The 144,179-nt window shown below is 40.4% G+C and overlaps 9 protein-coding genes across 17 annotated transcripts in view; 4 read left to right on the forward strand and 5 right to left on the reverse strand.

Moving 5' to 3' along the window:
• Positions 1-3,531: 3,531 nt before the first annotated feature.
• LOC125307612 (butyrophilin-like protein 1) lies at positions 3,532-5,254 on the reverse strand. The gene is made up of 3 exons (XM_048263666.1): positions 5,236-5,254; positions 4,189-4,533; positions 3,532-3,896 (listed from the first exon to the last, which is right to left on the reverse strand). Exons 1-3 carry the CDS (start codon positions 5,252-5,254, stop codon positions 3,532-3,534), a joined length of 729 nt encoding a protein of 242 aa, XP_048119623.1.
• A 13,485-nt stretch (positions 5,255-18,739) lies between these two features.
• Positions 18,740-20,380, reverse strand: LOC125307613 (butyrophilin-like protein 2). Its single transcript, XM_048263667.1, has 3 exons — positions 20,332-20,380; positions 19,737-20,084; positions 18,740-19,119 (listed from the first exon to the last, which is right to left on the reverse strand). The coding sequence occupies exons 1-3, from the start codon at positions 20,378-20,380 to the stop codon at positions 18,740-18,742; spliced, it is 777 nt and encodes a 258-aa protein (XP_048119624.1).
• A 5,088-nt stretch (positions 20,381-25,468) lies between these two features.
• LOC125307427 lies at positions 25,469-40,430 on the reverse strand. The gene is made up of 9 exons (XM_048263396.1): positions 40,368-40,430; positions 34,434-34,517; positions 32,727-32,819; positions 31,857-31,940; positions 31,611-31,703; positions 31,357-31,455; positions 30,844-30,855; positions 25,979-26,018; positions 25,469-25,895 (listed from the first exon to the last, which is right to left on the reverse strand). The coding sequence occupies exons 1-9, from the start codon at positions 40,414-40,416 to the stop codon at positions 25,847-25,849; spliced, it is 603 nt and encodes a 200-aa protein (XP_048119353.1). The 5' UTR covers positions 40,417-40,430; the 3' UTR covers positions 25,469-25,846.
• Positions 40,431-40,566: 136 nt separating this feature from the next.
• Positions 40,567-85,875, reverse strand: LOC125307614 (butyrophilin-like protein 1). Its single transcript, XM_048263668.1, has 10 exons — positions 85,824-85,875; positions 79,377-79,718; positions 65,037-65,384; positions 64,793-64,894; positions 58,485-58,580; positions 58,227-58,319; positions 57,789-57,860; positions 46,615-46,719; positions 40,747-40,776; positions 40,567-40,571 (listed from the first exon to the last, which is right to left on the reverse strand). Exons 1-10 carry the CDS (start codon positions 85,873-85,875, stop codon positions 40,567-40,569), a joined length of 1,245 nt encoding a protein of 414 aa, XP_048119625.1.
• Positions 85,876-86,734: 859 nt separating this feature from the next.
• LOC125307117 (toll interacting protein) lies at positions 86,735-93,719 on the forward strand. The gene is made up of 6 exons (XM_048262912.1): positions 86,735-86,830; positions 88,399-88,548; positions 88,768-88,950; positions 89,107-89,259; positions 89,664-89,754; positions 90,000-93,719. Exons 1-6 carry the CDS (start codon positions 86,798-86,800, stop codon positions 90,218-90,220), a joined length of 831 nt encoding a protein of 276 aa, XP_048118869.1. The 5' UTR covers positions 86,735-86,797; the 3' UTR covers positions 90,221-93,719.
• Positions 93,720-94,124: 405 nt separating this feature from the next.
• On the reverse strand, positions 94,125-105,833 carry rassf7b (Ras association domain family member 7b). Of its 8 annotated transcripts, none has more exons than XM_048262909.1 (6): positions 105,811-105,833; positions 97,487-97,782; positions 96,246-97,219; positions 94,961-95,135; positions 94,561-94,650; positions 94,125-94,398 (listed from the first exon to the last, which is right to left on the reverse strand). In XM_048262909.1, the coding sequence occupies exons 2-6, from the start codon at positions 97,587-97,589 to the stop codon at positions 94,367-94,369; spliced, it is 1,374 nt and encodes a 457-aa protein (XP_048118866.1). In that variant the 5' UTR covers positions 97,590-97,782; positions 105,811-105,833; the 3' UTR covers positions 94,125-94,366. The 8 variants fall into 8 exon arrangements, with proteins under 8 accessions (XP_048118866.1, XP_048118862.1, XP_048118863.1 ...); XM_048262905.1 differs by lacking the exon at positions 105,811-105,833 and adding an exon at positions 104,358-104,596; XM_048262906.1 differs by lacking the exon at positions 105,811-105,833 and adding an exon at positions 101,814-102,028.
• A 5,338-nt stretch (positions 105,834-111,171) lies between these two features.
• Positions 111,172-121,278, forward strand: LOC125307275 (GTPase HRas). The gene is made up of 6 exons (XM_048263158.1): positions 111,172-111,189; positions 114,379-114,503; positions 114,747-114,925; positions 115,230-115,377; positions 117,693-117,816; positions 118,441-121,278. Exons 2-5 carry the CDS (start codon positions 114,393-114,395, stop codon positions 117,810-117,812), a joined length of 558 nt encoding a protein of 185 aa, XP_048119115.1. The 5' UTR covers positions 111,172-111,189; positions 114,379-114,392; the 3' UTR covers positions 117,813-117,816; positions 118,441-121,278.
• Positions 121,279-131,153: 9,875 nt separating this feature from the next.
• On the forward strand, positions 131,154-139,161 carry LOC125307667 (tumor susceptibility gene 101 protein-like). The gene is made up of 10 exons (XM_048263728.1): positions 131,154-131,402; positions 131,777-131,864; positions 132,684-132,749; positions 133,247-133,410; positions 134,755-134,881; positions 135,382-135,439; positions 135,623-135,714; positions 135,884-136,086; positions 137,648-137,887; positions 137,989-139,161. Exons 1-10 carry the CDS (start codon positions 131,355-131,357, stop codon positions 138,076-138,078), a joined length of 1,176 nt encoding a protein of 391 aa, XP_048119685.1. The 5' UTR covers positions 131,154-131,354; the 3' UTR covers positions 138,079-139,161.
• An 862-nt stretch (positions 139,162-140,023) lies between these two features.
• Positions 140,024-144,179, forward strand: part of LOC125307305 (zinc finger protein 501-like) — a 6,625-nt gene continuing 2,469 nt past the window's right edge. The window contains exons 1-5 of one of the 2 annotated variants that reach the window (XM_048263210.1): positions 140,024-140,635; positions 140,744-140,806; positions 141,618-141,783; positions 142,656-142,802; positions 143,752-143,949. In XM_048263210.1, the coding sequence (XP_048119167.1) occupies positions 141,627-141,783; positions 142,656-142,802; positions 143,752-143,949 (502 nt within the window). In that variant the 5' untranslated portion in view covers positions 140,024-140,635; positions 140,744-140,806; positions 141,618-141,626. Of the gene's footprint in view, positions 140,636-140,743; positions 140,807-140,888; positions 141,784-142,655; positions 142,803-143,751; positions 143,950-144,179 lie in introns of those variants that run through there. The other variant, XM_048263211.1, reaches the window with a different exon arrangement.

The raw sequence follows: 144,179 nt of genomic DNA on the forward strand, positions 1-144,179 counted from the left end.
ACACACATCTGGGAAGACAGAAGGGATTATTATTGCATTTACACAGATGCAATTTTGCATAACACATCAATAGAAAAAACACTGATGAAGGTCGAAAGACTGAAATGAAGTTTATAAATAAAGTTTGTAAACATTTGCAAGAGAAACAGTGTGGAGGAGTCTCTGAATCCCACGCATAACAGAGCACTGAAATGCTGTCAATTAAATCTCTATTAAGGATGGACGTAGATAGATTTCACAGGCAATCCTCTCATCCCTAGCCCAATGCGTGAGAAAAGCGTGCCCAAAGTACACAGGTGTCCCCAAAGTGATGTTTCCACTAAAATGTTACTCAGGATGACTATACATGTTTTCAATGCCACAGACAAATATATGCCATTGCAAAGCAAAGTGTTTGTGTGCAATTTTGTTTTACAAGGAAAGAAAATAGAGATCTTGAGTACCTAAAGCAACCAAACGATAACAAAAGGAAGAAACATGAAGTCTAGTTCAAGTTCAATTTTTTTGTCATAAAAATACTTTCATACATTAGGGAATTCTACACTTACATCCACAACGCAACCTCTTCCTCATGATGCGTATCAGTACCAGAGATATAGGTTGAAGTAGTACACAGAACACGAAAAACACCATGTGGACAACTGCAAATGGAGAGCAATATATTGAAACAGGAATATTAAAAGAAACGATAAGGAACACATCGACTAAATCTGCCAACACATGGACTAATTCTGCCATTATCTCAGTAAACCATCACTAGTATTGCTTTAGATGTTGTACTGTTTGTTCATCTGTCTGTACTGACCTGATTTCCATGATCAAGTTGTAACATTGGGCAAAGGAATAACCTATAACATTTTGAAGTGGATCATACATGGCAAACACTTTTTTTTACTTTTCCTAATATTCCAGAACATTGCTTTTGGCCTCAAAGGAGGTACTCTCTCAATGTTCTTTTAGTTGATGTGATATATGTTCTGTCTTCAGTACATTTTATCTTGCAGAGCAGCAAAACCATAGTTACAAAAAGTAGCCTATTCATTCTGCAACTAACAAACTCTAGAATGTGACCAACCGTACCTATTCCTATTGATCTTGATTTCATGGAAATGAAAAATAACTGAAGCATGATGCAGATCTCCATAAATATAAATGACCATTTTTCCTTGGGTCTTGTGTCTGAGAACACAGATGTTACACAAATAAAAAGTTACCTCAACCATTTTGCGGAGAACTACAGTAAAATGGGACTGCTGTACTTGTGACATTGTTAAAGATCAATATAGGCCAATTATGCCATTGCCAACACCTACTTGATTTTGAACCATCAATGCAGCACAGAGATGGGTAGATGGCCTGTGTGGTGGCTGTGAAGTTAAAGGTTCATATCAATAGAATCATCCCACAGTTTTCCACCATAACAGATATATATACTCAATCGAAAGCAGGACATACAATTTACTGTACTTGCCTGAAGTTTACAAAAGTAATTCATTCAGGGGAATCAGTATCCTCACATTCTATCCATGATTTCATACGGTGCCATTTTGTTTTCGAAAAAGAGACCATTGGAAATTTGATGTCTTACCAACAATTATTCCACAAGCACATGAGACTGGCATCAGTACAAAATAAGTGATCAGCTCCTTCTTCGCAGTGGAGCCCTTCGGCAATAAGTTGATATTTATCCTGTTCCTTAATGCAACTGAATGAGAAGAGATGTTGTGCCAGAACTCAGGGTCTTAACATAAACCTCACTAATACCCTAAAATGATTAAGGCATAAGCTGATGTTCAGTGTTAAACCTAAACCAATTAAAACTCCTTTATACATACCTGAATAAAAGGCTGTTGTGATTGCTGAATATTGTATCAAGATGCCCAATATTTTGATTGTGTTCATTAAACATTCTGTAGACATTAGACACAATTGTCAATTACTATACATATACTGTAGTCATGACAACAAATAAGAAAATATATGAATATATATGGGTCAGGCAAAAAGGACATGGATAAAATGGATAAAATATTTGTTTACTTGGGAACTTGTCCAGATATGGAGTGGTCAATAACAAGAAGAAGATGCGTGCGAGATTAACTGTTGAGCAAGTAACAGCTTCATCAAGAAAACCTGGGGTGCAGGGGAAATAAACAGGAATCACAGAAAAACTTTATTTATCACAGGCTCACTTACAGGGCTTGCTTTTCAAATAAATGGTCTTATGTGTGTGCTGGATGTTAACAACATATTTAGGCAACAGCACACTGTGCTAAATATTTTTCAATTTGTTTGCCATTTTTCACACTCGCTGTATAAGTAGAGCCTTTTCATAGACACAACTAATATGATATTGTTACTTCTAAAACTGATAGTTCCGGTCCTTGATTGTGATTGGCTGAATCATGTTCGATGCCGTTGTAAAATCCAGCACAAACATACACCTTCACCGCATTCCGTTCTGTATTACTGCGCTACCACAACTTGATACAAAAGTTAAAGCTGCGTCTCGATGTTGCTTGGCAACCATTCAGATAGAGGAAATATATTTCTTGGCGGAAGAATGATTATCTAGGAATAACTCGTTATATTTCTAGTTGCTGTACCTTTACTTTATGAAACTTTGCCAGGTATTTATAGTAACAGTTTTAGAAAAGCAATAAGCCACTTGAGTCCGTAGGTTACGCTGATTCTGCAACAGCTAAGGGGGGTCGTGCCTACCAACGCCCCTTAGCTGTTGTAAAATCAGCGTAACCTACGGCCTCTCGGGGCTTATTGCTTAAATAACCTACCTTCAGTGAATGCCCACAGAATGAATGCAACAAAAAGGACAATGTTTGGACTGACAATTAGTAAAAAATGCACTAGCATGGCACCTCCATTTGTCCCTAAGAAAAGACAAAAAGATTTTTAACATACTATACTATACAGATTATATACTATACACACATACACATATGTTTAAATATTTACAAAATCTATATTAGTTTTTGACTGAAATAAGACAGGAGTCAAAGGTAAAAGTAAAGATGCTCCCAAAGTGTAGCACTGTAGCTGCCTGGCTGCTCTAGCTGTTGAATGCAGCAGCTCGAGCTATAGCACCATTTCTTTCCTGTTTTATTTTCGTACCGACAGTACTTGGTGACCTCCACAAACAGAGATTTTTGTGAAAATCTTATTGCGGAATTCTCCTTTAAAGGTGTCAAAGTAACACTCATAATGGTGGTACAAACCTTACCTGTCTTTATAAAATGAATCAAAGAGACCATGCTAAGTCCAAAGGCAAAAATGCATAGCACCACAATCAGCTGGTGTAAAGTGGAGAGACCTGTATCAAATATGGTATATGTGTAAACAGATGTTTTATTAACCCCAATGCTTTGTTGTTGTTTTTGTCACATTTGGTTGAAAAAGTCAGTTTTACTTGTGAGGAAGATTTGTCAAGGGGTTTAGCTGGATATTTGTTAGGGGCAAAGGCTTACACAAAATTTCTCGACAAGGTCCCTGATTAAAATGAGAATCCCTCCCAAATTAGTAATACTCACCAAGACTTGGAACTACAACAGTGGTGTTTCCCAAAATATTTCCACTGTGGGCTACACAGGTGAACTCTCCTTTGTCTTCTGTCCTGACATCCTTCAGTCTCAGTGAGAAGTTGCCTTTGGGGATTTCTGATAAGAAGAACTCAGCTCTGCCTTTATATCTCTCATGTGAGGAGTCTGAGAGGACCTCGCCATGTTGATAAAGAAGCACTAACATCTCGTTGTCTGTCCTCTTCCAGGAGACCTCCTCCAGTTTCTCAGGTGGGATGTGGGAGTCCACAAAGCAGTGCAGGACAACCTCTTCACCCGCATAGACAAAACCAGCATGGTGGACTCCGTGTACCACTAAAAAATCTTACATGACAAACAGAAACAAAAGGTACAGTGACACAGTGAAGACGGATATTTTTCCATAAAAGCACTGTTACCATAATTACCTCTGCCAGGACGTTGAATTTTATGTTACATATCTTCTGTACATGTGGAAATGACATTTACAGTCATGGCAAAACATCATCAACAATAACACAAAAACAACATTGACTCATGTAACACATGAGCAGTGTATAATGTAGCCTATAGGAGTTTTGGATTGGAAAAGAAAACAAGCAAACTAACAAAAAAAACAAACAAGACAAATACTCACCCACATTTTTAATTTCACATGAAATTTCACTGGAGTCCAGATCTGTATAAACAACACATCTATAAAGACCCATGTCACTGGATGTAATGTTTTCGAGAAGAAGAGAGTAGTCTCCTTGTGCTATCTTGTCAGGAGAGAAGTGGCCTCTTCCCCTGTAGGCATAGTCCTGTGATTCTGGTCTCTCTTCTCCCTCCTGGAACAGGTGCACCAGCACATCTGAGTCTGTTCTTCTCCACTCCACCTCCAGCTCCTCCAGAGGTAAGGGGGTTTCCACAGAACAGGGCAGCAGAACAGAACCTCCCAGCTGGGCACCCAGAGGACCAGAGGGACCATCCAGTCTAATCCCTAAAAGACATTGTGGACATAGTAATCATATATTATGATTGATTGATATGATCGATATGTCAGGAGTTACCACTCCATATTAGAACATTTATGCATTCACTGTCTCCGATAACACATGATTCACTAAAGACTAAAATGAACAAAAGTAAGTAACTTCACAGTTATTAATTCATGAAACATTAGGCTACCCATTACATGCAGTATATTATTCAGAAAGTAAATGTTTTGTTTACTGTGACTCACCATGAACTGCTGCAGCTAGAACTAACTCTCTAACAAAAAAAGAAATATCACAAAGTAAATTAACAGTCATATAAATTCTCCAAACATGCAGATATCATGTGACATTACCAGATCCTATAGCACATGGAGTATACAAAAACAGTATGATCCAAAACAAAATTGTACTACTCACAGTGCACAGTATGGGAATAATCTGATAAAGGTTGTCATTCAGTTTTGCAATGATGTCTGTTCTGTAGCCGAAAGTCTTACAAGAAGGAATATCACAAGCAAATATGGTAAATGATCAGACCTCATATTTGTGTGGTAACCCCCTTTAACTGTTTCAAGTGATCCGCTCCTTCTAAGGCAATTCCAGTAGCTTACAACTCATTTGATTTCCACAAAGTGGTCAAGTCATGCCCACACATGACTAGCAATGGCTCCTGCGTTCGAACAGATTTTGCAAACTGGACAAACCGGTTAAGAACTTCCCCATGTTGCTGATGTTTACACCATTGTCTCTGGCTAAAGACCAGTTTCATTTCACTTGAGATTAACTTTCTTCTGAGTCATATCAATCTAAAGTGACCAGCTCAGGCTCTCTTCACTGTAAATTGGTTTTGAGGGTAACACTAATTTGATTCAATAAATATCAATCTAAAATATTATACTGAACAATGGTTAAAATACAATGTAATGTAAGGTCTTACATTAAGTTCAGACAAAATTTCTGCCAACTTGGATGTTCTTCAGCTAATTTGTACATAAAATAGCTTGGGACACCTTGTATTCCCAGGCAGTCTCTCATCAAAGTACAAACCACACCCACATTTGTTTAGAATGGCTTCTGAGATCAAAGAATATTAAAAATGAATAATATTCAGAGAGGTAAACTTTAGTATATTACAATTTATTTATAGTATTTTTTTTATAGACAAAAGTCACAAAGCACTGTACAGGCAAAATAAAATAAGGCAGGACAGAGATAGAACATACTTAAGACAATACACGCAGACTACAATACCGTACAATACATAATAAATACAGTAGAGGGACAGTTACATACAGTAGGTATTCTGCTGGTGGGCATAATGTATGGTGTCATTACCCATGTCTTTAATGGACATCAATTGTCTCCTAACAGCCACTCATTCAAGGGATCATCTCTCTGAAAGACTACAGTGTGACATGACTCACAAGGCTACTGGTAACACAGCATGTATTTGTTCACAGATAGTATAGTTTGAATTATAAAGTGAAACCTTTCGATCTCAAAAAGTCCATTCAACATTTTTTTTCAATAATGCAATGACATATTTACTATTCTAATTGCGTTTCACAGCCAATATATAATATTTATTTGATCAGATATTAATGTCACTTGACTGTACAGTGTTAGACAAATTGAATCTGATATTAATTCAGCAAACTTAAGTTCTTCTGTTTGTCCAGTTTGTTCAGTCCAGTTCTCCTTTTTGTGGTGCAACTGAATAGCAAAATGTTCCGTCTTTTCAAAGAATTATCAGGTACTCTTCTGTAAATTTGCTGGTGGTCTGGATCACATTGTAAATACTTCCAGATTTGCAGGTGAACATTTGGTTAATTCGCCTCTTCATTGTGATCTTCAGATCACCTATAAACATACAGATTTGCTGTCAGTAAGAGGAACGATTTGTTAAAAGTGTAAGTAATACACAAAACAAAGATGTGTCCATTAGATGGTTCATCACTTGTCTATCCCAAAACAAAATAAAGTTTATTAGCAAGCTCAACCAGACACTATTTCTAAGATAGCTCAAAAGTATCCAACATTAGCCTACAACATATCTGAGTCAATCTGAAAGTGCAAAACCACATTAGACACTGTCTTCTAAAGCAACATTGGTGAGGTTGCATATTTGCAACCTTACTCTCACCCCTCCATTTCCAAGAACGTAGACCTTAATGTGGGACATCAGATACCAAGCTATTAAAAAAACATGTCATCTACATCATGTCATCTACTGTGAAGTGACGAGGTTAATTTAGATAGATGACTAGAAATTACATGTAGTTATTGCATTTATTTAAGAATAATACGAATTTGTGTACAATGCACACACTCAAGTATAGACCAATGAAACCATGAACAAATATATCTCAGGCCTATGTAGGATTACCTCAGAAGGGTCTGAAGTGTACAAAGTAGTTAACACGATAGCTTCCATCCCATGAGTGTCGGATGTGTCCTAAAATGAGAAACCAGAAATCCCTGTTATAAGACCTATTATATTAGTGCATATATACATGTTTCAATCTTTATACTGAAACCAACCTGTATGAGGTCTATTATATATTAGTGCATGACTGTGTGAACTGTCTTTCAGTCTTTAATATACTGAAACCAACCTGTATGAGCTCTCCATGTATGAGCTCTTCTGAGTTGCTCTCTGTTCTGATTGGGGGAAGGGCAATGAAAAACAAACCAATCGATCAATCAACAATAATAAAGTTATGGTTGACTTCACATGCATAGCTAATGAGAGGATTTACCGGGTTATGTGAGTCCCTGTGATACATGGTGGGAGTAAGGGAGACAAACACAGGTCCATTAGCAATCACAAATACAGTACAAATGTTCTTTATCAATCTGTAATCATTTAGCACTTACAGTAATCACGTATCTGCAGCATAAACCACCCAAACACAAAGAAGCATTCTGATGGAAAGGTGATGAGTCGAAGATCAGGTACTTTTTGACTGACACTTCTGCTTGCCACTGAAAGTAGAAACAATGAACATATTATTGTAAGACTTAATGGCAGGATAATGAAATAGTAAAATATTGCAATACTAAGACAGTGATGATTCAGTTATTTTTTACCTGAGGTCAGGAACAATTTTGTTGCCAAACCAATTGAATTTACAATACTTAGACTGGTAGCTCCAAACATATATACAATGGTTTGTGGTTTATCTGCAATTAAAAAACATTATGAGTCAAACAGATTGTAAGTCAATAGACACCCACCCACTTGCTATGACCAAGCACATTAGCCACGACAAATTGTTTAAATTGGGACTTGTTTTGATATCTGGCATTAATGGAATCAACATAATATTCATGGTGCCATCTGGTGAACACAATGTTGCATTTTTTCCATCTATTTACTGAAAGTTCACATATAGTGTAAACATGTACATAAAACACATTTCAACTAAAACGGTCCCATGTAATTAAGAGATGGATCAATGCTACTGTAAGTTGTTTACTTTAAGGTCAATAATGTAAACAGGAAGTTAAAGTAGCCTTGTTCAGGGTTTGCATACAGTAGCTGTGCTCTGACTTGTAGACTAATCATGGACTTACCAGCTGTGCTATCTGGATGCTTTGACAAGGAGATATTCGTTAACATCTTTAATAGAGAAAAAGCACAAAGGAGCCTTGCACCCTCTCCAGGTGAAATAGCTGGAATCAGATCAAAACAAGATAAGCAATTCAGCATTAATTATGACATTTGACATATATCAATTAACTTGTAATAAAAGCATTGCTAGTTCAAATCAAATCACACTGTTATGAAAACAGCATGAGGTAGAGACAAAAGGGAACGCACAACCAGCAGGCACAACACAAGTGGCCACAATGCAGTGAAGTGGATAGTTGTGGTCACACTTGATCACTAAAGACACACCAACATTTTATATCACAGATACACATTCATGACAATTTGATGAGACTAAGGCGGAATTACCCATCATGGGATGGTACATTTTAGGCCTTATTATGACTTTTATGTATATTTGAGGTTTGTTCAACAGGGATAATGCACATGAAAGAGAATTGCACCAGAGCTATTTTACATCTGTTGTCCCAGGACTGGTGATGAATGACCTGAAATATATGGTAGCATCCTCATAAACTCTCTGCACAATTATGTTAAACACTTTAGATGACAAACAAGCCTTATTATGCTATTAATGTTGTATTACCAAATTGTTGCTTTATTTTTTATATTTCAAACAAAACTATCCATACCTTCAGATGCATCCTGAACATGACTAATAAAATAAATGGTTTTGATAAAGTAAGCAGGAATCAAAACAGCCATGGTTGCTGCCCAGCATAAGCCTGTAAATAAAACAAGCATAATTACAGCCCTCTCCCTGTACAATGAAAAAGGATACCCACATTCCTAACCACCACCATACTGAAGACTGAGACAAACAAGCTGTTGAATGTTTTTAATATTTCATGATACGTCATACTAAAATAATAAAATAACAGTTTTACTTAATCCTTGGGACAGTTATGCATTTCTTCAAACCACTGAATATTTTATATGATCAATCAATCAATACAATGTTTGTTTAAGTCCATTATTTATCGTATTAAAGGATAACTCCTATTTCTTTTCAGTCTCGGCTTTTCAGTCTTTTAGATATTTTTTGTGGTCTATATTTTCACTTGGAACAAAAAGGGGTGACACTGGTCCAATTAAAACCAAGATGCAACAATTAACAACAAACAATGAATCCAATGCAGTACTTTCAATAGACCCCCATGTTAATACAGTATTGAATGAGTCAACATTTTTTTGTTGTTGTAATTAATATACGGCTCTTCACAACGCTCCATTGACTTGAATTATGTAAGGGATAATGTATAGAACGCCGGTCATTGTTGGGAAAATAAGTCCCGACAGGGCGAACCGGACCCTGACGCACAGCGGAGGGGTCTTGTTCCGCCCTGAAGGGACTTATTTTCCCAATAATGACTGCCGTTCTATACATTATCCCGCCTATTACACGGCTACTTGCCAAAACGAAACAATAAACTCCCCACCATATGACTATTTAGCCTACATAGGCTATAGCCTATTTGTTACCGTTCATCGTGGCTTTTGCTGAGAAACAAATAGTTTGCAACAACACACGCTGAACTTGAATCAAACATTCTTTAGAACACAGCTGATCAACCGTCTGCTTTTCACTTTTGAATGAAGTTCCAGTAGTTGCGGAGTGATATGAAAGACCTGAATTAGAATCACAAATTCCGTTGCCATCGAACAAAACAAATATCCTATTCCTATTACTTGAAAACAAATATCCTATTGCGTCCTATTGCGTGCAGAGGGAATTTGAAAGACAAGTGATTATCCCGCCCCTCGGACTGAGCACTGCGAACGGTGAGTGCCCAGACCCTACATTTTAATGTGGGTCTGGCTCGCCAGGCTATCGCCCACCTCATTTGGTATCAGACCCGTTGTGAGGGGAAGATGACAAAGATGGACTTTAACCTTCTGTTGTTTTGATTTGATACTTGTGTTTCTGTAAGATCTTACACTTTTGAATAGACTCTGCTAAAGCTTAACCTAGTTTGTGATGTGCCTTGTAATTGATACTTCTATTGCAGTGTAAATTCATTCTTCTGTTGGAAACTAGCCTAGTTCTTACAGTTCTTATTATTTGATACTTCTGTTCCAATTACTGATATTCAGATGGCAAATCTTGTGATGTATGACGATATAAATGTTCTTAATGTCCTTGGTTCTTAATTAACTCATTGTATTGACCAAGTCTGTGCAGAGAAGGTGTAATGATACAATGAGATTATGATACCGTGTGAGGTATAAATGTGTGTGAGAAAAAACTGATTGTCTCTTTGGTGCAGAGACTTTGTCTTTGTATCCTGATTGCCTGATGCTTATGAGACCTCTCTGCGCCGAGATTAATCAACTACTGGTACTAATGAGAAAGACAAAACCTTATTTCAGACTCTCAGTATGTATATATCTTTAAGATAAATGTCTTCCACATACATGGCGACGAGGATGGGATTCCTTGGCTGACAACGTCCGGACTTCGAGGCAAAGGTGACTGATCATCCTGGGACAGATTCCCCAGCCCCATAGTCTCCGCCTTGAGACCAGAGTGGGGGCCTAGCCTGAGGACCGGACCGTCTCCACAGGAATCCCAAGTATAGAAGAAAGAGGGCAAGGATCTACAAGGTCACCTCAACCTGTTTAAATGGTGAGAAAGAGTCTGATATAATGTTTTAAATAACACAACTTGTCTTTTGAGCAGCTTTGTTTTAAATTAAGGTAATAATTTTGGGTTGTGCCACTGTGGCTATAATTTCGATGGGTCAATAGGTACTGGATTGCTGCTTCGGTTGTAAGCACCTCAATGTTTAGCTTGACTGTAAAGTTGGAGCACCAGATCTGAGGTAGGCCTATAACTGAAATAGTTTAGCTTTGCCGTATGGCTGAAGCGCCAGATCTGAGGTAAATGGGCTTTGCTGCAGTGTAAAAGCACCTAATTTGAGGAAACTGGACTTAGGTCCACTGGGAGATAAGAAGAGAGGGACATATAGTTTTCCCGCGTATCTCCGTTGGCAATCTGGGGTTGTGGCGACGGCTTCAACTTAACCACAAGTAGGTGACGACCACGTGTATAGGGAAAACGGATAGCTCAAGTTATAGCGATGGGTGGGGAATTAAGTGACAATCGAAGATCTAACTCTGATCCAGTGCAATGGCACAGTCCGCTCATAATACAAATGAAAGAAAGGTATGATCAAAGGGCCGTAGTGCCGCTTGATACATAGGTACAGGAATTTGGTTTCTCCTCAAAGAGAAGTCTGAGTATGAGACAGATAGATCAACTGGAAGACAAACTTAATGAGAGAAAGAGGTTGAAAGAGGAGAAAATCTCAGTTAACAGTGAAAATGGTGCAGGAAATTGCACTGCATTATAAAGGTCTTTTTGTATGGAAATTTGAAGCTACAAAGAGGGAGGGAAAAATCAAGAGACCAAAAGAAAATAAACAGGAGAGTAGAGATACAGATAAATCTGCTCAGAGAAATTCTACTTTGTGTCCAACAGTTCCTCAGTGTGTGTGTGGATCCTGACCTCAAAAGACAAAACCTTATTTCAGACTCTCATTATTTATAGATCTTTAAGCTAAATTTCTTCCACACCGTACATTTCAATTTTTAGACGTGGACTTTTCAGTGTTCTAACTCAATTTTGTCCATTCATGTTTGTAATAAAAATGTACACCCCAAAACAAGGTAGAATCAACTCACCTAGAACAACAAGTTATTAATGGTATCTTTTATTGATTAGACAAGCCCTTCCTTCAAACATAGGCTAAATGGGATATCCTGACCATGTTATATCACTACAAATGAAGTGCCATACATACAACATGAATAATAGATTATAGTACGCCATCATAATTCCTTTCATTATACTTACGTCCCTGATGTTGCAGCCTCTTCCTTACCAGTCTACGGACCAGTACAACACTCATTGTTACAAGCAGAGGAATCCAAATGAATGTGTTCCTAAATACTGGAGATGAGAAAGAACAATCTGGTTGGCTCTTGATCTGTACTAATTAGCTGTCTTTTGTTGTGTCCTGAATCCTGATTGTCTATAAGATGGTCTAAAAGAAACAATTCAGTGCCAATTACACACATTACTTTAAATTGAGCACTTCTGATGTTTGAAGTAGTTTGTCACATCAGTAATGTTGAAGATGAAACTGCCAAAACAGTAGCCTGGGAATACCCATATGAACCTGTGGCAAATTTGGGATTTGCTCTGCTGGTCTGTCTGGCCAAAAGGCCATTAAAGCCAATTTCCAATGTCCCTAAAACACGGGTGCGCAAATACAATCGCTAATCCGGCATGGACGTATGTTTCTTTGAAATTGAGTAAACAACTGCATTTAAAATCTTAGTTTACGAGATTGCTACACTTCTGAAACGATTTGGTGAGTTGGTAACACTTTATTTTAATGTGTCGCTGTTAAAGTGTACCTACCTAATTAGGTACAGTGGTACAACCTGTGTAACAACATGTACTATCAGGTACTATCATTGTACTTGCATTATGTATTTGTGGGTACCTACATATAGTTGTTACATTGTAATACTGAGTGCTTTTACAAAACTTTTGCCAATTTGCCTAAATTTTCATCAACAGGGCAAAGAGCTGACCTGGAGACCTGCTGGATGGGGTAAAATCTGGTCATGATAGATTTGATATACAAAACATTCTTAGCTCCAGTCAAGGCCTCATTGTCTTCAGTGTACATGTAACAGCTGTACTGCTACAACCTTGTTACTCTTTGATACAGTGGAATAAACCTATTAAGTGTACCAGTTAATTACTTACATGTACATATGACATGTATGTTGTGTCTTTGATGTCTTAGAACAGGTCTACTAATTCACTACATAGTACATATATCAACTGTGTTGGCACACACTTATTGCTCTTTGATACAGTGGCATAAACCCATTAAAATGAAGTGTACCAGTTAACTGCTGCACAGCTGTTACATGTACACTGAAGACAATGAGGCCTTGACTGGAGCTAAGAATGGTTTGTATCAAACCAGGAAAATTTAGGCAAATTGGCAAAGTTTTGTAAAAGCACTCAGTATTACAATGTAACAACTATATGTAGGTACCCACAAATACATAATGCAAGTACAATGATAGTACCTGATAGTACATGTTGTTACACAGGTTGTACCACTGTACCTAATTAGGTAGGTACACTGTAACAGTGACACATTAAAATAAAGTGTTACCGAGTTTAATACAACAATGTAAGTTTAATTTCACTGCTAGTTATGCCTCTGCTGGAAGTCAATGAACCTAATCCAGACCCACTCTTAATTACAATTGAGAAGGTCTGCATGCTAACCAGGCTACCAAAACTGGACACTTTTTAGGATTTCTTGATAAATAACACACCTACCATGGGAGTATGCTCGAGTTTTAAGAGAGAGAAACAACATCTGAGAATAGCTGCTTATCTCCAGAAGTATAAATGTCCAGACTGGTTTTGATGGTTCCAATCGAGGCACTGGACAACATCGGAAAACATTGAAATGTTAGTCTAAAGTTTGCTAAATAAAGATCTTGTTACTCAAATCAGCCCCTTCAAATGGCAAGGAAAATGTAATGATTATTTATTGTTATGAGGTTTTCCTCAAAATTTTAACACTGTTGTATTCAATAAATGTTGAAGATTATTTTGCACATAACACAAAGAACATACCTGGTTCAGTCCTGGGAAGCATGCATGGTAACTGATATGTGGCTTCTATGTCTACGGAGATATTATGATTATGGTTTTTACACCTGTACACTTTTAAAATGAATGTGTTGAAAACAACACAACTTTGGTTGTTTTTAACACAGCTCTGTGTCCAGATAGGGACAACACAGTTTGTGTTGTTTCCTTTTTTTATTTGTTACACAATATGTGTTGAAAATAACACAACTTGCCTTGAATAAAACACAACTTGCGTTGTTTTTTAACAAATCTCTGTGTCCAGGTAGGGACAATACATTCTTTTTAAGAGTGTAGTAGTAACCATTTAAAAACATTACTACACTCTTATATTCAAGAGATCGTATGCTTGCAAATTCATTCAGTCATAGATGAGACGTCACACGACCAGGGGTGAAAGTAAGCCGGTACTGGCCGGTACGGAGTACCACTAAAATATTTGGAAAGGGTACGCCGTACCGGAAAGAAAACTATACTGTCTCTGAAAAATATTGCACTTTCAGCATGACAACACAACTGCTAACGTCAAATTACCAGAAGCAACACGTTTCCCCCAAAATATATTTCATATACATCGTTCTGAACTGTATCTAAATTGTGTCTAAACCTCCCGTGCAGCTGGACAGACAACGAGCAGGCTATAGCGCGCGTACAGTAGCCTAATTGCGCCAACGTGCACTGGTATCAAAAGTGTTTTAGCAGACGGACGTTTCTTGGAAAGTCTCCGAAATAAATAAAAAAACATACAGGCTAAAGAAAAATATGTTGATGTTTCAATAGCCTATTCTGGTTTTATGTGTGCAGTGTTTCGCTGGAGAGACAAGAGACAGACAGCGTGTGTACGGTTTAACCAGATCTTGCGCAGCAATAATGAAAGTGTTTTAGCGGACAGAAGTATTGTAGCGACCGGCTGTCAATCAGGGAGTGCCCGCGCTATGCACAACCCCGGGCATGCTCATGGTTGGCAGCCTGGCGAGAGGGGGGCGGGACCCCCGGAGAATATAGGCTACTGTTCGAGAAAGTTCTGCCTCTTTCGGTTCTGGGCCTGACACGGCCCGCTGCATTGTGTGCCTTGTGACAATAAACCAGTTCATGATAGTGAAACGCTACAGTATGTTGCAGTCTCCCAAATAAAAAGGCATGACTCAAAGAAACGTGTTTCATGATATACAGTAGCCTATATAAAAAAACGATTGGAAGTGGGAGCGAGCAGAGTAACTAGGCTAAATAAATAAATAAATGTTGAAATTAAGTGTTTGCAATTTATTCATAATCAAAAACAGATACAGGTGGGTTAAAGATATCTAGTGATACTAGAGTGATAAGAAGTCCTAGTGAATGCTTGATAAGTAGACTATAATACAGTAAATAAACAAACAAATAAATAATAAATAATTAGGCTAAGTGAAATTTTTTAGTAGCGGCTTTGCCAAGAATTATTATAACTCTATATCATAGTACCACCAAGAAATAAAAACTACTTTCACCCCTGCACACGAGTCATTTGTTGTTGTTGTTGTTTGTTTTTTTAAAAACTTTTTTATATCTAATATGAAGCATACCTGCACAAAGTCCACAGAAACTGAAGAAAATGGTTGATCCAAAGTAGCAAAATAGTCTTATTTTTTCAATATGGTTTGCTCCAAAAATCCCCAGAGATATCCATTTTAGCCTCTGATTGTAGGCATCTATGTAAAAAGTAGGCATCAAATCAATCAATAATCAAAGCAGGGGTGGCTGTGGCCTACTGGTTAGCGCTTTTGACTTGTAACCGGAGGGTTGACGGTTCGAACCCCCAAACCGGCAACCCCCCAAAGCAAGGCACTCACTGCTCCCCGAGCGCCGCTGTAGCAGTCAGCTCACTGTGTCGGGATTAGTGTGTGCTTCACCTCACTGTGTTTTAACTGTGTGCGGAGTGTGTTTCACTAATTCATGGATTGGGATAAATGCAGAGACCAAATTTCCATCACGGGATCAAAATACTTATATACTTATACTTAAGCATAGAAATATCTAGTCTCCAACCTAACAAAAAACTGCTGTATTGTACAGAAACCAAAAAATGTAAAATAATGTAAGAGGGTAATGTAAAGCTTGGAACAATGCACACATGCTCAACCAGCTTATTTCTCTATACAGCATTTAAAGCCACACAAACATAAGAATAACTTTCTGCAGTAGAATGAATGTATCACTGAAATATATCAGTTGGCAAGCAGAGAATGCTCCCTTTACAGTTACAGAGCATTTGTATTTTAGCAGTTGTAAATACCATTAATGGATTCCACCCTTCCCCCTCAACACGGCACATGTAGATTTGTACAAACCGGTAAAGATAATCTCTGAAGAGCCATGTCGACTGACAAAGTAATATTAAATGATATCATGCAAATGGTAGGTAGGCTATTACACAATAGCTGTAAATCAATTTGTGATCAATCAATCAGGGGAGAGCAAGTTGCAAGGCTGCTCCCTATTACAAGTTATATTACGTTAAAAACCTGCATATGATGCCTTTAAAACTTGCATTGCATACGATGCCTTTAAGCCACAATAACATCCTTAATGTGCAAGTAAGAACAGCAATATTTCCAGTTGGTTCTCATATTAACTGAAAAACTTACCTGAGTATACAACCACAGCAATAAGAGTGTATTCAACAGTGACACTCACAGCTCTGATCAGTTTTTGGAAAGAACCTGTGAAGGGAACAGGGAACATATTGTGTACAAAACTACATGCTCACAGTATGTTTGATCAGCCTTTAAAACCACAATAGTTAAAGGAACAATGCCATAGTTTTCCATTCTTTTAGAACATTGCCTGACATGTTTTTGTTAAGTCTGCAAGGTTGTTTTTATTGAAAAAGTACCCTGGCTCATTTTTCTGTGGTGTTCAAGCATGCTCTAAACACCCTATATGAAAAAAAAAACTGATTTTGGAACTGAGCTTTTATTTTTATATTAGATTGAACATACACGATAGGCTTCACTCTGTTTGGTCAAGATGGTGGTGCGGTGGTAGTGTAATGGTTAAGGAGCTGGGCTAGCGTGCAGTAGCCTGAAAGTTGTCGGTTCAATTCCCAGCTTCCCCCGTTGTGTCCTTGAGCAAGGCACTAAACCCCAAGTTGCTCCGGGGACAATGTGATCCCTTGTAATATAGCTGACCTATGTAAGTCACTTTGGTCAAGAAGTGTCTGCTAAATGTAATGTAATGTAAAGATCTTTAGGCATCTTTCAGGTGAATTGTTAGATGTCTAACAGAAGGGAGCATAAAAAAGAGATCAGAAGAAGCAATACGGTTTTCCAATACCCCCATGCTGTATGCCCATTTCTATGGCCATTACAGGCAGGGAAGGAAACAGTCAAATTGGGGGGTTACATCATGAAGTTCAGATAAGTGAGTAAATTATATGGAATGGGACTATAAAATACAATTCATACCTTGACCAAAATATGGAGTAATCACAAGCAACAAGAGGATCCGTGTTAGATTGACCACTGAGCAGGCAGCTGCCTCACTAAACAACCCTATGGAAATCAGAAATACAGACATCATCATCATCATCATCAGTATCATCAGTATCATCAGTGTTATTACTATGACATTCTATAACATGGCAAAATAACATTTGATCATCTTGTAGAGGGGCAGTTGTAATAGTAAACAGCATGGTTAGAAATATCACAGACAGTCTTGCCTTTAGTTTTGGCATTTCGTCAAGGATATTTTTTTTGTTGTTTTTATTTGGTGTTTTGGCAACTTTTGCTAACTTTTTGCCAGTGTATGACAGGAACAGTAAAATTTCTTTTGTGTGAGACGGACAGAAAAATGGCCACCGGGCAAATATAAGCAATACAGGATGATTGGGCAAAGCACAAGATTGAAAACTCCTAATGGATGTCGGAAGGCATTTGCAAGTTTCACAGTATTGTGACTGAGACCAAACATGGTGTTGTATTCTGAGTGTGAGCGCATCGTCTACTTTATTGAGCTAACTATTTGCTTTGAAGATTGAGGAAGATGGAGGAAGCCTTTGAGAGGAAGAGGTTAAACTGCTAGCAGAAGCAAAGGAACATGGCTGGCAAGCATACACCAGCGGATATGTTAGTGTGATGGCTTGGTTGATGATTGGCCACAGTGGAATATCCTCTACCTATAACACAAGGAATTTAACACCTCTCCTATATATTTGGAAAAAAAACGTACCCCCAACTGATCCCCACAAGATGAATCCACTGAATAACAGCACGTTTGGACTTAAAACCAGCAAGAAATGCACTGCCAAGAAGACATTATCATCTCTGCCTACAGATGAGAATAACATTAACATATTATCAGCTGCAATGAAGTCAACCTTTGCAACACAAATTCTATCATCATTATAGATTTAGTGGTTTTCAGATCCATTTATTTTCTTACCCAATCAAATTATTAAAATAATTCCATCATTCAAAGTAAAGTTCATTCATCATTACTAAGTAACATGAGGCAGCATTAGGGTTCGCATTTATGAATACTATAATGCAGGTTTACTGGCTAAATTCTCTATAGCTCTGAAATCTGTCACAAAATGTCAAATAGTACGCTTAGCTATGATAATTCTGCTAGTAATTCCTGCATTTGATAAAGACAACAAAAAATGACAGTATGAAGGAATCAAATAATGCAAACAAACCTCTGGTCATGAAATGGACAACAGCTACACTGCTAAGCACAAAGGATACAGCACAACACATCAAGACAAGGTAATGCAGAAAGGAGAGACCTGTGAATCAAAGATGTTTTTTGTGAAAAGTAACAAAATTCATTTGCTCATGGTTAGCTAATATTAATAATAGAAAATACTAAGAATTGGGTTTAATAGTCTTGTTACTGGCTAAATATGAATAATATTCAGTTCCCTTTAACACACTTTTTCTGTGTCCTGTGTCTTACCCAGTCCCTGTAGTACAACAGTGGTGTTGGCTGATAGATGACCACTGTAGGCTTGACACATGTACTCCCCTTTGTCTTCAGTCCTGACATCCTTCAGTCTCAGTGAGAAGTTGCCTTTGAGGATTTCTGTGGGGAACAACTCAGCTCTGCCTCGATACTGTACATCTGAAGAGACTGAGAGGACCTCACCGTGCTGGTAAAGAAGCACTAACATCTCATTGTCTGTCCTCTTCCAGGTGACCTCCTTCAGTTTCTCAGGTGGGATGTGGGAGTCCACAGAGCAGTGCAGGACAACCTCCTCACCCACAGCAGCAGCAGCAGCACCTGTTCCAGTCACTACCAAGTATTCTGGCATAAGACAGGGAAAATCATTCATAACGCATTACACCATCAACAACTGGGGAGGGGCACATTAAATTATCTACATTAAATTATTAGCAGCAAGTCACAGGGATATGTGCTTACAACCTACAATTTAAATGTGTGTTTGAATTGAGTAAATTACAAAATCCTTTTATGATACTTTATTGGCATATCATAGTATGTTAAAATATAATGTATACATACATTTTTAGCTCAAATCAATGCTACATGTGCACATGTGACTAAGCATGTGCATGGCCAATCATATGCAGAAAAGAACCAAATATTTCAACATTTATTTTTCAGTTATGTGAAATGGTTATACATCTGTGGCCAAGTATCTGAGCTGAAAAATACCAAACATTCCACACTACTTTTTCAGTTCTGGCCAAACACAAAAAGGAATTTATTCACAGCAGAATTATCACATCACTTCTGCTTTGCAACACACATCACCTGACCTTCTGATACTGATACTCAGGCCCTTACAAATGGGCCTGTAATTGACTTGAACCACTGACTTCCTGTTGGTAGTGCCCAGGTCTTTAGGAGAAACCAAATTGGTTCAGGATGACAAAAACACATAGATCACGAGTACTCACCAACACCTTCAAGGTCAATTGTGATTTGGTGTGCCTCATCTTCAGTGTAAACTTTGCAACTATAAATTCCAACATCCTCTCGTGACACATTGCTCAGAAGTAAGGAGTAGTTTCCTTGTGAAATGTCCACTGTGAAGAAGTGGGCTCTCCCCCTGTAGGCATAGTCCTGTGATTCTGGCCTCTCTTCTCCCTCCTGGAACAGGTGCACCAGCACATCTGAGTCTGTTCTTCTCCATTCCACCTCCAGCTCCTCCAGAGGTAAGGGGGTTTCCACAGAACAGGGCAGCAGAACAGAACCTCCCAGCTGGGCACCCAGAGGACCAGAGGAAGGAATCTGAATTTGGAAGCCTTAGGATCATAAAACATTACTTACAACTTACTGTTATCCAGTAGCCAGCAGATGTCAGACAGTTGATAAACACAGTTTGTATTGACTAATTTAAAAATATGATGTAATTTCCATGATGTACATGTACATATACACAGGCAGACAGACATACACACTGTATACTGAATATACATACATTACATACATTTATGCATGCACACATACAGTACATACATACATACATACATACATACAATGATTGTTCACCTTGTATCACTTTAACCAAAACCACTAGCAAGCCCACAGAGACGTCCATTCTCCTGGCCCACAGAGTAATTCAGGTGTTTAAGGAGACAGTGCTTTCTCATAATCATTGGCACAATATGTGTAATATGTGCAACAAACCTAAAACAGGAGAATAAAATACCTTCCTATTTATCACATAAAAATTTGTTACAGTATGCAATGTGTTGTACAGTAGTATACCTTTTCATATAATAAGCTCCACTGTAATTTGTAACAGTATTCAGTTATTATATACATCCTTCAGTCAGTGTGACTGACTTACAATTGTAGACATAAACTAGCAAGGTTTTCAGTAGGGCTAACAGCATTATGTTGTGGTCTTACAATTAACTTGACTTTCTATTTGACCTAGATGAAAAAACAAAAGTTGAAATTTCAGTTGTGGGCTGCGAAAGCAGTTTTATATTAAATGTATGCCATTTATCTGGTCAAAAAAAAAAGTTGAAAAAGTTGCAATAGCCTATTTGTAGCACTTCTCTCATGAATTGCTGCCTTTGTAAGCTTTGATTCGTGAAATAGAATCACAAATCAAAACAAAGACAAACTATTTCAATATAACAGAAACAGAAAATACTTAGTTGACACGAGACAAACTCTATTCCTAATTTTACTCACCATAACTGGGTTGACTAGCGTCTAAATATTTCTACCCTCGCAGCTCCAATCACCCAACTTCCTCATGAGTGGACAGGTACAGGAAAATCAAGTTTTCCCTAATACTTGTACTTAATGTGTACACTGCACATTGATGTAAGGTTCTGTATCATCTCATCTTTAACTGATATGTACTGTAACACATCAGCATATTTACACTTTTTCATAAAAAACACTAATGGTGTGAACATATTTCAGCATCTACTATAACTACTACCACTTCATCTACTACTACCATATTTTGTTAAAAATGGCAATTGATGGACTGAATAAAACTAAATATAGCTACAGTAGACGTGAAAATATTTATTCTTTCATAAATTCAACTAAAAGAGGCATACATATACATATGGACTACCTGCTTATGTCGTGAGACTATGCAGAGGATTCAAAATCCTCTTCGTATAGTTGCTATGATACATCTAAATCCCTCACTCTGGCCTACAGGACACTTACTGGATCTGCACCTTGTTATATGATCTGGCTTTACTCCCTCTCTTGCCCCCTCTGGTGAGCATCTGCTGATGTCGCAGTTAACTAACTACTTAGAGATACAAGTCATTGCAGAGTCACAATTTGTATGTGTTTATGGTTGTTGTTATTGTGATAATTTGCTGTTGTTATTATTCTGTGAAAATTTAGTATTTATATGTAGGCTATATGACTACATTGTTATTGGTGCATTTTGCTTTGGACAAAAGCGTCTGCTAAGAACCATGACCATAATAGATGAACAGCCATTCTGGTACAGATTCTGGTCTTTCTTCTCCATTCTGGAACAGGTGCACCAGTGCATCTAGTTTGGTCTCTTTAGCATCTTTTTCTGTAACACATGAAGTCTCTTCATTAAATACACTGCTATTCATAAGTTTGAGGTCACTTAGAGGTCCATTCCACTCCATATTCCATAGATAGAATATCTGCTGACTGCTTCTTCCCTACATGGTTCTTGCATAGTTTGTAGCTGTACTTTGGGCTGCTGGTCAGAATGCAGCATAATTTCCAATTAGCAAGTGACTATAGAAATAAAAAAAGTCAGATACCACTTGTTTTTCCATTTTCCTTATCACTTCCAAAATAGAATAATGAATGAACGTAAAAGTACACAGACAGTTTGACATTGCAAACTGGAGTGATAGCCTTCTTTCTTCAAGATTCCTTTTATTTTACGCACATTTTCCATTTTACTACCACCAAAACACCGCCAGACCATCACATTCCCTCCCCTATGTTTGACAGATGGAGTCAAACACTTCTCCAGCATTTGGTCCATGTCTCACATGCATTCTTTGTGATCTGTACGATAAGATTTTGCCCCATAATCGTTTTTTTCAGTAGTCGTCTGTTGTCTCTGTGTTCTTTTGCCAGTTTTAATCGTTTATTTTTATTGACCAGTCAGAGACAACTCTTTACGACTCTAAGGCCAGCATCCTGAAGTCACTCTGCTGATGTTGACACTGGTGTTTTGTGGGTACACAAAACTACAAGATGAGAACCTGTGAACTAAAGATTCTAATGTACTGTATATATTCCTGCTTTCTTGTGCACTGGAGCCTCACATTCCTTTTACTATTCTGGTTAAAACCAGTTTGTGCTCTTCTGTGAAGAGAGTAGCATACAGCATTGCACGAGGATTTCAGTTTCTTGGCCATTTCATACATGGAACAGGCATCATCTCTCAGAACAAGAATAGACATTTGTTCACATTTCAGAAGAAAGTTCTTGCTCTAGCCATTTTCTGCCTTTAATCAAACCCACAATAGCTGATGCTCCAAATACTCAACTCATCTGAACAAGGCCAATTGCATTGCTTTTTAATCAGGGCAGTAGGAGCTGTGCTAACATAATTGCAAAAGGGTTTCCTAATGATCAGTTAGCCTTTTACATTTATAATCTCGGATTAGCAAACAGAATGCGCCATTGGAACTGGATGGTTGTTGATAATAGGTCACTGTATCCATGTTCGTTAAAAATCAGCCATTTTCTTTTTCCGTTTTTCCTTTTTTCCATTCACACCTTGAGAAGTAAGCTCTGATTAACCGCACTTTTGGGAACAGAAACATGGAAACTGGAAAAAAAACATATATCTTTATGTTTTAAATATCTTTTTATTACAAAGAACAAACAAAACATTTACAGAAGAAAATACACTAACATAATGTACCTTCAGAAACTGAAGTGTACTCTTTTGAAACATATTTGCCCTTAAAAACATATAAAGCTCAAATGATTTTACAACTTTTCACAACATACAGAAGAAAGCATACTATTAAAATGCAAAATTTCCTTATAAACTGAGTCAAACTTCTTCTACCTTGAATGACCTAGAAGTAGCTACACAATTTGAAGCTACGGCGGTTTTAATATGTCACAATGCTCTCTGTTTCCCAAACTAAGTTATGCAAACCAGCTGATGCCAGGTCGGCTCCCTTGTAATACCACAATGTACCATGTGTGGCACTGTATTAAATACAATGAAGTCAATGGAAGAGTACCGTCGCAAATGTAATCAACATTCAACAAACAACATCAAGACAACTTGAATCCTACAGAATTCTGCACACAGCCATCGTTCAAGTTCAAGTAGTTTATTGTCATGTACTCATAAAAGGAATTATAAGTAATGAAATTATTTTTAACCAGCTCAACTTTAAAGAATAAATTAAAAGTAGTAATTAAAAAAGTATATTGTGTGTGTGTATGGGGGGATATGGTGTGTTTGTGTGTGTTTGTTGGGGGTAATGGGGTGTGTGGAAGGGGGATGATGAAATGGTGTGTTAGTCTGGCTATCACCAGACCAAGCTCAATCTTTTCTTTTTCAGATCTGCAGAGTCCACTATGTATTTTCTACTGCACAAGAGGCGTGATCAATGGGCACAGTTCAAATGACACTGTACACAATTGGATTGAATTGCACCAATCAGACCAACGATCTGGGTGACGTTTGCAGAGCGATGTGAAAACTCCAGACAGGAAACTTGTCAACAAATGTGTTGGTGGTTTGTATCACAAAAGCACTAATTTCCGCCCCTTTTGTTCGAAAATTCTAAAACAAAGATGTTTTTTAATACTTCAAAATAACATTTGATAAATTAACCTACATTTTTAGTAGCCATAGGTATGTAGATTTGCAATAGCACGCCACGTCAATAAGCCAGTTTGTGATTGGTCCCCGCAAAATTGTAACGGAAGCAGGAGAGAAAGATGCACAGGTTTCCAGCCTGAGCTGCAGGGCGAAACCGGCAGATCAGGCTGGGTTTATGGTGTGTGTGTATATGTGTTTTTTTTTTTTGTGTGTGTGTGTGTGTGTGTGTGTGTGTGTGTGTGTGTGGGGACAAGGGGTTAATGGAGAGTGTGTGGGGGTGATGAAATGGTGTGTGTTTATGGGGGTTAGGTGTGGGTGTGGGGGGGGGGGCCTGTGTTTGTGTGTGTGTTTTGGGGCGGGGTGTACCTGTGTGTGTGGGAGGGTTCGGACAAATATTTAGAAATTGGTTCGGGTTCGGACACATGGGGGCGATATGCATTGGAAGCTTTCAATTTAAAATGGCAATTACTCAATTATGTTGGGTAACCAACCGGTCTGCTTTACATGATGCAAACGTTTGTTTTTTGAAAATAAAGTAAAATGTGAAAAAGACCTAACAGCTTTCTTCCTGTGTGCAAGATTTGTTTATGTAGCCGTGACAACGCATGTGCATTTCAGGCGGCATGTCTTGGGTGACGTAAAAAAAAAAGGTTGTTAGCCTGCGTGCACGCTTATCTGATTCTGTAGACAATTCCATTTGTTGTTTGTTCCGTTTAATGGGCTAAAACAAAGTCCTTTTAGGCAAGTCCCTCCACTCGGCGGCCATTTAGCAGCGCTTTTTGGGCACTCGTTGGGCATCCTATTCAGCAGAAATGCGTGTGCGCAAGGCTTCACGACACCAATCTTGCTCTGGCGGCGAGTTCACAACACATGATTGGTAAGATGTCTTCACAACACACCATATGATTGGCTCAATGTATTCACATGTCGACGTTTTGCTGAGGAAGGGGTGGGATATGTGTAGACAACGGCCATATTGACGTTACAAACTAACCCCATGCATTTCTATGGAGGATTTTTTGAGTGCTGTGTCTCCTCATTAGAAAGTCTCTGGCTAAAAAGACAGGCTATCCACAAATGTGAATGTTTAATCACTAGCATGGGAATAACTGAGGCATCATCTGCGTCGGGGTCGGGTTTCGGACATAAAAATGAAAATGCCTGTCGGGTTCGGGTCTGGTTCGGACGCAACTCTGTCGGATGCGGGCCGGGTTCGGAGATGATGAAATGGTGTATGTCTGTGTGTGGGGGGTGAAATGGGGGATGGAGGGTGTTGGTGTGTGTCTGTGTGTGTGTGTGTGTGTGTGGGGGGGTAATGGGGATTTTCATAGGGAATGTTTATAATGATTCCATTCAGGATGTTAAGATGCTAAGTCATAACAATATCTAATAAAATAAAATATAACAATGCAAATTCTATCTATTCTGAAAATATCCGAAAAAGCTATTTGCATGTTTTAAGCCAGTGAGAAACACAATCCCTAAAGAATGGCCAAGATGCTGGATGACACATAACTTGCATGGTAACTTTTGGACATAACATACATGTAAGCTATTTATGCACAGTGTACACACAGCCACACACTTAAGTGAGTCAATCCTTTTACAATATACTATACTCCACACTAATAAAATGTCTTCACTCACAATCCTGAAGTTCATTGTGCAGAAACTGAAGTTTAACTCTCATAATGGGTGTATTGAGATCATCCTGTATAAGTTATTCATTTGCTCCATTCAGAGGGCGCTGATTGAGAGTCTCCATCTCGTGATCCTGAGCTGATCTCTGCAGATTACAAGATAACATTATACACAACAATGACACCTCATTCCTATATTGACAAATTCCTATTTTCAAATTTGTCATACCTGTGATGATGGTGGCCTTTGGTTTGGATTTCTTTGGAATCTAAAAAGAAAAGACAGTGACTTTTTTAGATTGATCTAAATGTAAAAGTAATTTTCTTTAAAAAATAGTCTGTGTTCTATCTTCATTAAATGTGATTGAGGAATAAAATGGAAATTTAGGTTGAGGAAAATGAGAACTAATCAAACATCTCTGGATGTGCAAAATAAGTAATATCATTAATTTGTGGAATTAGGAAGTAGTTCTCTAAACCAATTCATGGTGGGGAATAATGAATGATCTGGGGTGCATTTTCCTGAGCCTTCTTATATTAATTCAATAGTTAGTTATACCTAAACACCATTAGCTGAGGAATACCTTTCCTTATTGTTGGTCTAGACAAATTGCAGGCAGTTTGCAGATTAAATAAACATACCAGACCCTATAAATGTTGTGCCTGTGTCTGGACGTACGCATTAACTGAGAAGTAAGACCAAGAAATGTGTTGCATTGCACTGTGTAATGCAAATCAGCTGAACCTTTTTGAAAAAAATACTTGTAAGTATTTCTTGTTGATGTTCTTTCACATAATACTCATTTCATGTCATACTCAAAACGTATGTGAATGCCAATTATCGATTTCAAGAACATATATTCAGCTTCTTAAAAGGTGGTATGTGTAGTTTTTTTTATTAACATTCACAAACAATAGTGACAGAATGTGTCAAAACCCCCTATGTTTGGTGTTGCCCAGATATACAGTTTGCATGCAAACCAGGTAGCGCCAGACCAGCTTTCTTTTAATACCTCTGTGTACCATGTGTGGATCTGTATTAAATAAAGTGTAAGCAGTGGCGAGGCCAGACATTTTAAAATGGGTGGACTTTTGTGAAGTAGGGTGGGCCACTATTTTCTACATTACTAAGTTTCTACATTACTACAGTACCCTCCAGAATTATTGGCATCTCTGCTAAAGATGACTAAAAACCAGTATAAAAAATAATCTGTTGGTGATTTATTGTAATCTCAGAATGAAAAAAATAGGAAAAATCCAACCTTGAAGGGATGCAAATTTATTTTGAGAAAAAGACAAATCTCATAAAGAAATAAATATTCTTAACGGAAAAATGTTGCTCACAATTATTTTTACTGCATGCTTTGCGTTGCTATTGCTATGTATGTGACAAATAAACCTCCTTGTATCCTTGTATCGGCACCCCTGAAAAATCTTCAGAAAATCTAACAGAAGCATTTTCATATCTAATTTCAATTTATTTAAGTTAATCAGAGTGTCTTTCAGAAGTAGTTCATGACTTTCTTTTTCACTATGGTATGAAAATAAAGTCACAGATGCTAAATCCTCTAGTCATTTTTCAACATCGGAAAGACAAGAGAATACACTAAATTTAAATAAAAAGAAAGTGTTGACATTTGTAAGTCAGAGAATGTCTATGAAAACTAGGTACTTTGTTGAAAATGCCTATATTTACAGTTAAAACAATGATTAAAAGGTTCTAATCATCTGGAAATGTGACAAACATGCTTGGACAAAGACCCATGGTTATCTTGCCCCCACGTATGGAGGATGGTATAAGATAAGGAAAATATTCCATAAGAACCACTGTTGGAGAGTTACAAAGGTATCATCTTGGGATCAACAAGTCCCCCAAAAAAAAATCTTCAGAATCGACCACTGCTAATAGATTATTTAGAGGGCATGCCAGGTAAAAGCCTGTCCAGTCATTTAATTACCAATGTAAACGGCAGGAGTTACTGAATGGTACAGTGACTTTGTCTGGGAGTGTGGTCTATAGTCAGATCAAATGAAAATTTGGATAGAAACACTTTAGGTGTGTTTGGCATACATAGAAGAATGGCTATACTGAAAAGAACCCAATGCCTAATGAGAATTATGGTGGAGGGGCTGTGCTATTGTGGGCCTGTTTTTATTCCCAAAGGCCTTGGGAAAGTAATTAAGGTGCATGGTATGATGAACACCAAGAAAAACCTGAACATTTTCAAAGGAAATCTGTCAATCCCAAGACACTAAAAATTGGTCAAGATTGGATCATTCATCAGGTCAATGAACCAAAACAAGCGTCCAGATCTAAACAAATATAGTTTGTTGAACATAAAATCAAGCTTCGGCCATTGCCATCTCAGTCCCCTGATCTAAACTCCATAGAAAAACAGTGGGGTGAGTGAAAGAGGAGAATGCACAAGTGTGGAACTAGGAATCTGGACGATCTTTGCTTTGTATTCTCCAACTTTATGGGGTGTCATAAGAGAATATTACAAGCTGTTTTATTGGCAAAGGGAGGCTTAAGAAGGTATTAGATAGTTAGATAGATAGATAGATAGATTGATACTTTATTGATCCCCAGGGGAAATTCAAGGTCTCAGTAGCATACAGACATCACACACACATTCACTAACAGCAGAAAAAGTAATTAAAAGTAATAATATAAAAAACACAACTAAGCAATAAGGGCAGTAGAAGATAAAGAATATACTAAATATACTAAAATACAAATTATACTAAATAACACTTAATCTAAATCAATTCTAAAAACAGTATCCACATAGTGGGTGATTAATCAATCAAGAGGCGCTTGCAATGACTGAGGCAGGGACTGAGCCTGTGATTCTCTGTGCATAGTAAGGTAAAGTAAGGTGCTCTGTGTGAGTGAGTGTCATGGTGATGGTGCAAATGAGTAAGTCCAACAGTGCAACAGTGTAAGAATAAAGTCTATATATATCTATATATCTACATATATAATTATATTAAGAAAAGGTATAAGTGTGGCCACAGTTCGGCTGTGACATGGAGGGAAGGGTTATGCATATGTGCTAATATAGCATGCAAACAGTGAGGCAGAAAGACAGTGGTAAAAAGTGGCTAGTGGACAGACAGTATCCAAACATGGAGGGGGTGAAGAGGCAGACAGACTATGGGGAGAAGTCTATCTCTCCTCTTCCCTTAAGTGAAGCATTGAACAGTTCAATGGCCCTGGGGACAAATTACTTCCTCAGACTCTGTCTGTTGTGCAAGGCAGTGAGTGAAGTCTCCAGCTGATCAGGCTCTTCTGCTTTACAATAGTGCTGTGGAGTGGATGACACTCATTGAGTCATTGTGCAAGATGTTGATCAGTTTGTTCAGGGTCCTTTGGTCAGATATTGTTATGTACTTATTGTTATAAGTTATGCACTCCAGTTCAGCTCCCACTACAGAGCCAGATTTCCTTACCAGCCTGTCAAGTCGCCCCAAATCCTTCTTCTTTGTGCTTCCTCCCCAGCATACCACTGCATAGAAGAGGACGCTGGCAACAACAGACTGGTAGAACATCCTGAGGAGCTTGCTGCACGCATTGAAAGACCGCAGCCTCCTCAGGAAGTACAGCCTGCTCTGCCCTTTCTTGTAGAGTGCGTCAGTTTGGCTGACCAGTCCAGTTTATTGTCCAGGTGGAGACCCAGATACTTGTAGGTGCTTACCACCTCCACATTGACCCATCAATGGAGACTGGTAGCAGAGTGGGCTTAGACCTGTGGAAATCCACCACCATGTCCTTGGTCTTTGAAGTATACAATATATATTGTATTACAAGCAAATATTTCTTTGAGATTTTCCTTTTACTCAAAATAAATCTGCTTCCCTTCAAGGTTGGATTTCTTAACAGTTTTCTACAACAGTTAACTAACTGTTAATTGACAAAAAAAGAAGCCGAACAAAATCGACACCCCCCTCTCCCTGTAAAACTGGCTGTATCTTGGAAAGTATTGATCTTAAATAAAAGTAATTTTATAGTCTCCTGGGTAACAAAATTACACCTGGTAATTTTTTCAGAATTTTTTGATACCTAAGTGCGTGTGCCCTGGTGGAATTGACGTGGAATGACCCAACCAAAAACACAGCTTGACAAAAACAGCACTTACCATTCCAATGATTGAAAATGTTAACAACATTTATCCATGCACACCAGCAGTCTTTGCATTGCTGGGGATTTGTTGCTAAGGTCTCACTACTAGGTAGATCACTAGATTTTTTGACAGTGCTCTCTTTTAAAATAACTCTGTAATAATACACATTTCAATTTAGACCAGGTTTTTCTGGTCAGTGGTGTTATCATTTTTCGTTTCGCCTAGCTCCACTCACATTCATCTGGGATCGGTTCCGTTGAGAGTGATTTCGGCACCAGATTGTATGGTAGAGCCAATCAGGACGCAGGGCGGGAGTTTCATAGATGTGACGTAGCGTAGAAGCGACTGTGAGACTGTTCTCAGTGTCACGGGTTGGCTTCAGTGTGAGTGGCTGAAGTACCACGTCAATAGATGACGGACAAGTGGCTTATCCAAGCATATGCAAGCATTTTTTGATTAGGCTCAGCTTTCTGAAGCACCACTCCAATGGATTGATCCCAGATGGATGAGTGGAGCTAGGCAGAACGAAATTCATCTGGCGAGAGTCAGGTTAGTTATCATTTTCAGTGGCATCAAAATAGCAATTTGTGATCATGTGCTTGACCACAACTTGTTTTTTTTTTTTTTTTTAACCGACACATGTGACTGTGGGTGCGCTAGATCATTTGCGATGGGTGCCTAGCATAACGATGATTGCGCTGGCCACAAACTAGCAAAGACAGTTGCGACGCGTCTGGTGCTGCAATGTGCCATATGGGGCCCTAAGAGACAATGTAATCGGGAAACACCCATATCTTATGAACACACAACTTTCTCTAATCCATTTCAGTATTGGAATAATAATAGACTTTGTATTTAGTCTAACTAAACATCTCAACATTCCGTTTTGGCTATTGTATTTGATAGTGTTTTGTCCTTGTTACAACTGGAAAACAACATACAGCCAATACATGAGGTCATCTGAGCTTACCTGTGTCTGTTACTGTGAATTTGGTTGAGATGGAAAGATTCAGTTCCAACGGATCCAAAAAAAAAAGTAAAATCAGTAAAAGATGTAGTTATGTTCATTATGACCTGAATTCAGAATTATGTTTCATGCATCATGCAAGACTTTTTTATAAATGTAAATTTAGTTAACCTCAGCTTAACTCAGTCTCACTGTAGTCTACAACACTATTTTTCAAATATAAATTTCACTGACTGTACCTTTAAAACAGCAATCTTATAACCACGACCTGGACCCAATATGTTGTTGCATGAAAAATATAATTACCGCATGCAACTCTTTCACCCCCATTTCTACCCATTGGCAGTTTTGTATGCATGCTTGATTGTACATATGCTCCAGGTATAATAATATGGCTACTGACTCCTGACATACTGTATGTTTGCATTTGACTCCCTTTGCTTCTTACCCCTTCCCTCCTGCCCCCAATTGCGATCCTTCTAATGAAACATTTTAATCCTCAAAATGAATACTTACAGGCACTGTAAAGCTGTAAAGGCATCCAACAACATATATATACAGATTCAGCCAGTAGAACAATCACTCGCAGGTCTGCAACATTGCGCTCTCCAGTTTCTACAGATTGACATAATCAAAAAATGTATTACATTACAATGTACTGATGTCATGACAATCTGGATAAGACAGTAATAGTTATTTAGCAAGTTCTGGTACACTGAATCAACATATCTTTAACAAAAAAAATCATAAATAAAATATAGCATGCTTACCTGCTTTTGAAATCAATTCAGTCAACAGTGTGATGGAATTTACTATACTTAGACCTGAGGCACCAAGCATGTACACAATGGCATGGGGAATTTCTGTGATATGAAATGACAACAGTTAACAAAAATCCTATCTTTAAATGTACTTAATAACATTGTGTTATACAAATGTCAGCAATTTCATGGGATTTATAATGTGTACAATTCTAACTTTCAAAATGTTATTGCTTCATGGAATTCATAATCTACCTGGCAACTTTTTTGGATGGTCCAAGAATGTCAGCGGACACAAAATCTGCAGCAGGACATTGACAGCCATTAACCCAGCCCGCTCTGTAATCACAATAACCTAAGACATGACTTGGCCACTTTTGAGCAACACATAAAGTGAAGCCATTGCAGAGGCATAAAGAGTAGCAAGGCACAGGAAGTCCAGCTGACGTAATGGATGGAAGCTGGTTGCACAGAGTTTTGAGCAAACTTTAGTAAAGTCTTTAGTTTGAATGCTACCTGGCATTTATCCCAGTTGTTGGTTGCTAACGTTCCTGTTCTAATCTTCCAGATAGCCTAACTACGTAACTTCTCCTGGACTGAGGACGGGGCTCAAACCAACATTTTTTTCCCTTTGCCACATCTTATACAATCTGCCTTTGTTGGTTTCTTCCTGTTAGAGAACATTGGGTCTTGTGACTTGTAAGGTGTAACTGTGTTTTGGTGTTGACTGTGCATTCCTGTGTGTGGAGTTGCAGGCCAATGGCCGGGGTGCGCTTGAGTTTGTGTGGGGGTTTATTTTTCGTTTCATTGATGCAGGGTTTCAACGCCTCCCTGAGCTTTTATTTTGAAGCCTAACAAAACTCTAGGTTCTCGGCTATTTCCTGGTTTTGGTGTTTACCTTGGTGGTTGGTTAAGAGTTGATCGGTTATGTCACCGTATGCCCCTAGGCCTTAACTATGGCAGACCGCATACGTAACAGGTGCATTCAATAAATAAATATAAATAAATGTCCAGGATGAGAGGAATTGTGACAGCAGAGGGTCCCTGTCTAGCAGTAGCTTCTGGCTCGTACCAGATAGTAACAGGATACAATGTGACATATAAAGTAATTACATCAGTGCTTACCTTTATGTCTTTCCAGGAGCTTACCCAAATAATATATATGTAAAACACTGCTAAGGACCATCACAATGGTCATGAAGGTCACCCAAAGAATATCTGAAAATGACAATTATTACATTAGTATGGTGTACTTGTCTTCAATATTGTCTTCCAAAGTAGTCAATGAAAGACTATTCATTGTGGCTATGTCATGAGTTATAATCATGCTGTTAAACATTGAAACAATGCCATGCTTTGCCTCAGTTATGACTGAGCAATTATAGTTTTATGACAAGGTTTGGGCATTCCAGTGGAAATGACAGACTTTGTCTGGTCAGGTCTATTAACATCATGGACAGAGATATTCCTTTGCATCTACAATACATTAAACTGCGATATTTCGACAGTGTATTGGTAGTAGTGTGGTGCTCATAGAAATTTCTATCATGCACATTTGGGTTCAAGTTTGCTTTACTGTCATCATGTCTTTTACACAAATTACTATTGCATCTTAAACAGCAATTTTCATATAATGTGTGTAATTATCCAAATGCCTATTATTTTGCATCTACATTAGGTTTTCCAATGGATTTCATTTTTTTAATATGATGTGAATGTGAAGATATAGTAACATTTACTGGCTTATTTCCATGCACTTGAAGCCAAGTTACATGTGTGCACAAAGCAGGCTGGTATACCTATAGCCCTTCGTCATGAGGTGTTTGATTCAAGGGCCATATAACGCCACTACTCCTCTGTTCAAAATGAATCAGCAAAGTCCTACCTCTAACAAGCAAAATGGAAGGGCAGGGCAAAATGATAGTGAAGGGGAGAAATGGGATTGGGTCTACTGTATGTGTACAGGTGCATGGGTGTTCCCCAAAATCAATTAAGAAAAATAACAAAAATATTGGGAAAACACTAACTAAATAGCAGCAGCAGTCATATTTAAATAAATGGTAACAATGCAGAAAGTCTCAATTTTAAATGCTGCGTTGCCACAGGGCTTGCATTTGCTACTTCTCACAATAAATATCAAGAAATTCTGGATTTTGTTCAGGGGTGCCGGTATGGAGTCCGGCAGTGGCCTTGATAAGAAAATGATTTTGTATTGACAGTGTTCATGCTTTCACTTCACTAAATGATGGTCTTGATCTAATTAAATATAATATTTTATTAAAACATGCTCTTTATAAAAAAATTAAAAGCCACAAGGGATATAAATTAAGTCTTCGTGCCCAAGCTTTTGCATACAACTCTGTTATTATAATACCAGTTAGGAACAGCTGCTTGAATCTTCCATCCCATCACTAAACCACTCTTTACATCTTAAAAACCATTAGTATCCATGGCTTCCACCCCAAATTATGGGAAGTTGTGAAACATCAGTCCCTCTGTTAAAAACAAAAATAACTGATTACAAAGCTCTTAGTTCCACCAGTTTCACGAGGTGTGGAAAAAGCTGTGTCTAACCATACTTTGCTTCACCAATTGGGCTCAAGTGTTCTTGCAACAACTACACCACTCCCTTAAGTAATACCACTATCATAAAGCACTTGCTACAAAGAAACATTGTCTGTTTCTGCTTTAGCATCTGCTTCACTGGAGGGGGAGTTTAGTAATAGGTTATTTATGGGAAAATATTAAATGGGGAAATATGTAAGAGACACAGTAAAAACAGGAGGGTCGACAGGTATGTGAATTTTATCTTGTGTAATCTTGTGTACTTACATCCAAATGGGATCCTAAGACAGAGATGTAGTAGGATCATATTGATCCCCAGAGTGGCCAACAAAAGAAGCAGTACAAGCACATCTGCAAATCAAAGATATTTTTGTAATTACAAAGCAATCATCTTCAACACATTGTGGCTGGTTACTGCCCTGCTGGTCAACACTATTTGTTTTCATTTTTTTTCCATTTTCGTCACTTTTTTTTCCATTTACAAATCACTACCACTTGGCAGATCATAACTTGTATTTACTGTACACATAGTTTACTAAAAAGAAAGGTTTTGGACAACTCACTCCTTGACTGGCAAGATGACGGTGAGCAGAAAAACCAAGAGAGTTGTTCAAAACCTTTTTTTTTGTAAACTCTGAGTACAAAAACAATGTTCTCAATGCTCGAGTTCATGTGTAGAGACACTGGTGATACTTCGATCAAAGTTTCATGTGGTGTCGAGCCTTCTAAGTGTTTTAAAAATAGCAATTTTGACGCGATCATGTATCAAAATAGTAGTGCCCCTACGACTCCCATTCAAAAGGCCATTTGACCCGAAAACGACAATATGGACAAGCTTAAAAGTGGCGCTTCTGACGTAATTATGCTTTTAAACGAAAGTTTGACTTGGGTACATTCATAAAAAGACCCTAGGTTGCATTTTGGCAAGAGTTACACTTTAACAACCTTGGCCCGGTCTGGTCAAGCATGAATGCTAGGCCTCCAGATAGGTACAAATACTGAGTTTGCTAAATCTTTTAATAGTTTTTATAATAGTGTTGACGATTACCGGTATAATGGTAAACCGCGATAAAAATGTTGACGATAACAATTATCGTTTTCTTCAGAATTATCACGGTTGATTACCACGGTATTGAAACCGTGTGTTTAATCATTCCCAGCTTCATCCGAGCCTGCTTTTGACATACAGTAGGCCTAGTACAATGAAACAAAACTGGTACCCTACTGATTCTGTTGTCTAATTGATGGTTTTAACTGCGATTCGGATTAGGCTACACCTGATTTTAAAAGGTGGAACATGTTCACATAAAGCGTGCACTGTATCATTTAGCCACTCTGCATCTTTTTTATGTTCGGCGTCCACATGAAATCCATTCCACTCCGTTATCAGGAGAGAGCGCCCGTAGCCTAAAGTTTGATTTTGAGCACTTACTTTGGTCTCACTCATTGGATCCAAATAACAGAAATAGCAAACTCCAAGTCATGGTAGGGTAAGTTAAGCCATAAGCACATTGCCAATTTAATATGAAAAAGTGAACGGAACACATTTTGAAACTATTTCAGCTTTTGTAGGCCTATCAGCTTTCTGAACATATTGAACACACTTTTAAAAACACTGTGATAATACCGATAACTATGATAATTTTGCTCACTATAACTGTGAGGTTAAATTTTCATACCGTTACATCCCTAGTTGACTCTTGATTTTAGTTATGGAATTCTGGAACTGACTCACAAACTTAAGTCTGCTGAGAGACCTGCCCCAATAGGTGGCATTGGACCATTAAACCACACAATGATCCAAAACATACAGCCAAACAAGGCAAGAAATGGTTAACCGAGAATAATATCAACATTTTAGAGTGGCAGAGCCAGAGTCCAGAACCCAATCCATCAAAAAAGTGAGCACAAGGCCAGATGAAATATTCGTTCCTGACTCAAAACCCATATTGCTGTTAAAAAGGTGCAGTCTAGACCAGGGGTGGGCAAACTGCGGCCCGCCAAGCACTTTCATCCGGCCCGCTGAGCATTTCATTTGGTTATCAGGCTGCTTGCTATTTTTTTCCTGCGATATAGGCGACGTTGGTTAGCTTTACTGCAAACTGCTTTTCACTCTCCTTAGAGAACGTTTACAATGTCAAAACATCATGTTAAATAGAGATAACATCATGTTAAACTAAGTTAACTCTTAGTTATCTCCTTTTGCAGCAGATCTAACGTGAACATGCGATCCATTTTAATTGGGAGCAGCGTCTGCACTCAATGAGGGGGAGAGAGCCGCGGGTTCCAGCTGGCTTGTCATTGTTGATAATTGATATCTCCTTCTTATAAGCAACTTTTAAAAGGAAATCATGAACGCAGCAGTAGTTCCCACTACTGACCATTTAAAAAGTGTGAGAGGGCCATACAGTAGCAGGCAGAAGATCATTGAAAAATAAACGTGAATTAAAGCGACTGTCTTAAAGCGAATTTATACAATTGTTAAACAGCATAAAATTAGCAGTATTTTTAAGCAATTAATATTTTAAAAGAAATATTTTGTCATACTAAATTATAGGCTATAAAAAACATATGTTTTTATGTGTGTGTCGATGGGGTTGTTGTGCGGACCCATACGACAATTTTCAAAACCCAGTGTGGCCCTTGAGCCAAAAAGTTTGCCCACCCCTGGTCTAGACTCATTGTGGAGACATGAAGAGGCTTGGTAAGTATTATATGAACCATTTTGAGAGCTGTGAATGCAAATAAAGATGTTTCTATCAGGGTTGCAATTCTGCTTCCTGTTTGCTACCTCAATTGAAATGCAAGTGAAATTCAAGAATTGAATTGGAATTTAAGAGCCAGTTTCAATTCAATTCTGGAATTTTGCACAAGCCTGGTTTCTATTGATTATTTAAAAAGGGTATGAATATTTTTGGACATACCGTTAGTAATTCCTTGTAAATGGTTTACTAAGCATTTTCAATATGTTTTAAGTGACTTATAAACTACTAACGTAATTTATCGTAAAACTTCAAATAATAGCCGAGTCCCAAATGGACGCCTGTCTCTTTTAAACGCCTGCCGTGGCTACAGGTTTGGGTTAAAGGCCGGTCTCCAATAGACGCCTGGTCTGTTTTTTAGTTCCGGGTTGTATTAAAACCCGTCAGATCATCTGTTTAAAGCCCGTTGCAGAAAGGAGTTCCCAGTCAGCACACATACCTCTCCAAGACGCATGGAAAATAACTGAACAGATTAATTACATCGCGTTCCATTTAGAACGTCTTATTTTGATCTTACAAATAGCGGCGGCATCTCACTGTCAATGCGTGTCGTAGTTTTAAATCTACTGGAGATCTTCTTGTCTTAATTATGATCGCGTTCCATTTAGAACGTCTTATTGGGTGTGAATTAGATGCTGCACGTCGTTGCAAGCCGTCACAAAGCATTCACCATGTCTAGTCACATTTGCAAGGTTTTAGAATGTTGCATCAAGTTGCTGTAATAGAATGTTGCAGCTCATCTAAATGCCGAATCTTTGCGTGATTTGGGCTTGAGTATGGTGCAATGCGCGCTAGCGTTATGATTAGATGGCATTAAAAGACTTCTGCGGGGGAAAGCTAGAGTTCCAAATTCTATAACTTTTTTTTTTCAATATGAGATATGCCTATATGTCCGACTTTGTCATCGTTCAATTCATCCCTTGTGTTTAAAATTTGCGGATAGGCCTATGGTAAGCTTGTTTTTATGCTGGCAACAAAACAAAAAGGTTCGTGAACGTTATTCTTTATTCTAAATGTACTGCCATGGCGATAAAGAGAAAGAAGTAGGCTATGGTTTGAAATGTAAACTGACTGTTGTCGAATTTGCCAAAATAAAATACGGGAGAAAGCATATGGTTCATGTTCTCTCATGCTGTTTCATTAATTGCTGAAAGGAGGGAGAATACAACATTACATGCGTTCCATTTTTGCATAAATAATTACTGAACCGGTTTTGGTCAGGGCTGATAATGCAACTGCATTTTGACAAAGATTATATATAGGCTAGGTTGCTAGTGACAAAATATATGCTTTCAGTGAAATGCGATCTCTTTGTAAATTACTTTTTTGATTAAAAGTGTTTAATCTGTTCTGGCTATCCCCTGCTATTTGGATCTTACTGTATCTCACTCAATGAACAACACCTCAAAACTAAATGCATGATGATCCGTGGTTGTCATTAGATAGCCTAGTCATATAGGTAGACATTCAGTGTGTTTGAAATAATTAATTTAGTAATTTTTTCCATCTTTGCAGAGGAAAAGTTTTGTGTAAAGGGAATTAAAGGCCTGTCTCATATAGACGCCTGTCTCTAATAGCTAGCATTGCAGTTTGGCGATTTGGGAAAATAAAAGCCCGGGCTATTATTTGGAGTTTTACGGTACTAATGTTATTTAAGAATAGTAAAGTGTTACCTAACCATTTGTTAATACCTTGTAAATGATTTGTTAACACACTTTATCATAAAGTCTTACCGTCTTTAAAAGGTTCTCTTATTGACGCATTGAACTGCAATTTGGATTAACACCTGCTTTTACAAGGCGGACGTATTTAGGCGCAGAATAGACGTGCTCTTTACTCTTCCCTTCCCATCTTTTTACGCTAAACTCCCACTTTCCCCTGGATCCTCCCATGAATGCATATGCATGACACGAAAAACGCAATTTGCCATGTTCAGTTCCCGCGACAGGCAGTTTGCGCTTTCACATCATTGCGGCCTGTTTGTACATAGCTCGCAATGATTTTATTAACGCTGCGTTCTTGAAACAAATAATGCCTGAAGTGGGCGCAAAAGCGTTAGTACATCTGGCCCTAAGTATTGTTACTGTTTCATGTCTGACTGCTTTTGCTACTGTGGCATTACAAGGAAATTCACAATCGACTACGCCACCCCAGGTAGAGGGAACTCAGGGAACATCCCTTACAACCAGTAGGTCACACAGTTTCATTGACTGAAAGGCAGAGACATGGTTTTCCATTAATAAAATATATTTCCCTTTACTAAATAAGACACCAAACAATAGCAACGTGTATACACTGAAACACACAGGTCAGGCCAGGTAGCCAATGGGAAGTGTTGCCAGGGGTGTATAGAAAACAGACCAGCACACACACACACACACACCAAAACGAGACAGTAAAGACAGAAGGGCAGAAACAAACCAGCCTCGTTTGCCGGCCGCCACCCGATGCTCAAGCCACACTTTGGTCAGCATGGAGTGCAGGCGACTAGGGAGCAGTTATCATGAGGCAGGCTGCTGCCAGCAGTCCTTTACAGACAACACGGATCCAGTGCACAGGCGAGTGAATCCAACCACACTGGAGTACTGCTACAGCCATGGTAATGATTGCCCCAAAGACAAGTCCAGCCTCCAACTCTAGTGACTGAGCATGTGGAACTGGGGTAGCAGCCGTCCAGGGATCACACACAGAAAGACAGACCCATCCCCACATGGCATTTCATCTACCCCTTAGGGCAAGGAGAACAAGTTAATCTCCACCAACCTTATGCCAAAGCAGATCATCCTGTTTAATATACAAAATGAATGATCTGTAGCGAGTGTGGGACAGAGGGGTGGGTAGCAGTAGGGTTTGAGTTACAGGAGCAGAGCTCATCCCAATGAAAGCAGCAAAATCTTAAACCTGTAGTCTCCAATAGATATCACCATGAACATGAATTAAACTCACAAATAATATATTGTTGATTGAAAAAGTAGAGTATGTATTCTAGCTACATATGAACTCTGTGTGTCATTCAAGCAGCAGGATAAGTTACTTCACACTGCACAAGATCTGGCTATTGCTACTTTGAGCATCAGAAAGACCATGCACAAATCAGTTACAGGGCTTGATATTCATCAACAGCCATCACTGGGGAATCCCCTCTACTCCAGTTACTGACTAACACCCCACCTCAACGTTATGCCACTTGTAGTTTTAAAAAGTGTTTTTCGGTGCCAGTGCTAAAATGTATCTTTGTCCGGCACCTGGCCTGAAATCAAATTGGATGTGCAATCAACTACTCTGCTGAGCTTGAACTGTAAGCTGCACATTAATAATGGCATTTTAATATTATAAGCTGAGGCATAACAATGACTTCACAACTTTACAATGGAACATTTACCTGTCATTATCATATGATAGAGTATAACTGTTATACTAACAAACTGGTACCACTTACTAAAGCCCGCTGTTTTTGATCCCCAATGTAGCAAAAATATCTGACCCATACTGGATACATATAGGAGTAGTCCTTTTAAGTTTACACCTACAAATGAAAAAAGTGACAACATGAATTCTTAGATAATGGTAAATTAACAACCTAGTGCTTCATCATAAATATTTTTATTTGTACAGATCGCTGAACAAAAGGAGCTTGCTTAATCTGCATTCCATAGCACACTGTTACATTTAGATAGTTAGAAACACAAATGGACAATTGTAATATACAGTACTGGGCTCTACTATTGTTATTTATTAGAAAGGTCAGGAAGACATCACATCTTAACAAAGGTAAATTGATATACCCAGCAAATTGCCAATAGTAATTATATACTTGCCTTTCCTGGTCTGGGAAGGTGATCTGAAGTCTAATGAGAAATGAGAAAGCACTGAAACTTGCACACTGTAAACTGTACCCAACTTGTACACAAAGCAGCACACATACTGACCACATAATGAATAATGTTAAAGGAACACGCCACCCAATGTCAGTAGTAATATATGTTCTTACCTTAACTTTCACGAGTTGAGTGTCTCCCGTGTCGGTACGTGCACTCAAATGCTCTGGTGCGCGGCGCAAATGTGTTAGCATGTTGCTATGCTAGCGGGCTCAGACGTAGCCATAGAGGGAGGAAGATAGCAGTAATCAAAAACATCCACGTTTTCCCTACTTAAATACAGTTGCACGAGTAGTTAATAAAAATGTGTACTGTCACACAACATGAAACGTATGCGTTTTTCCAAGCGAATAAACAGGAGAACTACAATGTGTGACGCAATAGCACTTGGGAGTACTTCTACCTAGCGTAGTAATATTAATTAACACCTAATTGTAGATCCTATCCACCACAGAGTTCAGCCGACCCCTCAGCCTCCCCCTCCCCCTCCGAGGCACACACACAGTCATTTCCGTAAATAGAGACAACCTGCCCTGCTAGTTTGAGCTGACTTAGCAAGGTAGTGGTAAAGTAGATTGTGAACAATCATAGTTATAACATGCATTGTGAAGGGTTGTGATAACAAGCAGAAGTATTATAGTGATTTCATGTTTCATAGAATTCCGCTTTGCTGCAAACGGTACAATTACAATTAGGTGTTAATTAATATTACTACGCTAGGTCGAAGTACTCCCAAGTGCTATTAACAGCACAGGAGAGGTATGACTCAACTCGTGAAAGTTAAGGTAAGAACATATATTACTACTGACATTGGGTGGCGTGTTCCTTTAATAGTTTGTACCATAATTTAGCAAATAAGCTTAATCTGCATTCCATAGCACACTGTAACATTTAGATAGTTAGAAACACAATTGGACAGTTGTAACACATAGTACTATCGTTTTTTATTAGAAAGGTCAGAAAGACATCACATCTTAACAAAGGTTAATTTATATTAACAGTAAATTGCCAGTAGTAAGAGAATGAGAAATAAGAAAGCAAGGTATACACAGTAACTTGCACACTGTGCTAGCCTGGCCTTAATTGCCTTCCTACGTACTTCCGCTCGATTTTCATTTCCCTCCACGACTCCGTCTGGGATTCCGGCCATTGGCCTCGTTCGCAGCGGTAGATTAGACTCCGTGCCAATCAGCGAGCAGGAGGCGGGAGTTGTGAGAGACGGCGTTGAGATTCTGTGTTTGAATTGTAGTCCCTCGAGGAGTTGGCAATGGCATAAGTTAATGAAGCAATTCAGTCCGTGCTGGCTACGCTTCCAAATATTCAGGGAACTGAACTCGAACAAAAGGAGTGTTTAACACATTTTATTTCGGGCAAAGATGTCGTGGCCCTACTCCCTATGGGATTTGGGAAACGTTTGATTTGTATCGCGCAGTAGCCTCGATATTAAATTACGGTATGAATGAAGCGGCGTGTTTTCAATGATGATCACATCTAGCTTTGACAATTGTGATGATATTGTATCGCCGAGGCTATTTGCCCCCGTGTTGGGCTTTCCCCTGTGTTCCCGGCGTGTGTGTGTGCGAGTGTTTGTGTCTCCCTCTCCCTCCTGTGTCATGGAATGTGTCAATGAGTTCTGATGTGTTTTGATTGGGGGGAGGTGTCCGGGAGGGAATATTTAGGGGTATATATAGGTTAGCGATTGCTAAGGGGAGGGAATAGAATAGGGGGTTTTAAGACGTCTAAGTTTAGTCAGAGTAGAAGTGGATTACGTGCGAGTGAGTTGTGTTGCGTTGTTGGCCGATGAGTGTGAATGACGAGTGATTGAGACCGTGATTTATCAGCGATCAGTTTGTTGTTTTGTAGTGGACACCTCCTGTTGCCCGTGCACTAGCCTGTACATCTATAGGAAATAAACTACCAGAGTTTTGGAACGATATATCAGCCTCCCCGTCTCCTAACTTCTCATCGGCGTTACAATATGTTATCTTCAACCTTACTGTTGAATAGTTATTTGCTATTCTTCCACTAACTCTTACATTTGTATCGCAAAGCTGGCATAGTCATTTACATCCATCTTGTTCGCTTTGGTGGGGAATGATTGTTGTGGGCAATTTCTGAGCGTTGTAGTGTAGCTTACTTCACGATCGAGCTGGCGCATAACATACGTCACGGCCAAACGTTAGCGATTGGGTGAAATCAGATCCAATCGTTTCAAACTTCTAGAGTCCACGCATCCAGCTTGCAAACGTTCGTCAATAGCCGAGATCCCAGACCCTTGTAGAAGCGAAGCGTACCAAGGGGATGGCAAATGGCCAGGCTAACACTGTGCTGATGAATGCTGTTTATAGGCTGTACCATAATTTAGCAAATAAGCAGAGACCTTGTAATAAACTAACAGAGCAGAAATTAATTTCGGGCCTGGCGCATAATCTTGACAACACGTGTGCATCCTATGAAGCCGTCTATAGATAATGGCTTACATTTAGATTTTTAGTCCAAGTCCTAACTGCATGCGATTCGAGCGAGTATTAGCGAAGAAATCAATTTAATTACAGTTTTCAATGGGAATGTCCTCACTGTAGGCGACACGAAGCAGTGCTGTGCAGCATGATGCAACACAACGTTTTGAAGTTTTCCAGATGCCCCGTCTCTATTTTCTTTCTGTTGCTCACGTTGCTTTGCTATTTTGAACGAGAAATATGATAAAATAGAAGGGCATATTTGACAGATTCAATGTGGACAGAGCATTCAATGCTCACAACATTCACTGCTAGGATGCAGGTAGGATTCCCGGAAACACATTGTGTGAGCAGCCACAGCAAATATTTAAAGCAACACCAAAAATTATTTTGTACCTTAAAATAATGTTTCCAAAATCGTTTCAGTGTTTCATCAACTCGTAACAGGGTGAACGGCACTTCTGCCATCGCTTTGCCTATCGGCTACCGCACAATGGAAGTTTCCCAGATCGGGTAGCGAATCTGCAGTTCGATGGAATGAGACATAAGAAGCTACAAATTTGACTTGCTTCTGATGTCGCAATATATCATACTTTCATAAAATCATGCAACATACTCTACCTTGTCTGTGGACTGTAACGATCCTGTGTTCCCTGTCCCTACTTTGTTTACCTCCTGTGCCATGTGCTCCTGTGTACTTCCTGTCCCTGTGTTTTAGTTCCTGTCAGCCATGTGCTCCTTTGTTTGTCTTGCCATGTCTCAGTTCCCTGTGTCTCTGCCCCTCACCTGTTCCTCATTATTAGTCTGCTAGTTTAATTATGATTTCCAGCCCTGTGTTCACCTGTCTCTTGTTTCTTGTCCACTTGTGCCTTGTTAGCCTTGTTTAACCCCTGTGTATTTAAACCCTCTGTCTTCCCTCAGTCCCCTGTCGGGTCATTGATGTGTTGTGGTTGTAGTGTGCATTTGCATTAAAGATTCCTGGTTTCAAGTTCAAGTGTGCGTCGTTCTCAACTTGCCCTGCGCCTCGGTCCAGCTCTCCATACTGCAACCCTGACAATGACTGACCGCAACATGGACCCAGCAGGCAAGTACATTGCTCATTTTTCTGGTGATTTTGGGAAGTCTGCCTTTTGGGGAACCCGGCTCGCCATCAGACGGTTCCCCAGTGCCTTGGAGGACGACTGGGCCTCTGACGAGGACGACTGGGCCTCTGGGGAGGAATGGCCGGGTCCCTCTCCCATTCCAGCTTCAATCCCATCTCCTCGATGCCCCGATTCTGGCTCCAGCCCCGGTTCTGGCTCCAGCTCCGATTCCGGCTCCAGCACCAGCCCCGATTCCGGCTTCGGCTCCAGCTACCTCTCCAGCCCCAAGTCAGACTCCTGCGCCGGCTGAAGCACCAGTACCGACTCTGGCTCCAGTCCTGGCTCCAGTTCCAGATCTGCCTCCGGCACCTGATCCTGCTCCCGATCCTGCTCCGACTTAGGCTTTCGTTCCTGATCCAGCTCCGACACAGTCTCTGGCTCTGACTGGCCGTCCACCCGGCCGCCCGCCTGAACTGCCTTCCCTGACCGGCCATCCACCCGGCCGCCCGTCTGACCCTCATGCCTTTGGCCCCCTCCACCCACCCTGCTTGGACTTCTCCTTTTTTTCTGTTGGGCCGTCAGGAATCTGGCCCTTAAAGGAGGGGGTACTGTAACGATCCTGTGTTCCCTGTCCCTACTTTGTTTACCTCCTGTGCCATGTGCTCCTGTGTACTTCCTGTCCCTGTGTTTTAGTTCCTGTCAGCCATGTGCTCCTTTGTTTGTCTTGCCATGTCAGTTCCCTGTGTCTCTGCCCCTCACCTGTTCCTCATTATTAGTCTGCTAGTTTAATTGATTCCCAGCCCTGTGTTCACCTGTCTCTTGTTTCTAGTCCACTTGTGCCTTGTTAGCCTTGTTTAACCCCTGTGTATTTAAACCCTCTGTCTTCCCTCAGTCCCCTGTCGGTCATTGATGTTTCGTGGTTGTAGTGTGCATTTGCATTAAAGATTCCTGGTTTCAAGTTCAAGTGTGCCTCGTTCTCAACTTGCCCTGCGCCTCGGTCCAGCTCTCCATACTGCAACCCTGACATGGACATTGTTATTTCTAAAGCCGGTGCTGGATAAACAAATAGCGTGTGCGACAGAGGAAAGTGTTTTGGTGTTGCTTTAATAGTAAAAATCATCTTTTAAGATGGCAATATTGGTTCTGGTAAACAAAATTTGGAGACGATAGAGCCAAGGAGAACGTTCCCATTTTGATGCATGCGACATGAGCAACTCATTTTGTCTTTGTTTTGCATTTCATAATGTCAACTAGCCTACTAGGAAATATAATTCTTCCTATCTCAGCTTGAAGTCCAATTTAGTTCAACTTCAATCTTAAAATACAGTACATGCTATTATTTTGCTCCTAAAAAAAAATCTAGAGGAAATAGGATAGAATTCAGTAAGATTCTGTGACCAAGACAAAACTGCAGCAATATTTCCCTCTGGATAGAGTTTTTTAAAAAAAAAAAAATTTTTTTTTTTTTACTAAATTTGACTTTTGTACTAATTTGTTTGCTATATGCTTCTGTTTTGGGGTTGTAGTAAACACAAGCAGAAGATGGGAGCATGTTTACCACTGTGCTGCTTCACCTCTTATCAAAGTTCTGTAAATGTTTTGGAACTGAGGACCATTTGCTTGAGTTTTGAGAATTAAATGTCCATTCCTGTCCAGTATAGGATTTCAGTTGCTCAACAGTATAAGGTATTCTTAGTCATGTTTTTCATTCCATTATCCACCTAATTTGACAAATCCGGACTGCAGACGGGCCATTTTAGCACCTGCACTCTTCCTCTATGGATAAATACTATTTAAATATTATGTGAATTTATTTTTGCATTGTTTCCCTGAAATATTCAAGGTCTTCCCTGGAATAGACATTGCCTGGATGGCAGTATATGTTGCTCAAAACCTGTATACATCATTCCGAATTGATTGTGCTTTGCCAAATGTGCAAGATGCCCATGCTGTAGGCACTAATGCACCTCCACACCATCATAGATGTTGGTTCAGTTGGCAACTTTTTTTGAAACATGTTGCTGGTATCAAATTCAGAATCAACATATATTTTCCATGAAATAGTCCAATTTGTCATTTTCAACATTTGATATGTTGTCTGTGTTCTTTTTGCAACTAAATATGAGTTTAAGAAATGTGCAGGTTATTACATTCTGTTTTATTCACATTTTAAACAACATCCCAACTTGTTCTGTTTTGGGGTTGTAAATTTGGAATGTGGAAGGGTTAAATGGGCTAACAACAACATTTCATTCATGTTATCTTACCTGGTATAACTGCAAAAACACAAAACAAAATCAAACCAAAAGTAAAACCCATGACTCGTTTAGCTTCTGTGCTTTCAAACATGATTTGCTGGTTCCTGAAGTAAACTGAATGAGAGGAAAAAATAAATGCAGTTTTAGAGTCAAGTGAGATGAACAGTCTCATGGGAAATTTATCTTAGTGCTAAAGTCATGTGTAGGCTACTACATTGCCACACACAAACCACACTGCTGGATTTACAGTGGCTTACAAAATTCAATCCCAAAATCACTTTTTTATATTTTGCAAATACTTAAAGTACTGTTTCTAATCTATTGTTCTTCTAAACGTAATTATGGATTAATAACATTCACTTGGTAAAAGTAGGACTTTTAATGTGATTCTGATGCCCACTATTGGGGTGCTTTATTTTGATATGCGGGGGGAGTGGGGTGAAATGGAAACAGAAAGGAGATTGGAGCTAAATAGTTTTTTGACCTCTCTCTCTCCATGCTACAGCCTTAAAATGTACATATTTTATGGATAACTTTCTTTATTTTTGTAATGTTGCTTTAAGAGTGTTAAGTAAACAGTTAAACATAAGAAGTGGACTCGTGGAATCTTTTCAAGTGTTTTTTGAGACGAGGGAGTTTGCTGAGCGTCAAGCTAAAGCTTCAATTGGAACCTAGGAAACTACATTACTAAAGGGTAGGCTATGAATCTAGTAGGAATTGGGCTATCAAGTAGTAGCCAAAAAAGTTGAGTTCAATTCCCGGCTGCCAGAAGGTATAAACCATGGTTTTCTTCAGAAGGTACATGTATAAACCATGGTTTTCCTCAGAAGGTATAAACCATAGTTTTCTTCAGAAGGCATAAACCATGGTTTGTCCTGAACCCAACTTTGTAATATCATCGACCGTTAAAAAAACAGCAGTTACATGGCTACTATGTTAAAACCATAGTAGTACCACAGTCACCATGAAGTATGATAGGGGAACCATGGTGGTACCAAAACTACTATGAAGAACTACCGTATGCATAAACCATAGTAGTACGATGGTTAAGAGCATGGTGATCATCATCACCATGCGGTACCATGGGAAAAACATAGTTACTGCATTAAAACCCTCGGAAACCATAGTGAGTTTTCGTAAGGGAAAACCTCTATCAATCAGTATCCCTATGAGTCATGCCAAGTTTAAAGCTTGTAGTGTGTAGTGCTTGTAGTTGTATTTAATTGACATATCACTATAGTTATAAATTCCACCCAAATTCAACTGCTGTCTCACTTCTTTAGAGTTAGGGTTAGTAACTACTGGTAGTTAGTAGTAATAACTTTGCCGTATGGCAAAGGTATGTTTTTCCCATCCAAGCTGTCGTACTTTAACATTTTACTACACCAATACCATTTAAGCTATTAACATTTAAGCATTTTAACATTTACATTTTTACTGTATAGCTACAGCATTAGACTAACTAAACTACAGTGCAAAGGAGACTATAGTTAGGAATTACCACTGCTTATTATACGGCTCTTCACAATGCAAGTAGAACGCTCCATTGTTTTTAAAGGGATTTCCCAAAGTTCTACTGGTCATTATGTAGGGGATAATGTATAGAACGCCGGTCATTATCGGGAAATAGGTCCCGACAGGGCGACTCTTTAGCCCACATAACCTAGGCTATAGCCTATTTGTTACCGTTTCATCATGGCTTTTGGTGAGAAACAAATAGTTCGCAACAGCACACGCTGAACTTGATTCAAACATTCTTTAGAACACAGCTGATCAACCCTCTGCTTTCACTTTTGAATGAAGTTCCAGTCCTTGTGCAGTGATATGATAGACGTGATTTACAAGCACAAAACCCATTTTCCTTGACAGCGGTCTGTTATACTTAGCAACGGTCTGTTATTGAGAATTAGCAGACCACCAAACGTTGGGAAGGCCCATTCAAGTGAAAGGAGCATTCTGCAGCACTCTGAAGAGCTGTGTAATAATTTCATCTAAGGACCTCTGAAATAGTAACCGCTGTCAATAGCAACGGATTTTCATTCAAAAGTGAAGGCAAACGGTTGATCAGCTGTGTTCTAAAGAATGTTTGATTCCAGTTCATTTTGTGTTGCGAACTATTTGGTTCTCAGCAAAGCCACAACGAAACGGTAACAAATAAATGTAAAGAGACATATCGTGGAGTTTATTTTTTCATTTGGCAAGTAGCCGTATAATAAGCGGAATAATGTATAGAACACCGGCCCTTCCGCTGGCGACAGACTGAATGACTGGCCGCTCCGCTGCCGCGTTGGGGTCCGGTTCGCCCTGCCGGGACTTATTTTCCCAATAATGACCAGCGTTCTATACATTATTCCTTACATACAGTACCCTCCAGAATTATTGGCACCTCTGCTAAAGTTGACTAAAAACCGATATATAACATATCTCACAATGAAAAAAAAATAGGAAAAATCCAACCTTGAAGGGAAGCAAATTTTGAGAAAAAGGAAAATGTCATAAAGAAATAAATATTTTTAACAAAAACACGTCACTCACAATTATTGGCACCCCTGCTTGTAATACCTTCTTAAGCATCCCTTTGCCAATAAAACAGCTTGTAATATTCTTCCATGACACCCCATAAAGTTAGATAATACAAAGCAAGGGGTTTAAGACCGTTCGGCTTTACAAAATCTCCCCAAATCGTCCAGATTCCTGGGTCCACACTTGTGCATTCTCCTTTTTGACTCACCCCACTTTTTTCCTATGGAGTTTAGGTCAGGGGACAGAGATGGCAATGTCCGAAGCATGATTTTGTGTTCAGCAAACAATATTTGTTTTGATCTGGACGTTTGTTTTGGTTCATTGACCTGATGAATGATCCAATCATGACCAACTTTTAGTGTCTTGACAGAGATTGACAGATTTCCTTTAATGTTCAGGTGTTCTTGGTGTTCATGAAACCATGCACCTTAATTAGGTTTCCAAGGCCTTTGGGAATAAAAACAGCCCCACAATAGTACAGCCCCTCCACCATAATTCTCATTAGGTATGGGGTTCTTTTCAGTATAGCCAATCTTCTTGTACGCCAAAAACACCTAAATGTTTCTAGCCAAAGAGCACAATTTTCATTTCATCTGACAATAGACCACACTTCCACACAAAGTCACTGTACCATTCAGTAACTCCTGCCTTTTACATTGGTAATTAAATGACTGGACAGGCTTTTACCTGGCATGCCCTCTAAATAATCTGTCAGCAGTGAGGTCACTTTTGAAGATTTTTGGGGGGACTTGGTGACCCCAAGATGTTACCTTTGTCTGTAACTCTCCAACAGTGGTTCTTATGGAATTTTTTGCCTATCTTACCATCCTCCATACTGTACGTGGGGGCAAGATAACCATGGGTCCTTGTCCAAGCATGTTTGTCACATTTCCAGATAATTAGAACCTTTTGATAATTGTTTTAACTGTAAATATAGGCATTTTCAACAAAGTACGTAGTTGTCATAGACATTCTTTAACTTACAAATTACACACTTTGTTTTAATTTAAATTTAGTGTATTCTCTTATCTGTCCAATGTTGAAAAATGACTGGAGGATTTAGCCTCTGTGTGACTTTATTTTCATACCATAGTGAAAAAGAAAGTCATGAACTACTTCTGAAAGTTCACAGACACTCTGATTAACTTAAATGAATTGAAATTAGATAGGAAAATGCTTCTGTTAGGTTTTATATATAAGATTTTTCAGGGGTGCCAATAATTGTGAGCAATGTGCTTTAGTTAAAAATATTTATTTCTGTATGAGATTTTCCTTTTTTCTCAAAATAATTTGCTTCCCTTCAATGTTGGATTTTTCCTCATTTTTGTCATTGTGAGATTACAATAAATCACCAACAGATTGTTTTTTATAGCGGTTTTTAGTCAACTTTAGCAGAGGTGGCAATAATTTTGGAGGGTACTGTATGTCAATACTAATACTAGAGGATAAGAGTAGGATGTAGGAGGAGAGGTGGTAGAAGAGGAGGTGGAGAGGGAAATGGAGAAGGAGGAGGGAGGAGGGGAAGAGTGTGGTAAGTGTTAGGTGTATTAGGTATGTGACGTCATAAGCGCTAGGAGAGGAGGTATTCTTGGAAGAATTGTGTCTTCAAGAGTTTTTTGAAGATAGAGAGGGACTGATGGAATCATCGGGGGACCAGAGATGAAAAAAGTCTGGCAAGCCAATTGAGCTCAATGAACAGCAGGTGACATGTGCCCTTTTTGGTTGATTGAAAACCAGACAGGCTACAGCGTTCTGGACCATCTGTAGCGGTTTTACTACACAAGCTGGAAGGACTGTGAGGAGGGCGGTGTAGTAGTCAAAGCATGATATAGCCATAGTCTGTACTCAGTGGCGCAAAAAGTGGGTATGCGCTATATGCGGTGCATAGGGGCGCCAAAGCGACGGTAAAAAAAAAAATAATATATATATCTGGTATTTTTTTGTTGTGTGTTTCTAAGTCATTTCAAAATTTTCTCAATGTTATATAACATTTTAGAGGACTAACAGGCTAGAGTAGGTGCCCTATCTCATAAGATTCCATAATTTTTGACATAGAAGAGGCAGTGGGGGTGCCATGAGTGCCGAGTGAGCAGTTAGGCCTACGAGTAGGCTAGTGAGTTGGCGTCTATGGAAAAAAATTGATACAGTAAAAAAAGCTGTTGGCGGCTAAAATAGAAAAAGAAAGAGGGAAAAGGAGATGGCATGTCAAGGGATGCAACAGTTAAATAAGTGGATGGTGAAAGGCAAGGTAGGATTAAGTTTGCCGCCAGCTGTACAGGCAGAATCTTTTTTCATTTCCCTCTGGGCCCTGACAAAGTTACTGACATTTGTTTAAAGTCTATATTCACAATATCAGCTATTTACACATCATTGTAGTTTTGTTTTGTCTGATGACATAAGAAAGACAAAAATGTACTGATTGGGCCCTGACCAGGTTTGGCCCATTGATGTTCACAATGGCAGCTATGTAGCCTACCATATTTCAGTTATTTGCATAGATTTAGGTATGTGAGTTGCATAGGCATTTGGATGGATGTAAGAACTACAGTGATGCTTCTGTAATGTTTTGTGGTTTTGTACTGTTGGATGACAAGAAGAACAAATGCACTGATTGGGCCCTGACCAGGTTTGGTCAATTAAAGTTCTCAATGACAGCTATGTAGTCTGCCCTATTTGTCATTTGAGCTGTTAGAAGTATAATGGATATGTGTTGTTTGCCAATAAACGACATGGCAGACATTTTCCTTGTCTTAATGCAACAAAGAACTATTCCTCTGTTGCACGCATGCCACAGTACCCTCCAGAATTATTGATACCTTTGGTAATGTTGACTAATAACAGGCATAACAAATAATCTTTTGATGATTCATTGTACTCTCACAATGAAATCAACAAGGAAAAATCCACCCTTGAAGGAAAGAAAATGTATTCTGAGAAAAAAGAAAATCTCATAAAGAAATAAATATTTTTAACGAAAACACGTTGCTCACAATTATTGGCACCCCTAGAAAATCTTACATACAAAACCTAACAGAAGCATTTCCCTATCTAATTTCAATTCATTTAAGTTAATCAGAGTGTCTGTGAACTTTCAGAAGTAGTTCATGACTTTCTTTTTCACTATGGTATGAAAATAAAGTCACACAGAGGCTAAATCCTCCAGTCATTTTTCAACATTGGACAGACAAGAGAATACACTAAATTTAAATTAAAACAAAGTGTGTTGACATTGGTAAGTCAGAGAATATCTATGACAACTACGTACTTTGTTGAAAATGCCTATATTCACAGTTAAAACAATTATTAAAAGGTTCTAATTATCTGGAAATGTGACAAACATGCTTGGACAAGGACCCATGGTTATCTCGCCCCCACGTACAGTATGGAGGATGGTAAGATAGGCAAAAAATTCCATGAGGACCACTATTGGAGAGTTACAGACAAAGGTTTCATCTTGGGGTCACCAAGTCCCCCAAACAATCTTCAAAAGTGACCTCACTGCTAATAGCTTATTTAGAGGGCATGCTAGGTAAACGCCTGTCCAGTCATTTAACTACCAATGTAAATGGCAGGAGTTACTGAATGGTACAGTGACTTTGTCTGGATGTGTGGTCTTTGCCTTTACTTTGCCTGAAATGTCCAAGTTTGAAAGTATGGATAGTAAAATGCGGTGGTTGAATGTGTCAAAAACAAGATGCAAGTCCCAGGATGATAGAGCAAGATGATAACTGAGGACTGAGTTGCTGCTCTGGCAGATTTTAAGGCTCGGTGGAGTGGCCACTCTTGAACCCAGACTGGTTAGGCTCAAGGAGGTCATTCTGTGAGAGAAATTCTGTGATTTGTTTTGAAGCTGCCCTTTCTAAAGCCTTAGAGAGAAAAGGTAGGAGTGAGACTGGGTGATAGTTCTCCACCTGGGTGGGAGCAAGAGAAGGCTTTTTAAGCAGCAGAGTTACCTGAGCCAGTAAAAGCAGTTGGAGAATGTACCAGAAGCCAGTGAGGTGTTAATTACATGTGTGACTGCTGGTGTGATGGTGGGAGCTATGTCCAGTGGGCATGTAGTAGGGCGGTGACATGTTACGAGTTTAGACACCTCAGGCTACACACACACTTTTGCTACGGTTTGCCCTCCCGCCCACATTCGACCATCGTATCCGCATTTCCGGAGCGTAACAGTTTGGATCCGCTGGAGACCCCAAACTCATTTTGCGCCACAGCCGTATCGGACGAATGTGGACAGTGTGTCAGTAGTGTGTGTTGCGGTACCATCTGAAAAGATAAGATGTACAAGCCCTTCCTTGTACAATGTTCACTTTCCTGATTCGTTGTGCTCATTTCACGTGACGATGGCCATGCTGCTTTTCGTAAACATGTATTCATTTGACAGCCTACAGTGGCAACGAATTATAGCCTATGCAACTTAAACTTAAAGATGCTGTATACAGTTATTATATACTGTAACTGTGTATGTGACAAATAAATCCCTCTTGATCATTACAATCACTGTGTAATGTTCTATAATGTCCATCACATGAGGTAGGCTATTTTATTCGTTTGTCGTTCATCGACAAAGCTGGCATTATAATGAATTAATTCCTAATGGTTTTGGGTCTTTGAAGAGGGGTCTAAAGGCATATCGGTTCAACATGCACTTAGTTTATTAAACCTTTCTTATGCGTTATGGTTTGTATATTATAGTATTTATTTATTTTTATCAGGCTATTGATTGAATTGACATTGTTGTTTATTATTGCTATTTTCCTTAATGTAGTCTTAAATTGTTTACTGTTACCGTCAGCGGAGTAATGTTGACGCACATCGTATCTACTCCCAAACTAATATGGTGTTTGTGGACGCAGATCAGACTTGATACGAAAATCCGTATCGAAACTGATACAGCCTAGTGTAGATATTGCCTCAGTGAGAGGTGTGAATGAAGGAAATGGTGCACCCTTTCTTACCTGGAGAGGTAGGTTGTGATTGCTTAGTTCAGAGAACTGACTACTAATGGCTGCTGTCTTGTCAGTGAACAAAGAAGTGAATATGTAAAGCTGTGAGCCTGGTAGGTTGCAGAGGTTGTGTCGAAAGAGACCATTGTTGGAGTGTTGCAGAGGAGTACAGTGTTTCCCACAGAATTAAATTATATTTGTGGTGGTAGGTTTGCAGAATTAACTTGAATGCAACAGTTTTTAACAAATTAGCGCGGCGTGGGTATGATGCTAACCAGATTTAAGCACAATTTAGTACAACCTGGAAAATCATTGTGTGGTGGTCAATGTTGCTATTGTGGTGGGTCGCCACAAATAAGTCAATGTATGGGAAACACTGGAGTAACTGTTACGATGTCTGTGTCGCAGTTTTGAGCAAGAATAAGCTCTCTGCCTGCTTTGTGAGTTAGGAGTGTGGGCCCGTTGAAGTTCAAAGGGATGTATGAGAGACAAGAAGTCCACAGAGTTTGGATAATCTAAGTGGATGTTCTTGTCACCGAGAACAAGCATGTCATTCTCAGGGATGGAGGAGAGCAGGGTGTCCAGCTCATCAAGAAAAACGGCCAATTGTCCTGGTGGACGGTAAATGACAATCACATCGATTTTGACCGCAGCTGTCACAATGATAACATGGTATTCAAATGAGTCGTATTTGTTTGATGGTAACAGTGTAGCATATTTCCATTAGAAGGCCTGACCCAACCAAGGCCACCAGCTTCAGCAGAAAAAGTGGCCAGCACAGTCTCATGACCTCAAAATCATTGATTAACTTTAGGGATATCTCAAATGTGCAGTACATGCAAGACTTTATAGGACCTAGAGGCTTTTGCCTAGAAGAAAGGGGTATCTCCACTATCTGAGAAAATAAAGGTTCTTTTCCACAGCTATCACCAAAGACTGCAAGCCGTCATTGATGTTAAACAGAGCAAAGGTATCCAATGCAGTTTTTTTGGCTTCTGGGCTCCCCATATACCGTATTTTCTGGACTATAAGTCGCATCAATAAAAAAAAAAAAACATCATGAAGAGGGAAAAAAACATATACTGTATAAGTCGCACCAGACTATAAGTTTTTAGAAATTAATTTCACAAAATCCAAGACCAAGAACAGACAGAGACTATGTAACTGGACACATAGAGGCCAAAAAGATTGAGAATTCTACCGGGAATGTGGAATATGGACGAAAGAGTGAAGGGCTCGACGGTAATTGTAAAGCAATTTACAAAAGATTCACTGAACAAAAATGCTGATATGGTACATGAAAATGTAGCTAGAAATGTGGAGAATGCAATGCAATCAAGCATTTTGGGGTGATGTGGAGGCACAAGCCGGCAGCAGAGCAATTCTCGGGTGCTACTTCCAAGAATGAGAGAGAGAAAAAGAACTTTCAATGACGCATACTAAGGAAGCTACCCTTATTATAGAGACTGTTCACATGTCTTTCTTAACCAGTATTGACATTAAATCTGAAAAGGCAAGTTATTCAACTCACACAGAATGTGACCAGAGGTCCTGGTTTAATCGAGACAGTCGCGATTTTGAGTTGCGTGTCCCGAATCCCGACAAAAGCCTGTCGGGACGCTAAAATGTTCCGGCTTACATCAATCACTATTAAAGTGTGGTCTTATTATAGCCCGATCATTAACTAAACCCATGTAGGAAGACTATAGCCCAAAGCATCCGGCGTATGATTTCAATAATGTGTGTGCGCGCGTGTGTCAGTCAATCGTAACAGTCTGCATATTGCAGCCAACCTTACAGTGTATCTCTGTAAATATTGTTGCAGTGCCTCATCATTTGCCTCGTTTTAACGGTTAGGACAATACAGAAGAGAAAGTCATCATTCTCAAAATAACCTATGCTGTGAGTTTTGTTTTCAAATGTTTTCATGCATGTCTGGATAACGGGTGAGGAATGTTTAGGAGACGGACTATCGTAAATCCTCAAATTATGGGGTCTTTTATTCAATTAGGCTGCACAGCAACTTTATTTGTGGCAGACTTCGAGGCAGGCCTTTATTTCTTATGTGGTGCGTTTTATTGTGAGACATGCATTTCGTTTGGAGCGGCATACCGGTAAGTTTATTAAAAGCAGAAGATGCTCGGTTTGGTTTGGGATTTAATTTACATTTGGACTGTTTGATTATATTGCTAAATCTTGAGACTGATGGCCACTGAAATCTGGGGGGCATTTGGTTCACTATTAAGTTTCATGTAGTTGAAAGAGTGTCGGAATTTCCACCCGTTTATTGCGAGACAAGGCATCCGCTTTCATTCAGGTCATTGAACGTGCGCTGTGCTGTAATGGAAACTGTAATGGAAGGGGGCGGCAAGCGACTGCAGCTTGAGAGTGACGTGTTGGAGACCCATGGTGTAGGACAACGACTTTTCATTGGCAACAGTATTAAACCAACCAACAATATAAAATATTAAAAAGAGCTCTTTTATGAGTTAAATTTAACCAATGTAGTGTGTTTCAGGCATAGTGCAAGCACTAATCTCTGACTGAAAGTGCACAGAACTTGTGCATTTACATAACAATATTTAATACATTTTCCCAGGGGTGACACCCCCAAACCCACCGAAAAAAATGTCTGATTTGTCGCAAGCCAAGCTCCCAATCTCATTCCACAAGCCTAGAGCGCTCTCTCGCGGTTGTAGACTGTAATGTTTCATGTAGGGTTCATGTCAGTTAATATGAATTAACATTTAAAAACATGTTCAATTATATATATTTTCATATATAAGTCACACCTGACTATAAGTCGCAGGACCAGCCAAACTATGAAAAAAGTGTGACTTATAGTCCGGAAAATACGGTAGTTGCAGAGGATTTGAATTCTACACAACTGGCATAAATATCACTCACACTGGTGCCCTTCTCCATTGACATGGTTGTAGCAATAATGGTTGACAGACATAGTTGTAGCTGTAATAACGGCTAATAATGTAATAACTGCTAATAATGTAATCATGTAATGTAAATATTAATAATAATTTGTCCATGTGAGTTTTGTTTTACAAGGGTTGCAAAAATAGTGGCACCTACAGGTCAAACTAGTTACTGTGGTCATGTGACCAGCCTAACTAATAGCAGTGCAAAATGTGCATGCAGTCCTTTTGGTGCTACGCTGTACACGGAGTTAGGTGTGCTAGAGAAGGGAACGATTAAACAGTTTATCGTGACAGCAACTCCTAAATTTCTGGTCAGAAGGCGCACACGGTATGTTTGTTTGTGATGTGTGTATTGCCAATAATGTAATGATATAGCCTACTAATATCACTCTATTTATTGGATATAAAGTGTCACACTTCCATTGCACATTTACCCTTACTATTGTGTATTGTCTAAGCAGTGAACAGAGCAGCTTCCTCAGAGATCACACTACCAGAGGACCTTAGTGCTCACCCGTTTTCATTTGAGGATGGGAGGTTAGTGGGAGGCAGTTCCCCACACCTTACAACTACCGCCCATGACCCCAGCTGCAGCAGGTGGCTAGCTAATGTTAGCAGGGCCAAACAGTTTGGTTGGTTGTTGCTTGCCGTAGCACCCATGAGGTATTAAGCTCACTAGCTCATGTTAAGTACATCTATGCATACACCCAGGTTCACTTTATGTCTTGCAAAAGAGCATTGATATAAGATCTAGAGGGGAAAAAATGTTTGAAAAACCTACCTGAATATACAACTACTGTAACAATTGAATACTCAGCAGGTACACTCAAGGTCTTCAATTTTTGAAAACTCCCTGTAAAATTGTTCATAAAAAGCAACTTTAAGTCATAGTCTAGTTAGAAATTCTGCACATGACATTTCTTTGCTGGAAAGACAGACATTAATTATTTATGAGTTTTTTTTTTTTTTTTAAATGTCCACAAAAAAACCACAAACATGCCCGTGGTATTGCTGGAGCTGATGAAAATGGCAGACTGGCAGAAGTCTGCCATTTTCATCACTTTTGCCACCAAATACAGGCCAATATCATTAATAAACTATAATATTTAAATTTTAATTAATTTCATAAATGATTTATTTAAAGCTAATATTGGTACACCAATAGGGAAAGAAATGTAGTGATTATTAGAATGATGAAGGTCTACTAAAATATAATTACCTGGAAGTATATCCAGATAAGGCGCAGTCTTTATGAGCAGAAGAAACCTAATTATATTTACAGTAGAACAACCAGCTGCCTCACCTAGAAAACCTGAAAAGCCATGCATTAAAAAAGAGACGTGAGTCAGATGAGAAGGGATCAGTCAGATATCAGGTAATATGCACATAAAACTATCAAAATGTCTTCTTTACTGTATTCATTTGCTAAAAAAAAATAATTTAGTTTCTAGTCACACACAATAACAAAAATATATACCCTCAACAATTCCCCACAGTATAAAGCCAATGCCCAAAAGGATATTAGGACATAGGATCAGGGAAAGATGTATCACCAGAGATCTTTGACTTGTATCTGGAGAAGAGAAGAGAATGTTACACAACAGATTATATAGGAAACTGGCTTTGTCTATTTCAAGATATCCTAGAAACCCACATTTACTGACAATCAGGGGTGAAAGTAGGCCGGTACGGTCCGCTACTGCGTACCACTATAAGATTCTGTGGCGGTATGCAGTACCAGAAAGAGAGGAGAGCAGTTATCTGCCAAAAAAAAGGCTAGACTCTTGACACATACAAACCCTAATGCCACACATGCTTTTCTAAGGCTAATTTGTCCATCCAATGTGATTTTTAAATTAAAGTTACGAGATTCGTACATTTACCCAGATAGGCTACTGTCTATGAGCGCATCTGTCTATCCGAAAATGGAAGTGCAACAGTGTTGTGCAATTGACACATCTCACTCAACACCTGCCTTTCTCTCACTAACTTTTTGTCTATGCTTCCTTCAATATGATTTTTAAATTAAACTTACAATGAGATGTGCATTAAGGCAGATAGGCTACTGTCTATGAGCACATCTGACTAATGCGTCTAAGTCCCTTATTTATCAACCAATAACTGAAGGACTAAACTAATTAAGGAACGCACCACACCGTTACCTTCTATTTCATCTTTCTTCACATGGAGAAATAACAGTGACAGACTGAAACAAACTAACTTTATGTGGAAAAGTAACATGAAGCCATGCAAAAAGAAAGAGAAGTGAGGAGGTAAGAAACTACAATTAAGAAACTGGGAAATGCCACATTTATTTTGTACTAAATGCATTCTGTATCTTTTTCATGTATAACCCATATAGACTTTGAAATAATACAAACTCATTGACTTGTTTTTAGACTGTTGTCATTAAGTACACTTAGGGTGATCCGCATTCGGGCAAATACAGTGCCCCCCACCTCTCCCCATGCATTTTTTTGCACCTTATCATGAACTACCATATGCTATATACAATTTTAAAGCTGATAATCTCAAGAATCGATCTATGTAAAGCTTTCCATGAATTAACATATATTTCGTGTATAAAATATAAGTTTATCCCGATATATAACATATCAAAATACCCCCCTCCACCACCCCCCAAAGTTGCTGCGTTGATACATTGTCACTTGTCTGTATGGCCGTACCAATAAGTTAGCCCAGCATGCTTGATCTTGAAATTTTCGTAGGAATCCATAGATGTAAAATATTTACATTGTTTTATTGCCAATATATTGAGTAGTTGTACACGCCAGCGCAAACAAAACAGATACATAAGAAAAGAAGCGAAGTGAAAACTTATTTTCCGCGGAAATCCAGGTGTTCCGGTTTGTCTTCCATTATTGTCGCTGGATTCACGGTACTCTGCGTGTTCACGAGGCTCTTCTGATTCCATCGATACCAATTACATGTCTGTAGGACCAATGAGAGTCGAGATAGATGGCATCAAAGCCAATCAGTCATGTAAGCGATGAATCTGACAACCAGTCTTTGAATGGCCATAGCGCTGCGTCTGAATGAGCCAATGAAATGGGACCTTAGATATCCGTGTAGCCGTGTAGCAACGAGGAGAGCTTTCTTTAGACATGTGACACATCGTCATATTCTACTTCCTTGCCGGCTAAATTCAATGCGCAATGCTCATGCGTAACAAGACTCCGAAGCAGTGGTTTGGAAGTTTGTTACTGAAGGTTTCTGTTCGTAAAACATGCCAAAGAGACAAAAAAAAGACGAAACATGTCGAATAACCCGAGGACATTGATGATCTGGAGGACATCGATGAAGGAGAAGAAAGCAATTTCTCAGAATGCGACTCCGAGGAGGAGCAGAACTTTTTAGCTGGGTGGGTGGGAAGGACCCTGATTTTGAGCTGTGAGTAGTCTACTAATATCCAAATGTGGAAGAGTGCACTAGCTGGCCGCTTTGGGTGTCTGACACTCCTTGGAGGGGGGCAGGGTTTTGTGATTTTTTTTTCTCAATGAATGAGCTGTGATTGACACGAGTATTTAAATGGGGTAGGACATGGCCGCAGTTTCCTAATCTGCTGCTTCCCGGAAGCAAGGTGCGCACAGATCAGGAGGAGCTCGCTTGGGAAGATTGTTTGTCCTCTTGCCATGCTCACCTGTTCGTTTGTTTGAGGTAGGACGGGTGGTTTATGTTTTATTTAAAATCTATTGGCCAAGCTGTTACACTATATCCTACTTACCGTATATATTGTCCATTAGAGCTAGACAGAAGACGGGCCGCAATCAGCTGGGGAAGAAAAAAAGACGCACTGTTTGGAAAATGGTATGTTTCTTTGTTCTCGTGGCAGCTGCCGCGTAGGCACGCTTGGGAAGTGTACTCTTCTGTATTACGTGGGATATATTAAAATTAGTCTGTAACAATCAGTCCAATACGTAGGTAAGTTGGACTAACCTACTTTATCAAATAAATGCATTTTATTTCTGCTCCAATGAGCGTATGTATTGTAATGCGAGAATATTGTTTTGCTTCTCCTAGATCCAGTGGGTTCACGCATTACTGGTACTAGCCGCTGTTTGTTTTACTTTAGTTGTTTAGTTTGTTTTGTTTTATTTGCGCTCTGCTCAAGGGTTGTATGTGTCAGTACGTATGGTTATTCTTTTTTTGTGCAGCTAGTCGGCTGCGCACATAAAGGAGGGGGCTACTTTCATTTATTTCTTTGTTTTGTGTTTTATGTCCGTTTGTTCTGGCTGGCCTATTCAGTCATCTAGCAGGCCTTGTAGTATTTATGGGCACTCATCTATAATGAGTGGTGTGGGGCTTTGCCCGTGGACTATATAGTAGCCTATTTGCTGTGTATTTTTGTGGTGGAGTTTGTATTGTATTGAATGATATGCAGTGTTTTGACACTTGAATTGCGGTGTACAATTGAATCACGTTCTCAACTGTGTCTTTGAGCGCTCTGGGGTAACTATAGGCTGCGCTAGAGACTGTGATAATTGCAGCCACTAGGTGGTGTACGTCTATTTATAGTCGGTCTTATTGTGTAAGTGTGTGTCATTTTACCTTAACAAAAGAAAGAAAATTAACTTTACAAACGGAACATCTTTTTATTTATAAATATTTGTAATCAGTGATAGTGCTGTTTTCTGCTTCAGAGTTCCCCTAGCTCTAGGTATAACTTAAGGGGTGGCGTAGTCACCGTCTCCCCATAGGGAGGGTGTTACACATATACAGTTACCGATACAGTTTAGTTTGCTTTTGTAATGTTTAGTGCATAGTTTTTCATTTAGCTGAGCATATGTGACGTGTGTGTGTGTGAGAGAGAGTGAGTGATTTGTTTTTCTCCTGTAACAGTACATGCATGGGTTCTGTTTTTTCTCCTAAACGATTTTGTACAGTTATTATTTGGCAGTTCTAGTGTGTGCATAAACATGTCTGTGGATCTTCAGTGTGCTTAGATAGTGTGTCCTGGGGGGAGGGGAGTTAGGTGAGAATGCAGTTTGTGTGTGTGTGTGTGTGTGTGTAAAAGAGAGTGCAGGGGGAGGTGTGACCTGAGTACACACATTTATATAATTTGTATACATTGTTAGGAAGGGTTTTCATATACTTTAGTGGGTCTGAGTCTAACTTCCACCTGTACAATTGTTTCGGTGACGGCGATGAAGACTGGGTCCCGCCAAGCAAAAAACAAGAGCTGAGGATCCTGTGTCTGAGGAAGGAGTCGGTGGCCGAGACCAGTGGGACAAGAAGAGGAAAGGGTGCTGCAAGAAGCAGGGGGAGAAGCAGAGGAAGAGGGAGAGGCCAAGGCAGGGGAAGAGGGTGCTCCCGCAGCAGACAGGAGAGCGGAGACGCAGAACCATGGCTTAGGACGGACATCCAGGACACCATACCACAACAGCCCACGTTTCGCCCTATGAGGACTCCTGGCTAGGGATGTTAACCGGTAGCCGTTTAACCGGTGGTTGACCGAATCAACGTTGACTGGTTAAAAAAACGGTTTTCTGCCGCCTGTTAAAAAAAAACCCACTATTTTTAAAGCTCCCGAATGCCAGCCAGCGTCTTATTACACTGCGCACACACGTGTTATTGGTGTTGTATTGTACGGGGCAATATGATCACAGCAACGGGGCAATATGAACCACAGCACATGGCTCTGCCAACACGGTTTATACCGGTTACTATAGTGACTATTTGTACATGACAGGTCCTGTCTGCGCAGCTAAAAAAAAAATCGCCACTATTAACCTAAATAAGGCTTATGTGAAGCATGTTACCCATTATGTAAACAGTTAGAACATATATAATTTAAAAATGTAGAAATGGTTCAGATCATTATTACACCATTCTCACAATCATTTTGACGTGAGAAGTTAAGTGTTGCGTGTAGCCTATTGCAATCCTGACTGCAATATTGTGACAAACTTCACTGCTTGTTAGTGGCTGCGTGTTGACTATGGCATGATGATAATTGTAACAATGTAATGAATGGCAAACGAAGACACGAAAGACTAACTTAGCATATGCCTACTTGTTGTGTTTTATTGTTCATCTGTACTTAAATGGCATGACGACAGGAACTTATTGCAAAGGATTTTGTGCAGCACGCTACAGAGGCTGTTGGCAATCGGTAAGTTTTTTTTACGAAGACGTTGGTTAATATACTTTCCTGTAACACCACCAAATGTAGCGTTCTCTGTTTGTGACTTTGTAACGTGAGCTTTTTATAGCCCGAGCCGGTTGCCACGTTGCATGGAAGTCGACGTTATGCGTAATGTGTGCCTGTGCGTGGGTGTGCAGGGAAAGCAATTATTTTTCTCCCCAAAACAAAAAACCCTTATTCCTCCACTAGTGGACAATGATTAGGGAAAATGTATAATACAAAGGGCACAAACTAACATTGTGTGACGGAGCCTAACCATTCTAAAATGGGGATGACTTGTTTTTCACGGGCAGAGAAAGACGCCGACAGGACACGTGTATCATAAATGGCAGTTATAGAATTTTCGTGACCGACTTTAACCGGTTAATGAGGCTCAGTGGCCGGTTAAGATTTTTTTAAAATTTTGCCATCCCTACTCCTGGCCCCCAGCTGATCTCTGCACAGTACACAATATTAGAACTCTTTCAGTTGTTCATAACACGCTCCATTTTGTTGACCGTGTTTTTGTATTGCATTGAATGTGAATCATTGATGTTTAGTTTGCCAGGGTATTTGTTATTTTTTTAATTTTTGCACTGATATTTCATTTTTTACCTTTTTTATTTATAATATTTACTATTTTTTTACTGTTTTCATTTTATAATACAAATGTTCACTGCATTACCTTGTTTGTCCTTTTTTCATGGAAATCTCAAAGGCGTAGGAGCAAAAGTAAGAGTTTCAGGTCAGATAATGCTTCTCTGGATTCATGGCACAGCCACTGCAAAGCACTCCAGGTACAAGCAACATGACACAGAGTGTAACCTTTCATTTGACACCAAGATCATGGTTCTACATAAAGGGATTCTTGTATAGGAAGAGTTTCTTTGTCAGTATGTGTTTTGGGTAACCTTTTTGAGTCTCCAAAGCAAAACGCATGTGTATGCCCACACAAATATGGGTCCCACACAGTCATACTTCATCCTATAGGTATCTACTTTGAGATACAGATTCACAAGACCGGGTAGTGGGCCTCAGTGGTGTTTTCAAGACAATACAAGTGACCAAGAGGGCAGAATGTGGTCATTTCTAGAGATGTACATAACCGCCTATAAGAAAAACTATCATTCTACCCTTTGCCACTCTCTGATATTTCATTACACAGTCAATCTATTGGTACCAAAAAATTCTACAAGTCCTTAGCTTTCCACAGAGGTCAGGCACTTGATTATAAGTCAAAGTATGTGGCAACAGGGCCATTGTAAGTAGGCGGTGTAAGTAGGCGGTGTGCAATTTCGAGGAAAAACTCAAAATAGGGGGGGGGTAAATGCTATGGGTTAAAGAACAAGGAAGACGTGAGAATAGTTTATCCTGAAGAGTTAGGAGAGGACAAGCAGAGGGCTCTTTCAAAGAATGCAGGAGGCAGGAGAGAGAGTGAAAGAGTGAGCCAAATAACAGTTCCTGATGAATGCTCTACAATTAGGCTAAAATAAATAAATCAATGTAGCTTGTTAAGGTGTGACATTTTTTTTAAAGAAATTTAATTTGATGCTCAACTAAAACGTTGGCAGACATTCAGAGAAGAGGTGAACAATATAAGTACTAACTGATTGTGCCATGTTAAGTATATAGTAACAAACCTTTCTTTTGTAAAGACATCCATGCTGGCACAATCAATACAAGGGTGCACAGCAAGCTGATGGAACACAATACCAGTATAGACCAATGTAGATTAGAAAAGCCTGTACAAGAGAAAAATTAAAGATCTGATTAGGTTGATCAGGTTACATGTATGATTAATGAGGGATTGTGTGTTTATGCATGTTCTACACATAAATATGTGTATATGTGAGTAAGTTTGAATGACAAAGTGAGGAAACCTACCCAGTTCCTGCAAGAATACAGTGGTGTTTGCCGATAGATCACCACTGTAGGCTTCACATATGTACTCTCCTCTGTCTTCAGTCCTGACATCCTTCAGCCTCAGAGAGAAGTTGCCTTTGGGGATTTCTGTGGGGAACAACTCAGCTCTGCCTCGATACTGTACATCTGAAGAGTCTGAGATGACCTCACCATCTTGGTAAAGGAGCACTAACATCTTATTGTCTGTCCTCTTCCAGGTGACCTCCTCCATTTTCTCAGGTGAGATGTGGGAGTCCACAGAACAGTGCAGGACAACCTCTTCACCCGCATAGCCAGAGACAACACCTGCTCCAGTAACTAAAAAATGCTCTGAAATAATAATTTAAGAGGACCAAAGCAGACATTATGAAAAGCGCATGTGGTTGGATGTTGCAAGTACTGTAGTTCATGCCTTTACATGTAGCTGACGCTTTTATCCAAAGCGACTTACAGCAATCAAGGTATAATAAAGGTACAGTGCCACAGTGCAGAAATACTTTCTACTTGCTAGATACTAGATAAGTGCTAGATTAAGCATGTCCAGCTGTTACTAGTGCTAGGAGAGGAGGTGGTCTTGGAAGAGTTGGGTCTGCAGGAGGTTTTTGAGAGGGACGCCCCTGCTCTAGAAACTGGTAGCATGTTCCACCAACAGGAAACTACAGCTGAGATAAGTTTGGATTACTGTGAGTGTACGGGTGGCAGAGCCAGGCGTCATTCATTGGAAAAGCGCAGTAGTCGGGAGGTAGCATATGTCTGTATGAGGGCATTCAAGTTCGAGGGAGCGGAATCAATGACTACTTTGTAGACAAGCTTCAGCTATTTGAATTTAATGCAGGCGGCTACAGGTATAGTCCGGGAGTCCAGAATCTTGGTGAAACTGGTTTTGTCGGTTAATTTTTTATTATTTTTTTGCTGTTTGTTGTTGCTTGGGGTTACTCAATGAGAATAGGGAGGGTGCCCAGTGATATCCTGATATTCCCGATATTAACCTCTTAAAATTGGCCTTTATAGTGATTTTCCCATAAAAATGCCAATTTTATCATCCTCTTGGAAGGGCAGCATGCTTTTATTATTTTTGTTGCAATAGTATGCTACACTGTAGACAACTGACAAGTGTTACATCCAACTTTTCTCTTTTTCCATCCCCTCAGAACGGAAAAAAACATCATGACCCTTCTGCAAGAACAACATGGGGTGCAAATCCAATTTTCTGTTTGTGGCAATTGTATGCCAGCCTGTAGACAACTTAAAAGCCTGACCTTTTCTGCTCAGGGATGGAAAAAGAAAAAAGTTGGATCTAACACCTTTAGGTTGTCTTTAATGTAGCATACTATTGGGTAACACTTTACTTGACAGTATCGTCATAAGAGTGACATGATGAACACATGACACTGTCATGACACATGAAACCTAACCCTAATCCTAACCTCTAACCCTAACCCCAACCCCAACCATAACTCTAAACCTAACCCTAACCATAACTCTAAACCTAACCCTAATCCTAACCCTAACTTGTTATGACAAAAACAGAATGTCACTTAATAACAGAAGCGTTAAGTTATGTCAAACGTTTATGACTTGTTTATGACACGTTCATGTCACTCTTATGTCGACACTGTCAAGTAAAGTGTAACCTACTATTGCAACAAAAAGAAGAAATGTATTTGAATTTCATGCTGTCCTTCCATGAGTGTTATCAACTTGGCCTTTTTATGGGAAAAAAAGCTATTTAGGCCAATTTCAATATATTATAGCATATAGCTTTTGAATAAGACTAGCCATCTTAAAACTTCTTCAGCATATGTGTTGGAAATCCCAGTCACTTTCCTGTCACTCTACTGGGACACACGCCCACTTCCTGAAGCTTCCTCCACCTGAGGAATGATCTGTATCAGTAAAGCTGGCTCTGTTTGATTGTAGATACCAGCAATATGCATCAATTGTAAACCAACATTGAGAAAGCAAACAACAAGGAAAGAAGCAAATGGCAATAAAGATCAAAATTGAGAAATAATTCCTGGACTCATTCCTGTGTTCTAATCGACACACCATTCTGGTAGCACTCATCCTGAACCACCAACACCAGATATTCTACATGGTCTACATTCTACACACTGAGGAAGTAAAACAGATGAAAGGCATGTTGATGAATTTGGGAGAAATGATGAAGTATATGCAGGTCCGAAGTGAATGCTCTTCCTTCATTTCTGATTCACAAAGCTCATGTGCTGCATCTCCAGAGAGGAGAGAGATCCACCAGCGGACTTTAGGACATCCGTTGTGCAGGAACTAGGAGAATGTCTGCGTCAACACCAGCAAATAGGCAAAGCCTGCCTCTCCCCTCACCTCCAAGGTTAAGTAGACAAAGCACTCTTCCACCTCCACCTGATTCCATGCTTCCCACACCCTCTGTCCGAACTAGCAGAGAACCACCAGACATATATGTAGGCCCAAATGTTCATACACGTCCTGAGCCACCAGTTCCTTGTCAGAGGAACTTAACCTCACAAGCTTCCCTGAATGTGAATCCGATTCCACAGTACCTGAATCAGCCACAAGGTGCCAACCATGGCTTATCTCAAATCTATAATGATTTTGGTCATCCAGGTCTTTATACTAGTGACCCTCAGTCAGCGAGGAGTGATGCTCTTCTCCAATATAATCAAATGCCAGGAAATTCTTTCTACTTTCCAGGCCCTCCATGGATGCCGCCGCTAATGCCAACCTACCCAGCTTACTTTCAAAATGGTGGACTATTCAGGCTTCCCTATTTCTCTTATCCTGTCCCTAATCTGCCATATGCCCCATCTGTACATCCGGAGTATGTGGCTCCGATAGCTGCTGCACCACAACCTCCTCAGGCTCCCTCCGAGCCTGCACTAGCCTCACAGATTAGAGTGACAGCCCCTGCTAATAACCCTGTAGACATGCCTGCTCGTAACTCTCGCCATTTGCCTCTGGCCCCGGCACTAGCTGACCTTGGTAGGCCCCTAGAAGAGGATGTAGCCAGTCACCCTAGAAATGTCCAGTGCCATTCTGTTGCTGATTTGATTCCCAGTCTCAGTGTCCCAGTCTCATGAGGCACCTGCTGATCGGGTGTATTATCCCAGTAGGCCCCATTCTGCTGCAGCCGCTTACTCCTGTATTCCAGCCCAATCATCAGTTCCTGTGCCCTACAGATTGAAGGTCAGCATATGAAAGGCCTTCATTTCCGTTCTTTAGAAAAGAAGACCCTCATGAGTTTGCAATGCTAAATATGGCTTTGGAGAACTTATTGCCACCTGAGGAACATGAGCAGTATAAATATCATATTCTTCTTGACCACTTGAAATTGGATTCAGCTCGTCATCTTGCCCTCGCCTATGCTCATAACCCCACAGCCTTACACTACTTCTTTAAAAGCTCTTCAGAAGAGGTACGGCCAACCACACCACCTGGTGTTAAGAGAAATCACTTCCATTCAGAGCCTCCCAACTGTTCGCTCTGGAGACTCCCGAGGATTCAGTCAGTTTACCATACGTATCGGAGCTTTGGTAGGCATGCTTCAGTCCTGGGGCCATGACGAAGGTGCAAGTGAGCTGGCCTGTGCGTCCCATGTCCATCAGCTGCTCAGTAAGCTCCCCGCTGACCAGGTTGCCAGTTTTGCCAGACAAGCCCGAATATTAAGACCAGATGTGCCGTATAATCTGATAGATTTTGCAAACTGGTTAGAGGAGGAAGCAGAATGTCAAAGTTTAGCTGTTCAAGTGAGCGAGCCATTACGGAGTGCCACAAGGCCACCGGCCAGAGATGGAGGAACCATAAAATCAATCCACCCCACTGCCACTTTCCTTCAAGGTGTAGGTCAGGAAGAGAGTGCCAGAGCTCGCACCCAGAATCGAAGCACTAACCCACGTGTGAAATCCTCAAGTGAGCCTGCATCCTCATCCTGTGCTTTCTGTAACAGTCAAGATCTTAGTCAGTGTCCTGAATTTCAGGAGTTTGATGCAGAAGCCAAGGGAAAGTGGATCGTGGACAATGGCCGCTGCTGGAGGTGTGGACGTTCTCACCATTCCATCAACTGTGACCTAAAGAGAGGCTGCCCCCAATGCAAAGATCGTCATTTAGGAATCCTGCATGAAGTGAATACCCGTAAAAATGAGCAACAAATTCTATATCTGAGTAGGGCCAGTGGATTCAACTCTGTACTCCTGAAGGTGGTAAAAGTTGTCTTGACTCACAAAGGGAAATCTCTGGAGACCTATGCCATCCTGGACGATGGTTCAGAAAGAACCATGCTCCTGTCCTCTGCTGCTGAGAGTTTAGGCCTCCAAGGGGTGGCTGAGTCCTTAGTCCTGCGCACAATTAGACAAGGCACAGAGAGAATTGAGGGTGCTACTTCCTCACTTCTCTTGCCCAAGACCAGTTACAGAGGGATGTGGAACGATTGTGGCAGATCGACATATTCCTATATTCTAAGAATCCTAAAACTGTTATCAGGTCCAAGCAGGATCAGCAAGCCCTTGAGTGCCTAGAACAACAAACGGAGCGCCATGAAATTAATGGAATACAGAGATATGCCACTCCTTTGCTCAGAGCCAAAAATGCCCCTTAATGCATGCACCTCCTGAAGCAGTCCTGTCAACTTTGTCACATTGAGCGACAGTTGTCCAAGAACCCAGAGCGTGCGGTCATCTATGAGCAGGAGATCCAAAACTCATTGATGCTGGATATGTCAAGAAACTGAATCCATGCAAAGTAGGAGAAAGCCACGAGTCCTGGTATATACCCCATCATTTAGTGGAGCACAATGGCAAACACCACCTTGTGTTTAATTGTTCCTACTAGCACCAGGGTGAAAACCTTAATACTTACCTGCTGCCAGGTCCAACGTTAGGCCCTTCCTTGCTTGGAGTTCACATCCGTTTTTGAGAGCATCAGGTTGCCATCAGTGGGGACATAAAAGGAATGTTCCATCAAATCCGCTTGCTACCCACTGATAGGCCCCTGTTGCGCTTTCTCTCGGGGAGCATGCAGAGACGCCCCCTCTGAAGTTCATGATTGGCAGGTCTTGCCCTTTGGCACTACGTGCAGTCCATGTTGTGCCATATATGCGCTCCAAAGGCATGCTCGAGTCTTACTGCAGAACATCCTGATGTCCAGACTTTAGTCCTCAATTCCTTCTATGTGGACAACTGCCTACAAAGCCTATCCTCTGTTCCTGAAGCCAAAGCCATGGTCAACAAACTGTGTTCCACTTTGATTGAGGGTGGTTTTGAGGTCCGTCAATGGGCCAGTAACCATGCCTCCGTAATCAACCACTTACCTGCGGAAGCACGTTCTGCCATTTCTGAGCTTTGGCTAAGTCATGACTGCTCTGACCCATGTGAGGGGACTCTTGGACTTACCTGGCATTGTTTGCATGACACATTGAGCTTTAAACACCGCCCAGTGGAGTACACAGTCCTCACCATGCGGATCCTATACCGTATTCTTGCCCGGCAGTATGACCCTCTCAGGTTTATTATTCCATTCACCACTCGTGCAAAAGTCATGCTCCAACAGCTGTGGATGAAGCCAGCTAGGGGATGGGATGATCCAGATATCCCAGAAGGTATCAAAGTGGCCTGGACCACATGGGAGAAGGAATTACCGGGAATAGTCAACATCCAAGTTCCCCGGTGGTACGGCTCAGCAGGAACCGATGAGCCGGCTGGTACCCGAGAGCTTCACCTGTTCTGTGACTTTGAACAGGCATACGGGTCAGTCGCCTATTTACGTGTCACAGATGGACATGGAAATGTGTCTGTTTCCTTTGTCATGGCCCGTTCCAGGGTAGCCCCAAAGAAGACCATATCCATCCCTCGTCTTGAGCTGTGTGCTGCTTTAGCTGGGTCTCAGTTGGCTTACCTTCTGCAAAAAGAACTTACCTTGCCTATCAATGATGTCATGCTCTGGTCCAATTCCACCTCTGTTCTAACTTGGATTCGCTCTGACACCTGTAGATACAAAGTCTTTGTGGCAAACCGCATCACAGAAATCCTTGAGCACACTCTGTATGAACAGTGGAGGTATGTGGATACCGCCAATAACGCTGCCGATGACATCACAAGGGGCAAGAAGCTGACAGAACTCACCAATACCAGTCACTGGTTCTTAGGGCCATCTTTCCTGTACTTACCCACAGATCAGTGGCCAAAGTTTCCAGTTCTACCCGCCAACGAAGCTGTGCCAGAACTGAGAAAATCCCTGTTCTGTGGACATGTCCAGCAGTCCGATTGCCCATTAAAGTCTGACTATTTCCAGTTCAGCACCTGGACAGCGCTACTTGATGCTACTGCCGAGAGTATGCAGCTGGACTGGGTCCAAGCAGAGCTCCATCTCCTCTGTCAAGACCAAAAAGAGGATTTCCCTGCAGAATACAAGCTACTTGAAAGTGGCCGGATGTTCCCCCTCAAAGTCGCCTGGCTGGACTGGCCCCAGAATATGACCCGGCTACAGGACTGATCAGAGTGGGTGGCTGACTCCGTCATAGTTAGGATCTTGAGCCTGATGTTATCCATCCAATTATCTTGGACCCTAATAATCATATTACCTCTTTACTCATCTCCGAAATTGATTCCTCCTTGTGTCACCCTGGGCCACAAAGAGTGTTTGCCCAACTCCGGCGGAAATACTGGGCCTTGCGTGGCCGGCAAGCTATCAAGAAGGTTCAGCAAACATGTGTAGAATGTGAGAAATGGAAGAGCTCCCTCTGTTCCTCGCATGGCTGACTTACCTGCCTCCAAATTCCGTCTCCATAAGCCCCCCCTTCTGGTCAACTGGCATGGACTCCTTTGGCCCCTTCACCATCAAAATAGGCCGAAGGCATGAGAAGAGATGGGGCATTCTTTTCAAATGTCAGACCACCCGATGTGTTCAGCTCCTGTCTAGCCTTGATACTGACCGCTTCCTCCTAGCCCTTCGGCGGTTCATAGCCCGTAGAGGACGTCCTCATGAGCTCCTATCCGACCAGGGCACAAATTTCCGAGGTGGCGAAAGGGAAGCTCAGAGAAGCCTACACTCAACTTGCTCCCACTCTTCAAGAGAAACTGGCACAGCAGCAAATTAAGTTCTCATTCAATCCGCCACATGCCCCTCACTTTGGAGGAACATGGGAACGGAGGTGAGATCCATTAAATTTGCCCTGCGTGTCACTTTAGGAACTCCGGTTGTAACTGAGGAAGTCCTTCATACTGTAATTGTTGAAGTTGAAGAAATAATGAATTCAAAACCCCTTGGCTACGTGTCCTCAAACATCTCAGACACGGACCCGATAACGCCAAATATTCTCCTGATGGGGCGGCAAGACGCATCTCTTCCACAAGTAATGTACACTGACTCTGAGCTTTTGACCCATAGGAAGTGGAGACACAGCCAGATCCTTGCCGACAGGTTTTGGGTTCGCTTCATCAAGGATTATCTCCCAAGCCTTCAGTTCCGTCAGAAGTGGAAAACGGATGGTCCCTCCATCTCACCTTCTGCTGTAGTCATGGTGATTGACCCCCAGCTCCCTCGTAGTTCCTGGCCTATAGGGACGGTCACCAAGGTTCTGCCTGGTTCTGATGGCCGCATTCGAATGGCTGAGAGTCATAAATGGCAAACAATTCACACGTCAAGTCAGCCGTCTGATCATGCTTCCTGCCTTTCCCACTGATCTTACTGTATGAGTGGGATTTCTCTGGACAAATATGTTGTCATATTTGGGGGCGGCTGTTGGAAATCCCAGTCACTTTCCTGTCACTCTACTGGGACACACGCCCACTTCCTGAAGCTTCCTCCACCTAAGGATGATTATCAATCAACCTCACTAGTGTGTCTCTCTTTGTGCTGACTGCTTGCTCCTCTGCCTGCTGCATGCCTTTGCTGCGTCTATGACTTTGTAAGTTTATTTAATCATTTTGTATTGATATTAATTTGATAACTGTTAAATGTTTCACTTGGTTAAAGATTTCCTTTGTGGTTATGTGAATGTACAGTATTATTATTATAATGATCTGTATCAGTAAAGCTGGCTCTATTTGATTGTAGATACCAGCAATATGCATCGATTGTAAACTAACATTGAGAAAGCAAACAACAAGGAAAGAAGCAAATGGCAATAAAGATCAAAATTGAGAAGTAATTCCTGGACTCATTCCTGTGTTCTAATCGACACACCATTCTGGTAGCACTCATCCTGAACCAGCCAAACACCAGATATTCTACAATATGCCTTCCCTAATGTACATCTACAAAGATGTAATATTGTAAGTGCTCCGCATTCAAAATCACTTGAACAAAAATATGCATTTTTTCCACTTGCTTTAAAAATAGGTCAACAGGACAATCATTCCAAAGTCAGATTAGAAATCTACACGTTACTACCCCAATGTACAAATGTTAGGCAAAAATATGGTTTCATTGAGAGGTGCACATCAAATACTGGCATTCGGTGAGATGTTCTAGGTCATGTCTATCCATAATTGAAAAAGGCATATCTCAGCAATTAAATCAGATGTCGGGCTGAAATCTTCATATAGTCATAAGACATTGTGGACTGTTTGGACAAAAAAATAGCAAGAATCTGAGACTATGGTGTTGAATCCAATATTTTTGTGTTGAAACGATATGGAATAAAACCCCTAGGTGTTATGTGATACAAAAATGCATTAATTTGAAATAGTTTAGTCCACATTTGAATCTTATTTGAATATATAAGAAGTACTGTGTGAATAGATGTTAAACAGGGAACTTGATGCATTTGATATCAGTAGTCACCTTGAAATTAAGAGTATTTTCTATGTTTTCGTTTTTTTATATAATTATAATAACATTAGCTGACTTCTTTTAATCATACAACTCAATTCAATTTCTCAAGTGCCGTCAGCTGGCTCGGCGCAAGCAGGTAGACGAAACAAACAGTTCAATTTATTCGTGGAGTTAATTTATGCTATTTAGGTGTTTCTTAGTGCATGTAGTACTACATACAACTTTTAAACATGTCATGCATATTTGTGTTAGTATCTAGTTTATATCAGAAAGTGACAAATCTGCAAGCGGCCACATCTGTCAAAGACTCGTCATCAATCATAAAACGTCATCAACGCAGTTAACATGGGAGCCATGTAACACCGGTTCACCGGTTCAACAATGTCAAATTTCATCAGCCATCTCAAAATGCACCCAGTTCAGTCACTTACTGATGTGAAGGAGACGTTAAACTTAGCATATATTGTCACAGATGAAAAGCTACAAATCACAAAGTGTTATGCTAATGCTGGGAACAGGAAGATTGCATATTTATCAGTGTTTCCCACAGAATTGAATTCTATTTGTGGTGGTAGGTTTGCAGAATTAACTTGAATGCAACAATTTCTAACAAATTAGCGCAGCGTGGTTATGATGCTAACCACAATTTAGTACAACCTGGAAAATCATTGTGTGGTGGTCAATGTTGATATTGTGGTGGGCCGCCACAAATAAGTCAATGTATGGGAAACACTGTTTATAGTTGGCCATGTGATGTGACAGACTTAGGTTAATATTTCACCAGGTCCGAGGGCTAAAGGGGTGAGTTAGCATTAGACTATACAATGTCCTAAATTGGAGACCCAATGTAAGTTCTGGATGTAAAGAAAATTAAGCTAACTCCATTAAAGCATACATGATATTTTCAGTTTCACATCCACTCTTGGCTGCCCACATTTTATTTCAGAAAAATATGATAGACGTTGTATTAGAATCATTTCCCCACAGAACACTACACTATGTCAGTTGTATCATGCAGATTTTATGAGTTGTAACTGGCAAGCAAAATAAAGAGTTCTTAATTTGTGTTTCTTCAGATTGCAGTGCAGGCAGAAATCCCATGAAGTTATCCTACAACTGATTTTGATACTGTACTGTATGGATGGTAGTTACATAAGATTTAACAATACAGTGTTAGGGAGAAATCAGATGGCCAAAGACTTGAGACTCGACTTGGACTTCCAAAAAATGACTTGTGCACATCTGAGTATTTCCTATGTTTTCAGTTTTTGGGCCCATAAGGCATTTAGGTTATTAATATAAGAAACTGCCCAAGGGATATCAACGGGCACCCTCCTAAATCTTAAACAGCTACCCCAGGTCTACAAGATATAGCAGGAAAAAAACTTAAACGACAAAAGGTCATTCCACGAAATCGGTGCCTTTTCAACTTTAAAAATGTGAAAAATATAATTGTTTCAAACTGATTTTTTTCAATGCCCATTTTTTTCAATGCCCATTAATTAACACATCTTAACATGACAAGAAATTGTGTTGGGCCATCTCAAGCTATGCTACATATACATAGAATATTGTAGGATAGTAACAGGACTGATGGTAACAGGACTGATGATTTCATGCTAAATCGCTCCTTTCTAGCTAACAGGTCAAGGTTAGGGAGGCACATGGTATGTAATCTGAAAGGTTATTACTTCTAGATATTGGTAATATCAGTATTGATAAATAATTGTTTATATATACACTTTAAAAAATGGTAACAGGACTGATGTTGTATGCTCGCCCCTCTCTCACAACCCTGATAAAACATGACAAATAGGACATTTAAGAAGAGATAAAGTTACCCTTTCTTACACTGTGGAATCTGCTTCTTCTAAATGATGTCACTTCCTTGAAATTATGTCACTTCTAGTTTGTACCAATATTTTATAAGGGGTTTTAGTGAAAGTAACAGGACTGAGATGAAAGTAAGGGACAATGATAAATGACTTATATTTTCTAAGAAAACATATCTATTTATGTCAAAATCATTGCTTAACAATTAGATTACACTTAAGACAATATGGACCCTTTCAAGAGAGTTCCATTATCAGCATCATAGTTGGCCCCACAAGACTTCCTTTTTTAACATTCCATATGTTATCTTAATGTAGAGGAAGTAGATTGGGGCCCAAATAGAACGTTCAAGCATTGTTTTTGTTTTTATTGTTGAAAGGGTCTATAAAACTGTGACAATTGTATCATTTTTACCAACATTTTACAACTGAGAAGTGCTGTTGAAAAAGAAAAAACATAGCGTGGGACAAGCCAAAATCAACCAAAATCCTTACCCATAGCATATATTAATGTGATTTTAATCATTTTAACTTGTATTTAAAACGCGTGCTGCCAAATATTTTGAATTTTACACCTTCAGTGTTTCCCATACGTTGACTAATCTGTGGTGGGGAGCCACAAAACCGGCCGTCACGCATTGATGTTCTATGTTGTACTATTTAAATTAAAGATAAGATAAAATCCTTTAAGCTGCACTTTTAATACGCAGCCTTTCCCTGCCCCGCCTCGCTCTCATAACGAGCCCGCTGCCCCTCCCTCTGCATGTACATTTAACACAAAATATTCCGCGATTGTTGAAGGATTGTTGTTGCCACATAGAAGTATTGCATAGAACACGGCTGGCTAAATTGCTATTAAATCCGCTTAGCATCATGACCATGCTTGTTCAAAACTGCTGCAGTCAAGTTAACTCTGCTAAGGTCTTATCACAATATAGCCTGCAGCAGGAGCTGTTGTTGATTTGGGGAGGGGGCTTTTACTTTGACAGAGTGATTGACGGGACGAATAAAGTCTCGTGTCCGTGGCAAAGTATCGTTTGATCTCGTTTGTTATTCATTAACATAAGGCAGCACCTGTGCTTTTGCCGAGTCGTCGCTGGTAGAATACTTGTCCTCAGTTCAGCAACGAAGCATAGCATCATTTAGGACGACTACTGTGGGGGTTTAGGGCTTTCACACAGGTATGCTATTTATGTTTGAGCAGACATAGAAATGTATTGTAGCTGTGGTAGTCAAGTGTTTTAATCCTAACAAATGCTTTTAGACTGGGCGCATAGTAACGTTGATGGACAAGGGGATATGCCAAACGAACACTGGCGTTCCGCACTTTGCTGTGTCCATTTTTAGGTATGACCTCCCCGCTTTGTTCTAAGTGCACTAACTAACATCAGTTCAGTCGTAACAACTGCTACTTTTTAACAACTGTTACAGTGTGAGCTGCATCCACACGGAGGTTGGACTGCTTTACGCAAGGGTTCGTGAGTTTATGTCAACAGCGTTGCCAATGACGGAGCAGGTACAAACATTTGAAGTTTACACCTACTGCATTCATAGCCCATGGTTGTAGTTTACTAACTATGGTTGTATCTGTTTTAGGAACGACTGTGTTGGTAGTGATAATAGCCACTGTTTTGTCTTGGTTTATTTTCGTTCTGTTTGTTTCTTTTACTGAGTGCCACACTGATTTTGTCCATACTGGTGTTTGAAGGCCTATGTTAGGCTACAGCGCAATTCCTTGCAACGGGCCAATGTTGAAACTAAACCTTGAAATCATAGAAAAGTACCATACTACCATAAGTATACGGGAGACTGTTACTCTGGGTCATAGTGTCTATGCTTCCGGCTGTATTAGTTCATAGAGTTACTGACGGCTGCTTAGTGCATTCACACGGTATTTCCATACGGGAGACTGTTACTCCGGGGCATAGGGTCTATATGCTCCCGGCGGTATTAGTTCATAGATTTACTAACGGGTTTACCCATTGACTTAGCGCATTCCATACTGGAACTGGTACTCCTGAGCCATAGGGTTCTATGACTCGTTGTATAGGTTGAATTAGATTTGCTATAACTCTGTACTTAGTACACTTACACTGTGAACATTTAGCAGACTCTTACAGTAGCTGTGATACCCTCAGACCTAAGCTTTAAGTACTACATTAATCCCCAGAAGGTAATAATCTTAAGCAGGGCTCCTCACTCCTAAGTGTTTGCTATGGTCACCTTGTTTGCTCAGCTTGTAGTGCACCTTACCTTGGCCCAGGCCATTTTGCTGTGCTGTAAATCGTACATTTCCTTTTCTTTTGTTTTCTTTTGGGTCCTGTGTGCCACTATTTATTGTGAGGAGACCCCATCCTGGTTGATCTTTGTGGAGGCTCTTTGTAAACTTGAAGCCTATGTTGAGTGCCCTACCAAACTGTCATTATTGTTTTTTAAAGACTTATATGTATACAGAACTTTTAGGATATTGAATTAATAAATGTTGAATGTTTTTATTAGTCTTGTTCTAGAGACTGCTGGTGACACTTGACAATTGGATAATAAATATATTTTTGTATCGGTCTCAACTCGTTTCCTGCGTGCTTTGATAATTCTTAGCTGTAGGTCACAACAACATAGTACATTAAGGAGACTAAACTTAGCTTTGAGATACTGCTTGATTGCATAACTTAACATCCAAACAGTATTCTAACGTTAGTTGAGTTTGGCATGCTTACTTACAGCTGCTTCGTTACTCAGGGCTCATTTTATTGACTCTGACACTGAATGTTTGCAAAATCCCGATGTAAATGGAAAAGTGTTTTCCAAGACTCAAAAGTGCTTGTCCCAAGGAGAAGTACAAACTTATTTGAACTAACTACGTTACTTTATTGATCCCCACGGGAAATTCAAGAACTATCTCTATCTATCTATGTTATGAATTGCATCCATACATCAGCTGCGTTTTAACTTCGTTAGTGTTACAATTGCAAGGGAACGAATGTCTTAAAGTGACAGGCACTCAATTAGACCTATACACTACTGAACTTTATTGAATGCTACCTCTGACTAAGAATGCATTACTTTGCACTTGTATAGTCTTATTTTGGAATTTTAAGAGCAATAAACATATATTGCAATGTTAAGGAATTCATGTTTTTTTTTTCATTCAGATCAAATCAACATGTATAAATTGCTATTCGTCAATTAATGGGGAGATAATCGATAATCTTTATAATCGATAATCAAATTGAAATCGAATCGGACTGAAAAAATTAATTGTTAGATTAATCGTTTAAAAAATAATCGTTTATCCCAGCCCTAATCTCTGCCCTCAGCCACTCACCATACATTGTATGAAATGTGGCAGCTGGATTTCACACAAACAATGTCCTCATTATGTCCTCACACACTCTCCTGTCTCATTGAATAAAAAATCTGTATTACGAACATTACACCAAACAACTTGCAACTTGATTTTTTAAATCAGGCTTTCACGATAAACATAAAATCAAATGAGTTCACAAGTGTTTAGTCTTGGGTCACAAAAATAATAACTTGGACAAGAGACATAAAGGAGTAGAAAAATTACAAACCAGAAAATGAATCCGGCTTTACAAGGGCTTCAATACGCTTGTCTTTAACAACCACTAGGTGAGCTCTCTAGCTCCACCACCAAGCATGAAGCATGCTGGATACAGCCGGAACATACTATACAGGAAACTATAATGTTTTCACTCACCAAAATGCACCTCAGCTGTAACACTGCTGTGGTCCAGATTTGTATAAACTTTGCATATATAAACTCCTGCATCTTCTCTTGTCACATTGTTGAGTTCAACAGAGTAGTTTCCTCTGACAAGCTCTCCTGAAAAGAAGTGGGCTCTCCCCCTGTAGGCATAGTCCTGTGATTCTGGTCTCTCTTCTCCCTCCTGGAACAGGTGCACCAGCACATCTGAGTCTGTTCTTCTCCACTCCACCTCCAGCTCCTCCAGAGGTAAGGGGGTTTCCACAGAACAGGGCAGCAGAACAGGACCCCCCAGCTGGGCAGAGATAAGATCCAAGGGACCCTGTAGTTGAAAACCTACCGCAAAACAAAATAATGCATAATTCATATTCATATTGATTAACTAACCTAACCTAAAAGTTCCTCAAAGGCTAGATTCTTGCTTCCTTGGTTCCTAAAAAATAGATTCTTGTTTATTTTTTTAAATGTAAGAAATCCTATGGCCTTGAAACAGCTGGTATGCCTTTCTCTACCTACCCCCTTTGCCTCATCACCAATGTGGGAAGTTAATTAACCCAAGTCTCTCAGTCACTGAGGCCATCCTTAAAAATATTTTCGCTTGCCGTAACCCGACCGACCCTGTCAATTTAGAACCGACCCAAATATTTTTTTTTTTCCCCTTTTAGTCCGACCGACTTGCCGGTTGTAAACTTGCGTTAATACCGACCAGCACCAGCTTTGCAAATAACAATGTCCACAGACGAGGTAGAATATGTTCCATGATTTATGAAAGTACGATGTATTGCGACATCAAACGCAAGTCAAATTTGTAGTTTCTTATGTCTCATTCCATCGAACTACAGATCCGCTACCCGATCTGGCAAACTTACATAGTGCGGTTATAGCCAATAAAGGGCTGCGAAGCGAATACAGAAGTGCCGTTCACCCTGTTATAAGTTGATGAACCACTGAAACGATTTTGGAAACATTATTTTAAGGTACAAAAAACTCTTGTGTTGCTTCAATCGGAATGAATGAGGCGGGGTAGTCCGCTCCTATTCCGAATGAACAGCCATGTACTACGTTCATTCAAATTGACTGCTGTATCTTCTAAAGGAAAAGTAGGCAACGGCTATTCCGATCAATAGAACGTGCCGCGGCCTGCCGCCTGTAAACTGACGCCAGACGGCACAAATTTTTCAATCAGAATAGTTCGGAATCGGAATAACAAAAAAAAACTAACGAGGCTGCTGGTTATGAGTAAACGTGGCTAATGTTATGGCCAACTGTGGCCTGTTTACATTCATACGTTCATTACAAGCGTCACACAGTAGCCTGAAAGTTGTGGGTTCAATTCCCGGCTTCCACTGACCTTGAGCAAGGCACTTAACCGAAATGTAATCCCTTGTAATATAGTCGACATATGTGACATAGGTCACTTTGGACAACAGTGTCTGCTAAATGAATAAATGTAATGTCATATGGAATCCAAAGAGGTGTAGATGCAAGGAAGCCACAATTATAAATGTAGGGTAGCGGGTAGGACGTAGGCAGTGGGACTTGCGCCTTGATTGGATGCCTTGATTGAATCAGGTGGTGGCCGCTTGACGCTACACCTTTAAATCCAGCAAACTGCCGGTGCCTCATTAGTGTGTCTCGCCACCCAGACTCTTGGTTCCTTGGAGTATCAATTGGTCATACAAGTTAATGTGAGTTCTCATGCTTAAATGTATTTTAGCCTTAAATGTATTTTAGCCATGGTTGCCATGGACCTGGTCTGACTCGGGCTATTGCATTGTTTTGTAGCTTGGCCTGGTGTTTGTGCGGTTAGTGCCGTGGTTACGTCCAGCTCCTTGTCTCCACAAGTCCTCGCCGGCTACAAATTGTGTCCGCGTGTTTCAATGAAAATGTAAGTTCTCTGCTTTTACACATGAGTACCGTTCAGCCTTTTATCCTTAGACACTGGCTGTAATGAATTCATTCATTTGTGTTCTCTTTTATATTAGTCACCGGTTTAGAGTGTGACCACTAACTTGCTGAGTGCTGTTTGTTGTGCTGAGAGTAAGTTCACTGGCTTCCTTTCTCCCTCACGTGTGTACATCTGTCACAGAAAGCTTGTTCATATGTATGTAGCAGTGTTGACTCGCCACGTCTGTATTATAGTTTGGCCTGGGTATGCACCAGAGTAAAAACCAGGCGGCTTAAAGTGATCGCTCTGAATTACAACTAAACAAGCTCCTGGCTAGAAACGCCCATGGCCTCGTTCATACAGGTTGGTAATGTAGGCTACTTTAGCATCTTGCCCTGTTCCGACTGCTTATACCCAATTGAGGACCTTTGCGGCTTAAGCCCATTGATGCATAGGCTGCAAATTAGGCATAGCTTTGATTTGACCTATATAATTACTTGTATGATATCGTAGCAATGTTTTCTTTGCAGGAGGACAGTCGTACGCCACCTTGGCCACTGTTTTTCCTGTGCCCTGTTTTAGTATTCAGGTGTGTGTGTGTGTGTGTGGGAGGGAGGCCCACCGTGCTGCCCATCAGTCTCTTGTATGTGTTGCTGTATGTTTCATGTTTGTCTGTTGTATGTTGTCTGTATTCTAGGCCATTGGGTTAGTGCAATATTCGGGAGGGGTAACACTCTTGTGTGGTCACTGGATTGCTGTGTATAGTAAATTAATTGCTGTGTATAGTAAATGAATTGCTGTGTGTGTGACCTGTGACATGCCCTATATATATTCTGTGTTTGCTGATTGAAACTTGCTGAATCTTTGAGTGTTACTTATCCAAACACCTTAATTTTGCACATTGTTGTCCCTGTGAGTTTGCTGCCCAGAGGCCTAGTGTCTGTTCTAATGTATGCATCTACATGAATAATAAAATAAACTTTTTTTACTTTTTATAATACTCCAGTCCCTCTCTCCATTTATTTCCCTTTATTGGGATAACCTGCTTGTAACATCTAATACTCAGATTGTTGGTTACAAACTGTAACTGGTTTAAAGGCCCCCCCTAGGGGTCACATGATCAATACTTTCCAAGATACAGCCAGTTTTACGGGGGAGGGGGGTGTCGATTTTGTTAGGCCTCTTTTTTTTTGTCAATTAGTTTAGGCAAACTGACTCATTTTGGAGCCAAAAATAGAAGTAATTGTAAAAGATTTTCAGCATCATTCCTGAGGTGTCCAGAACAACATACTAAAAGTCCTAAGAAATCCTAGTTGAGGAAATATGTTTAATTCTCATCAATCCAAGATGTGTGCCAGTAAGGCTAGACAACAATACAATATTTTATTACTTTACTCCTATCAAAATAAAACTTTACACAATGAACGTATCCATGAAAAGTAACATTTTTTGTATTACAAGTTTCTTTGAAAATGAATTTGAATATGCAAATGAGCTATGTGCTATTGGGCTATATGCTCAAAATACACCCTAAGGGGCTTATTTTTTTCCTTTACTCCCATCACAATCACACCTCACACAGTGAAAGTATACATGAAAAGTAAACTTGTTGTACAAGTTTCTTGGAAAAATCCAACAAGTAGAAAAAAGTTACAAAGATGAAAAATACATAGCAGCTTTGTCCTACAGAAGACCTACGTTACAAAGTTTGAATAAAGTTTCGACATGAGATGGTTCAAGATGAATAGCAAAAACCAAAAGTGAAAAGAAGAAGCCTAGAAAGAACAGAACAGTGCATTTTCATGCACTGTAAAAACAGGGGCCAAATAACAAACACATTCATGCCCATTCAATAAGTTAACCTATGCATAAACACAATAAATTTGAAGTCTCTTGCCACACTTACCTGGGTCACTTGCAAACAAGTCTTACCTAATGACATTCCCCCACAGATTACCAACATCAGAAGAAAGTCAGAATAGCCATCCCATTTTAGTCATTAGTAACGTGGTAAGATTACATTTTGGGATGGTAGATTTACAAATGATTGGCACCACTTCTGGGCTGGATTCTCATACAATTCTATATATTTTTACGTGGAGAAGGTTGGCGTCAGACACTGGAAACCGATACAGTGTATGTGTGCGTGTGAGTGAGTGTATGCATGTGTGTGTGAGTGAGTGTGAGAAACCAGAAATACTAGATGAAGTCCGCTGTAGTTGCAAGAAAGACTACAGCACAACACATGCAACACATGCAGCAGATGCACATGCAAAAAACATGGACTCCCTTGCACTGCCATTTGCGGAGAATGTCGTGGTACTAGCTGCACAAACTCACAGTTGCCTAATTTATCAGATGAATATGAACCAGAGCGGAAGAACTAAGCAAAGAACAAACTAGGAATTGATATAGGGAGCCACAGAGAAGGGTCGAAGATCCACGCTGGATTTAAAAAAATAAAATAAAAAAAAACGTTAAAAAATCTTTACAAATAAAAAAATTAAATAAATAAATAAATAACACAAAAAAACCCTCTCCTACTGTTGCTACCTTGTCATGGTGGGGAGGCGTGTATGCCTCTGTGACCCTGAAGACTACAGTGTTTCCCACAGAATTTAATTCTATTTGTGGTGGTAGGTTTGCAGAATTAACTGGAATGCAACAGTTTTTAACAAATTAGTGCAGCACGGTTATGATTCTAACCAGATTTAGACACAATTCAGTACAACCAGGAAAATCATTGTGTGGTGGTCAATGTTGATATTGTGGTGGGCCGCCACAAATAAGTCAATGTATGGGAAACACTTGACTATAGGGGAGCCAGGCAAGGCAGTTTTCAGGTTAGAGGCCAGTCTAAAGACAACATTGCCATAACCCATTGGGAGTAAGATGATTGGATAAAGATTGGGCCGATGTATTTGTCATACATATGAATGGTGTTTCTGCATATGCAAATTGTTACATATTCAATAAGTGTGGAGCTCATGCAAATTCAAATTCATGCAGCTGAATATGCAGCTGTGCATTTTCAAATTAATTTCAAAAGAAACTTGTAATACAAAAAAAGTTTATTTTCATGTATTTTTACTATGTAAAGTTTTATTGTGGTAGGAGTAAAGGAAAAAATTAAGCCTATTTGGGTGTATTTTGGGCATATTCGATTAGTGTATAGCTCATTTGCATATTAAAATTCATTTTTAAAGAAACTTGTAATACAAAACAAAATACTTTTCATGGATATGTTTATTGTGTAAAGTTTCATTTTGATAGGAGTACCGGTAAAGGGAAAAAATAGCCCCATTGGGTTGCATTGTTGCGTGGCCTTGGCACACATCTCGGATTGATGAGAATTTAACATATTTCCTCAACTAGGATTTCTTAGGACTTTTAGTATGTTGTTCTGAACACCTCATAGAAATGATCTATGCTGATTTTTTTTTTTACAATTAGTCTGTCATAAAACGCTACTTTGCCTGGACTAAAAGTTCACAAGCCCACAGCGCAACAACTAAACCATGTAGGGGGCGATTCCATAGTTCAGTGTTTTTCAACCTTTTTTGTGCCATTGCCACGCCACACATGTCCCACGGCACACTAACATCCGGTGTGAAGAAAAAATAAACATACCAACATAGCCTAAAATTTCAAATAATACACAGATATGGCCTTATTATGGCTTCTATGCAAGACCTGCTCAATAAAACAAGCGCCCTCTGTTTCATTTGTAGCTGACTACATCTAATTTAATTGTTGTTATGAACTGGATATGTGATGATTCTGTGAATACTGGATATGGGGCCCCCGTTGTACAATGCCTGCATACCACAAATAGTGCAATCATACAATCAATGAGGGCATGTGGTTATAAATTCTTTGATGCAACAGTTGCCTTTCTGGACCAGTGAGTGACATTTGGGTAATTTTCTGCGGCACACCTGGTGATCTCTCACGGCACTCACGGCACACTAGTGCCAACTAGTCATGCTTAAAGTGGAGCATTGCCACTAGTGCCAACTAGTGTGCCCCGGCACAGTGGTTGAAAAACACTGCCAACGGCTCTGCGAAAATGCTGTCAACACTGCCACCTGGCGGCAGAAAATTGGGTAGAATCGAAAGTTAACCACTGCATTTCGAAACTGGACTAACTTCAGCTTTGTAACCTAAATTAGCCAAAGGTTCGTCTGGGTTTTCCCAGGTTAGCTTTAGATAAAAGTGGCAGCTAAATGCTTAAATGTAGGCCTTAATGTCGGAACTCATTTTTGGTCATGATTATGCCCGGCTACTTTCATGAAAGGCAGAAAGTTGAATGTTTTGTAGGCCTACATCAGGAAATCAGACACTGTGGCCGAGTCCTTCCAGGCAACCCATAACCTGTGTTCACAACCTTCTGCCCGTGAAAGTCAGTCAAGCCTGGAACGCTATTAAGTCGTCGTGACTTGGAGTTGGAGTAACAGGCTAAAAAATGATTCAGGTTATCCTTGCGACGCAACCTTGTGTTTGTAATTAAATTACAATAGTCTGCTTGCGGAAAAATAAACGATCCTACATACCTTTTGATGCCGCCGCCATGAGGAGGACCAAACATGCCAGACTTTTCTTCATGATGCCTAATAAAAATAAAAAAAAACTATCAGATCTCTCATAGGCCTACACGGTAGGCCTACGCTAGCACGGTAACAATCTATGATATTTACAAGTAGGGGGCCTATGCCTGAGAAAAATAAAATGACTAGCAAAGAGAAGGACTTTGGCAACGCCTTATGCCATAGCTTGACTGTGCATTTTCACTTTCATTTGATACAATTAATCTGCTGCGTAGGAAATCGAATGAGTGCCACCTATAGGTGCAGTACCAGTGTGTGAGTTAACTGACATTATGGCTACTTTGGTTTTTTGTTTGCTTGTGACATCTCGCCGATGATAAATAAGGCGTTATGCGAAATTTCTAATTAGAATGTGCCTCTAAAAGCCTCCTTGCTAGTCATGCTTAAAGTGGAGCATTGCGCCAAAGACTGCTGCACCAAGGGTAAAGTCAAAGAATGGCTTTTCTGTAGGGCATTGTGTCAGCAGCAGAAACCTGTCTTGTCATGTCATGGGTGGTGTCACTGAGCTACAGAAGACAGTAGAAGATTACAGTCAGCTTCATAGGATTTGAACGAGAATCCAGGCAATACATCAATATCTTATTCTCTAACAACTCCAAAGCCATCAAAACCCTCGATGTGTATTATTCAACAAATTTTCTTGTATGCTTTATAAGTAGACGTTCATGTACTGTATACTTTACCGTACACTTTATTAACTGTATTTTGTACCATATGTACCATTGCACTTTGTATTATTTTTCAATAAAAAATAATAATAAAGAAACATTACAGTGAGGAAGTCAATGACGTATGACAGAAAGAAGTGTCATCTGACCGCATCTGACTAGGGAGGGCGGAAGAGAGAGCACAGTCCAGTTTGGTTGTTTACAATTGTCGAAATTTAGAAAAACCGCCTAATTGTTCATTCCTTGCGAAAAATGGCCACCACAATCAGCACGCAGCGTGGACAGGTATGTTTATTTTATTGTATTTCAACCCATGAACCTGCTCAGGAAACGGCATGTCAATAATTACACGTAAGCTTACACAAACGTTAACTCAGCTAACATTAGTTAGCTATCGATAGCTGGCAAGGAAACCACTAACGTCAAATGCCAGTTTCCTAGCTAGCATTGCCAGATACGCTATTCAAGCCCCGTCAGATGCGTCATATACAACTGTTTAGCAACTCATCAAAGCAATTCCCTGAAAGAGTCGTCAGTTTTGTAGCAGTCAAAATTACGAAGTAGCAAGAGGGTTTGGCTAGTGAGTGGTCAGAGCCCGTCTATTAGACACTCTAATCTCGGCTAGCTTGCTAAATGGATAGCTGCATTAGCTTATCAAGTGATTTGTCGGTCTGGCTTGCCGTTCAATAACTTGTTAGTTAAAACTACGTTCTTATATTTAGAACATATTGACAGATCAGGTAGAAGCTGTTGGGTCCATCGAACGCGCTCAAAATGATTTTCCTTTAGCTTATGCTATACATGTTTGGGGTTTTGAAGAAAACTCAATTAAACCCCACCTTGATTCAGCTACTAGTTACGATGTCTAATGTTGTTTTCCGAACAGTAGGTAGTTTGAGACTAGTGAGCTGATGGTTAATGTATAGTTTTAGTAATATTGTCAGTGGTGGAGGTTGAATTTGGCATCTGAATCAGCCGGTTGCCCTAAATCAAACGTATGTTTTCTTCTGATTGTTGTAACGTTACTCCAAATCTCTCTTCATGTTTTTAAGGCCATGAATACTTGTTGCTTGACATGACTTCTAAAGAGTTTGCTTGAAATCTGTTATGTACACACACTTAGAAGATTTGGTGGCTTGATTTAGAAAGTGCAACCAGGGTTCCCGGTATAGCCTGTATTAGGCTTTGACCCGTGGTGTCAGTATTTCTGCCACACAGTTCCAGCAGCTTTAAATCCCATTTAACATAGACAGAGCATATGAAAGCATGGTGGGGCTCTTTCATAAAATTGAATTTACTGAAATATGTTATATTAGTTTGTGTGTGTGATTTTATCAGTGATTCAAAATATGCTTGTTGTTGTGAGGGTAAATGGTTACTTGAGGTGGGTGATGGGTGTACTGCGTTTTGTGCATTGCACTGGCCTACAATGGTAGCTATCTTGTTTTTTTTTTTTTTTTTTGCTTTTTTCCTTTGAGAAAGTATGTACCTGCCATGTAAGCCTAGTGCGGTGCACTGTTTTTAAGCTGATTAGCTGCATTAGTAGATGTTGTGTTTCTCTCTACTATCCTAGGTATTGCTGTGTTGTACAATACAAACAGACTGTGTGAGAGGACAGAACACGTGTGAAATGATGATCTTGTCTGTGTATAAAAATCTATGTTCCTGCGAGAAAGATTATGTGTAGTGGGTACCAACAGTGCCCCACTCCTCCTGCTTGAGAAGAGGAGAGTGATATAGCCTCAGGGTGACTTCTGAAGTGTTCTCATCTACAATAATAATGAACTATGTAGAAGCAGAGAAGTTGAGTTAACTTTGCCTAATCCATTGTTTTGATTTCATCTCCTGTGTAGGTGTACATAGGGGAGTTGCCTCAGGACTTCCTGCGGATCACTCCCACCCAGCAGCAGCAGCAGGTGCAGCTGGACGCTCAGGCAGCCCAGCAGCTGCAGTACACTGGCTCCATCGGTACTGTAGGCCGCCTCAGCATCACTGTAGTACAGGTGTGTTTTTGTGTGTGTGTGTGTGTGTGTGTGTGTGTGTGTGTGTTTAAGTCAAGGATTATAACTTCCTTGTTACTGTTGTGTGAGTGTGTATGATTTCAACTTATAAAGTTAAGTTATATAGTGTACACAGACCTATGAATTTTTCATTGATAAATTGTTGTGTGTTACAAAGTTTGAGTCCATTCACTCAATCTGTGTGTCTTGTGTTTTTGCCAGGCTAAGCTTGCTAAGAACTATGGAATGACGAGGATGGATCCGTACTGCCGAATCCGCCTGGGCTTTGCTGTTTACGAGACACCCACAGCACACAACGGGGCGAAGAACCCACGATGGAATAAAGTCATTCAGTGTACTGTTCCTCCGGGAGTGGACTCTTTCTATCTAGAGATCTTTGATGAGGTGAGAAGGGGGATTTTTACAGACATGTTCACATACTATAATGAAAAATAGTTTTTTTAAAAGTCATAATTGATGATGTGATTAAGCAGTTATTTGTTGAACCAGCAAGCATTCAGTCACACAGTTATAGAATATTCATCCATCTCCATATTCTAGCGGGCATTCTCAATGGACGACCGTATCGCTTGGACGCATGTGACCATCCCTGAGGGCCTGAGAGAGGGCAGTGTGGTGGACGAGTGGTTCCCCCTGAGCGGGAGACAGGGAGACGACAAGGAGGGCATGATCAACCTGGTCATGTCATTCGCTGTGAGTGTACATACATGTGTTAAAACAGCCATAAGTGCAGGCACTCCCTGATCTCACCCTGTTCTTCTATGGATCATGAACTAATTATTAATATTAGTATACATACTCTGATCATAGTTCACTTCGTCTGGACTACTGGCCGACTTTTATACTTGCTTTTTCAGTAGGCTTATGTATTGATGGGTTGGGCAGCCCAAGATAAATAGGGTACTGCTATTGTGATGTAACACTGATATACTATGCAATCATAGGTTTGAGCTGTTTAATTCAGACCTGTTTTTAAAACAGAGTTTAAAAAGTGTGGTGAGAGTGTTTACTCTCAGTTGCCCGTGGATGTGTGTTCATCTGAAGAGTTAAAGTCTGAATGTGTTTGTGCTGCTTGTCTCTCCTTTTCCTGTCTCTAGTCCATGCCTGCTGGCATGATGATGCCATCCCAGCCTGTGGTGCTCATGCCCACAGTCTACCAGCAGGGAGTGGGCTACGTGCCAATCACAGGTGAGTTACTGATACACACACACACACACATACACACACACATATACAGCCAGAAATGCACTTTCACCTCACGTATATCTTTTTTGGGCAACCACACAAACATACCCATGTACACCATGTATTAATTTTATATGTACATTACCAGATGTCAATTAGACTTAAATAGACTGAAGTAGTCCATATGCAAATATAAATGCACATGTGTCTTGCCCTAAGTGTCTTGCCCTTCACTGTTTGTCCCCCAGGTGTGCCCACCGTCTACAACCAGGGGGTGGTGCCCATGGGGATGCCAGCGGTGTCGGCGCCCGCGCCCCAGAGCACCCCGTGCAGCGCGGAGGAGCTGAAGGCCCTGCAGGACATGTTCCCCAACATCGACCCTCAGGTGATCCGCACGGTGCTGGAGGCCCAGAGGGGCAACCGAGAGGCCGCCATCAACTCCCTGCTGCAGATGACTGAGGAGCTGTGAGGACGAGGTAAAGGCTGGCGACGAGGAGAGGAACGGAGAGAGGGAGGGGGTGCAACAGGAAGAAGGAAGGAGATCTGACTGCCGGCTGCTATACTGCTTGTGCAGCAGGATCATCAACCACCGATGCAGGAAGAGCAGCTGCAGACAGACAGACAGACTCGGGGCTGGGCTCTGGATGCTCAAAATGCAGTCAGTTCAGGGAATGGGATGAAATGCAGTTTTCATTACATCAGCCCAAGTACCCCTTGACATTCTTAAGGTGTTTTTGCTTTGGTGAGCTTTTTCAACTTGAACTTAATTGAAGGCAAACTAACTACAGGGTTCGTGGAAAGCCTGGCGAGGTATTCGTCTGGACTTTTATCACCTGTTTGATATACTGGAACTGGGCAAGATCCCAAACTGGAAATTGTGTGTTCAATTTGGTAAACTGAGCATTTGTCCAATCTACTATTTGAAATTATATGTTCTGAAAGCCAGAAGGAAAAACAGTGTAGTAGTGTAGCCATGTGTGGCTACTTCTCCTTGCTGCCTCTAGTGAGTCAACCCTGTCTACCTGCATGATCCGATTGTATTTAGTGCATTCCCTGAACTGCCTGCATTTAGGCATTCGAGCTCAGCCCTGCTTGGCAGAAGCCTGTAAATATACACACCCAGAACACAGGAGACTTCAACCACCACACTTCACCACCACCACCACCGTAAACACACAATTGTAATCCAGACTACTATTCACCAGTAGTGAGCACTACTCACGACTGCTCATAAACTCCAGATAGTGTAACCAACTTTTTTCATTAGGTCCAGTTGACGTGTTCGATATATAGGCATTGCATATGAAATGCAGATACAGCCCACCTTGGAAGAGATTATAACGCCTTTCTTTACAGAAGATCTAGACACACTGTGGTTTTTGTGTTTCAGAGTGCTGATTTGATTACTTTTATTGGAGTTTGGCTAAGAAGCAAGTCATGTTGGTCTGTTTCAAATTATTATCTGTCTGATATAGATAGACGGTGGATACCGGTATGTAGATTGATCCATTTGATGAAGACTTCTTGTCCTTGAAATGGTAGGCTAGCACTGGCACAGTTTTCAAGCTGACTTCATTCTTTTGAAATATTTTTTTTTTTTGGTGAATGCCCCCTTGTGGTTGGCAGACAAATTGCAAGATGATTACTCTCAGAAACCTTCCGCATCAGCAATCAGAATCAGTGTATTCTTTAGGAGGGCATGACTGGCTGTTTGTCAATGTAATGTAAGATTAAGCATGACTAGCAGTGTCCAGTGCATCCTGAAATTATTAGCCGCTACAGACAGCTAGATGAATACTAGTTTCCATTAGTATTGCTAGCCACCTATAGGTGTTGGTTGAGTGCTCCTTTCCCCTGCGTGTCTTGTATATTAGTATTTCCCCATACCTATGCTTGTGCATGAGAGTATGGTGGGGGTATCTGTGCATTCTGTAGTAATGCATTTCTCTCTTTCCTCTCTCTGTGTGTGTATGTGTGTGCGCGTTTGATACATGCTGATTATATGTATAAATATAGTTCTATATATTTAAAGGATTATAATTTATTTTGAGATGATTACCAGTTTTGGTCTGTGTGGGTGGGTGTATGTGTGTTCATGCTCACTATTTTGTGTATGTGTGAAGAGTGGTTCTGTATCAGCTAATTTATGGGAGATGTGCAAAAATAATCGCCTAAGACGGCCAATGATGTCATTTCCGGGCTCACCCATGAGTGTGTATGTAGTGGCCATAGTGTGATTCTTCTGTCTTATGGCTTGTGCTCCGCAGTGATCTCTCCCTCAGTGTCGCTGTGTTGTGGCTGTGTGCAAGGCCAAGGGGCTGCCTCCATTTCCCCTGACTTTCAAGAGCTTTATCATTCATGCACCAATGTGTATAAGTGTGCAAGGCCTACAAACACACACACACACACACACACACACACACACACTTGTACTCACTGACAAGATATGATATTATCGCAGTTCGCCAAAGGTTCTATTTTAACAATGTATTGATGTTGTATATCTGCTGTTTCTCCCGTAATGCGCATGTGTTTTCATTTCAGCGGAAATACTCAGTGTCTATCATAACCATTTTTACCATTTTTGCCATATCCCTAACTTGCCATGTGTTTGAAGCCAATAAGAAGCCGACACAATTGGGCCATCATATAATTATCCAGTCAAGTTACAAAATTCTATCCCTATAAAGCTACCTTAATGTTTTAATTGATCAAATACCCTTTGACAGTTAAATGAAAGAAAGAATCCACATGTCACTCTTCTTGCTCTGTTATTACTTAAATCGGTTGTGAAATATGATTGATTTCTAGATCTGTCTATTATATAGCAGAAAAAGATATTTCAGCGGCGGAATCTATATAATACCTCTGTGGGTTTATTTTAAGATACTTTAGGCATTCAGATAGCCAATGAACAATGTGCATTTTAGTATTAATTTATATTTTCACCACCAATAAACCTCTAACATTTATGAGCTACTGTAAATTAATTTTTTGTCACTATACTGTCTGTATTCTACATTGTCTCTGTTTTGTATAGAGAACTAGATTAATGTTTAATGATCAATCGGCATTGGGCCTTCAGTAGAAAGGGCATTTCTCTCCATTCCCATACCTTACACATATTTATAGTGGGCAACAAATCTTCAATACCTCTTTTCATTTAAAAGGAGAGTTGCAAAAGCATCCATGACAAGTGATTCAAAACCGCATTTGAGAAATAATGATTCATATAATGATTGGAAGCAGAGATTCGAAATCAAAAGCTAAAAATAACAACTTTAGTTGTTATTTGTTGTAGTTTGGTTATCTGCTCAACACTTGTCACTGTTCTGGATTTTAAAGGTTCGCAGACAGTATCCAGTGCTTCTCATTTCTCCTCATGGCTTAAGTCCACACATTAAATCCCACCACATTTATGCACAAATATGCCTGGAGCACTTTGAACAGAGATATTTACCGGTTTCAAACATTGTAACAGACGAATAGATCTGATGTACGAGAACTTAAAGTCTGGCTGTTGGAAGACTATTTGTATGTTGTATGAGTAAACACCTGAGAGCCGACTGATCTTGTTTGGCTGTCTGCATAGCCTTTTCCACTGGCTGTTCTCACAGCGATTCTTCAGGTTGTGAGAGTGACTTCAGGTTGTCTTGGACTCCTCATGGTCCCGGAGTCCTTGCAAGAGCTGTGAGCAGGAGTTTTTTTTTTTCTTTCTTTTTTTTTTTTGGTGATTAGGAGTGTGACTGCACTGATTTTTCAGTAGAGTAGTGCAACGCTGAGCTCTAGTCATCTCTTAAAGCATCACTTCATTCTCGTAGCAGTCCAGGTTTTTGTCTGTCAGGGTGGAATGTACTGAATGCCATTAGCACTTTCACAACTCGTGTGTCAGAAATCTAGCTTTCTGTTATTTCCTTTTGGTGTTACAAATTATATGATCAATCAATAAAAGGAAAATTATGATCTTATCTAACTTGTCGTTTGTGTTTATTTAACGTAACTATAGGAATTGGAGATAAACACTGGTTGTTTCCTTACACATATTCTAGGTTATACCTAGAGAAACCGGAAGGATGTTGGTTACTTAGGACTGTTTTGAATTCTTATTAATGTCTGCTTTGTCTACCTCGGATCAGTGTTTTCTCAACCCTTCTAAAAAAATGTTTAGATATACTTGCCTTATTTATATGATGCCTCTTACCATATTTGATGCAGACTGCTTTGTTCTCGTCTTTGTGCTCATTTTTGCCTTTTCAGTTTGTATTTGAAAGGTCATATTGAGAATGTTTGTATTCTATGTGTATCAAGTGTATTCTATGTTCAATATGCTTGTGCTTTATTACTCAGTAAGGTGTGAATAATAATTAAGTCTGTTACTAGAAATATAGTTATATTTTTTCATTTCAGTAAATAATTAAAATGTGTTTACATCATGACATTTTCCTTCAAATACATTCATATCCATGTCTTTTAAACATGTGATTATTAAGGTGAGATTGAATAATATATACATAGCCTACTATATGTGCATATAACAAAAATCCAGAATGTGTGGAAATACAATAATAATGGCTTCAGAAGGCTGTAGCAGTTTTTGTTTGACAGAATTTCTTCATTAACGCCATGGTAACTCCCTAGATGCCAACACTGAAAAGGTAAAAAAAAAAGTTGTTTGTCAAGACTTGAGGCCCAGCACTCCATCACAGACTTGAAAACAGTTGACATCTGCAGTATGATATTGATATTATGGAGAGAGCTTATGTTCTCAGCAGTGTCTCAGATGTATGTTCAACCATCATAGATGCTTACCTAATGGTTTTTTTAAGCTACGTGCGTCTCCCAGAATCTCTCTGGCTGTGAGGGGGGTTTGAGACCCTGAGGAGAATAGTCCAGAATCTTCTAAACAAAGAGGGGGGGTACAAGGTTGCTTATTTGACATATATGTACTATGCATTATATTCAGATTGTTCAGTCAACTTGTTTGTTTTTTTTGCTCGGATAGAATGCAGTAAGATTGTTTGGCCACTAGATGGATTCAGAAACTTGTTATTATTCCATGATTTTTTTCTGTCATAGAAAGTGCCTCATTATCATAGGCTTCACCATAGTCACATGAACATAATAATACAATGAATGAAAGAACATATTTAACTCAAACTGACTGTGTGTAAACATAGCTTTTAATGAACAGCAAAATCTAATGTAGTACCTGAATCTGTGTCAGTGTCCAGCACCATCTGGGAGACATTGATGAGCTCGGACTCAGCCTGAAGATCTGTCTGCTGGCTGGACGCGCTGGCTGGAACTCCCGTCTGCTGGATGAACTGCTGAAGGTTACACTGCCTCAGCTCCTTATTCAGCTCATCCAGCTCCAGGTCCTTCGCCTGTACACGCGCACACAGGTTAATACACTGGACATTATGACTGGAGATTCCTATATAAAACACACTGTTTGCACAATGTTACTCACTTTTATGTTAATTGTATGCCTGAGTTAAGCTGAGCTAAGTATGTGTTAATATTTGCTTAGCCTTTCCTTTGAGAACAATGTGTTTTTTTTTGTTTCTCTGGACTCTGTTTTCATTACAATCAATGCAAGAGCACAAGAGACTCCTTGACTGAGCACCCATGGATGATGTAATAACAATCACGAAATACACTCCGTGCTCCGTGCTGTTGCCGGGAAAGTGTGAATGAATGGCATTTCATCATATCTTTGATCCAAGTATGACTACTAGAAAATCCTGTGGTTAAATGGACAACCACGGCCACCAAACAATACAGTTCCTATGAAAGTCTTTGTAAAACAGATGGTTTAACTCATCCTGACATTGATGACAGAGTGGTGGTAAAGAACACTGGCATATGAAGGGCGATGTCCTGTTTACTTTGGACCCATGCTTAGCTTAGTCATCCTCTCCACTGCTAACTGAGTCATCATGCTAATGAACTCTGAACTCACGACTGATTGTTTACAATGTTAACACACCACAGTACAGGGCCTGAGCTAAGTGTGCCTTGTTGTGGTGGTGGACTGACGACTGGCTTGGACAGGTGACGTAAGTGCAACATCAAATGATCTTCCTGTCCTTAAAACACTGTTTGCTTAAGGCTTGAGTGTTCACTTTCAACTGTTTGTGGTGTATTGAGCTTTGGGAGAGGGCCAATGAAGCAGCAAAAATGGAAAGTCACACTGTATTGGATTAAAGCATAGGTTACCATATTAATTACTGCATGTAAGAAAGAAGATAAGGATCATCATGTTTCTTCTTGGTTCAGTAATAAACATCATAAGGTAATGAAAGGGCCGACCAGTGTTCATTCTAATTGTGTATCTATGTATGTATGTATCGGTTGATTGCAAAAGTAACAACAAATGACCTATCTAGTAGGTAAGAGTCTATCTTGATTCCTGAGTGATATTATACTGAGGGTTTATGTCATGACATGAGAGGTCACTGGACCCACCCAAGGTCAGAATTGTTGTCCCTCACCTGCAGCATCCTGTAAGCAGTCTCCAGCTCCTGTTCCGTGTCACTCAGCGAGCTCCGCAGCTCGGCCTCCTGCCTCTGCCTCCTCTCCAGCTCTGCGCGCACCGTCTCCAGGGAGTCCTGCGGGACCTCCACCTGCCTGAGTCCGTTCCTCTGGCCCCCCTGCTGCAGCTCCTGGAGATCCCTCTCCAGAGTCCCGACCTGGCCGTCGCTGTCCGAGAGCCTCTGGGCGTGCTCCTCCAGCAGCCGCCCGAGCTGCTCCGCCTCCCTGAGCAACGCCTCCTCCCGCTCCACCTCGGCCGCCAGCTCCACCTCCCAGTGGCCGGTGTGGGCGAGCTCCGCCTTGTTCTGCCTCATCGCCTCCTCCAGTCGGTCAAGCTCCTCCAGCAAGTGCGGCGGGAGGACTGGGGGAGGGGGCTGCTCCCACGTCCACACCTCCTGCTGCACAGAGTCCAGCTGCTCATCCAGGGCACGGAGCTCGGCCTGCTGCTGGAGAACTTGCCGGAACAGCTCCTCTTTGGAGGGGAGGGCCGGCGAGGAAGACGTGGCAGGAGGAGGAGGAACTGGGGAGGGGGAAGGGGACTTGGAAAGAGACGGGGACGGGGACACCCCTCGGAGCTCCGGGGAGTCTCTGGGAGGCTTCTTAAAGTGCTTGGGCTTTGTGTGCGGGGCGCTGGAGGGGCCCAGGTTGAAGGTGAGGGCCTTCTTGGGCTCCCTGCGTGTCGGGGCTTCCGTGTGGGGGTGTTTGGGGAGTGGGAGGGAGAGGAGGGAAGTGGTGCGGTCAGGCGGGGGTGGGGGTCTGCTGCTAATGCTGCTGTCACTGCTGCTGCCACTGGGGCCAGTGCGGCGGAGGATAAACTGGACCTCGTTGCCCAGCTGACCCAGTTTGGCAAGAGTCTGTAGCGGTCGCTCGTCAGCCAGCAGCTGCCTCTCAGTTTCTCGCAGTTTCTGCACCAGGACATACCGACCTGTCTGACCTGTCAATCACACCAGTAAAGTTATTCCTCAGCCATAAAACACTTACACTGATTTACTGATCGGCCAACACCATTTGTTTATGACAGTTTATTTATTTTTACAGCTTTTACTTCATTCTAAATAACTCAAACAGTAACTCATGGCACAAGTTCACTGCAGTTCATTCATACCTTCCAGTGTCACTAGGATTGTAAATTTACTAGGAAAGACCAATCAGAAGAAAGAAGAGTGGGAAGCATAAATTGAAGAGTAGGAACTGTGCTTACCTATGGCCTGAGCAAGTGCAATGACCACCTGTTGACAGGTGGTGTCTTCAGATAAGCCACACACCACCCTTAATACGCCATCCACCCACACCTTGAGCTCCATGCTTGGTTGTGGGCCTCACCTACCCAGCTCTGTCGTAGAACCTATAGGCCTCACTGTGCACGTGTGCTGGGCCTTGGCTCACTGTTGCGTAATTTTCTGGGCCTCACAGTGGACATAGACTGGACCTCATGGCTTTGTCACAGAGACGGGGAAATGATGTGGAGTGGCATCACATGGCAGTTCATGTAGTATGCTGTAGGGAAGATAAGGTAGGCCTACATTTTAGCATCCAAATGTTAGCAAATTTTAGCATTAAAATAAATGTATGTATACAAAAGACAGAACACCCCTTCCAAAATGTGTAATGACAACCCCACAATACCAGATGTTCACAATACCACATGGGGATCACATCAGCCAAGCGGCAGGTTTCCTATTGTTCTCTATGGTTCGGCAGCGGAACAATGGCAGCGCTGGCGTAACGCTATAGCGTTGAACAAGCTGAGCGTTGAACTTGGTTCAACTTTCAAAGCGCAACGCGAGCGTATTCAATTGTCAGTTTAGGCAAACCGTTTGTGTTGCTTAGGAACGAGACAGAACTTATGGTCTGAGCGTTATGCTGAGCTTTACGCTTGCCGCTGGCCAATGTGATCCCCACCTTATTCTGAGAAATATGATGGCCGCATTGTCGTTTGGTGTAATTCATTGTTATTATTGGTGTTTATTTGCTGTGTTTTTGTCTGTATTCCACTGATAATGAGAACATGTACTGTAGGAAATGTGTGTTTTTTTTGTTGCCTCATTCCTTTTGGCTAGGCCTTCAGATGGTGTCATGTGCATGTAGCTTTACAGTAAGCAAACAGAGCAAACAGGAGAGGACTGAGGGGAAGCCTAGAGTGTGTCGACAGTGAGGTATGGTGTGTGGTTTGGGCTTAGGCTGTAGGCAAGATGGACCAGAGGATATATTGTGCTGTACTAAACTAAGAAACAGAGGAGAGAGTTAAAAGGTTTCTGATGAAGCATGTGCCTCCTCTCATAGAAATAACCACCATCACTCATAGTCCTCCTGGTTGAAACACTTCCATGGGACGCAACTGGTAAAATCCTCCTAAAATATAGCTAGTATTTTCCCAATTACTTTTCTACAGCAACACAATAGATAGCCAGCCATCCAGTCAGTCTATATAACACACACATTCCAGAAGTATTCAGTATCCATGAAACCAAAACCAACCATGACATAGAACAGTGGTGTTCTTTGTTACATCCACACTGTCCAGCTGAGTTTGTGCCACCCTTATCAATGGACATATACAAGATTTGAACCACTAAACTCAATACAAGTCAGATGACAAAAAAATAAAAACACATATACACAAGACACTAACAACAAAGAAACATAATTATAATAGCAATAGCTACCTACTGTATGTTCACCACACAACATAACATCCAACTCTGTTACTGGACTTAATACTATGCATCTGTGTCCTGATAGTACCTGTTGATTGATGTCAGAAAAAAAAAGCTTAAAGGAGACACCAGAAAAGCCTTTAGTCCCTAAAATCTGTTACAATGTGGTGGTCACTACTATCCGGCCACAAGAAGATCTTTTACATCAGCACAAGACACAAAAGATCCATTCTGTGTAAAGGCATCTACAGAAGCAATTTTCATTTAGCATTTGCCCCAATTAGGCTACGCTCTTGTCAGTCATCTGATTCTCATGACCATGTAATTTAACACTATGTTTAACCAGTGAAGTTACAGGTCCAGTTGTAAGCCTGTAAGGTTGACATGAGAATGACCTCCTTCCACCAAGGAAGTAAACACATCATTAATTTCCTCATGTGACAGAGAAGCTCCCAAAACATATAATTCCCCTGTGAAATATTTTGTTTTGCTAGGCTATCAGTACTCCAGTATTACTGCCAGGAGCATTGTGCCCATGAAGCTAGATGGGCACATGCCTATACCCAGACTTTAGTTTAGTTTTAAAGTCTTTAGATATGACACATTTAAGACAATTATGTCATTATTTTGTTTTCTATCTCCGCTCACTCTAATTGTGCCCATAAATGTTAGCTTGCATAACACCCATGATTACTAATACAGGTTCTTGACCTGACCATGAGCTCTCTGATTGTCCCTTAAAAACGGCTGGGACTATCCTGGCCACTTCACCCCACTAAATGAGAGCTGACATACTACAAATAAATGAATGAGTGTGACACCCTGTCATCATTCCCATATTCCCGAGCCCAGAGACAAAGGTCTCAGTCACATCTACATAATGAGCTGGCAATACTGCTGTATGGGAATACTTGTTTTTCCAAGAAGGTTATATTATGTGTAATTAGACTGATATGAGTTGCCAAAATACTTCCACCAGCTCACCTGTCATTCACTGAACAGAACATTACATACTTCATGAGGTACCGGAATTGCGAAAAACATGTGTGTGTATAATAGCAGCCTGGGGCAATCAACCAATATATACATTTCTATGGTGGTAGTCACAGTGCAAACACACACACACACACACACATATTCACACATGCCAGTGTGTTCAAACAATGAACAATAGACTGCTTTAGAAATGGAAAACAATGTCTTGCCTCTTCATATTTTATATCAGTGGTTCTCAAATTGACACCCCATTTCCCCCACTGCGGCTTAGCTTGACTTATTCGTCAGCTATAGCTAGCTGATGAATGTGGAGAAATATTAGTTACACACCTGCCTGAAAGCACAGGATAGTGGACCTGGTCACAACTTCAGAGAATATAAAATGCTTGCTTAATTGTTACGGTTATGAGGGGGTCCTCGGAAAATGTTCTCCCCAAAAAGGGTCCTTGGAATTAAAAACATTGAGACATTGAACATTAAAAACCCCTGTATTCTATTAAAGGCAAATGCAACATACCTTAAACAAGTGAAGCAAGTGGGAATACTAATATAATCAAAGTAATTATTATTTTTCTGTTGACTAAATAATCCTCAACATTTAACAAAATTTAGCATCATATGATCCCTGACTAAGCTGTTCCTTATTTGCCAAAGAAATCATATTAATGAACACCCTGATAAAAAATGTGACTTACTGAACAAAACACTTATCAATACAATATCTTTTGACAAACAGGAAAAAACTGTTGTCACCACAAGCCTGAATTACAGCATCTAAGAGGAATTTGAATAATTTGAATAATCCCTGAAACCTACCGACATATGAGCTGCTTTAAAACACATCCGCACACCATATACCTTTAAGCTGTGTCAATAGCTAACCTTAGGTAAACATTTACAGTCATCACCCACTGGGTATTTCACAAGAGTAAACTTCCATCCACATAACCATACCAGTATCTCAACCCTCTGCTGCACAACATAAGGGGCAAGAGCTGCCTCAGAGTTCAGAATCATTTTGTGCTGCAATACTGAATGAAGACCGATTTTGGCCTATTCTATCTATGCTATCTATACATATCATGTGTGTGTGTGTGTATGTGTGTGTGTGTGTGTTGTGTGTGTGTGTGTGTGTGTGTGTGTGTGTGTGTGTGTGTGTGTGTGTGTGTGTGTGTGCATGCGCACATCTGATATAGTAAAACAGGAGCAAGGGATATCTCCAACAAAGGGCAAAGGGCATATGAAGCACATACTGCCATGAGGTTTCTCAGATCCATTTTGTCAGCTCCATTTACTAATCTGCTCTTCAGTGTAAAACAACTGTCCTACCCTGCAGATGTCCAGATAAATATCAGAATATCCTTCTCAGATCTCAATATCAAAAGTCCTGTCACTGAATAGCCATTCTTAGGTTGGGTTTAAGGTTTCTCCTTGAATTGAAATGCCAGTATTTACATTTAACCCTCAAAAAACAGGGATAGCGTTATAGAACTTAATATGTCACATGAAAAACCTTAATACATATAATTCCCAAAATCTTGTTTTTATGCATCTTACAGTAACCTCATGAAAATGGCTCAGTGTGTAACAGCTGCTCAGCTGAAGTAATCACCTGCCTGGTATAGGCATCAGACGATATGTATACACACTGCTTCATCTTGGCAGTATTGTTCAGCAGTCTCATCACCATAGCCTACCGTACTAAACACTAATATATCAAAATATAATGATGTGAACAATCACACTACAACTCCTTTTCATCTCAACTGTTGCTATTGCAAAACATCAAAATAACAACATACTGTGTACTTTTTCCATGTCAACAATTCAGAAATAAGTTAGGATTATTCAAAATAGAAAAGATCAATGACTTACTGTCCTACTAGGAGGATATGATAAGTCGAGTTTGAATGTTCTCAATGTTCACAGTGGGGCATATTGCTTTAGTCCATTCCAATTGAAAATAAAAGTAACAACACCTTGGACCGCCAAATTTCTTTGCCTCGCTTTTGCTGTGAGCTGATGAAGAGTTCTTCTCTTCTCTAAAGAGCTTCTACACTTTTAGAGTCCAACTGAGATTTGCACTGACAGACCCACACATTCACTTTGTGTTTTGCTGACTTTGAATGTGGAACCGGATAAACAGGTTCACACATTAACCCTACCTAAAAAGACCTATTACGCTGGCCTGACAGTGTGTGTGTGTGTGTGTGTGTGTGTGTGTGTGTGTGCGGGTGTACTTGCGTCTGTGTCTAGGTATGACCTCAGGATAGATTTATGAGGACACATTTCATCAAATAATAAAGACACTTCTAAGATCTCACATCTTGTGTTGCATTGTTGTGTTGTTCAGAAGGAATCTGTTGCCAAAGGACAAGACTGTATGACCTTGCTGTGAATCTACAAATTATTTATTGGCACACAGCATACACTAAAGCTTATTTTTCCCCAAGTAGTTGACAAGAAAAATTACTGTGAGGGAATTTATTGTTTTGAAGTCAACTCATTAAAGATGAAAAGATCAAAACCCTTTCCTCAAACAACAAGCAATCCATTGCTTTAGGCTGAGGTAATTGAGTTGGAGTAACTACACTAAAACAATTCAACAGACCCCTGACCCTGTTGGAAATACTTTTGTCACTGCCTGTCCAGTGGCCGGAGGCAGGGGCTTTGAGTTGGGTGATAAAGCAGGAAGTGCATTGCAGACGTGGAGGGGCAGAACCAGCAGTGTAGAGAGTGGACGGCTTCTCACACGAGTATCAGCTTTCAGCCGGACCAGCCGAGCTGCGTCAGGCTGATACTGTCCCATCAGCCAATGACCCGACGCCGCAAGCCAGTCTGCCACATTCCTCTTTTGTGTGCAGAGGACAGAATCAGAGCTCTCTCTCTCTCTCTCTCTCTCTCTCTCTCTCTCTCTCTCTCTCTCTCTTCCCCTCTGTGCTCACAATAGAAAAAAGGAGAGTAGAACGGCAAGTTTTGGTATGCAGAGTTTCAGGTACCTCCATCTCATACCTTTCGCAGGGGAGTGTCACTCACACACACACACACATAGAGGAAACACATGAAAGATAGCCTACATTGTTTACCCATGACATGGAAATCCACTGATATGAAGCTAGTTTCATTTGGAGTACGTCCAATTAAACAGTGTCCACGGTCACACATTAACTATACAAAGCGTGCTGTTTTCAAATGAAAACATGTTTGAATATGAGTCCCCCCCCCCCTGTGTTTACATTCACAGGTGTTCACATTCCTCTGCATTCCCAGTAACATGACCCAGAGGTCTGTTTTGCCATCTTAAGAAGGCCACTGACATTTCTTGTTTGTGCAATACTCTTTATCTACCCATGGAATCAGCATGGGGAAATACTAAATAGATAGATAGATAGATAGATAATATCTGCAATGCTAGCGTTTTGTGTCATATCCTCTGCAAATTCCCCTTTCTACAAGAAAAGGTAATAGGGTGAGTGGTTAAAGAAACACAGGATGTCTGACGTATAAATTCAATTATTCTTTCATAAGTTTTAACAGAAAAGATATTGTCATTTTCAAATGAAGTAATATTGTGAGTGAAACACTTGACGCTATTATCCTGTCATACATTGACTCTAAATATGCAATATTAGAGAGCAGCAATCTGACCTACTTTTTGACCTACACAAGGAGTACATTAGGAGGTTAACTGTTCTTTTTTAAAAAACGCATTAGATCATTTGAGTTCTAATCTGAATGTCAGAGCGCCAATGAGGTTTGAACAGCTGTGCAGAGATTTGAAAAAGTCAAACCTTCAAAGACATTCATCTCAAATTTGACCTGAGAATGTCACCATTATCTGCTATCAATATAACAATACTCTAAAACAATGATTTAGCGGAAGAAAGAACTTCTCGTGTCATGCATGGTTTATGGCGCTGTGGTTCCTCATTGATTTTCCTGATATTGAAAACCCGAGTTGACAGACTTGCTCATAAATACGTCACTATGCCCACAAGCCAACAGCCTGAGCTTACAGACACCCCTTTTACAAAAAATAAACAGACAGACTTCCAACACATGATCTAAACTGAATCCATATAGTTTTTTCTGCATGCCTTCATTCTGACCACAGAGTTCTGCTGTGTGAGAGGATGGTACAGTATGACTATGAGAGCCAAACCTACATACACACACACACACACACACACACACACACACACTCACACTCACACTCACACACACACACACACACACACACACACACACACACACACACACACACACACACACACACATAGTAAATGATAGTACAGTGGAGGAGGTTGATGTACAACTTTGAACAATTTCTGCTTTAAAGCCACAACAGGTGTAGTCATGGGAGAGAGAGATGAAGTTAAATGATTGATCCCCTGTAATGCCATAAAATTCTGTTCTCACCTTTTTAATGAATGTTCTGTGTCCTCTGTCCTGGTTGTCCGTCAGCACACTCAAAGTAAAGTTCAGACACTAACAGCTGTGAACCTGCACGTTCAATGGTGCATTTCTGAGTGTCAAAGTGGTGAATAGCTGTTCCTGTCTTAGCGTCCACACCACCTATATCACTAGTACATGTCCTGAGGCAAAAGCTCTCTCTCTCCCCTTCTTTCTCTCTCTCTCCTTTTCTCTGTCTGACCCACGAACACACACCTGTCTGCTCCACAGTCATGACTCCACCTTGCTGCATTGTAAAAGCTGGGTTGTCTCCTCCCTTTTTTGCCCTCTTTTTTCTCTCTCTCTCTCTCTCTCTCTCTCTCTCTCTAGTGGACATGTTTAAAACTTTAGTGGAAGCAAGATGTTGATACATTGTAGCTTTTAAAAGTCGTTTTAAAGTAGTCTTTAAAAGTCTCTCTCTCTCTCTCTCTCTCTCTCTCTCTCACACATACTGTTAGCATCACTGATAACCATAATTCACTGTTAAAAGTTACACCTCTACATTGTCTCTGATGGACAACAGGTTTAACATTCACCAGGTTTTAACAACACCAAGGCAGAAATCCTGAGATTAGTCACCTACAGGCACACAATTGTTTACTAACAACAAACACATGCAAATGCAAATGCATTTCTATACATACCCACAGTCTCTCTCTCCCTGGCGTTGTCTATCTCTATATCTATCCCAAAGATTTACTCACAGATTAACCACATGAATGTATGTGAATACTGAGGTATAAATGCATGTTTGACATTATATTTGTCACACTGCTATCCACAAGCAAAACATGCATATTCACGCAGTTTGACACATGCTCTTATACACAGAATGGAAATGTAATGGATGTAAGGGAATGAAAACAGATTTTGTATTTTGGTAGATGACTGAAGACCAGTACACACACTACTCCATAAACCATCACAAATTAAATATTTTCTGTGTTTTACATGCTCAAGATCAATGCAATGGCTCCATAGTAGACTACAGTTCAGTCTGGAAGAACTTCTGATCACAGGGAAAATTTAGAGAGCAATGCAATATTAAATTACATATTGAAAGACAGGACATTGTGTCTTTATGGAGGAGAGATGTAACGCACACCAAGATGAGGTGCTGGCTACCGGTGTGTAGGCTATATCTAAAGTAAGAGAAGGTGCCGCACACTCAGAGTCAATAAAAAAACGTTTAATAGGCGATAACGTTTCGGCCTACAAGGCCTTCATCAGATGGCGCAGGACCTTGTGTCTTCCCACTATATTATGAACTCTATACTTATTCTGTGACTCTCCATAACTACATGAAAATTACATGATTTCATGATCACTAACGAATGAGAAAATGTTTCTCAGAAATGTTTAATGGTTGAAACAAACTTCATAATTTTCATTAAGCAAAAGAGATGATGCATTGACTCACCCTCCTTGGGTTGCATTGAGGACCATCACAGTAGGAAAAAAAGAGAGTGAAGAGGTAAAAAGAGGAGTGTGTTAGATGAAACAGACTGGGATGTGACTGAGTAACTGAGAGGATGAGGAAAAGAGGGCTTGGGAGAGGGGAGCTGGCTCCTCGTGTCTCCTTGGAGACAAATGCTTTTTCAAAAGGAGCAGCCAATGACAAACAGAATTGTGTTCACACACAAAAGGTCATGTGATCAAGCTGCTGTCTCTCACCTACAGAAAACAAGCGTAGTGGAAAGAGGAGAGAAAGAGAGAAAGAGAGAGAGAGAGAGAGAGAGAGAGAGAGAGAGAGAGGGGGGGAGAGGGAGAGTGTGTATGAGGAAAAAGAGAACATTTAAATATATTATGTAAGTAACATTATTGAGTATGGTAAATATATCTCAACCAATGAATCGGTTAATTGTCACTATTAAAGGGAAACTCTGTCATGAGCTCTCTCTCTGCCTGGTAACACACGCTGATTGAAGTCTGACCTCCACCTGTTCCTGCTCTGCTCTGCTCTGCCTCACCCTCGTTACCTACCAGCTGCACTGCATTCACCACTCATCATGCCCTGTATATAAAGCCTTGCTTTTCAGTCCACACTTGTCAGATCGTCTGCAACCAGCACCAGTTACCTGCCTGTTTTGGAAAACGCCTCTGACTCTTTGCCTGTGATCCCGGACCCGCCGACTACTTCTGTGTTCTCCAGCCCCGGTAATCTTGGCCTGCCTTCCGTCCCTCTTCTACTGAATACCGCCTAGTCCTTGACTGTACTGCTGCTTCGTTTCAATTGCTGTTGTGTGTGTGTTTCCCCAGGACTTCCCGGATCATCCAGCTCCTGCCATCGCTGTTAGGCTACTGGGGAACACACACACACGCAGACTCTTGGAACTCCTGTACCCCGAACCCCTGAAACCCCTTAACCCCCAACCCTTAAACTTTTGAACGTGACTCTTTTGTTGTCCTCGTCCTGTTTGGTGTCTGACAAACTCAAACAACAACCTAGGGTCTATTTTTGATAACAAGTTTACATTTTTGTGTGGGACCTAAATAACATCAGTTGGTGCAGTTTTAAGTAAGACCGGAATATGCATTTACAACTGAATAGCATATAGCCATAGCCATCAAAGTGTATTGCTTTTAAGCCATAAAAAAGCTTTTAAGCTTAAAAAGTCATCTATGCTACTATGCAGACAAACTGAAGTATGTTTAAAGAAATGGAATTCGACAATATTGCAGTCAGTGCATTACCTTATATTCTTCAGGTTGCCGTCATCTTGTGAGGAGGCAGTCTGTACGTGAAATGAAAATAAATGAATCAGATGAAGGACAAAACCTCAATGTTTACATTTTCTTGTTTACTTACTCCTCTATAATACATATATTTGGGCTTTGGGAAACTCTGAGATATTTCAACATTTTATGACATTTTAAAGACCGAACAACTAATCAATTAAACGTGAAATTAATCTAAAATGATGGGCAGATTCATCAGCTTATGAAAATAATTGTCAGTTGCAACCCTAATAATAAATCAAATTACTTATTACTTTTACCATTCGCCATCGGCATCATGAATTAAAGCAACATGTAGTTATTTTACCTTGAAATAATGGCTTCAAACTCTATTTGATGCCACAGTTATAAGGAGAATGGATAGAATTTACATTCCTTACTGGTAAAGGGGTACCCAGTACATTGAAAATTGACTGAGAGGAATTCCTTGTTTTACTTTAAACATTTTTGGTAAAGGGTTAACAAAGGGTTAACCTCAACTCTCTTGTTCTCAAACAAACATACCAGTGATTTAAAACCTGATTCTGTCTCCAGGTGTAGTGACCCTGGGTAAGGCTAGCTTTAAAACCAGACAGAATATAGATAGATAGATAGATACTTTATTGATCCCAGGGGAAATTCAATACTTTATTGATCCCCAGGGGACATTCATACATATGCTTTAAAGAGCCATGACCCATACATACAGTAAGTAGCTTGCAGCTTCCGTCTTCACCAACACACTGGCTGAGGTTATGTGGAGTTGGAAGAACATCCTAAGTGGCTCCTATAATGAATATAATGTGGTATGCCATCCATAGCTCTCTCCAGCTGATCTCCCTTTTCTCAACACCATGCCAGTTCATCGATTGTCCTTGTTTCGCTCAAGACACCACTGTTAAATGCCTGGCTTGCTCTTTTTTGTTCAAAAACAAAGCTGGTTACAACTGTCTCTTCTCTTGAGCTGTGTAGACTTACCCCATGCTTTCCAACTGGTACCAAGACCAAACTCTGCTCTTCCATTCTACACCTGCCCAATATTGTTCCCTATGCTGCAGTGCACCTTGAGCATGCTAAACTGCTTCCCCTGGATTCCACTTCAAAAACCCAACAGTAATCACCACAATTTCAGCTTACCAGGCAAGAAGGTTCTATCGATGGAATGGATAGCCTCAACAATGAATTCTCTAAGACAGGGGTTCTTTTTTGACAGGTGACCCTATTTTGATGTCTCAAAACGTTGGGGACCCCAATCATTCAAATGTTGAGAGAGCTAGCGCAACTCATCTCTGCTGTAACATCCAGACGAGAGCGGTACATTGATTTTCCCCAAATGTCTGGATGTTTTGCTATTTTGTTTAGAACAAATCAAACATAATTCAGTCAATCACACATCTCATGCAGGCTGTCTAAGTTTATTTTTACTTAGCTAGATTGTAATGAAGTATCCATTACATAACATGGATATCATAGGGGTTTTAATATTATTATTTTATTTATGTATATTTTAATGTAATGTACTGGTCAATTGTGTAAATGTAAATCAGGTTTCTAGGCCAAGTATACTTGCGTATACAAGGAATTTGGTTTCTGCATTTATCCCATCTGTGAATTAGTTAACACACAGATCACACAGTGAACATAAAGTGAGGTGAAGCACACACTCACCCAGAGCAGTGAGCTGCCTTGCTACAGAGGCGCTCTGGGAGCAGTGAGGGGTTAGGTGCCTTGCTCAGGTGCACTTCAGCCGTTCCTAGCCGTTCCAAGCCCGAAGCCCTAACCAGTAGGCCACGACTGCCACGATACCCAGTATGTCAGCTGACCCCAATTGAATGTCAGGCGACCCCACATGGGGTCCCGACCCCAAGGTTGGGAAACGATGCCCTAAGCTCAAAGACCTGTCCTCAGTCACTCTGTGGAATTGTGCCACCTGCCTTAACAGCATCAATATGAAGCTTCTTCCACCTGTTTAATTGGAACACTTCTGCATATGCTAAGTTTCTCCTTTATCCGTGCCCATGTCAGGCTGTCATTGAACTTGGATAACAAACGACAGGTACATGGAGCTGTTGTTGTCAGCGCTGTCATGTCATCTATATAGGCTTGAATAGGAATAGTAATAGCTGAAATTCCTTCCACAAAACAGTCCTTGCAAGCTCGGAGAGATCTCAAGGACATGAATATGCTGCCCCCTACTGGCACCAACAAATTACTTCAATACAACCATCTGATGGACTCAAAACAGCCTTGGATAAATGTTCAGGAAATAATTAGCAGACAGCCTCCCCATAATATGGAACCCTGGAGGAGTATACCCAGAGAATGTGTGCTCATTTAACTAAAAAATGCTCCCATTTTACTAGATTGTGCTTTCAATTTAGTAAATCATGAGTACTTTTTACTATATAGTGCGCTCATTTTACTAAATAATGCACTCATTTTACTAAATTGTGCACAATTATTAAAACAAGCACTCACCCCTGGGGATCAATAAAGTATCTATCTATCTCTATCTATCTATCTATCTATCTAAATTGAGCACAATCTAAATGAGACCACAATTTAGTAAGATGTGTGCACAATTCAGTAAAACTAGCACATTCTTTCGATACACAAAAAAAATTCTTGCAGACACACCTCCCGGGGGTCTGTTCCATATAATTAAGAAGCAGCTGATTATACTTTATCTACATTTTCCCTTTCTATCACAGAACAGCTTTACATTAGCCTGACGAGCCAGACCCACATTAAAATGTAGGGTCTGGGCACTCACCGTTCGCAGTGCTCAGTCCGAGGGGCGGGATAATCGGTTGTCTTTCAAATTTCCTCTGCACGCAGTCCCATGGTTTCCCACCAGCGGAGCTAGTTGGCTAGTTCAAACTTTTGCCAACTTAATAAAAGCTTAACTCGTGTCACACTGTTCGCCAACAGCAACATTATCTTATTTGTTTTCAAGTAGCAGGGATTTCAAGCCAAACCGTTGCAACTCTGCCATCAATCATTATGTTAAGCCCGCCTAACAACTCTATACACGATTTGATTGGCCTGATAGAAGTTTAATTTTTCGAGCTCACAAGCCAACGGAGAGTTGCTAGACTAGCCCCGCTAGGGTGCGTCTAGATTTCTAGGCTAGCTTTACATTTCACAGTGAGACTTTCTCGCTCGATGGTGTTTTAAACCCCCACCGTCGACTTCAAAGCAACGCTGTGACTGTCGACTTCAAGGCAACTAACCCTTACCTTAACCCTAACCCTTGCCTAACCCTAGTTAGGCTGCCTAGAAGATGACGTTGGGGCCTGAAAACACCAAAAGGCGACTTTCTCTCCAGGCCATTTGTTTCGCATGTCCCAGTATTTGTTTTATACCCATGTGTTATATAAGTGGTGTCTTGTAATCAGGAATGAATGCCAGGATGCACTGTTTCAGATGTTTTTTTCTCCCCTGGCATTCCCTGGAGTGGTAGAAAGTGGTCCTCAACAACTTAAGTATGTCAACTATTGCATTACCTACTGTATCAATGTTATACCCCATTTCCACTGCAGAATAGTCTAGACAGTAGTTAATTCTATGACATTTGAATTTGTTACTTTTAGATAAACTCCTCTAAATATAATTGATTGTTTCTAATTGATTAAATATGGTCGCATTTGTGAATAATGTTTTCTCAAAGTCGTAGGCAGAAAGACAGTATAGTCACGGGCCTGTGCGCCACACTTTCACTGTTGATGAGTTTGGGCGTGGGCTGCGGTTACGCGCTCACTCCCGCCTTCCCCTGCGCGCGGCACATTGTTCACTGCATTCTACTCTGACCTCACCGGGAGCTTTGCCTTCTCGCCAGCGCCGTTCGACTCACGGGTTGCAAGCTACCGTTTAGAAATGACGGCAATAGCACGACTGAAAACGGCGAAAAGCACGTACTGTAAATAGTAAGAGAAATAATTACTATTACGGCGTTGCCCAGTATGCGCTAGAAAGAGCGCAACTCGGACCGAACGATTGACTATATTCTCCCGGTAATCATTGATCTCCGAGGGAACTCATCACGTTCTGTCCTCGAGGACATCGACGGCGTCGTGTTTTTGTAAGTATTGTTAAACGTTTTGTCGTTTTCATTAAAACGTGTCTGTCGGGTTATATTATATGCCATCATTTTCCATTTGGAACAACATAAGGCTACATAGTGAACTTACGGTTTGATCATTGGTTTATGGATGCTACCAAAGCCAGTACACCCCCTCCAAATCACAGTAGCATGTTACCATTTGACACTTAACGGTTGCTATATGTTTTTGTCCCAAGTAGCAGTTTGGGAACTTGTGTAGGCCTACGTTTGTCTCCCACGTCTCGTTTAATTCATAGGTGCTTCGTGCATTCCAACCAGGAACATTTCTTTCCCTATTGAAGCCACATAATATACGTGCTCGTGGGGGTGGTTGGTCAAATGATGTCATTACAGTTCCATTGACGTGTGGGGTGAGCTTTGCAATAGTATTGTCTGATTTGTTTAGGTGGGTATAGATGTTTGTACTAAGAGTTTTATATACATTACGTTTTTAAAAAAAGTACAGGCCAGAGCGAGATGTTTGGCATCTGGCCTCGCCTTCCTGTTGCTTGTGTTTAGCTGCAGGGGTGACGCCCCGTAACAGGCCGACTAAACATTGTAGCACTCCACTGTCGAAACAACAATCTTGTCAGTGTGTACGTCTATGCATGTAGCCTAGGTCTAGAACTGCTACCGAAAAAGTATGTTTTTTTTCCTTCAGTAGGACAGTGTAGAGTTCGCTGCACAAATCAAAATCTACCCGCTTAGGGAAGCGTGTTTCGAAAATGTTTGTTCGTGACCCTAATAATAAGCTTGGAATGGCGACGGATCGTAGATTTGTCAATAGACCACTGTCATTTCAGTTAGGTAATTGAATCTACAGATCTACAAGCGCACAGAATTCCCTGTCAGAGGCCACTCCCAGCCCAGAACCTAGTCTGCACAGCTACAACCATGCAAACAGATAGCCTACACCAGAATGCTTATTTATTTATTACGCTTGTTTGAATGCTTAGTGAGTTTTCAAAATATCTCCACGCTGAATAGAATAAGACCCAAAGGCCTCTCTCCTTGAGATTGAAATGATAACTTGTGGTTGAAGGATGATAATTTCTTACAGTGATATTTTTTATACATTGCATGCTTACTGTATAATCAACTCTGTGTTTGCGTGAGTGTGTGTTTTGTTTGTGTGTGTTTTGTTCTTGTGTGTGTTTTGTTTGTAAGTGTAACTGAATGTTCAAAATGCATCAAACCTATGAGGTCACAGTACAGAGAAAGCCCTACTGTAGTTTGATTTTTAAACGATCAGGGGATGGTGAAGTGATGTTAGCTAGCTGGCTTTTCTCCCTTTGAAATTGACATTTCTAGACATAAACATGCAAATGATACATTTCTTTCTTTCCATAAGGTTAGCATCTTTTCTTGGGTCATGACATGTCCCATAACCATAGCTAATTTTGACCAGTAGATGTGAACACATGATACAAACAGTAATCAACCCAGCTAGAATGTGGGTACAAAGGTGGTCAAATGTGGGACAGTGTATACCTTCAGTATTTTGTGTACATGGTGGTAGGTTTGTCTACATATAGCCAGATAAATGTTGAAAGCTGAGTGTTGCGGCTGTAAATGTATTGTGTTTGACTGACCATGCAGCTTAGCACTACACCTGCCTGAGCCCAAACCTGCAACTTGCAGGACCCTTGGATTGGGAGGTGAGCGTGCTGCAGGGGAGCTAAAACCCTCGCATACTTGCGTCTCTTACTAGCAGGTCTCTTTAGACATCAGGATGGAGATCTACTTAACATATTGTACATACCGCTACACTATCATACCTGCTGGCAACTGCTACACTATCTAATCTTTTAGGGATGTATCTGTGTGCATGTGAACTTGCCGCATTCAGACCTTATGTTTCTGTGCAGTGATTGGACATGATGTTTCATGTGGGTATGTGTGGGTGTTAGGGATGTTGGGATTGCTTGTTGTTTAAAGTAAAAAAACAAATAGGGTTTGGATTAGCATCTTTCTGTAGCACATGTATTGTTTTACTTGCCAGACTCAAGGTACAATGAGCCAGTCCTAGTTAGAAATGTGATGATATAAGCTGGTAGTAGTAGGGGATGTGGATATTCCTGTCCCCAGAATATTTTCACAGGTTGAATTGTCTGGACATAAGAGGGAATGGTTGTGTTCATGTAAGTTTCAAATACATTGATGATTAACTTATGGCCGTCTAGGAATAGTACCCATTTTCCATTGACCTCAGCAGCAAGTTCTGTCTGTTTTGTTGGTTTGTTTGATCTGTATTGTGTGATCCCAGTAAACAGACATGCCATTCCAAAACATAATCAACAGAATCTCACAAATCTGTGGGGACTCTGTGCCCCATAACACACCCAGTGACCATATGGAACTATACATGTGGCAAATGTATACCCAATTGTGACCCTTTGTGTATGTGAAAGAAACTCAAGTTCCTATTGTCACCGGCACTGTTTTCCACTTCTGTTCATTATTGGGAGTGCTAGCTTCAGCAAGGGAGCAAAGGAAAACCCTGTGGAGGTGTGTGGGTGGCCTCCTCTCGGCTGCTCAAAGAGCTTGTTTTGTGTCATCTGTGCGTCACTCCATTCGAATTGCTTCATTTTGTCGTAGCAACAGCAGCAAAGGTGAGCAGTTGCCAAGGACAGTCAAGGAAGTGGTGGCAAAGGCAGTGTGGAACAGAACGTTTGCGTCAGCACAACGTTGTGCAATGTTCCACGGCCTTTTTTTGTGGGTGTACGTTTTGTTTTGTGCTCTGTTATGGATCGCCCTCCCAGTTGCAGATTGATAAATGACGCCCTTGAGCTGAACCTAAGCTGTTCTCAATTGTACACAACTGCTAAGAATTTTGCTTAATCATTCCAAAAGAAAGATGTGACTATATCTACACTTGGGCAGCTGTGCCTGTTCCAGCATACTGACTTTTTGCTTAGCACTTCAAGTGTAATTATATACAGTAACGTTTGTGAAAGCATCCCATGGTCATTATTTTTTGGCACAGTGATCTCTAAACCAGCTTTAAACTGATTGACTTCCTCAAAAAATCCTTTGTTTACCATATAATTATTCTTTTTTTAAATCAAAGTTGTTACCTGGAACATTAGGGGTTTTCCCAGCTTCCCAGCAACCCTCAGGCTCAAATAATCATTGTCTCTCATTTCTTTTTCACTCTTTCCTTCACAGCTGCTGTTGAGAGTATGACTGAATATAAGTTGGTGGTGGTGGGTGCTGGTGGTGTAGGCAAAAGTGCACTTACCATTCAGCTCATTCAGAACCACTTTGTGGATGAATATGATCCCACTATTGAGGTAAGTCCATCTCATTTGGTCTAGTTGTCTAATATTGACTTGTAGCTTGACTTGGGGGATTCTCTGTGATATATCAGATAAATAATGATGATGCAAATAATGAAAATAAATACAATAATACATACAATTTCACCAACTCTCAGGTTCTCTGTAAAAATCTTTGTAATTGGCCATTCACTTATCTTAGAATATCAGTAAGTGAGGAATATTTATACATGTGTGGGACCTTACCTGTTTTGACAGGACTCCTACAGGAAGCAGGTGGTGATTGACGGGGAGACATGTCTGCTGGACATTCTGGACACTGCAGGTCAGGAGGAGTACAGCGCTATGAGGGACCAGTACATGAGGACCGGCGAGGGCTTTCTCTGTGTGTTCGCCATCAACAACACCAAGTCTTTTGAGGACATCCACCAGTACAGGTGGGACAAGTGTGAATACTCTGGGTTAGGGAGGGGTGTGAGGTCCGAGCCTATAACAGTTCTGGTCAGGACTGGACAACTTATTGGAAGCAAAAATCTAATATCTAAGGAAATTAGATGAGGTTAATCTACACTGTTTAATAAACTTTGATTGTTCTTTTAATTGAGTTTCACCAAAGATCTGAATAATAACTATTTATGTGTGTGTGTGTGTGTGCGTGTGTGTGTGCGTGTGTGTGTGTGTGTGTGTGTGTGTGTGTGTGTGCATGTGTGTGGGAGCAGATCAAAGTGTGTGTGCATGCAGGGATGATGTGCCCATGGATGATGTGCCCATGGTGCTCGTGGGCAACAAGTGTGACCTGCCAGCACGCACAGTGGACACGCGTCAGGCCCAGGAGCTCGCCCGCAGCTATGGCATCCCTTACATCGAGACCTCTGCCAAGACCCGACAGGTATGCCACGCCCACACCCTCTACTGCCAACACAGACAAGTTTGGTTTGCATATTGAAGGAGTGGATTGAGAATATGCTCTGTGGCCAGGGGTTGGACAATGCATTGAGTGTGTGTGGCATTATGCAATTAACCTGGTTTTACCAGACCCATGGACTTTATGTCACTATTTGTATTAGTGTTCGCTCTGCCACCAGGATGGCGAACCAATTAATGGCCAGAGGGGGCCAAGTGCGATAATGTTGCAGTATAGCATTCATTTGTAAATTTAACAATGAGCTAGAAGCATACAAAGAACACCAACAAACATTGACAAGCTGAAGTCGGAGCAAGAATAGTGTGTAAATATACATTTGCAGTATGCCCAAAGATCCTTGATTACTAGCTTTAACCCTCTCTGGTATGCCTGCATGGTTTGCAAAAGGCTAAGTGGAATAGTAAGAAGTAGGAATCCCATTCTGGTCGATGCCTATTGGTTCAAGTTAACCCAAAGACTACACCCATATAGGATGCACCTATTGGAAGCAATCTCCAATAGAGAGGGTCCGGACCATTTTCACAAAGTGGATGGGTTTGAAGAAACCAGGCTATCATGTTGAATAGCCTATATAGTAAAATTAATTATTTTTCAATGTCATTTTATATACAGTGGGGAGAATAAGTATTTGAACCAATGCTAAAGTTGACTAAAATGCTCATTGGGTTCAATGCAAATCAAACCAGCTAATAGGCTAACTGAAAAACACACCATGCCAATCTCTAGGTGTGGTGAAGGGTATGTGATGATGTGGGGCTATTTTAATTCCAAAGGCCAAGGGAACTTTATCAGGATGCATAGTATCCTGGATCCATGAAATAAGTGGCCTTTAAAAATAAAAAATCTGCCTGCCTCTATGGGAATTAAGTATAAGTATATATACTTTTTTGATCCCGTGAGGGAAATTTGGTCTCTGCATTTAACCCAATCGGTGAATTAGTGAAACACAAACAGCACACAGTGAACACACAGTGAGGTGAAGCACACACTAATCCCGGGCAGTGAGCTGCCTGCTTCAACGGGCGGCTCGGGGAGCAGTGAGGGGTTAGGTGCCTTGCTCAAGAGCACTTCAGCCGCGGCCCACTGGTCGGGGCTCGAACCGGCAACCCTCCGGTTACAAGTCCAGAGTGCTAACCAGTGGGCCACGGCTGCCCACAAGTAATTTAACATAGGGGTCAAATACTTATTGCCCCTGTAATTTAAGGAAGAACATTTATTTATTTACGATACATTCTTCATTCACTGAGAAAATTGGTGTCCTTAAAGGTTGGATTTTTACTATTTGTTTTACCGGTAATTAAGGCATTAAGATCAATTTCTAACAGATGTTTTTATATTTTTCTTTTCAGTCAACTTTAGCATGGGTTCAAATACTTATTCTCCCCACTGTATGTTGTGCTCCCCACACAATATACACAACACACAAACCCCCACACACACACACACACACACACCAGATCAAGGACAAATGTGCAATTATTCACTAAATGTATGGTTATGGTGTCAGTTATATTTCCATAGGATTTTATGTCTGTGAGTCTGTCTGGATTGGTTAGTGGAATAATGGTTTGGTGTGTGGAATGAGGAAGAATGCACTCTACACCTTGGTATGAGGGGTGTGTTCTGCATAAACCAGTTTTATGTCCTGCGTCGTATGTTCCATATGCTAACTCAACAGAGGTACTATGTAAGGGATAATGTATAGAACGCCGGTCATTATTGGGAAAATAAGTCCCGACAGGGCGAACCGGACCCCGCGGCGCGCAGCGTTCTACTTGCCTTGTGAAGAGCCGTGTAATAAATGTTTTTATTCACAATGCTAGTAGAACTCTCCATTGACTTGAATGAGATTTCCCAACGTTCTACGGTAAAATAAATTTGTGTAATTATCGTTGATGCATATAATTACCGCTGTCAATGGCAAAGGGTTTTGTGCTCTTATTCAGGTCTTTCATATCACTCTGTAAGTAGTCCAGTTAGTTCTTGCAATGGAACTTCATTCAAAAGTGAAAGCAGACAGTTGATCAGCTGTATTCTAAAGAACGTTTGATTCAAGTTCAGCGAACTATTTGTTACTCGGCAAAAGCCACGACAAAACGGTAACAAATAAATGTAAAGAGACGTATCATGTGGAGTATATTTTTTTGTTTTGGCAAGTAGCCGTATAATAAGCGTGATAATGTATGGAACGTAGGTAATTATCGGTAAAATAAGTCCCTTCAGGGAAAAGCAGGCAAGCAAGGGAATTGAAAGTGTGTCTGTGTGTTTGTGTTGTGTAGGGAGTGGAAGATGCCTTCTACACTCTGGTGAGAGAGATCAGGCAGCACAAACTGAGGAAGCTCAACCCACCTGATGACAACGGACAGGACTGCTTTAAGTGTCGCTGTGTATTGTCATGACCAGGTGAGTAGTTATAAAGAGTGTGTTAAGTCGCAATTAAAGGTGCTCTAAGCGATGTTACGCGGTTTCTAAACTGACATTTTTTTGTCACATAGCCTACAGCAAATATCAGGTAGCTTACGACCAGTTTATGGAAATATCCCTGCATGAATTGCACTTGTAGGCCTAAACAACTTTTACGCCTAGTTGGAACAGACAATAGGCGCATTCCCACCGATGGGATTTTTGCAGTTCCTATAACATAATAGCCTGGAGATTCCAGACCCAAATCTGAAAGATTAAGGGTCTGGCTACGAATAATGTAATGGCCCAATTTGAGGGGTGGCACCAAGCACGCATTTCAAAATTTCACTGCACGCAATTGGATAACACTATACGACTGTCATCTGTTTAGCTCGCCTCTAGCCCGCCTATATCAGATACAGATATGATTGATTCCCCGCGATGCAAGGGGCAAAAGTTACGTGCATCATTACTCGTAGCCAGAGTCTCTCGCTGAGCATTTCCACAATGCCCTGTGCCAATTCTTGTGACAATAATTCAGACACGCTGGGGGGGAGGGGGTGGGGGCTATGCATCAGTAGACATTTGTGTGGAACGAGCCTCATAGACCACCTCTCTCTGCAGCCATCATGGACCCCCGCGGACCAGAGTTTGGGAGCAGAGTGGCTGGATGGACCTCACATTCCGCGCCTCCGGTGACATACTGTGGGAGAGGGGGGAAGCTTTTCGGCGTCGCACACAGACGCCTGCAAGTCTGAGTTTGAGTCCACTCGCCGGAGGCTCCCACTGCCTTCAGTGTTGGCCTTGATAGGACAGCAAAGACTGACGCACGGGAATCAGGCCTAAACCACTGTAGTCTCATCACTGGGCTGGCCATGGCTGAGCCACAGAATACAACACTCTTATTTGATTTGATTTTATTTGAGGTGGACTTGTAGATGGGAAGTCAACGGTTTGTTGTTTGCCTTTATTTTTAATTTTTTTTATTTAATTGTATTTGGAAGGAGATGGTCACACTCTGCCACTGAGGATGATTGATCTACAGTGTAATAATGACCAGCTGCTTCAGAGGAGATTGTGGGTGTGCGTGTGACTGTGACTTTGTGTGCGCGTGTGTGCATGCGTGCCTGTGAGGACCAAGGGCCCACAGGTCTCTCTCCCACACACTAGAGCATTATTCCTAAAAACAAGACATGCGGTGATTGTTAATATGCAGTGAGTTAAATGTAAGTCTCAGTGCAATAGTATTTCTTTTTTTATTCTTAACAAATTCAAGGTACAGTGAGTAGTTAAAAAAACATGATTTGTTGTTGTCTGTACACAATGCCTTGTGAGAAATGTATTGAAATGACGTCACAAAAAGCCTGCAGAGACTGATTGCCATCTTGGAAGACTTCTTCTAATGGGTGAAATAGAAGAGTGTGAGTCTTTTTGGCACACTGACCACCCATCATCACACACTACTCCCAGAAATCACACAATGCACTGAAAGGCCGGTTATCGGAATAATTGGTTTACTAATACTGGAATCTAATTATTATGAGGAACTTTTATCACCATCTAGGCATTGCTGGTTTTCTTTTTTACGAGTGCCTGAGTTGAGACCTTGACACATGTTCAGTCCCCTGTAGGGACATTTATGGCTACATGAGGAGGGACTGTCATGATGGGCAGAATCTAGTAAAGGTTTTCTGATGTTCTCAGCCATCACTGTGCTATGCATAGGCTCAGGATGAATGTGGATAATGTGTGACTTCATTGACATACAGACCTGACAGTGACTGTATGGATACTTTTAATAGTGGAGGAGTGTTAGATGTACTGTGTGTTTCTTGGTGTTATGAGTGTCAGGTGTCACTTACTGCTCTCCATCACTGAAGCACTAACCATCTCCAATTTAAAAAAATGACAAGACAGAAAGATTTGCTTGGATTGAAAGAATAAAATGTTTCTTTTGGTGTTTTTGATTGTTGGTAGTGCTACCCTTTGGAAATTCTCTCTTTCTCTGTCTCTCCTGCAGGGCAGCCCAGAAAAGTCATGGCTGCTTTTTGTTGGATTTCACTTTGTCTGCAAAGCTCACTAGCGTGCCATGAATTGAGAAGTGGCTGATACAATGTCTATTATTATGATGATTATTATTATGATTATTATTATAATGCTAACTAGGTTTTTTTGTGGTGCCGGTACTGGCTAACATCCTGTTATATGGACATTTTCAAAGTAGTCAGTTTTCAGGGATGGGTTTATTGTTACACAGAGGACTATGTAATGGGAGACAGCGGAGTGTCTATCTAATGCCATTAAATAGCACGAACCTTTAAAAATGACAACATTTTACAGAAATTAGGAACTGTCATTTCTATGTGTGCTCTGTGATGGTAGAACAAGGTGATTCCTTTTTAGGGTAAATTAGCAAAACCAGAAATTAACCTGTGTCCACAGTTTCTCAGATATGCCAACATTTGCTTATTGTCAAAATAGGGGTTTGTCTTCAAATCTCATTGTTTAGACAACCATGAGACCAGATTATTGACTTCTTTACCTCCAAATCTAGTATCTTGGTATAATTCTGTATGTTGTGTATGTTGTGTGTGTGTGTGTGCATGTGTGACATTTCTTGAGTTCTTCCTTGTTAAGGCAGGTTCCCTGTCTAATTTTGATTCAGTGAGGATGGCCATTGTGAACCCATTGTACTTCCTCCTGCCCAAACAACAAACCACCTATTTGAAATTAGATTTTTTAAATTAATTTTATTATTATTATTTTACTTTTTTTTGTCTAAACTAAATCAGCCACCTCTGATCATAAGATGTACAAATAGCATTTAGTATATTGGATAGTATCAATCTGGATAAAGCTTTCCAATACAATTATTTTTTTATTGCTTGTTTTTATTTCTTATAATCCTTATCTTTGAATTCTAAATTACTTAATGAACACGTTTCCGACCAGGTACACCATGCATTTTTAGAAACATTCATTGTGTACCATCAAGTTCAATAGTCATTTAGGTTTAGCATGATTTCAAAATCAGATGAGATTCGACTTGTGATAAAATTAAGAAATATATATGTATTGTACCTCTATAAAACAGAAAACTGCAGATTCTTAACTGTGAGTGTATTGGTTAAATGTGAATATGTTCCTCTGTGTTTTTAATATTGTATCTACATCATCATGAAATTGATACTTGAGTGCTTTTTTATTACTTTAACCAAATGTTTGATTGCTTTAAGGATCTGTCAATGAAACACTTTGTTATCTTTCTTACCCATCTCTAAGAAATGTGTTTGCTTTATTTTGTGCCAGCTCTAAAAAAAAAACGTTGAACTTTATTTTTATTCTATTTTTTTGAGGTTGGAAAAAAATGACCCACTACCTACTACTGTATCTGCTGCTATGATCATCTGCCTCTACCCCTGAGTGGAGACCAGAATAAAAGGATGTAACTTTAACACTTAACCTCATGTACCTGCTGTTTATTTTGTACGAACACTAGTAATGGAGTAGGAAAAAAGTACAAGATTTGACTATGTGAATAAAGGCACATCCACATGCATGCACAGAGAAACAAAGAACACAAAGAAAAAGTTGGTTAGTGAGGTGAGTGGGTTGCTACAGATCTGTAACCCATTCCCTTACAGTAGGCCTATCCACATTGGAAAAAGGGAACAGTGGCCTTTTTATGCATTTGAAAAGAAAAGATAAATCCTGTATAAGTCCTATATATTGTCTGCCTGGTGACCCTGGAGTGGAGTAGACTGTCAAATGCTTTGAAGCATCAAACCAGTTTGGCTGTAAAAGTGTCACTGTTTCAAAAGCCTCGCTCGGCACATCCCTACCTGTAGGCCTATTCTGTTTTGAGATTGGAATTAGCAATTAATAGATGGTTGATATAGTAATGTTTTCATTCTGTCAGATGGTCAGAAAACTATGAGGAAGGGCAGAGTAAAAATAATTTGATGTTTCTCTTTCACTTTCAGCATAGTCTTGGGCACCGTCTGTCGCAGTGCAGAAGTGAAATAAGTTGGCAAGTTGTATCCTTTTGGGGGACTTGTTAAGACAACGACAGTCAACGTGAACGTCCTCCAAAGAATGTTAAACGTAAATCCTGATATGTTAAATTTATTTAATTTAGTTTAGTCTACATTAAATTACTGTATTTAAGTCTATCTCTGGATTACGCTTCCCTTGTTGACTCCAGCAGTGTCGAAGGATACTTTCAGAATATGATGGATTCAAACATGTTGATGTGATAAGCTACATGAAGCTGATTTAGTTTGTGTTTAGGGCTTCTGTGTTTAGCCTGTTGGTCTTCCCTGCAGCAGTTGGCTAGGCTGACAAACAACTAAGTCTAACCTGGGACCAAATGTGTCATGAGTACAAAAATACCAATTGTGTTATTCTTAATTTGTTGGTGTGGCCAACAATGTAATTTAGGCTGTAAAAATCAGGAGCATTTTGTCCTATACTATAGTTTGCTCTTTAGCTTTGTGATTTCAAAAGAATATTCCAGCAGAGCATGTTACCCTATTTTATTATTCCTATATCTGACATTTTGTTAAGTAGGCTACTGTTGTATCCATCCATTAGTATATTTGAACACCAATTTGTCATTGTATCCTTCATGTACGACGTAGCCTATCATAGTCATAAATAGTCTAGTCAGATGACCATGATACTTATTACTAGTATCTGTTTTGTGTGTAAATAGCCTACTCACTCTGATACTGTACAAAGTAAACAAAGAGGCAGGCATCACCTTGTGGCAGTATTTGGCATTGCAGTTTACTCCACTTCCCTACTTTTACACAGGCAAACTACAACTTTTACATCTCAAAATGTGACACAGATATGTGGGCAGACTGTATCTTCAATTGTGACATTTTTCCCTGATTTACATACTTTATATTCAAAAATAATTACATCTGGCAAAAGTTGGCATCTGAAAATGATACATATCCTATACCAGTAACAGAACACATTGTCCAGAGTTGCATTAAATACCTGCACTTTGAAGTATCTCTCTGCATCGGTTAAGCGCTCATCTTCCGATAGTTCGTCAAAGTGACGCTTCACTCTCCGTGCTCTAACATTTTCAAATGTACTCTGAACCCCCCATTTATTTGCGAGCGTCTGCGCTGCGCTGTAGCCTTGGCCTAAAAAAAAAAAAAAGGAGGCAGGGCGGGGGTAGCGACGGGCCCCGGGAGGTCACGGGCCCTGGTGCGACTGCACTTGCTGCACCTACTATAGTTACGCCACTGGCCGGACCACGCTGCGCAATCGGCTACAGCTACCGACGTTGGCATCCCTCCTCTGCTGCCTCATCGCATAGCTGTCCTCCGCTGCTCCCGGCCGCTCCACTCCGCCACGGTTGCGCCAAGGCCTAGACCTTCTCTCTGATCTCATCGGATTTCACACAACAAACTTTTTTTCCCCTTATTTTTCTAAAGAGTGCCGGCGAACAGGCCAACAAGAACAGGCACCCGCACAGCATGGTGCCTCCCACACGCACCCAAAGGCTTAGAGTTCCGTTTTTCAGAGGGCCCTTCCGCCGGAGCTGCCCAACCGTCGTGCCTCAAACTGCTCCGCCAACCGTCCATCCTCAAGGCACTACCTCCTTGCCGCTCCACCTCTGCTCTGCTCCGCAGACAGCGCCCCCGTCAACTCCAACCTAAAGCTGCCTGGCGGGGCCAGGGGCTCAAGGTCTTCTCACGGTGAAGCCAGCGCCCAGGTCGGCGTCGCCACCTCATCTTCCAAGGCCGCTCTCCCAGTCGCGTGAAGCCCTTCTCCGCCGTGTCCACTGCATTGAGATCCTCTTCAGGCTAGCACTCCTCCCGTAGCCAGGCCCAGGCGACGGCTGGTGTCCTCCCGCGGCTTCTACTGAAGGCCTCTGTAAGCTTCTTAGTACCCCTTACAAGGGCTCTCTTCGGATCCTTTTGCTTGGGCCTCCACCTAGCGGTGAGTATGGACGGATTATGAACTTTCGGGCCCCTGGGCCCAGATGTATTAAGGGCCCCCCACTAATTGTCGCATGTGGAAGGGGGGTTTGGGGGTCCTTCCTCAAAAATGTTTTCATTTGTTTGATGTGATTTCCTGTATACTGGTGCATTTTGGGGATGGACTAAATTCAATTAGATTCATACACCATACATCCTGATGTGTTGATATTGAGGCAATGATTTCATGCAAAGGCTTGGGCTTCAGGGCCCCCTCACCCTGGGCCCGGTAGGCCCGTGCAGTAATCCATCCCTGGCAGTGAGGCCTCCCACTCCCGGCTCCTCCAGCACTGAAGACACTGTCTCCTACAGAACGCAACTTACTCCTCCATGGAAAACGTGCCCATCTACAGGTGCTGCTTTGGAAAGCAGCAGACCGTCCTGATCCACCGGCTGTGGATATCACCGCGTTTGGATGGAGTAAGAAGACAGGTATGAAGAAAGGAGAGGAACTCGCCCACCCTCAATTCAAGTCCTGTTGCTCCTGCTGATTTGTTAGATGTTATCAGCAGTAACTGCAAAGCTGGGTTAAAACTGTGTATACATGTATCTGGAAAGTGCAGCTGTGCAGCTGCAGGCCTGGCCTGTACTAATTATTGTTTCTGCAAAGGCAGTGATGTTACATGTTGCAATATCTATATATATATATATATATATATATATACATACAGCTAAAAGAGCAGAAGGACAGGGATGAAGAGTCTGGAGAAGATGGCGACAGGACAACGGATGAGGACAGGAGGAGTAGTAGAGGCTAGTTCTTCCCTTTGTTACTCAATTGTGAGTCACAGCAGAGGGCCAGTGAATAGCTATTTCCAAAATTATTGTGGAATTCAGAAATAACTTCAAATTATTCCTGAACACTGAACATTTTTATCCTCCAAAAATCCGCCCCCAAAAACTCAGCAAAATCAGCTTAATGAGAGTAAGAACGTGACCAAACCATGTTTAAATAGTGATTTTGAGTCTTGAAAATGTCAGATATGGACTCAGCATCTCCAGTAACCCCTAAAAACATACTAACATTGTCCATTTTGGCCAAGCAGCTCCTATAATATGATCAATATAGGCGATTAGGCTAATTAGCTTAATTACACAAATTGCCCAACATATGCAAATTAGCATCCGGCAGTTTCTGCATGCTGGGGACCCATACTATATTAGTACATATATTTCTATCATAAAACTTTGGTGTACTCAACATTTCCGGGTTCACCTTTCTGTCAACTAGACTAAAGCCTAAGCTTGTGTGAAAAGTAGGCTACCTTATCCACCCATCATCATATCTTAACAATAGTGTGTCACCATACCCTTCATGTAGGCCTACGTATAGCCTATCATGGAAATAGTATAGTCAGACGACCATGATACAGGTGTCTGACTAAAGTATGTTATTTTGTGTGTAAAAACTCAGTCTATACCTGATAGTAACACAAAGAGGCAGGCATTATCTTGTGGCAGTATTTGGCATTGCGGTATTGCTCCACTCTTGTTGGTATTATCTGAAAATTATTCTACATAACCTACACCATTGAGGACAGGGTAGAGAGTAGAGATTCTTTTTTTACTTTCAAACTAATTATTTGTTTGCCTGTCCTATGTCCTGCCTGCCTAATGTTTGCCTGTCTTCACAGATTTTCCTTTTAGCTTCAGAATTATTATGCTTCGACAGCTGTATTGCTCAGTATCATTCCGTGTATGTCAGATTGCTGTCCCAGGTTAATGTGAAGTAGGCCAATTATAATTAATTAGCCTAAGCGTATATTTGCAAACACTCCAGCAATAGTTTTTGGCTATTCTCTGTATGAAATTCACATACACAGAGCTACAGATGCAAGGATCTGACCAAGCAGGAAATCATTAATGTCATTATCCTGTACAACAGTCTCAAGCCTGTTATGGAATTATATGGTAGGACAAATGTTTGGGTGCATCCCGAACAACTCTTAAAGTTTTCCAGTTCCGACTCTGAAGTTGCATTGAGTTTTACAGGAAAGTAATGTTCAAGTATAAGCCTACCTTTTCTAGTTGGAAAATCTGGACTTCAAATCATGTCTGGGTCTTTGTGTGGTGGTGGTGTTGTTGTTGCAAAATTCATTTTAGCAGCATATTAGTATACCATGCAAGAAAAATAAACATAACAATTACGCTAAACCAATATGTTAAACTTGTCAGTGTTGAAGCTGTTTCATTCATGTTTTTCATGTGTTTAAATGTGTAAATAAAAACGCTACTACACTAGAGAAACCTATGTGTATATACCTCTACTCTTCTGGTCTCACTTTCTCAGTGTTTAATGATGGCTCCAGCAGGGAATTGATGAGCCTGACAGGGACTGTGCCCATCAGCTACAGAGGTAAAACAAATGGCACCTCTAGTATGAATGTATGTCCTCGAAAGTGTGCATTTTTATAGATATTATTGCCCACTTTAATTATGACCGCCGCTAGCAAAGCGGTCATATAGGGATTGTCAAAGTTTTTTTTTTTTTTTTCCGTCATCTACTTCCTGAATTTTTGGTCAACGATACCCGGGACACCGAACCACCGGGGCACATGAAATTTGGTGGGTATGTAGCCCCACTAGACTTTTACGGAAAAATTTTGTTTCGTCCCCGGGGGCCACTTTTTGCATTGACAATAAAGTATTACATGAACTAAAGATGACTAAAATCTTATGTAGAAGAAGAAACATTTACAAAAAATCCATCCATCCAAAAATGACCTTTGTTTTTGATAGCTGTTGAAAACGGCATGGAACTGACAGAGATGTTTTTGTTTATAAATAAATAAATAAATAAATAACATTATGCTGATACCTTTTGCTTTTCCCAAATACAATGTAGCCTACAGGTGTAAGTGACCTTTCATCAATCCAGTTGCAATGGATGAACTGTGATGAACTGCCCTACTTGTGATTGTTTAGAGATTTTAAAGGTTTTATAACAATGCTACATCTTCTTTGGCTATTCTACAATCTATTCACCTTTTCAGCACCAGTAGGCTACTTTCTGTGCAGCCGCACACACACACTCAGGCATGCCAAACAAGCATAAACAAAAGTTTCAAGAGTGGGGGATGGAGTAAAATATGGAGACAAACTGAAGTGTGATTTATTTTCGCGGAACGGCTGTACAGGACTGAGCGGCGGCTTTATTCAAAACAGGCTTTTAATGATAAATGTGGCATCAACCTATGGTGTCTTTGAAGGTCCTCAGGACAAGCTTCTATTCACTTATGATCTCTCAGCTCTGGAAGATGGGAAATACAGGACAGCTGAGATGCTCATAGCCTGCTCTGTTCTCCACAATGGACCAGGCATCCGTGCCCTGCATCCAGCACTATTTCAGATCATGTGCACTCAAAAAGCAGACCTACAACACTTTGACCATCATGACATTCCTAATGTGAAAGTTCAGAGCAATCTACAGAAGGTATTTTTTTTTAAATCTGCATATGAAACAATTCTTTACCTTTTATTCATCACAAACTTGTAACATAAGATCATAGAAAATTAAAACGTGTAAAATGTATATAGCATATGCATATTTGCATAGCCCACTTATAGCTAACTCAAGATTGAATAGTTACATTGAATAAGCTGTCTTGGGTGGCATAGTATTACAAAAATAGACAAATTGGACACTTTATGCTGTCCGTCCAAGGGGAAACCAACAGGACATCAACAGGACATCACTGGTAAGGTAGACACTTTTGACAAAAAAAAAATAAATATCTGAGACCATGCATGTCCTCTCCAAGATATTTGTGTTGATTTGATAAAGAATATTATGGAATATGGTACTAACCCTTAACCCTTATCTGGTCTGATTTGCTTTACATTGATGACCACTAATCCTTCCTCAGTTTACACAAAAAATAATTTTGGCTGCTTTTTAATTCTTTCAGGTTCAGCAGTGCGTAACAGAGGAGCAGTTTATGTCCCTGTGCAGTGAACTAGGAGACTGGATCTCAGATTGTGGAGTTCCTAGAATTTTTACTGCAAAAATCAAAGACATATCCAGTATTTTTGATCATGTTGTGAAGTATTATATTTACTTCAGGTAAGCTGTTTTAAAAGTAACGATGAATGATGATAAATATGAATTGCATGTGTGGCATTTAGTTAGTTGCATTTTTTGTCAAGCATTACTTTATACTTCAATTATTTCCTGGTCCTATTAGATGGACACATTTAATATGATACACAAGGACAACGAACAGAACATAAAACTTCTTAATTTCTCCCATCTTAATTTTCCCTGGAAAAGTGTCTTACCCCTTTAGGTGTACTAAGGAGCCCTCAATTTTCTAGGATGGCCTCTTTATATTTTTAATTCACAAATCCTCTCCTAAATTAATTCCAAAGTTACTTTTGCTTTACTCAGGACTGCAAGTGTGATTCACCAGTTCATTGAGGGGATGAACATCTGTGGGAATCTGTGGAGTCAGGTTGAGAGGAACTGGGTGGCCTTCCTACCCATCTTCACCAACACATGTCACTGTCTTCGTTTAAGGGCCTCTATAAAATCTCCTGGTCCCCACAAGGAAGCAACCAGAGAAGGAGGGAGGAAGAAACCATTTTTGGATGGGAAATGTTCCTCATCGCAATCCAGGGTACAAATATCCCCTTTGTGTGATATTTAGTCTTAAGCGTTACATTACTGTTGCTCTTGGAGTGTCTAGGACTGTAGAAAAGGGCAACTTACTTTGTCAACACCAGGGGTTTGTAGTATAATGTGAAAATGTCATAATCTGCCATCTTTTAATAATGATCACTGACCGATTTTCAAAAAGTGTTAAAGACTCATGTGCTTACCTTGTATTGTTCTCCTTACACAGTCATGGTTATGTGGTTGTTTGTGGTACTGTGACAATTTGATATTGTTATTATTCTGTTAAAAGTATTTATAACTATTAAAATTATCTATCACTATTACTATTATGGTTTTATGTAGGCTATATGACTACTTTGAACTGTTAGTTCTTAATGTTTATTGTTATTGGTGTCACTTTGGTGGACAAAAGCATCTGCCAAGAACCACATTCATAACCATAACAAGAGTGGCCCTGTAGCTCATTAGTGGGAATTGTGCAAATTAACTCTCTGACTCTATGTTTTTCAGAAAAGGCTACAGATGTGACTTTCAAGGACCTGCTGGACAGGCCTGGACTCTGTGCCCAGTCTTGGGTTCTCAAGGCAGCCAGTCATTGAGTTTTATGAGCGGGAGGGTAGCTCACGGATACCATATGCCTCCACCTGCTCACTGACTCTCTTTCTACCCAGAGGTGTGGAGTAGGAGATGGATGCACTTCTTACCATAGCAATCAAAGAGTCGTTTGACTTTGAAAAAGTTAAAGGCACCATACATTGCTGATGAAGGGGACAAAGTACCAAGAAGAAAACTTATCCAGATGCTTGAATGGAATAATCCATATTGTGAATGGTATACATTTTTGATCTTCAATTGCTTATACAAAGAAAATATTGTAGTATTGGTTCCAATTATTCAAATTGTTTACTACAGAGATTAAAGCAGCACTAAATATTTTTCACCTTAAATAACGTTTCCAAAATCATTTGAATGGCACATAAACTCTTAATGGCACTTCTGCCTCACTCTGAGTGGGGTCGCATCACTTGCAAGTATGCTTGTAGCGGGAAAATGCCTCTGCACACAATTGGATAGATCTAACCAATAGCTGTTTTCAGACAAAACCTCTGCATATGCGGATCTTTGTCAAACGGAGGTCCGACATATCGGGTGATTGATTCAGATATGATGCTAACCTGTGGACATGATGCGGTCATATGTGTGAACGACATAACACCCACATGAGCAGAATCTCTGCGTGGTTGAACAGGTTGAATGTGGTTGAACAAGCACATTAACAGAATCTCTGCAATGGTGCATTTTGCCCATGTTCAGGGTGGAAAGTAAAAAAGAAAGACAGTAAGACAGCATAAGACATAAGTCAAATTGGTGTTTTTAAAAAGAATGGATCATGGAGAATAAAGAAAAAAATATAAAAAAATCTTTGTATATTCCCACAAGGTGTTTGCGTGCTCTGAAAATGAGAACCAAAATGATTTGAGCTGTTCAGACCCTGAAGGAATTTATTTTCTGTTCATTGCTTTTTGTAAGAGTGTTCACTTATCTCAGTAAGGAAAATAAATCTAGAGCCTATGTTGAGTACAAATATGTCTTCTGAAGGCCTAAACAGAGCCCAGCCTAAAACTCCAATAAAATGTTGATCAACTTTGAGGGACAGCTATGACCATGCAGGATCATCCAGACCAAACATACTATTCCTATGTACCAGCATGCAAAATTTAAGCCTCCTACATGGTTTAGTTCTTGCGCTATGGGCTTGTCAACTTTGACAAAAAAAAGAGGCCGAACAAAATCGACACCCCCCTCCCCCTGTAAAACTGTATCTTGGAAAGTATTGATCTTACATAAAAGTAATTTTAGAGTGTGTCTCTTGGGTAACATAGGTAGGCCTACACCTGGTAATTTTTCCAGATTTTTTTGAGACCTAAGTGCGTGGGCCCTGGTTGAATTGACGTTGAATGATCCCTCAATGTCAAAGTGAAAGCAGATTAAAACAAATTCTGATGGTGTTGCCACAAATCCTAATGGTGTTGACATCTGACAGAGTTGACAAAAGTCTTATAGTCTATCACATGTATTTCTTACAGGAATCATTTTTTTTTAGTAGGACCTATCTGTTACCTGTATCTTTTTAGTATCTGTTGCCTGTCTGATGGTGTTGACCAAAACTCCGGACACAAGTCCAATTGACACAAAAGTACAAAAAAAAAGTTAAAAACATATCGACTTTTAAATTTCGAAATTACTGATGAATAGGCTGACATTATTTACGTAGGCTAACTATTTACATTATAATCATACATTTTACATTACTTTTAGATCTTTTTAAGGTAGGCTATGAGGAAATCTGACTATTTGGCCTATATCATTTAGAACAATCTATTTATGAGGCAACATGAAATCATGCCTTGTTGTGCAACCCTTGTCCTGAATAAGACTTAGTTTAAGAGTAGTTTTTCAAATTAATATTGTTCAATATGTTTTACCCCGAAACCTTGTTTTATGTGGCGGACATATTTTGTCCCTAATCTCAAGAATCACTGTCACACTATAGCATAGGCTATGTGACCTGAAATTCTAAAAAAAACATTAGTCATAGACAAACCAATGGTTTTAGATGTTACTACACAATCGATGGAAAGTTTGCCGTTGTTGCCGCTGACAGACTTACCATAGCAGTTTTAGTCATTTTTAGTGCGCACACACTGTGTATCGCGAACACGCCCTCATTGTCCATTCAGTCAGCTGAGCAGAAACTATGAGGAAGTTTTCCAGTTTGTTGACGATAGAATGTGTTGTCTGCTTTCATCGAAATAATGTCCGTGTGATCAAAGAACACATAGCCTAGTCTGTCGCAGCGAAGAAGTGAAATAAAACGTTGGCTATAGGCCTATTTTTGTCCTTTCCTATTTTGGGACTAGTTGATGATTATGGCAGTCAACGAAAATGTACTCCGAAAAATGCTGGCAAAGGTGAGCTCGAATTTGCTAAACTTCTTTGGTCATGTTTAGCCTACATTTGCTCATTCAGATTTAGGCCTTTTACTTAACGTTGTTTGGCGACGCCATAGTGGTGTAAGAAGCTAACTGCTTTGTAGGATAACCATATTAAAAAATCTTGATCTACTTGTATAGCCGCATAATGTGTAGTTTTAGCTCGTATGCTATTCTCTGTGCTGAACTTTTTTCCGTCTTGGTTTGTACGTACGCTACCTTTTGTTGTCTAAATGGCTCATGTTTACGGTATCCAACTAAATATAGTAATGTGTGTGCATTTGTAAAAACAGCAGTTTCCTCACTTTAACCTACGATCTGAAGTACGATTTCTCCACTTTTTGCATGCACAGGGTTACAAATACAGGGATCTGACAGTGCGGGAAATCAATCATGTCATCACTCAGTACAAGGATCTCAAACCTGTTATGGATTCATATGGTAGGACAAAAAGGCCCTCTTTGAGTGGTTATTTTCATTTTCATAGAAAATTAGTCTTAGCAGCATCCCATCTCATGCAAGATAAACAATCTATTCATAGAATGTGGAAGGCACAAACAGACCAGGGTCAGGCTGTGCCCTCACTGTAACCAAAGTGCAGTTGAATTTCAGCAGTATACACCAAGAGATCACAGAGCACACAAATAAAGGGAAACTAAGATATATCTGAGGAGAAGTTAAAGAAGAAAGAAACTGTAAAAGAAACTAGAAACTGTAGTAGATAGATAGATAGATAGATAGATAGATAGATACTTTATTGATCCCCCAAGGGGAAATTCAAGGGTCTCGGTAGCATACAGACATCACACACAACATGCATTTACAGCAGAAATGGTAAATATAAGTATAAATAAACGTATAAGTATAAGAAGCAGCATATCATAAAAGAAACATTGCAACCTCAAACCAATGAGGTCATGCTCTTCAAAATGTTTTTGCTTTAACCTTTGATTCATTTCTTTCATTCTTTGGGATTGTATTACTTCTTTGTTATACTTTCTTTCATTATTATTGTTATTATTGGCATTACTATTATTACTAGGCTAATATGAACTATTTGTATTCCTTTTTTAATGCTTTGGGAGTATTGTACAATGCAGTCATACCAGTAAAACATATTGAATTGAATTGATAAACAAAATAATTCTTCTGAACCTATTATGAAACTACAGCATTGCAAGAACTGCACTGTGTCATAATGTTTTTTAAAGGCATTTGTTTGTTGTGAATTTGATTTTTTCTGGTCTCACTTTCTCTCAGTGTTTAATGATGGATCCAGCAGGGAGTTGATGAGCCTGGCAGGGACTGTCCCCGTCAGCTACAGAGGTAAAACAAATGGAACCAAAAGAGTCATGAATGCTTTGAATGAACACTTTGAAGTATTTCCTTTTATTATTGACCAGAAAATGATGTCTGCTTTTAAGCATAGAGTATTGTAGCATATTCATCCAAATTAATGATGAATTGTTTTTGTCCTTGAAGCCAGTTCCTCTTTTTTTTTTTTTTTGTAATTTAAAGTCAGACAAAATATGCCATGGTAGACACAACATAAGGCACATTGTGTAGATCTTGTCCTTGATGGGAGAGGTTACAAATCTTTGTTTGGGAAGTTATTATCCAGCAAATGACTCAGATGGAAGACTATAGCATGGGGATAAAAATATCCCTTTATATTTACAGTAGGCTACATAGTCTTATGTTAGATACTTAAAGTAGCTCTGTTATGTTTCTCCCAGAAGTGTGCAAATGAGGGTGTGCTCTCAATGTACCCTCTGTGCTTGTGTGTGTCACTCAGGAAAGAATATTTTCTTTTTTATCCTTAGGAAATACTTACAACATCCCCATCTGTGTGTGGCTGCTGGACACCTACCCCTATAACCCCCCCATCTGCTTTGTGAGGCCCACCAGCACCATGATGATCAAGACAGGGAAACATGTGGATGCCAATGGCAAAGTCTACCTGCCCTACCTGCATGAATGGAAACATGTGAGTCCCGAGCATCATCACTGTTTGTCAGTGGTCTGCCTCCTGTGGACAACTTTTGTCATGTGTTATTTCCTGATTTCACTAGTTTTGAGAGGGCTTGGATATTGGGCATAGTCCTCATATTTGTTGTCATCCTTTGACTGTGTTATTTGTTCATGTCGACATTAGCATTGTTTATTATTATTATATTGTTGTCACTCCTTTCAGGGAAATACTAGTCTGGAACACCATAATTCACTAACGTTTCCATCAGACCCCAGAAAAGGTCAGGCCCAATTAGCGACAAGAGGGGATGACCCTATAGTTTCAAAATTGGAAGTGGCTGTGGTAAACCATAGTAGCAAGGCATACAAACAGAACGTGTACATTTATTTACAGCAAAGGTAGGCCTACAGACATGCTGTTTATTGTCAGTTTGTAAAGTTTAGGCGAGGTAGTTAGGAATCCCTGAGCAATGTGATTAGTTAGGCAGGACCAATGATTTCAAAGATAATGGAAAGTGTACACCCGTCACCATGCTAGTATTGGAATTCTTTCCCAATCCTGAGTTCCCAGACTCTATTCACAAAGCGATTGAGTCTGGTTTTAACCAGGCTGCCCTCACTGCCCCGTCACGCACCCTCCGATTTACTCAGAGTGTGTACTCTTAAATGTATCTTATATCTTTTGACTGGGTTTTGTTGTTTCTTCAGTCCGAGTTAGCGCGTGTTTGTTCAGAGGATATCAGCCGCATAGAGGGCTTTGGTGTGGCCTTGGACACATTCCCATTAGGGCTGGGACGGTAACCCCATTACCACAATACCGCAGTCAGTGACGCCTAGTACCGCGGGTCTAAGCTCGTCAACGTCATCACTGCAAAAAAAAAGTAGTTTTATTTCAGTTAGCCTAATAGCTGGTTTTGCAATGAGAGAAGATCTTATGGAAAGTATCCCATGTCAATCTCTAGGTATGGTGAAGGGTATGTGATGTGGAGCTATTTTAATTCCAAAGGCCAAGGGAACTTTATCAGGATGCATAGCATCTTGGATCCATGAAATAACTGGCCTTTAAAAATAAAAATCTGCCTACCTCTATGGGAATTTAACATAAGGGTGTGTATACTTATGCCCCCTGTATTTTGAGGAAGAACATTTATTTATATACTATACATTATTCATTTACAAAGAAATTTGGTGTCCTTAAAATTTGGATTTTTCTATTTTTTTTTTAATTAAGGCATTAAGATCAATTTCCAAAAGATGATTTTTCTTATTCCTCTTTTTAGTCAACTTTAGCATGGGTTCATAAACTTATTCTCACAACTGTATGTCTCGTGATCCCTTCTCCCCTTCTGTGCTCTCGTAGCCGCAGTCAGACCTGTTCAGCTTAATCCAGGTGTTGATTTTGGTTTTTGGGGAGGAGCCACCTGTCTTCTCGCGACCTACCACACAAACTCCGTACCAGCCCTTCCAGACAGCAGGCCCAACCGCTGGTGAGTTACACATAACAACTGCACAAGACTCTACCTGGGTCAATTTTTAGACTCTAACCCAGGCTATCTCTCCCAGCTAGAGAATTTCTTCTCAATGATATTTGGACAATCTTACTCAGATACATTCAAAGTTCTGAACGAAGGTATTTATCTACATATGGGAATGACATGAGGCAGGGCATTTGACCTGTAACTCTGTTACTCACCACAGTTTGCCGCTGTACTTTCACTGAATGATTCACTCTTAAGTACTGTCCGCTCTAACTAACTGAATTACAGTTGGACACCTATGCTACACCCCATATCACATTAAAACTAAAAATAAATATTTTAAACGGCTGGAATCATAATTATGAATCAAACTGACTCAAACTGCAATCACTGTATAACCCATTTGAGTTTGATCTCATTATTTTATTTCTTGCTATTTTCTTGTGTTGATGTTAACCAGTTATTAAACTTTTTTTGTTTAAAATTTTGTTAAACTTTTAACTCTCTAGCTGCCTATATGCCAGGCCCAACTGCCTCCTATGGTCCCCCACGCTCACCCAACCCCAGGTGCGACCTTTACTACCCAAGTCAAAGTTCAATGCTGTTCAGTGCTAACTGACAATGAGGCACAGCTTTTCTGTACTGAAAGTCTTTGTATCTGTAATAGTCTAGTCTAACAAAGTCTAGATAAAAAGCCGTTTTCTTAATGCACATCATACAAAGTTCTTTATCTCGATCTTGATCGAGCAGTTTTCAGGGTTACCCCTATCCTGCCGCCGGCAGCTACCCTCCCAGCCCAGGCCCGGGACACTTCACCCCCACAACACCCAGTGCCACCATAGGTATGGACACACTCCCTGGTCATTGTTTGTCCTCTGAATGTCTTAAATCTGTCCACTCCATAACAACGAATGACTTGCTTGTACTTTTGTGTGTGTGTATGTGTGCATATATGTGTGTGTGTGTGCGCATATGTGTGTGTGTGTGTGTGTGTGTGTGTGTTGTTTTAAGGCCCTGCTCGTGATGCCACCATTGGCGAGGACACCATCAGGGCGTCCCTGGTGTCGGCGGTGAGCGATAAGCTGCGCTGGCGGATGAAGGAAGAGATGGACCGCGCCCAGGCTGAGCTCGATGCCCTTAAGAAGACAGAGGAGGACCTGAAGAGAGGTCATCAGAGGTTGGAGGACATGATAAGCAGAATTGGACAAGAGATGGTGAGGGAGGGGAGGATGAGAAGAACATGTTTAGTTTTAATATTACTTTAAAGAATATCTGTACTATGGCCCCAGCCATGGCGCAACTGGCTGGGGCACCTGCACCATACGCCGGCGACCCGGGTTCGATTCCCGCCCCGTGGTCCTTTCCGGATCCCACCCCGACTCTTGAGAACTGTCTACTGTTGGATTCTTTGGTTGCCCAAGGAAAATGTTGCGTTGTGTTTTCGTACCAATGTCTGTATTGAAGTCGCACGCAAATAAAGCTTGAAGGGTGGGATCATAAATCAAGTGAGGATCAGAATCATAAGTAAAGTGAGTTATTGTAGATGGTAAAATAGTAAAAGACAAAGTTAATGAGTGTTTAACAGTCAGACTTCAGAGTCTAACAGTTGCTGGTTGAAGACCGCTCTGCAATTGACGGAAGTGCGAGTCCAAGCCGTAGAGCCATCTCACTCACTCTGTAGAGCCATCTCAGCTGCTCTGTAGATCCATCTCAGCCGCTCTGTAGATCCATCTCAATCGCTTTGTAGATCCATCTTAAAGCTAAGTCCCTGAGAAATAGCAAGAATTGTAAATTGGCAATGTGGCAGTTGTCACCAATTGTACAAAACCGAACCGACCATAAATGGGAATACCTTGACCATGGCCTAAGAACAGGACCAGAACAGGCCAGGACTGTGTTATGACTGCAGACCTAGAGGCACCAAGTCCTAATCGAGCTTGGGCACTCTGATCTGTTAACTAGTAAATCTGATCTTGCTGTTTACTTGGGCATCTTATGGGAAAAAACCCTCTAACACACTAAAGGGGAGAGTCGGGGCCTCAATACAGGTCTCCACTAAACCTGAAGCTTGACCTGTCAGAGGGAGAGAGAGCCAGGCCTCGAATACAGGTCTCTGGGGTACTACACCTGAAGCTTGACCTTAACATCAGAGGGAGAGAGAGCCAGGCCTCGAATACAGGTCTCTGGGGTACTAAACCTGAAGCTTGACCTTAACATCAGAGGGAGAGAGAGCCAGGCCTCGAATACAGGTCTCTGGGGTACTAAACCTGAAGCTTGACCTTAACATCAGAGGGAGAGAGAGCCAGGCCTCGAATCCGGGTCTCCGGGGTACTAAACTTGCAGCTTGACCGCAACGGCAAAGAGCCAGGCTCTTTGGTATGGCAGTCCGAGTGCATACTCAACCGTAGTGAGGGCACTCAGTCACAGTGTGCATTTATGTTCTCAATTAGTTTATGCATGGTCACACCCGGGTGTGGACAAACAAAGATACATCGGCACATGAAACACATCATGGTACAGACACATCAGCATACAGCCAGAATTCTACAGTAGGCTATAATTATAAAATATATCTTTTATAGAAAGGGGTCTTATTTTTACAAAGCCTCACCTCAGGGGATAATAGTGTACATCTCTGATCCTGAGTTTGGTCCATCATGGAGGCTAGGTGTACTCTGAGGCTAATCTGTGTGTCTGTGTGTTCCTGCTTGTGTGTAGTGTGTGTATACATATATGTTCATGTATGCATGTGTGTTGTGTGTTTCATGCCTTCAGACGGATGTGGACAGGAACATTGACCTCCTCAAGCAGAAGGACGATGATATGAAAGCGGTGCTGGAGAAGATGGACAACCAGTCAGAGAGGGGCGACATTGATGACGTCATCGTTCCCACGGCGCCCCTCTATAGGCAGATACTGAACCTGTATTCAGAGGAGAATGCCATAGAGGACACCATCTTTTACCTGGGAGAGGCTCTCCGCAGAGGGGTCATCGATCTGGAGGTCTTCCTCAAGGTGAGTAAACATCACCCAACAGCTTGGATTAGCCCCATTATAGCCCTTCAGCCAGCTAGGATTGTACTGACTATTTGAATGTTTTTTTTTTTTTTTTACAGCATGTACGGATTCTCTCTCGTAAACAATTCCAACTACGAGCTCTAATGCAGAAAGCTCGAAAAACTGCTGGCCTAAGTGAGCTCTACTGAGCACTACATCACTACACGCACACACACACACACACACACACACACACACACACACACACACACACACAAAGACATCATACAGACAATTAGAAGTAAAACTGGATGTTTTTATGCCATATGCTTATCTACAATGTAGTATGGAGGTTATGACACTTAAAAAGGTCACTTACTGAACAGGGAAACTGCCATCTGCATAAACCAAGTATTGTAGCAGTGAAAGTGCTCATCCTAGTTGAAATATCATTTGCCAAATGGTAGGGATTAATCAATCTGAGAAGGGTAGTTACAATCAGACATGCTTTGAAATGTTTTAACATACATATACATTTGCTTGAAATGATCTACACTACATAAATGTAGGTCCACTTATTATCTTTAGTTGACATCCGATGCACACTTAAAATTACTTTGCAGGATACTGTTGTATTTTACTGTTGTATTTTAAAGTACTTTTTTAAAAAGGGGTGGGGGAGAGTGTAGAGTGGGGCTGTATGTGTGAAAGGGTGTGTTGCCCTCACTAGTGTCAGACAAAACCAAATCAAGTTAAAATGAAGGACCAATTTCTTTTCTTCTAGTCTATAATCTCTTGTTGTTTGTCTGTTTACATAGACATAAGGTTAACATAAATATTCCAAGCAGCCTTATTTTCTAAAGGGAAACATATATATATAACCCAGTTGACAAATATGTCATTTCATTTATTTTTACGTGCTAATATTTGTTATAGTTTTAGGTGAGTTGCTGAATGATTCAGTAACACTAATTGTGAACTGTAACATCTCCACACTCCTAAGGAATTTGCACAATAAGCTCATTAACCAGAATTTCAATTGACAACGATGTAAAACTCTGGTGAATGTGTCAGGAAATTCTCATGTTATTCAGTTATTTTTTTATGCTTAGGCCTATATGATAGATATCAATCATTTTTACAACTTTAATATTCATTATTTTTTAACATACCTAACAGAACTACCAGTATGCAGTGATCATGTTACATTGTCTTAATTACAGCATATACATTTGATATTGTTCCACTACATAAGTGCTCATGTACTTTTCATTAAAATGTGTTAATATTAACGTTGTTTTTGTGTGATGGCAATACTTATTGCAAACCTGTTTGGTTGTATCTTATTGCAGACCAACCAAGAGAAGCCGACATTTACTGGTTAGCTTCCCGAAAAATGACAGCACTCCAATTCCAGCCAATGGGTTCAAGGATGTGATTAGTGATGAACAAAGCAAAATTGAGAGGATAAGAATAAATAACCAAAGCTGTCTTGCTTTCTAATCCTTCAAGGAGCCCAAAGTATATTCTGTCAGTTCAGGGACTCATTTGCATCATTGGCTTTCCTCAGTTATGTGTAATTACTCTGGTCCTTGCTGACTAATTTACAGCAGCATCTCCGGTTGGGGCACATGGTGCAACGGTAATGAAATAAGCCAATGGTTCTTAACATGACATTAGGACCCTCAATTTCCCATGGTTATTAAGTCGAGAACCATACGTTTCAGTGGTCAAAGAATAGATCAAAATACTATCAGTAGCCATTAAACAATATCTATTATCGCCATGTTCACACCTCTGAACTTCTTTTTAGAGGAGGTTGTATATGATTTGTAACCTATAGTATGGAAAATAAAAGTTCTGAAATTACAACATGGGTTTTCAGCAGATCTATCAAGACATTCTCAAAAATGCAGCATTTCAGGAATAACATTTCACTCTAATGTCACCAAAATGAAAAACAATAGAAGAATTTTGAACCTGACTTTATCCAATGTTAACATTTGTGTACTTGAAATTATTGCATATTTCATTAGATAATGGGTCATTTACATATTCATACCTAATATTTCAGAAAACTTCCAATACAATTAGTTTTGGCATTATGTAAATAATCAGCTGTGGAAGTTTTGTGGGGGGGGGATATCTAGTTGAGATGTTTAGCTTATTCACCTGTAATATATCCCTGCAAGCGTATAATAGATATAAGCAGGGTGAAAACAAACAAAAAGCTTCTACAATGCAATATCACTTCTTTTCCAACTCTAGGGTATAGCCTATAACTTGCCAAAATCAAGAGACTTATTCCACTCAGATGATACCGACCAACCCCTCTGCCTCAAGGACTAATAGGCAGAACCTCTAAAGTGGAGTGAGGAAGTGGTCGACATTGAGCTCCATTGATAGTGATTATTCCCACCCCCCTGAGAGACTTTATGAAGGAGAATAGTCTGAAACCCCTGCCTTTATATTCTCCACCCTATGGGATGCCGCTGGAGAACAAATGACATGTGTTTTGGTTATTAGGTGTAGGATAGCCTATTGACATATAGCCTAAGGCATTGCTTTGCAATTTCAACCCGATTTTTTTCAGAGAGCTCTGCTCCGTTCCGCGTGAAATCCACGCGGTACGCCTCTGATCCTCAATTTCGAGTGGCAAATACTAAAGAAAAAGTTTGTCAGATTTATATAGCTACCACAGGCCTACTTCCAGCTCATACTGCAAACTTCATCGGACCGAAAGGATAGCCTACCAAAACTGACTGGGTAGGTAAGTAGGCTATACTTAATTGCATGTTTGAGTAAGCCTATCTTATTCAGTAGCCTACGGTAGGTGTTTTATATCTCACATGTGACATCACCAAATGCTTACAGGCTACAGGCTGCCGCAGCGCCAGAGCGACTTTCGGGGATGCAATGCAAGAACTAGGATAAATCGTGCGTATTCCCCCAAGGACATTTGTATTTGTACAACCATTTGGTTTGACAAATTAGACAGTAGGCATAGGCTACGGTATTTTGATCCATTTGCGCTGCACGAATCGCGTGCAATCGCTCGCCTATCCTCATGTGGACACTTGCGGGTGTTTCATTTAAATGTTCTTGATATAACTCGAGGGCGGTGTTGTCTACTTGGATAAGTGCTTCATATCATTGTGCAACTATGTTAGATATATTCAACACATTCATATTAGATTATTAGACAAAGTGGTCTTTATGCTATTGTTTAAATTCACAGTGTAACCATACAGCGCATTCGGACACGAACGCACACATAGATGGAGTAGGAGTGGGGGCGGGACTTGCGGAGCGTGTTCAGGACTGTGCGGCGCTCATATTTTGTACCAGTATGCGGTACATCTAGTTTTCATAATAATTGTCATAAACAAATTGTCAATGTAAGTTAGCTGCATCTCCTTTATTTAATCTCAGCATTAATTTGTCAGTGTGGGTTAGCATATTCTTTATTGTAGCACTGCTGTATAATTACATTAAATTGGTAGTTGCTTGTCTTGAGTAGTAGGTAGAAGACTAAAAATTAGATGTCACACGTGGAGGTGTGAAATCAACATTATGTTGCATCATGTTGCAATATAGGCAACGGTAACCTTCAAACACTTGTCCCATTTATACTGAAAGCTACAGTATGTCTTTAGAGGTTCAGATCCCATATATAGCATACATTTGCAATTGTGCTATAAAACTGTAGAATGCTTGTGTGATTGTATTATAACTTTTCTCTTCCCAGACCCAGAACATGAATTCCTCTGTCTCTATTTCCTTGGGACCATTATCATTGTTGGTGATGAATGGCTATTCACTGTACATGATAAACAGTTTGGAGACTCCAAAGCTTAATGCCGGTGGTCATCAAATAAAGACTGAAGAAGAGGGACCTCAAAATTCATGTTCACGTGAGTATTTTTGATGCAGGCAAATCAGAAATGCACCAATGTGAGGAATAAAGGGTAAAATAAATACTACTAGTCCAGATATGGACTCGTCACATTACTATGACCTGACCGCCTCAAGCGAAGCTTGGTGAGGTTTAGTCAGTTTTTTTTTTTCTTCTGTATTTTTTTTTCTCTCAGTAATTTTGTGTCAACGATTTCATGGGACACTGAAAGACCGGGCTGCCTAGTTAAAAAAGGAAAAAGCAAAAAAAAGGCCTTGTAATCTCAGGTATCTCTGGCTGACATGGGGGGGGGGGGCATGCAATAAATTAATAGTATGTGTACATTTAGTGACTGTACACCAATCGGCCTGTAGATGGCCAGACAACAACAAACACACACTATGAACACAAGCCGTACACACCTGTTACAAACACAAGCCGTACACACCTGTTACATATACACAAGCCGTACACACCTGTTACAGACACAAGCCGCACACACCTGTTACAGACACAAGCCGCACACCTGTACACAGACACAAGCCGCACACACCTGTTACAAACACAAGCCGCACACACCTGTTACATACACAAGCCGTACACACCTGTTACACACACAAAAGTTGCAAGAGCAGAAGATGGAGACAAATTGACAAGCATGATTTATTTTTGTGGAGAGAATGTGCAGGACTGAGCGGCAGTCATATTTCGTACCATGTGGTACATAGAGATGGAATCAAGTCACGATTTTGTTCAGATTTGACTTGACAAACTTAGCATGTTCCACAGCAACAACAACACTGGGCTACCTGCAGATTCACCTGCCTGTTAATACTCGGACTCAACCTTATGAAATCATTTTAAATTGTGAAAAATTATATCTTTTTACAGGTCATGGCGAAAAGGATTGGCAACACAAAGGAGTTAAAGAAAGACATCTTAATCAGACACAGACATCAATCTTGGAGACTCCAAAGCTTAATGCCGGTGGTCAGCAAATAAAGACTGAAGAAGAGGGACCTCAAAAGTTATGTTCACGTGAGTATTTTTGATGCAAACCCACACACGCACACTCACACACACACACACACACACACACACATACATACATACACACACACACACACACACACACACACACAACACACACACACACACACACACACACACACACACACACACACACACATAAACACACACACACACACACATACACACACACAGTAAACACACCCAGACGCACACACATAAAAAAACACACACATATGCAGGCAAGCAGGCATACACACACACACACACACACACACACACACACACACACACACACACACACACACACACACAAACACAGACACACACACACACACACACACCATTACCCCCACATACACAACACACACACACACACAGAAGCACACATATAGTATACACAAAAACAAACACACACTATGCACATACTCATTTACATACACAAAAGTTGCAAGAGTAGGGGGTGGACTAGAAGATTGAGACAAATTGGCAAGCATGATATATTTTTGGAGAGAATGTGCAGGACGGAGCAGCTGTCATATTTTGTACCGCTTTGCGCTACATTTAGAGTCGAATCAAGTCACAATTTCGTTCAGACCTGACGTGACAAACTTAACATGTTCCACAGCAACAACATCACTGGGCTACCTACAGATTCACCTGCCTATTAATACTCAGACATCGGTCGATGCCGATTGTTTAAAAAAATGTGATTTGTGATTACTACTACAAATGATTTCGCCTTACTTACCTATTTTACTAAGTAATTGACTATTGATTAATTCACTAATTAAGGGCTGAATTCTCTGATTCATGCATAAGTCCTTTTTTACATACTCTGACCAGTTACATACTTTTCAGTTACACAAATTCTCCCATTCACGCTTCTATGACACAGATGCTTTATTAAAACCTTAAGAAATCATTTTAAATTGTGAAAAAATATATGTTTTTACAGGTGATGGCGAAAAGGATTGGCAACGCAAAGGAGTTAAAGAAAGACATCTTAATCAGACACAGAAAATTAGTTCCTCTGTCTATAATCCCTTGGGACAGACTTCCCTGTACATGATACACAACTTGGAGACTCCAAATCTTAATGTCGGTGGTCAGCAAATAAAAGCCGAAAAAGAGGGACCTCAAAATGCATGTTCTCGTGAGTATTTCTTAAATAGGCCTTCAGGCAAATCATAAATAAACCAAATACTGTATACTTAACATCGGTCAGGGTCAGGGTCGGTCAGGTACTCGAGTCAGCATCAAGTCATTGTTTTGATGAGTTCAGGCCTGACTTGACAAACTTAAAAAATACTTTGACTTGGACTTTAAAACCAGACTCTAGACTTGATTAAAACGTTGCCTAGATTACTTGACATAATTCATTGT

Source organism: Alosa alosa, chromosome 14, assembly GCF_017589495.1.
Source record: "Alosa alosa isolate M-15738 ecotype Scorff River chromosome 14, AALO_Geno_1.1, whole genome shotgun sequence".
Taxonomy (NCBI): Eukaryota; Metazoa; Chordata; class Actinopteri; order Clupeiformes; family Clupeidae; genus Alosa; species Alosa alosa.

What these genes read in the sequence shown, in the direction of transcription:
- LOC125307612 (XM_048263666.1), bottom strand. An exon ending in ATGTGAAATTAAAAATGTGG is followed by an intron (nt 3,897 to 4,188) that starts GTGAGTATTTGT and finishes TTGTCATGTAAG; the next exon opens with ATTTTTTAGTGGTACACGGA.
- LOC125307613 (XM_048263667.1), bottom strand. Translation starts at nt 20,380, where the DNA reads ATGGACGTCTCTGTGGGCTTGCTAGTGGTTTTGGTTAAAGTGATACAA. An exon ending in TTTGGTTAAAGTGATACAAG is followed by an intron (nt 20,085 to 20,331) that starts GTGAACAATCAT and finishes TATGATCCTAAG; the next exon opens with GCTTCCAAATTCAGATTCCT. An exon ending in AATTGACCTTGAAGGTGTTG is followed by an intron (nt 19,120 to 19,736) that starts GTGAGTACTCGT and finishes GTCTTATGCCAG; the next exon opens with AATACTTGGTAGTGACTGGA.
- LOC125307427 (XM_048263396.1), bottom strand. Translation starts at nt 40,416, where the DNA reads ATGGGTCAGATATTTTTGCTACATTGGGGATCAAAAACAGCGGGCTTT. An exon ending in TCTTAGGATCCCATTTGGAT is followed by an intron (nt 32,820 to 34,433) that starts GTAAGTACACAA and finishes TGTCATTTTCAG; the next exon opens with ATATTCTTTGGGTGACCTTC. An exon ending in AAAGGCCACCATCATCACAG is followed by an intron (nt 25,896 to 25,978) that starts GTATGACAAATT and finishes TGTAATCTGCAG; the next exon opens with AGATCAGCTCAGGATCACGA.
- LOC125307614 (XM_048263668.1), bottom strand. Translation starts at nt 85,875, where the DNA reads ATGAAGAAAAGTCTGGCATGTTTGGTCCTCCTCATGGCGGCGGCATCA. An exon ending in ACTGTGGGGAATTGTTGAGG is followed by an intron (nt 58,320 to 58,484) that starts GTATATATTTTT and finishes ATGGCTTTTCAG; the next exon opens with GTTTTCTAGGTGAGGCAGCT. An exon ending in TACAGTAGTTGTATATTCAG is followed by an intron (nt 46,720 to 57,788) that starts GTAGGTTTTTCA and finishes CCTCTCATTCAG; the next exon opens with TTTACTTCAGGAACCAGCAA.
- LOC125307117 (XM_048262912.1), top strand. Translation starts at nt 86,798, where the DNA reads ATGGCCACCACAATCAGCACGCAGCGTGGACAG. An exon ending in TCAGCATCACTGTAGTACAG is followed by an intron (nt 88,549 to 88,767) that starts GTGTGTTTTTGT and finishes TGTTTTTGCCAG; the next exon opens with GCTAAGCTTGCTAAGAACTA. An exon ending in ATCTAGAGATCTTTGATGAG is followed by an intron (nt 88,951 to 89,106) that starts GTGAGAAGGGGG and finishes TCCATATTCTAG; the next exon opens with CGGGCATTCTCAATGGACGA.
- rassf7b (XM_048262909.1), bottom strand. Translation starts at nt 97,589, where the DNA reads ATGGAGCTCAAGGTGTGGGTGGATGGCGTATTAAGGGTGGTGTGTGGC. An exon ending in CTGCTTACAGGATGCTGCAG is followed by an intron (nt 95,136 to 96,245) that starts GTGAGGGACAAC and finishes GCGCGTGTACAG; the next exon opens with GCGAAGGACCTGGAGCTGGA. An exon ending in GGACACTGACACAGATTCAG is followed by an intron (nt 94,651 to 94,960) that starts GTACTACATTAG and finishes CTCTTTGTTTAG; the next exon opens with AAGATTCTGGACTATTCTCC.
- LOC125307275 (XM_048263158.1), top strand. Translation starts at nt 114,393, where the DNA reads ATGACTGAATATAAGTTGGTGGTGGTGGGTGCTGGTGGTGTAGGCAAA. An exon ending in AATATGATCCCACTATTGAG is followed by an intron (nt 114,504 to 114,746) that starts GTAAGTCCATCT and finishes CTGTTTTGACAG; the next exon opens with GACTCCTACAGGAAGCAGGT. An exon ending in GAGGACATCCACCAGTACAG is followed by an intron (nt 114,926 to 115,229) that starts GTGGGACAAGTG and finishes GTGTGCATGCAG; the next exon opens with GGATGATGTGCCCATGGATG.
- LOC125307667 (XM_048263728.1), top strand. Translation starts at nt 131,355, where the DNA reads ATGATTATGGCAGTCAACGAAAATGTACTCCGAAAAATGCTGGCAAAG. An exon ending in ACCTGCATGAATGGAAACAT is followed by an intron (nt 133,411 to 134,754) that starts GTGAGTCCCGAG and finishes GTGCTCTCGTAG; the next exon opens with CCGCAGTCAGACCTGTTCAG. An exon ending in AACACCCAGTGCCACCATAG is followed by an intron (nt 135,715 to 135,883) that starts GTATGGACACAC and finishes TGTTGTTTTAAG; the next exon opens with GCCCTGCTCGTGATGCCACC.